The sequence below is a fragment of the Cheilinus undulatus genome, linkage group 23 (assembly GCF_018320785.1).
Source record: "Cheilinus undulatus linkage group 23, ASM1832078v1, whole genome shotgun sequence".
In the NCBI taxonomy this organism is placed as follows: domain Eukaryota; kingdom Metazoa; phylum Chordata; class Actinopteri; order Labriformes; family Labridae; genus Cheilinus; species Cheilinus undulatus.
The window spans coordinates 13,930,440-14,049,101 of record NC_054887.1 but is presented as its reverse complement, the minus strand read 5'-3'; the positions used below and the strand labels follow the sequence as shown (position 1 = coordinate 14,049,101).

The 118,662-nt window shown below is 40.1% G+C and overlaps 3 protein-coding genes across 7 annotated transcripts; all 3 read left to right on the top strand.

Annotated features, from left to right (window-relative positions):
* The first annotated feature begins 7,256 nt into the window (after positions 1-7,256).
* dennd5b (DENN/MADD domain containing 5B) lies at positions 7,257-87,842 on the top strand. 3 transcript variants are annotated; one of them, XM_041780673.1, is made up of 23 exons: positions 7,257-7,558; positions 39,744-39,803; positions 44,318-44,427; positions 51,417-52,119; positions 60,618-60,805; positions 66,785-67,372; positions 67,833-68,064; positions 70,907-71,057; positions 71,201-71,291; positions 74,089-74,220; positions 74,367-74,519; positions 76,443-76,521; positions 76,600-76,681; positions 77,009-77,137; positions 77,305-77,426; positions 77,986-78,131; positions 78,445-78,486; positions 80,166-80,284; positions 80,367-80,554; positions 80,921-81,003; positions 82,007-82,133; positions 82,234-82,408; positions 82,498-87,842. In XM_041780673.1, the coding sequence occupies exons 1-23, from the start codon at positions 7,450-7,452 to the stop codon at positions 82,679-82,681; spliced, it is 3,993 nt and encodes a 1,330-aa protein (XP_041636607.1). In that variant the 5' UTR covers positions 7,257-7,449; the 3' UTR covers positions 82,682-87,842. The 3 variants fall into 3 exon arrangements, with proteins under 3 accessions (XP_041636607.1, XP_041636608.1, XP_041636609.1); XM_041780674.1 differs by lacking the exon at positions 78,445-78,486; XM_041780675.1 differs by lacking the exons at positions 39,744-39,803; positions 78,445-78,486.
* A 1,826-nt stretch (positions 87,843-89,668) lies between these two features.
* Positions 89,669-100,484, top strand: LOC121505747 (SIN3-HDAC complex-associated factor-like). The gene is made up of 6 exons (XM_041781298.1): positions 89,669-89,801; positions 93,018-93,145; positions 93,473-93,572; positions 93,701-93,815; positions 94,341-94,491; positions 95,387-100,484. The coding sequence occupies exons 2-6, from the start codon at positions 93,018-93,020 to the stop codon at positions 95,634-95,636; spliced, it is 744 nt and encodes a 247-aa protein (XP_041637232.1). The 5' UTR covers positions 89,669-89,801; the 3' UTR covers positions 95,637-100,484.
* A 2,330-nt stretch (positions 100,485-102,814) lies between these two features.
* Positions 102,815-116,580, top strand: caprin2 (caprin family member 2). Of its 3 annotated transcripts, none has more exons than XM_041781278.1 (21): positions 102,815-102,937; positions 105,765-106,008; positions 106,087-106,149; positions 106,244-106,330; positions 107,685-107,923; positions 108,039-108,121; positions 109,463-109,576; positions 109,688-109,722; positions 109,826-110,056; positions 110,352-110,390; positions 110,471-110,599; positions 110,706-110,790; positions 112,104-112,153; positions 112,249-112,359; positions 113,106-113,192; positions 113,261-113,401; positions 114,359-114,497; positions 114,601-114,777; positions 114,910-114,971; positions 115,271-115,325; positions 115,426-116,580. In XM_041781278.1, the coding sequence occupies exons 2-21, from the start codon at positions 105,778-105,780 to the stop codon at positions 115,998-116,000; spliced, it is 2,733 nt and encodes a 910-aa protein (XP_041637212.1). In that variant the 5' UTR covers positions 102,815-102,937; positions 105,765-105,777; the 3' UTR covers positions 116,001-116,580. The 3 variants fall into 3 exon arrangements, with proteins under 3 accessions (XP_041637212.1, XP_041637213.1, XP_041637211.1); XM_041781279.1 differs by having other exon boundaries at positions 110,468-110,599; positions 114,601-114,717; XM_041781277.1 differs by having other exon boundaries at positions 110,468-110,599.
* The last annotated feature ends 2,082 nt before the right edge of the window (positions 116,581-118,662 follow it).

Here is a 118,662-nt window from a genome sequence, read left to right as displayed (position 1 = left end):
AACTTTAATGCTTTTAGAAAATATTAATAGCCCATTTGAACATTAATTTATGAAGGCTTAATCCGCAAATGAATAACTTTAATGCACAGTTGTTAGCTAAAGTGGGCTGGTCTGAGCAATGAAACTTCAGGGTTGAAAACGAGTCCCACTCCGACCCTGTTTTAAGCCATTCAGAGGTGGACTTGTTGTGTTTCATTGTCCTGCTGCATAACCCATGTGTTCTTGTGCTAGAGGTCACTAACTGATGGCCAGACATACTCCTTCAGATTTTTCTGCTAGAGAGCAGAATTCATGGTTCCATCACTTACAGCAGTTACCTTTTTGGTTCTTTTTTGTCAGCAGTGGTTTTGGCCTTTGGAGTCTCCCATAAATTCCCATGATCTTTTTGGCTGACCCCTGAGGTCAGCCCTATAGATGGCATTGTCTGTGTCTGCCTGAGTGACTGACTGAGTGATCCTACTTTCAGAGTCATACCATACAGAGTTGGTTTTGCTTGTACTGAAAGCCCTTAGTAATGGCTGCCTCCACTGCTCTAAATACCTCAGATATAGCTTTAGCATTGCGTCTTTTTTACCAGAACTGGAACACGTTTCTGTATGAAATAAAGAATAAAAATAACCCTAACAGCTTTTCATATTGGGAAAGATGTTTTCACTCTTCCTGCTTCAGCATGACTGTGATAGTTAAGGGGGAAATGGTTTCTTGTGTGAGTGCTTGTGTACAATAGCTGCTAGTGGAGCGATTCTGTTTTGGCATGGCTTCCCGAGCATGGGGTTGGGCCTGTTTGGTATTGTCCAGCGTTAGCTGGTAGCTTGGATGTTGCTGTAGGACTGCTGCAGTTTACTCCGAACTGGACCACTGTTCTTGTTAAAACCAGAGCAGAGAGCCACACAGAAAGCTTGTCTTGTGCAGAGGAGAGGTTTTTGCATGTTTCTTGTAGTGATGTGTCCCTTCCCTGCACAAAACACCACAGAACAAAGCAGCAATTCCCCAAATGGCGGCCCGCGGGCCACTTGAAGATGAAGAATTTGACCACTGTGCGCAGCTGCACAGACTCTCATTGAGTCCAGCCCTTCTCGCACCTCTGACTAGTTTACTGCATCTCAGACCTTGACAAATGTCAAAAGTTTTTGCCTTGTAAAACCAAGTTTCTGTCCCTATGGGAGATTAAAACAGCTGCTCTCAGGATAGCAAACACTTTCCCTCCATCCGTCAGCCCCAAACGCGGACATATATCTCGCTTTGGTGATTCAGTTCAATGTCAGCCTGATTTAATCCCTCATTATAAAGAATCTGTAATGCCAAACAAATATCAACTACATTATTTACATACAATTTAATTCTATGTCAACAAGTCGTGCAATTATGGTCTTGATCACTTAAGTTTAAATGGGACATAGTTTATAAATCCTATGTGTATTTAACTCCAGGTCTCATCAAAAAATGGTACTATTACTCTCATAATGATAAAACAAATTGGTTATAACTGAAAATGTATTCCTAACCTGGACACAGGCTGTCCAATGACATGAGAGATTGGCATTTTTGGTCTTAGTGCTCTGACTGTTGAACTTACCCACCACACAGGATTTACACATCATATCAGCACAGTGTCAGAAACATAGGGTTATAAACACATTAGGAAATAATTAATTACAGACATATTTCAAGAGCACCTGCAGCAGTTTTTAACCAGAGTTATCCTGTTAGCTCTACTAAAAGAACCAAGTTAGAGGGCTGCATTGGGATCAGGTCTGAATTTAATTTTTGCTTGCACTAAAACTGTTTAAGTTAGTAAACAAGGAACAGTCTAATTCTTTAAATGTGCACAGAAGCTTTAACGCTCCTCATAGCGCTGCAGACATACAGTATGTCTCCACTGCTCTGATGTGCGTCATGACGCACAGGAAGAGACTGGCACAGAGGTACTGAGCCAACATTCTGTTATTTGAGGGGAAATCCCTTCTATCCAAAAAAAATGGCCTCTTTTCATAAAGCATTTAATTTACAGACAAGGACAGGGACAGAAAGGGGGAGAGTAGGAGCTTACTGGAGTACGCTGAGCTTTTGGCACTAGCGAACAATGATCAGGAAAATAATTCCATCTATGGCTTAAAAAACAAAGGATGTGTACATAAAGTCTGTAAATATGATCCTGGCATTACTCTCATCAATGTAACCAGGGGTTAAATTAGTCCAGCCCAGCTGTTATAGTCTATGTTTTTTGAACGCTATGGCTGACGATGATGTGTTTTCTTTTGTGCTCCATTCAGTGGGAAAACTTTGACTAGAACAGTGAAAAACCTTATTTGTCAATGACAGAGCATTATTGAATGCAATATTATAATTTCTTAAACTGAACGCAGAGTCTGTCATTCCGTGTTTTACGTGGATGGTCAGAGGAGGAATTGGACGCGCATGTTGCGGGTGCAGGTGGGAGGGAGAGGTGACACACACGCACCAGCAGGTGTTAATGATCAGGAAAACAGGGGGAATGGGCAGGTAGAGTGTTAGCAGTCCGACGCAGGGCTCTATCTCTACATCCTGTCCACTAAGTACTGTGTGAACGAGGAAAAAGAAAACTCCTCCTCTAAACGTTTTGCTGGGCTCCCAGTGAGCATGTGCCGCACCTGGAGAGAGAGAGAGAGAGAGAGAGAGAGAGCGGGAGAGAGAAGCAAAGGGAGGCTGGACTGTTTCACGAATGAGGGGCGCAGAGGTTAGAGGAGTGCAGGAGTTGATGATCTGTTATATTGGTGGACCTATTCAAAATGTTCAGGGCTCATGACGGCGCCCCCCTTAAACGTGGCAAACTACGCAACCGCCTATAGCCTTTCGTCTATACCCAGAACCGGCCCTGCATGGGACAGCCACAGTACAAGTTATGCTGGATGGGAATGCCGACGTGAAAACGGGGGGGCTAGCTAAACAGTGGCGATCCGCTGCAGTTTAATACATAAATGGGAAACCCTGTAAAGGATCAATGAGTCAGGCGGAACATACTCAACTAAGCATCCCTGCTCTGCCCTGACAGAGAGAGGATGGCAGGTTAACAAGGGGGATGCATTTTGGTCAGTTTGCTAACAAGGGGGATGCCATCCCCCCTCAAATCGCCTACTGACTATATGAATAACATTGTGCATCCCGAAGAAGGAGAGCAGTTTGATTTTCTACCAAGGTTATTGCCCTTTAAGTTTTACTCCACTAGGTGGTGCCAAAGCATCACACAATCCACCTAGGCGAGGGAGAAAAAGAACTGGGGCCTCATGTACAAAGGGTGCGTACACACAAAAACATGGCGTACATTCTTTTTCAAGGCAAAGTTCAGATGTATCAGGAGTGAAATGACTGTGGAAATGTGCAGTGCCTCACGCCAACTTCATGGCTGGCGTACGCATGTTTCTACAGCTCTTGATCCTTTGATGACACTTAGAGGTGATGCTGGGAAACTGTTATATAAATAAATGTGATGTGCACATCAGAGACACATGAACAAATAACACTGATGAACAATTAACACACCCACATGTCTGCAATTACAAGAGTGGATATAAAAGCATGATGCGCATTGAGCATGTGCGCCCCTAAGTACTATCCCGTCTTCACAGCATCATTACTAGTCAGTGGTTAAAGTTAGTGACTTTCTGTTTTTGCTGGTTTAAGTACAGCTTCAGATCTTTCCAACAAGTCCCTGATTGTCTCTGTGTGCAAAGTACTCATGTTAATAACCCTGTGCGTAAAGTGTGAAATCCGTGCATAAAGTGTGAAATGTCTTGATCAGCCTCACCTTTTCCCACTTCTGCATTAATTTACAACAGTAGTGTGTGATCCATGTGAGTAGTGTATAAAATTAACAAATGGAAACTGTAAATCCAGTTTACTTTGTCTGCTTTCAATTGACCTCAGGCGACCCTGGCTTCCCACTTAAGAGCTGGTGTGCGCTTTTCTGACCCCACAGCATTGACAGCCTCACACACACTCTCCCACTCACTCCTCTTGCGTTTACTGTTTATGCCGGAGGACGGTGTGCCAAAGAGGACATTTCTGTGTGCCTCCACTTCAGTGAGAAGCGTCTCAAATTCGCTTTCTGTAAAGTTCTTCTTTTTTCCCGTCTTACTCATTCTTTTGTTTTAATTTTCTGATCGTGCAGAGAGGGGAATCTCAGGTGCAGGCCCCATTTGAATATGATTTGCGTATTTAAATGGGGGCGTGGACAGGGAGGGGTCGGGTACTCCAACATATGCGCTGACACTGGCAGCCATCTACTAGGACATTTTACTGAAGCTCCCATAGAGCATTTTGGTATAGAGGCTAGAAGTCTCACACAAATGCATATTCAAAACGCTTTGCATTAACAGACAAGACCATTGCAAATATCAACAACAGAATCACAAACAGGAACAGCATGAAAAGATTTTTTTAAACACTTTAAGTCACAACGGCAAAATCAAAATGCTTTATCTTAAAGGGATACTTCAACATTTTGGCAAATTTGTCCATTGCCATAATTCCTATAGTCTTAGTAATAGGTTCGTTACCTTCAGTTGTCGGTGCAAGCTGTTTTTAGATCAGCCGATGCCGAGTTCAGACCTGCTGTGCCAACTCAATGTAAGCAGATGGTATTCCGGCTTTCCCTCATCAAACTCATCAAATACACAATCTAACAACTCCAAAACGCTCTTGTGGACAAGTTGTGACCTGCACATTCACCACGCTATGAAATAATAACTTATAACTATGTAACATTACAACACATGAAGCAAATACTCTGAACTGTTTCTTGAGTAAACCACTGGGCAGAGTGACACAGTGCAGCAGCCATGTCTGGAGTGAAGTTCCAGCTTTGCATTTAGCTTTAAAACATCTCCGACTCGTAATGTTCCATGATTATTTCATAGCGTGGTGAATGTGCAGGTCACAACTGGTCCACGAGAGCGTTTTGGAGTTGTTGGATTGTGTATTTGATGAGTTTGATGAGGGAAAGCCGGAATACCATCTGCTTACATTGAGTTGGCACAGCAGGTCCGAACTCGGCAGCGGCCGATCTAAAAACAGCTTGCACCGACAACTGAAGGTAACGAACCTATTACTAAGACTATAGGAATTATGGCAATGGACGAATTTGCCAAAATGTTGAAGTATCCCTTTAAGGACCAATATGGGTCGCACCTCGCCACTTTTCATATTCATGATTATTTGTGTTGTGATGCTGGAGAGCAGAGATACAATCTTATATTGTTCTTGCCTGTTATTTCTTGTGGCATGCAATTCATTAATCCTTTGTTTAATATTGCTGCTCGTGAATGTTGCATAATCTCTTGGCTACTAATGTGAACACAACATGTTCATTGTTAAGGCTCATTTATGCCCTATGTTTGAACCATATACGCATACAGATGGACCTTTCTGTCCTCTCTGCGTTCATTTGTCCGTTTTTTGTCCGTTCTCTTGAAGCTTATAACCTGACATGCCAGATGGAAAACCACTCATAGACAGCGTTTGGGAAAGGGCAGAGGCTTTGAAAAAAAACTTGGAGGGTGACTGGATGAACGTTCTGTCTGTCACATCTTTACTGGAGAATCAGAGCAACAAAACACGTGACATAGCCGCTAGCAAGCTGCGCCTCTGCCAAAGGAGTAAACTCCATAGAGAACTGCATAATGCAAACCATGGTGACTGCAGACATGTCAGTACATGACTTTTGTTGTTTTTTGAAAAGAAAACAACTCACTGCTGTTCTTTGTTCTTCTTTTAAAAATGAAACGCTGTCAAGTTCTGATAAAACTTACGTTTTAGCAGCATCCATGCTAAGCTCTTCTGCCATTATTGTACCGACCTGTTGTTGCTGCGTGTTTACGTCACGACTCCGCTGCGCCTGAAAGTTCTGCCCCTCAACGCTGATTGGTCCTGTCACTTTCTAACCAGGCCCAAACGGTTCAGATGGGAGTTTTGCAAGATGGATTTGCCAGTGAGAAACACGTAAACGGGCGTATCTATCTGCTTTGCAAAGTTATCAAAGCTTAGGGATACGGATCAAACATTGCAATACCACCGCCAATTGTGGGGCAGTGTTGAGCAATGGGGCCAACAGTTCAAACCAGAGTAGCAAAGACAACGAAGAAGAAACATTCAAAAGAACTTAATCATGTTTTTCCGAGGAAATAAATGAATTTCATTAAAAATATAAACATACAAATTATGCCAGCTCACCTGGGCACAAAGACAGACAGCTACAAGAGAAAAACCAAACAGAGGACAGACCGTTCTTTCTTCACTCCATGGGACGGATGGAGCAGAAAGTAGCTTGGTGAGAACCTGACGACTCTAGTCGTGACTCTAGAGTTTTTCAATGTCCACTCCAACGTGATAAACAGACCTCAGTACTATGAGGGCATGGACAATTGTAAAGATTAAAATACACAGATCTATTTTCATGTGTGTGTAGAACATAAATTACCCTTTATTTTGAAAAAAATGATCACAAATATATGTATATTTTAAATGTATATCAATACTTAAATTAGATTTAAAAAATTTTTTTTTGAAAAACAAAATTATTTTCTAAGGCGTACAATGTTCCTCAACCATTTTTCAACCATTAAAAAAAATTTAATGTTTGTTTAAAATTGTTTTTTCATCAAAAGTATTTCAAATAATATCTTGCTATATATTTGATTTCAACAAAATTAAATGAATTGATATTATAAAAATGATTAATTTCGCACAATACCAAAATTTTCAGTGATAAAAAAATGGTGAATTGTTTTTATTAAATATTTATTTATGTCATGATTTTCTTTTTATCAGTTCATGAAATATTTTTGCCTATCAATACATCTTTTTTGTAAAGTTTTATTTCTTTTGGTTCAGAGAAATACGTTCGCAGTAGACATTCAGGGTCACTGTAAAACAAATAAAAATAATAAGAGACAACATACAAAAGTAAAAGCAAGAACATGATGTGTAAACACATGAAAATATGAATATAGAATAAGATAATGCTAAAATAAATCTTTTTAACAAAAACTCAGATTAAGTCGGAGAAAAGAGTTATATTTTCTCCCGTGGCCCTAATCTCTCTCTTTGATATTATGTAACCAAAAAAATCATGTTTTATGGTAAAACTTAAAGCTGTCGCTAGGTGTCAGTAAAATCTCTGTATGTGATTGGAGCAGCAGATTTGAATATCCCGCCCTCCAGGACACAAGGCGGAGATTCCTCCTCTCTTCCCGCAGTAGGCAGCAGTTTGTCTGGAAAGCTTCGCGCACGCGGACCGCTGAAACAAACAACACCAAAAACAACTTCTGTGCACTGGGACGTTTTTATTTACAACCGGGAGCCATCAAGGAAGACTTTTAACCGACTCTAGCACTCAACCTAGCCTGTCTTTGTTCTCTGGAGATGTTTTCTCTGGAGCTTTAGGAGCGGGCAGCACTGCTCACTGACGCCGGGATGAGTGGCAGCTCCGCGGGGTCCGGCGCGGCGCCGTGCCGCCTGGTTCATTACTTCGTTATCTGTGGAATAGACACGGAGAGTGGACTGGAACCAGACGAGCTCGCAGGTAGGAGCTTCTTCTTCTTTGGCTTTTTGTTGGAAATGTGAATGAGAATGAGCATAACAGTTCTCCAGCTGAGCGCATCTGACTACTGACAAAAAATTTCCTCCAAAAATATCAATCAGGGGATTTATAATCACCATAAAGAGACAAAGCATGGTACAAGTTAGCTTAGGAGCCACTGGAAAAGCATGAACATTACTTACGTACATGAAAAAGTTACTGAAACAGTGTAAAAAGGAAGCAAAAGAAAATTTAAAAGAAAATGCCAGATATTGGTCAATGCAGCCCAGTAGTATTAAAGAAATCCAAACAGTTTCACAAGCAAGGTTGTTTTTTTTAGCTGAATTTAACTAAAACAAATTTAACAAGCACATATTTTCACGTTTTTCCACTTTCATCCCATGTATGCTGCTTTTCTCATTTATATTTGCTTAAAGTTATCATTTTAATCAATTCAGTAATATTGGGTTTAAGACAGACCAAACATCTATGAGCAACGAGAAAGTGCTTTAAACAAGAGCAAAAAACTTTTATTTTGAAGGGCAGAAGCATTGAACATGACCATTCTGATTGGTTGACAGCCATCTGCTGTGATAAACCTCAAACAAACCCCTTGTTTCTCATGGTTCCCGCTTAAGTTTCCATTAATCGAAATAAAGTGGTTACAAAGACAACATTTTAAACAGAATGGCAGATAATCTGAGGAGGACCAGATTTCCTGGTTGGCAGTCAACTGCTGGGGCAGATTGTAAACGAACATCCAGGGTGTATCAGCCATGAGAAAGTGCTTTGAATCAAGAGCAAGAAAACTTAATTTTGAAAGCAGAAACCCTGAGCAGGACCAGACTGATTGGTCAAAGCCATCCTCTGTGCTTTGCCTGAAACAAACTCCTGATTGTGAAGCTCATGGTTTCCACTGAAGTATCCATCATGAGAAAGGACGTGGCAAAATTGGTTAGAGAGACAATTAAACATCATACAGAGAGACTGTGATATCTTTTTGCGATTCATAATCTGATGAAAGCTTCCTGTGCTGCTCTTAACCTGTAAAAGTGAAACTACAGCTCAGAACTTTCCTTCTTCCTCAGTGTTTTCTAGGTCAGAGATGGTTTAAGAACATACAGAGCTGCAGGAGATAACAAAGAGAGAATCAATCTTAAAACACTCAGGAAATCCTGAAACTTTTGATGGATTTTTAAGCAAAAATATCAAAGATGTGCTTGTGTAAAAGATTTGCTGCTTTTTGCCACTTTTTGTGTGTGCAGCTGTGGCTGCAGATCGCAGATGCTCATCTAAGTCTCTGCCAATAACAGCCTTATAATGACAGAGAGGAGGTATGTACTATTAGTTGAAGTGTTGCATCACGGCTCCTGTCTGTGTAAAAATGAGTCAAAGTTCATTGAAGCAAAGTCTACACCGTGATTGTAGTCTTTAACCTAGATCAATAGAGCTGAAATGTGTCACACATTTAAAAGGATTCTGTTAAAGCTTTTCTCTCTTGTCATGTGCGATTTCTTAAGTGTCTGCTTGTTTCATTGTTTTGGAAAGGTTGCATGTGTTTGTGTATGTTTTTGTGTGTTATTGTGTATTTGTGTGCGTTAGCGAGTCCCGAAGGTGACTCTGATAATCTTCCTCCATCTTGAATCCATATGCCCCACAGTCTGCTCCGCTTACACCTTTCACCTTAACCCGCCGAGCATCTGGTGCATGCGTGCGTCTCTGTGGCTTCTTTACTCACGGTCATTGCTGGGGTGATCTCTGTTTGCATAAAAAAGTCAAATTTGCACACGAGGGACTGGACTCTGAATGTTCTGGTTTGATGATTTATTGATCTCTCTAAAATTGCATGCATTTAAGGGCAGCTAACTTTTGTTAACAAACATACACCACACCAAGACGGGCCCTCTCACTTTTGTTTCCTACCATGTTTGCATTTTTTATTCATATGCAGTCACCAAATAAGATAATTTACTAATAAAAACAGATCCCCCTTCACAAACACCTGAAGGAGACCTCGGCAAAATGGTCTAAAATTTATATCACAGGCTTTTTCTGCCCTTTACAGTAATGGTATTATATCACGGTATAAAAAAATTAAAAGACATAACTTTAAATGCATCTCATGTTGTTATAACCCTTCTTCTCCCCCTTAAAACAAACCTGACATCATGTCATGCATAAGATCACAAAAACTGATTTATAAGTCTCTCTGTGTTCACTTCGACGAGTTTCATTTCTCTCCAGCTGAGGTGTCAAGCTGCCACTGACGACTCCACATATCCTGACAATCACAATAAAAGCACTCAAGCAAAATAACAACTGCAAACTTTTATTGTGAAGAACTTGTCATAAATAGTGTGTATATCATTATTTAACTAAGCTTTGGCAGCAGTACCAATCATGATTTGATTCAGAATCAATTTTCGAATCAAAGCACATTCCTTATTTCTTGAAAAGAAATGATTATATTTTAGGCATCTACTCCAGTCTGTTGTGTATGAAGGAGCTGTATGTTGTTATTTGGCATTTAAAAGCTTAATAAAACATGATCAAAATGGTGCTTTTTAGCATTTTGTTGTCATGAACTTGCTATTATAGGAAAGAAAAGCAGTAATTCCTGCTTAAGTTGCTAAATATATCAGAAGGAATAAAATGTGAAGGCTGAAGCAGGAAAGGTTTTTATCAGAAACTCGTCCGTGGAAAAAAAATAACGGACATAAATCTAATGCCTTTACTGTTGACGATGCTGTAGGAGAGCAGGTGTTGTGTTGTTAACAAGTGACCGAGTTAACTGGTGACTTTACGCTGAAAGTATCAGCGGTTGTTCTAGTGGAACACTTTTAAAACATTCAACATTTTCTGTTATGTCAAAGATGTGCTTAGGAGATATGAATTAGACAAAGGGGCTCAATATCTATTATTGATCCAGTTAACACGGTCACACGTTAAACCGTAACATCGGCCATTGACACTAAACCAGACCAGATCCAGTTATTTGTATTGTTTGTGCCATTCAGCAGTTGTTGGCTGATACTTACTACGTGTGAATGTGACTGTATGATGTGAATTTTGGGAATATGAACCATTCCTGAAGCAGGCTGCATTAGTTAAGTTTATCACAGCAAGCAGATACGCTATATTGCCAAAAGTATTCACTCACCCATCCAAATAATTGAAATCAGGTGTTCCAATCACTTCCATGGCCCCAGATGTATAAAATCAAGCACCTAGGCATGCAGACTATTTCTGCAAACATTTGTGAAGGAATGGGTCACTCTCAGGAGTTCCAGCATGGTACAGTGATAGGATGCCACCTGTGCAACAAGTCCAGTCATGAAATTTTCTCGCTCCTAAATATTCCACAGTCAGCTGTCAGTGGTATTATAACAAAGTGGAAGCGATTGGGAATGACAGCAACTCAGCCAGGAAGTGGTAGGCCATGTAAAATGATGGAGCGGGGTCAACGGATGCTGAGACGCATAGTGCACAGAGGTCACCAACTTTCTGAAGAGTCAATCGCTGCAGACCTCCAAACTTCATGCGGCCTACAGATTAGCTCAAGAACAGCAGCTGCATCCAAGCCATACATCACTAAGTGCAATGCAAAGCATCGGATGCAGTAGTGTAAAGCACCACTGGGAGCATGTGGCAATTCCATGCTCCCAACTTTGTGGGAACAGTTTGGGGATGGCCACTTCCTGTTCCAACGTGACTGTGCACCAGTGCACAAAGCAAGGGCCATAAAGACATGGATGAGAGAGTTTGCCGTGGATGAACTTGACTGGCCAGCTTGCGTTAAAGCCACAGACAGGCCAACAGAGACGCTTTGCAAAGTGACCACACTCACTGCACATCACTGTTATCATAGACACTAACTCCAGAGAGGAGAGGACATAGGTTTAACCTGTTAACTATTTAATGTTGATGAAATTCTCATTGGGGGATGTTTGGCTTGTTACCTGGCTGCTCTTTAGCGTCAGAGTGAAACATGAAGATGACTGGACTCAGACTGAGCTGCTGTCTATCGCATATCACTCTGCTACGCTAGCAGCAGCATCGGTTATGCCTTGTGTGTATAAAAACAGGTTTTGATATCGTTTAGTTTTATTATCATATTGACATTTAAAAAGATGGTACTGTGATAGCCCTAACTGCCAGCGAGTGTTGAACTGGAGTCTAAGGTTGTCAGATTTCTTTATACTTTAATTATATTTCATAACCTTGGAATTGCAAACAATCCCTGTTATTTTGGTGATGGTTAGTGTTGAAAATAACCCAATATCAGGGGCCTAGAACTTAAAACATGTTTGTGTCTGTGCTATCAAAACATATCCGTATTGCTATTAGATTTTTACTTCAACCCTGTCAAAGGTTAGAGATCTGTCATCCTTTATTGCTAGTTTATGTTGTACTTGAGTCAAACACATCTTCATGGCAAACATCTTCATCAGGAAAGCAACAAAAACCAACGTTAAGAAAAGGCTGGTCGCCGAGCGTGTGTTTTTAAACTCCTCTATCATTTCTTGATTCACCCCAAAATCATCCCAACCCCTGTCTTCCTCACCCTGCTGTCTTCCTCCACCCTTACACCCTTCATCAGAGATGATTTACAATTCTGATCAGGCCTGTTGCCGTCCTCCCCCTCGTCGTTGCACCATCATCCTCACGCTGCAGTGATTCACATCAACACGTTGCCCTCAGCGATCCTCAAACCTCCCTTTTTTCTGCCTGCACCCCCACTTCTTCTTGATTTAAAGGCAGGCATAATTGCAGCGACCCACATTTAGCGCTGTGTTTTCCTCATCTTATTTTAGGATGCCCCCCTCCCCCCCCCGGTGCTCTTTGTGTGGCAGTGTGGCCTTATTTCCCTCAGCCCATTGTTGTACTAGAAGGCCAGACTTCCTGTAGACCTGCCCCAGGCTCCTTCATGGTTTACAGTTGAGCTATCACTCTCCATGTTCATTTATGCTCTTCATACAGAATCCAGATCTTTATTTCAGCTCCTGCTCTCTCGTAGATCCTAATTATCTGGTGTAATTCCTCCCATAAATAGCAGCTCTGTCAGTCCAGACACTCGCCACATACCAACCATTGAGCCTCAGCGGTATAAATACTTGCCGGCTGGCACGCTGAGCCTGAAATAGTCCCCAACACCAGAGGCAGCGAGGGTGGGCAGCATTGTGGAGATGAAAGGTGAGAGGAGCTCATTCGAGGAGGTGGATGTTTGGCGTTCCGGCTGAAGATGGAGATATGAAGTCAGCGCTTAACAGAACTCGATGGTGATGGTTCTTGACTCTGGTGTAGCGACTGGACTGTTAGCATACCAGTTGAACATCAGACAGAAATATTTATCAGCTAATGCATAGTGTGCTGCTATTTTTCATTTTAACATAAGAAAAGTCTACTGGGTTGACAATCAAAGTGATCAGAAGACTTTGCTTGAGACTTAAGTAAGCAGTGATATTTATTTTTGAGAACTTTCTGGTGTATTTTATCATAAATAATGATGTACCAAAGAAATGAAAAAGAAAGGGAGAAGACTAAAATGGTAACAAAAACTTGCATAGAAGTAAGCAGAGATGCCGTGATTGATCTGCAGCTGATTTGTATAGGCCAGTTTCCCATGATCATCTTTGGTAAGATTAGGGGATCTTCTTCTTGGGTGTTTAAAGATAGCCACAGTACTTGTTTGATTACGGTCGTGAAAAAAGGCAAAACATTCAGACTTAAGGTAACCTTATTTATTCGATATGCAGATGTTGTAAGTTGGTACTTGTTTGTTAATTTTAGTGCTACAGTAATATACCTTAAAAAATTCCTCCAGAGTGAAGTCACAGCTGGATGGAGATCGCCATTGTTGCAAAACATGAGAGTAAATGATATTTATGGTCGATCTTTAAACTGTTTTAAAGCTGATAAGAGTTTTTGATAGGGATGCACCAATGTGTCTGTTTAAACATTGTTATCAGCCAGTATCAGCCTGTTGACTAACATCGGCCATCTGCAAATAATGTAGCTTAAGTAGCAAATGTTTACCTGTTTGGCATCAATTTAATGCCGACACTTAGCACCTAACATCTAATTTAAGGTGCAGCTGATACGATGGTGAGAAAGTGACGGGGCAGGCTCAGGGCATACGCAGACAGGTGGTCGGTATGTTTAAGAGGAGCGCTGCTTTAATCCCAAGTTTTTTATTAGGGCACGCAGGCTAGACGATGCTAAAAACAAGTGTCTGCTAGCTTACTTCTCTGTTCTCCTCATCCTCTCCAGTTGCGCATTGATAGTCAGTGAGTTGGCTGTAAGGGAGATGACAGCACTCAGTCTGCGCTTACTTCTGATCAAAGGCTAATGTATAAAACGATACATTTTCTCTTCACTAAGCCAAGCCAAGATGCGTCTGAATTTAGTTTACAGGTCTGATATGACACAGACAGACGGCAGTGTGACGGAGAGATGAGAGAGTAACAGGTGCATGGAGGAGTAGATCAATACAGCCCGCATAAATTTTAGGTTTATTGTTAGGGTGTTGTTTTTTTTGTTGATAGATTTTTTTGTTTTAGTTACCATTTAACTCCAATAGTTCTGATGTTATGATTACACCGTGTTAGAGAGAAAAGAGGGATTTATTCATTTACATTAGCTCTATAAACATCAGAGCCCAGTGTGATAGTACGATATGGACCAGACTCTAACAGTGTTTAATGAATGTCTAATAATGTTAGGAATAGTTTCTTATTACTTTGAGTATCAGTAAATATGTTAGGGGTGTCCAAACTATGGCCTGTGGGCCAACTGTGGCCCTTGGTCCTTTTGAATTGGCCTGCAAGAAATCCATTAAAACGGCCTACATAAGAACATAAAACTTCATTCTGTTTCTTAGTTTGACAAGAATTAACAATATTGGGGTTTATACAATATGGGGATATTTAAATATTAAATTTAGCCAATATCAGTACCAATATAAAAATAGACTGAAGACTTAAAACACAGTTTAAGGATGAACACAGACACATACTTCAGTCTCTAGAACACATTAAAGTTTAAGTAAATAGGATGAAAACAAAAAAAGACTTCAGCTTTAGTTGGTCCTGCCTAACGTTAAAAAGATGAATGATGAAAGGATTACAGCAGCAAATATCAGCATGAATGGAGCTCATTTGCTCCTCTGTCTGATCTGTCTCAAGGTCTAATTTTTTTTTCTTTCTTTGTTTTAACCCCTGCATATGTGTTAAAATAGTCTTAATAAATTGAAACATTGAGACATGAAACTGCCCTTTTGTAGCAGCTTTCCCAATATCTCACATTGTAATAGGTACCCCCCCCCCCCGGAAAAAGTTTCAGGCACAGGATTTTTTCTCACTTTAAGCCCTGTGAAACGCTAACCAAGCTAAACCTGTATAGTAAAACAGTATGTGTTCATGAGCAAGTAGTGAAAATGACTCTAACAATGACTGGTACTGGAGTAACTGACCAATCCAAACAACAGATCCTGATTTTTCCTTGTCATCTTCTTCTTTCAGTCTGATTGTCTTGAGTTTCAATAACAGTCAGAGATAAATCAAGAAGCACTTATGTTAATTTATCTTTTAAATGACTATAAACAGCATCATAACAATTCTCAATCCTCCCACCCTTACTATGACTCCATGTGAGTATTGTGAATTAGCATTATAACTGGCATACGCTCATTATCAGCCCATTACCAGGCAGGCCATTGTTAGCATAAGTCAGCAGGGCTGTGTGTTGGTGTTGTTAGCTTCTGTCATCATTAGCATACGTCAGAGGGCAGCGGCATTAGCGTGCAGCCTTTGTGTATGGACAGATGGTCAAGGACAGAGCGGAGCTTTAGCGGCTCAAATCTCTTTGTGTCCTCCTGCAGGACGTTCACACCTCTGGACCCCCGTCAGGTTAAAGCTGCACAGAAAAAACATCACAGAGATCATTTCAGTATCTACCAACGTCCAGACTCTAAGCTTTAAAACCTCAAACAGCAGATGTCTGATTTGGTTTTCTGATACTTTATTAAGTGCTGTCTCATGTCAGGTTGGTAGAGCATATAGTCTTCTTGACATAAACATGTTAAAACTTTAAGATAAGAGGGGAACATTCACTCATCTAAAAAGAGTCATTACTACCGAGAGAGGAACCGGATTCAGTCATAAATCTGACTTTTAACCAGCCAGTTAAACTCCTTCGGGGGTGTTTATAACTCATTTACATCGGGGATGAAACATTCGCAACAGCCTGCTTTAACTCAGAGAGGGAGAGCAGGGAGTGACACCAAGGTGAGAGGAGGGAGGTGTGAAGGGAAGAGGAAGAAGACGACGAAGAAGATGGCTAACGGACAGGATCCTACATAACACTAACCCTGTTAGCGTCCTCTCTCTGAGCCATCCAAACCAACTTGGCCCTGTCTGGAAATGTAATTCCCCCCTTGTTAAATCATGAATTAACTGTCATTCACCACATTTTTTGTGAAGCTGAGTTCAATTTAACTTGTCAAACTAAGGCCTGATTACTGTCAGCCCTGTTGAATCAAGAAATCCCTGTAATAGAACCTCTCTGACAAAGTGAAGCAGGCTAATAGAACTCAAAAAGCAACACATCATCTAAAGAAACAAAGTCATTGACATCTGTCAGTCTATAAATGGTTCCAAAGCCCTTTTCAAGGCTTTGGAACTCAAGCCAACCACGGTGAGAGCCATTATCCACAAATGGGGAAATCTTGGAACAGTGGTAAACCTTCCCCAGGAGTGGCCAGCCAACCAAAATTACTTTAAGAGAGCCTCGAGTCACATCTATCTCATCAACACCGAAAAGCTGCGGGCCTCACTTGACTCAGTTCAGGTCAGTGTTTATGATTCAAAAATAAGGAAGAGCCTGAGCAAAATGGCATCCATGGGGGAGTTCCAAGGCCAAGGCTGTTCTGGGAACCCTTTCACGAGCCTACATGCAAAGCATCAAGCAAGAAAAGCATACATCCCTGCTCTTTTAATGCCATTATGGAAAGCCTGAGGCAGGGAGAGAAGCAGCCATAACCCCAGAGAAGAGCAGGCATCAATGACAGCAAAATGACATTGATTAAGTCAGGAGCAGAATAAAAGAGGAGCTGGGGTGGAGGAGGGGAGCAAGAGCAGCTGGTCTGGGTGGCTTTTTTCTCTTAATAAATAAAATCGTAATTAAGAACTGCATTTTGTATTAGCTTGGTTTGTCTTTGTCTAATATTGAAATTTGTTTGATCTGAAACATTTAATTGTGACAAATATTTTTAAAAAAAATCAAGAAATCAGGAAGGGGAAAAGTACTTTTATATAGCAGTGTATATCAACGAGTTATGGCAGCATGTATTGGATCCATTGTTCTTTTCAGTTTGAGTTAATAGATTTTTAAGGTTAATTCACTTTTTCCCACATCATCCGGTTAGTTTTCTTTCTTTCTCTCGTGTCTCATCAGTCTGTCCTCTCCTCCAGCAGTGATTCGGTCCATCTCTGGCTCTCTGTTAGGTTTGTGCCCCTCGCTCCCTCTCTGTTAGATTTGTGCCCCTCGCTCCACGTTAGCTCAGCCCGGCTGATGTTAAGCCTGTTAGAGTAATCCTTTCAGACAGCTCCTCCGGGCTACACTGGCTGAATCGCTGTAATGTAACACGCTGACAGGCCAGGCCTCCAAGCACACATGACCACAACTCGCTGCCTTCCTGCAGCGTTTGACTAGCGGCTCCCTCCTCTCCTCTTCCATAAAAACTCTCTCTGCAGGTCAGATCTTTAATGGCTCCGGATGTTTCAGCTTCACTGGACAAATAATCTGTTTGTGGACAAATTTCAGGAAAAGCAAGATGGCTTCTATTAAGTAGCGCCTGAATTCAGGTCTTGAATTTAGGTTCAAGTTTAGGTCAGATTTTGTTGAAAAGTTTAATCAAAAACTAACGTCAAAAGAATACCTTAACTTTGGCTGTTTAAGTCAAAATGACAGATATCCTGTTTGTTGTCTGTCTTGTTCAGCCATATAACCTTATTTGCCCCCCTTTATTAAGCACTGGTATCAGTGAGTTTGTGTCCTTAAAGGCACCATATCAAATCTTTTGTACAAAGGATGTAAAGATTCACTTGCAGTTGAATTGGTACAAAACTGCTCACAATTTAACTCTCAAGATGCTGGTTCACAGGCCAGTAGAGACCTGGATTCCCATTTGAAGTTATGTAGGCTTTGAATTTTGCATCTAAAGAATGTTAATCACAGCTGATTGCTCAAGATGGATGTACTGCCACTAAATCAAATCACAGCCAATGTATTGGCATTGGATTGTCTGGTTTAGTAGATGTACACGCTCGTTATTTACTTTGGTGGTCCACATAAACCATGCTTTTTTATGTAGAAACAAGATTTTCACAATTTTTACCCTTCAAGGTCTTCTTATTCCCTGACTAAATTTGAAGAGAATCAGATGAAGAACCTTGGAGGAGTTTGTCTACATACAGAGCTGGTAAAATACCATGAAAATGCATCATAATCTCAAAACAAAACAAAAATTGCTGACTTCCTGTTGGGTTTTTAAACATGGGTGCAAGAGGCTTTTTAGTAAGTCCTGGCCTAAGGGCCACTTGCAGAAAAACATAAGTTTGATGTGTTAAGGATGATAAAATAGAGTTCTTCTTTTTATTCCTTTACCGTTTTGTAAATTGTTTTGGACTGGTTTTCATGTGGGATATAAGCACAGGGCTAAACTGTGTTGAAACTTCACTGGATTGTCTGGATTCATGCGAAGCTGCTGCAGTGCCACCTCAAAATGACATCACAAGACTCAGATAGATGGCTTCTGCTGAGATGCCAACTTGCATGTTATCGGACTCTAGGGGTGAGTATTGGCAAGAACCTCACGATATGATACGCATCACGATTCTTGGGTCACGATACGATAGTATCACGATATATCAGGATATCATGAAATTGTGATATATTGCGATATTCTACACAGTTAAGAAAAATATAGAGATGATATAAATGTAAATCACACAATACATTGGTGGTGTTCCCGCTATATTTCACAGCAGCAAGACAGAGCTTGCAAACGGCATTTCCTTTCTTTAACTCGCTGTCTGTGCTCACACAAACGTGTGAGCAAGTCGTATTTTACTAACTACTTGGCTAAAATATGATTTTTTATTCTTACCAAAAAATCGATATTAATAGTTGAAGTATTGATATTGTATCGGATGTCAAAGTATTGCGATATATTGCCATTTCGATATTTTTTCACAGCTCTATCGGACTCTACACAACTGGTCTTTCCTTTTGAGTTACAATCTAACCAAACAAAAACTGAACTCTAACAAAGCTTGGGCCCACTAATCACAGCTATGCCTTATAGAACGAACAAGGTTGGAGGCCTACAGGTGAGCTTACCCAGCTTCTAGCTCCAGTCATGAACCCAGTTCTGTTTTCTTCTGACCGTCTCTCTTTTCTTTATTACACTGGATGTTAGGGCTAGTGGATAGGTATTTTGAAAAAATAATTCATCTTCAGTTCAGGAAATAGGGCGTAAAATAATCCAGGACACCTTTCAGCCATGTTGAAGTAACCAGTTTCACCGACAGGCTCTGAAAAGTCTCAGCGTGGTTGAAAGTTTGTCTAACTGGAAGTAGCCCAGCAATGGTTGCTCTGGTTGATGGATTAGCAGAGCAATCAGCGAGCCAGTAATGGGTCAATTTTGCCCAGCAGATTTGGGGGCAGGAAGTAGTGCACTTGAGTCGGGGGAAGGCGGGTCTAACAATAGGCTATTGTTGCTGTTTGAAGGTTTAAGTTGAAGGTCTTGAACCTGCCTGTCACTTGTCGTACAAGATGTCCACTGTCATGGATGTTGTTGTCTCGTCTTGAATCCATACAGTGCCGGAGTTGCCATCATGTGCTGCTAGAAAAAGTTCAAGGGTCTTGGGGTTAGGGGGTGAAATAATGGGGGAGACAGCGATGATGGATGGTCTACGTGAACCTGCTGACCTCTGACGACACTGCGATTTGTTGCCAACTGGTCACGTCCTTTAAAAAATACCACACTAAAGTGAGCAGTTGATCTTTGGAGGTGCAGGAGCTGATGCCCCGCCCCTCCCTCGGATGAACTCTGACCCTTGGCTCCATATGCTCTCTCTCTGTGGGAGAGGGCTAAGACAAAGGAGCCAGGGGGAGCAGGTCGGAGATGTTTTGGTGTTTTTCTTCAGGCTCACAGATCTCCTTTAGCCAGACATGAATATGAAAACCTCAGAGCTCTGCTGAAGTCTCAAGTCTTTGAGTCAAAGTCTCAAAAAAAAAAACGCTGGGAGTCTGTTTGATTTGCTTTAAAAATGTTTATCAGATTTCTTTTTCTTGTCTGTCTTGAAGTTTATTAAAGTTCAAAGACGTCTGAAATGTCATCATGTCCTGAACACTGAGACAGTGTTTCTTCATTTTGCTTCGTCTGAATGTCACATCCTCCAGGCATTCGGGGGTTAATCCGAAAATGTCAATGACATTTCTCTTGCAGCTTCAATTGTTCTTCACTACAACTCAGCAGAGTATGACCATCATTAAGCAGTCTGATACAGCATGAAAAGATTTTTAGATTGTTTTACCCCAGCAGAATCTGACTCTGATTGAGCCTCATAGGAAGAGAGTTCTGCGTTTTCATTTGTGGTGACACTTTTTCCAAAAAATCCAAAATATGTGTAATCTTACCTTTATTCCTATTCCATTCATTATCTGCTTAACTCATCAGGACAACCAAAAATGCAAAATTTTTTGTAAAAAATCAGGGCAAGTGCTGATACCGATGTTGCCAATACTAACGCTAATGTTTTTTCTTCACTTCTTTTAGTGTAAGCCACACACGATGCCAACATTTCCTCTTAAACAGATCAGAGCTTGTCCAACCTGTCACATCTTCTGCCCAATAATTAATCTCTTCTTCTGTTGGGCCAAATGTGAGCAATAAATTGATTACACAACAGATGCATATCTGCTACTGACATCAGTTCATGCCAACATTATTTGCTGATGTAAGAAGAAAAAATATTTGCCAGCCCTGATGCATCAATACATCCTTACTGCCTACCACCACTCCACTATGCAGCCCCCTTTATTTCTGACATTATTCTGAATGAATGTTTACCAACAGAGATTTGAAAACAATAAATGTACATATATTTACAACCAATCCATGGGTTGTAAATATTGGCCTTCTGTATTAGCTACTGATATAAGCCTGTATCAGCTGCAAATATTGGATTGTACTGGCTTCAATTGTCTGCCCATAATGACTTTAAATGTCAGACTTGAGTGGCTGCAAATACCAACCTGTATTGTCTGCAGTTTTTTTGCCTTATGTGGGTGCAAATATCGGCCTATACTGGGTGCCAATCTTGTCTGTAATTGGTTGCAAATTTGCCCAAATTGGCTGGAAATACTCATCTATACTGGCTGTGAATATTAGCATGTACTAGCAAATATCAGCCTAAAATGACTTTAAATGTCAGCCCTTGTGGCTGCAAATATATATATATATATTATTTATTATATATATTAATATATATATTGTCTGTAAATGTTTGCCTTAAGTTGGTACAAATATTGGCCTATACTGGCTGCAAATCTCATCCTTCATTGGTCGCAATTACCTTGTACTGGCTGTAAATATCAGCCTAGACTGGCTGCAAATATAAGCCAATAATGATTCCAGAAATTTGCCTTAAGTGACTTTAAATGTTTTTAGCCCATACTGGCTGTAGATGTTGATCGATATTGGCTGCAGATTTTTGCCTGAACTGGCTACAAATATGGACCTATACTTGCTGCAAATATCAGCTCGTATCAAATGCAAATATCGGCTTGAACTGACTACAGATATAAACTTATGCTGGTCATAAACATCAGCCTGCACTGGTTAAAAATAATGGCCAATATACACAACCCAGAAACTCTTATACTTGCTCCAAATATCAGCCTATATTATCTACATGTTTTGCATTCATTAGATACAAATATTGGACTATATTGGCTAAAGATTTAGGTCTAGATAGGTTGCAAATATTGGCTTATACTAGCTGCAGATATCTGCCTGTGTCAGCTGTGAATATGGGCTTATATTGGCTGCAAATATCAGTCCATGCTGCTGCTATGGTATTTAAAGGCAATCATATTTTTACTCAGTATCTTTGAGTGCCCAAATTTTTGAAAAAAAAAAAAAGATATTGGTGGAGCTCCTACAATCATACATGTACATTTACATTTTAAGTCAAAGCTGGACAGCTTCCCTACACACATCTGAAACATCAGTGATAAATGAGCCAGTGTTTTTTCTCATTGATTAGTAATTGTAACACAAATCCTCTGGCTGGCACAGACGACACCAGCTCCAGTGGCGTTGTAGCAGCGTGCAGTGCACCGTTATGTCAGGCTGTAAAGCTGCTTACATAACTGATAGGTTACACAGCGGTAACTAAGGCCCCCTTATGACAGATTACAGCGAGCTGACTGTGAGACACGATAAATACACTGACACTCAGCCTGAGCATCACACAACCAAGATACAAAGGTTTTTATTTTTCATATTAAATATTTTCAGGCTTATAATGAGCAGAATAGAGTGACTGACAGAGAGACACAGGCTGGTTTAATACTGGAAGGGTATAGAGTTAGATCTGGGTAAAAATGAAGTTAGTATGGACATATTTTCATACTGAAAGTTTCAGTTATGATTTTGAACCTTAAAGCACATTTAGTCCTTTAGTCCTTTTGGTATTATGATGATACCTTGGTTGCAGGTGTGTTGCCACTTCCTTTTTAAAGATGTTCTGTCCTTCTTTACAAACTGTTTGATGAACGTCTAGTAAATGCTAAAAATAAATGACTTTTATAAGCAAGTTAGACTGTGCAGGAGTTTACTTGGGACTCTTTGTTAAAGATGTTGCCCCCCGGTGCTCCTGTCTTATGAAAAAGATGTTCAAAGCATTTTTCCAGTTCAATCCAAGAAAACACCCAACATTTGGTAGCCAGGAGTTCAATTTTTTGTTGAAACACCCATCAATATTGTTACTTGGGAAGCCCCAAATAGGCTATTTGCTGCCTATCAACTATGAGTGAGACTGACCAATAACTAATACAAAACAATCATGTATTATGCTTTTTTTTTTTTGCTGGTTTAGCAGTTGGTCTTACTACTTATCTTTGTAGTGCTCTGGAACCTCCTGCAGGGGGCAGTGTAACCTGATTAAAAGAAGAGCACAAAAGTCATCCTTTCTCAGTCTACAACATGTTTTTACTCTGTCCACAGAGCAATACAGAAACCTCCAAATAAATCCTTACCTTCTTTACAAACTTTTTGATAAAGGTCTAGTACCAAAACATTGCAAATAAATGACTTACAAGCAAGTTAGACAGTGTATAATTTACTTGGAACTTTTTCTTGGATATGTTGCCCTCCAATGCACATATCTTATGAAAAAAGATGTGCACACGCCTTTTTAATGGCAGTTAAAGCCAAATAATGTCCCACTATTTTGTAGCTTGTACCTTCTTTGCTGCCGATCACCTGTGAATGAGATTGGCCCATAGCCAACACCACACCAATCATGTTTTCTGTTTTGTCTGGTTGGTCAGTCTACGTAGCTTTGTAGTGCTCTGGAACCTCCTGCAGGGGGCAGTGTAACCCAATAAAAAAAGAGCACAAAAGTCATCCTTTCTCAGTCTACAAAATCATTTTACTTCTGTTGTTCACAGAGCAGAATAAAAACTTCTAAGCGAGTTTTTTATGGAGAATGAAAGAAATCTTTTTTAACAATTCAGACATGAACTGAAGGGTTTTTTGTCAAGCACCTTTAGTAAATCATATAATTGCTTCTGACACATTTTCAAGATCAGGATTAAACCTGAAGCTGGGGTTGTAAATTGCTCACATCGTGGCTCATCTCATCACATGATCAATTTAGATAAAAGATTTATCAGAAAGGTTTCTGCTCTTTGAAATGGGACATTTATTTTATCTAAATGTTACGTAATTGTGTATTATTGAAAAGTATGCTTACTTTCAACAGTTAACATATTTGGTCAAAACCAAGAGGGAGAAAGAGAAAGAGAGCAATGTCTGTTTTGCACAAAATCACTGATGTAATATTTTGACCTACAGGATTCTCTCCTTTCTTTCTCTTTCGATCAGACGTTAATTTAACTGATCCCTGTTTTGCAGGCTGGTTTTGGACTTTGATTACTCTGTGACTGAGCTCCAACTCATCAGTGACCTCTGCTCTGAGTGATAAGAGCCAGTAAACAAAGCATGACCGATATCTGATAACAACGTCTGTGTCATGATCTCTTTGTTCGCTTTAATCCAAACTAAAGATTTAATGCATTTATTTTGGAGTTATTCGTTTATCCTCTTTTCTCTCTTCTCCACCTCCTCTGGGGTTTTAAAAACCTTAAAGTCATCCACACAGGACAGTGGAAATCAAACTGCTGAGGTGTGTAATGAAGCTGCCGGGCTGTGACCTCCCACTGCTGCAGGAATACCTCGACTGTGAGGTTCAGCACAGACAAACAGCCCTCCAGGAGAGAAGAGAGGAGCCGCTGGTGAACAGAACAGTCCAAATAGTAACGCTGTAGGAGAGAAACCTCTGTGAAGAAATGTGGGCAGGCTCAGAGCAAAGAAAGAGGCTCAATATTCCTAAAGATATCCCAAAAATTTCAGGGCTATGCTGCATGTATGAATTCACATAGCAGAATTATTCATCAAGACTTTGCATGCACTTCTGAGGTTTATCCTAAGCTAGGAAGTGGGGACAATAACATTCATAAGATGAAACCCGGTGGACCTCTAGTGAAACATCCCAATGCACGTGGGCACAGGCTTTACATCCAGTAGAAAAATGACATGGGGCCAAACCTTTGTCTATTATCACACTGTGTTAATAATAATTCAACTTTGTTCTTCTTATCTTGAAGGTAAAAAATATACTGTAAAATCCAGAATATAAGTCTCCTTAGTCTACAAGCTGTTTTTTGTTTGTCTTTTGGAGGGTTTTTTTTTTTGGAGAAAAAGGTAAAATCATTCTCCAGGAACATGATTTCCATCCCATTAAACAAAGTGCTCAGCTGGAGTGGTTTTCAGTGTAAGCAGTATCACATCTATGAGCTAGGGTGGTCTAAAGCAGGTAAAAGGACAAAAATATTCCAAATGGAGAGATTACTTCTGCTGAAACCAACAAAAATAGCCAACATGCAGGCAGATAGGGATGCGCAGTATTACCGGCATGATACCAGTATCAGCAGATAAAATTTCTGTTAATAATACGAATTGAGCTGTCAGCTGTAGGCACTGGCCCATATCAGCTGTAAACATCGGTCATAATAAGCTGTAAGTATCTGCCTATATTAGTTTATATTTGCCGTAAGAGTGGGTCTACATTGGCTGTAAATTTCAGCCTGTATCAGCTTTAGATATAAGCCTTTGTCAAGTGTAAATATAAGCATATCTGTGCAGTAAATCTCTGTCTATTTTGGCTATAAATACTTGCATATATCAGTTGTAGATATTGGCCTTTATTGGCCTCAAGTATTGGCCTATATAAGGTGTAAATATTGGGCAATATAGGTTGTTTATTTTGGCCTATATCAGCTGTAATATTGAGCTATATTGGCTTTAAATATCTGTCTTTATCTGTTGCAAATATTGGCCTATTTAGGGTGTAAATATCAGCTGACCTCAGCTGTACAAAAAATACAACAAATAAGCCAATGGAAACACTTAAAAGCGTGAAGCAGGCTAAAAACATTTGTGGGATTAAAACTGTTTTTAGTTTTACTCTAAAATTTAAATAGAAGGTTTGGGAATACTTTCTTATTGGATTAATCAAAAGACTTTTAACTAAACAGCGTGACACTTGAGACTGCTGTATATCGGCTTTATAATGAGCTACAGATTAAATAAATTAGCATCATTAACATTATTAGCATCATTAGCATGGGCTCAGCGGGGGATTTGCCCAGCATCATTATGTCACAGCAGCTCACATTTAATCCTCCATGGTGATTTTAGCAAACATGTCAAATCTCCTCTAGCAGCAGCATCAGCAACAATTAACCAACTGTTTGAGTGACGGAGGTCGGCACACGTTCAGCCCCGCCCCCTCCTGAAAACATCATCAGGTTATGTAATTTGGCCGTCAGTGGGCTCGTCGCTGCAGATTAGAGAGGATGAGCAGCTGGTTTGTTGATCCGGGCAGAGTGAAGGTGAAATGTGACAGGACAGAGGAATTAGAAATTTGACAGGAGCAGCACTGGTCAGGGTGATGGGACCGGTAGTGTTTGACCTCTGTCGTTGTACATTTCTCATCATGCAACTAGACTGCCTCATATGATGCCAAAGTATGATTGTCTCTAGTTCCCCACTTTGTGAACAAGAAGTGGGATCTAGAGTCAGCACAATGTGGAACAACACAGAGAACATGACTGCTACTTTACTGACTTTGAGGCTCACTTTGGTCAGTTATGGCACACGCCTTTGACAGGCCAGCTGAAGAGACTGGAAAATCTGGGGAGAGAGAATGTGGAAGACATGCACCAAAAAGTGCCAGGGTCAGGATTCAAACCTGCGATCACTGTGTCAAGGATATAGCCTCAGTATAAGTGCCACTGCTCCACCAACTGAGCTAGATAAGCACCCAAATAAAGTTTCAATCAGGAAACAGTTGTCAAACAATCATCTTTGGCAGGCAAAAAACTGAAACCATCTTTCATCTATGAGGCCGTTTTTCTGAAACGTTTTGTAAAATCAGTAGTGATTCTTCTACACTTGGATCAAAATGTTCTCTTTACACAGTCGAGTGCCTCCAGATATTTGTTTCTGTCTGAACAGGATGGGATCATGTATGAACAGATGTGTTTATGTCTCAGTTTCAGATTGGATATTTATATTTAATGCATCACTGAGTTTGTCACTTTGCTTCAGTGCAGCTCTAGACAGCACACCGATGCGCTGCAAATATACGCTCTCTTATCAGGGTGCTCTTGAAGGTGCTACCCTTTCCAAACATGTCTGTATTGTCCAGATGAAGTTTGTCATACAGCATGGAGATGTAAAACAAGATATCCAGGTGATTATTATTTTAATAATCAATTAATCAGTCGACTATCTCTGGCAATAGTAGTCTCACAATTAGGGAAATGGGGATCACCTGAGTGCAGTGAATGTGTCTCAAATGATTGTAGTATAAAGACACCTAAGACTGGAAAGTCCAGTCAATGGTTAATCAGTATTCCTGGCTACCATTACACCAGGAGGACAAAAGAACACCCCAAGCAACTCTGATGATGGCAGATACCAAAAATTGCACATCACCACAAACATCCCCATAGTTTTATTTGATGTTTTATTTCAAAATTTGATAAATCTAACTGTCCTCAAAGACTCAAACTCCCTTAAAAAGAGTACAAGTCCCTCTGAAGCCAAATCAAATCAATTTAAACTTCTCAGTGCTTGCAGTGATCCAAACTTTTGGCTCTAATCTCTCCAGAACTTCCTGTCGTCTCCGTCTTTAACTCACTGCACTGAGCCTCAGATTTGGGAGGACATGTCCTGCTCGCGGTGTCGTCTTTTTTCTCATCACCTTTCCTCTCACATTAAATCAGACGTCCTGCTTGAAGGCTGCAGTATGAGACGCACGGCTGGAGCAGCTTATGCAACTGTCCCCTCGTCCGACTCACGCTCACGGCCATTTGGACAAAAATTTCCCCGTCTGTCGCTATCTGAAACTCCAAACTTTCTCATTTCCTCTCCAGGCATTTGAACTTTATTTATATCTACTTTTACACTCTGGTAGCCTTCATGTGTGATGATCCTGCTCAGAGGAAATTCACTTAAATGCTCCTGGTTTCAATGAGATGACGTAACCTCCATTAAAAGCGGCCCTTTAGCCTCTTCTTTGTGCTGCAGGATGCTAACTGGTTGTCATGGACACAAGAGGACATTTAAGAAAGACAAATTGTTTCTCTGAAGGGGGCTGATGAGCTAAAGAGAGGGCCCCATGCCTCTGCAGCCCCTCCACTCCTCCTCAGACTCACTCTCATCCTGGTAATTAAAGGCAGTCATTTGTGGGAACTGTCACCGCATGAATACATTTAGCTTGTTTTGTTCACTTAAACACACAGATTTCAGCACAAGAGCATCAACAACAGTTGTCACATATTAAACAGGACAAGATCATGTGGTGGGATACAATAAAATGCAATAAAATGCCATGCAATTCAAGCCAGTGCTATACAGTATGAAACAATCCCAGATATAATACAATACAATCTTACCGTAAGATTCAATACAATAAAGTAAAATACATGATGATGTCATATATAATCATGGAGTTTGTGAGACTGATGACAATACCATGCAACATCTCAACTAAGGCTGCAACCTAGTTATTTTGATAATCAATTAATAAATCAGTTCCCTTTTTCTGTTACCAAAACAGAACAGAATACAGATGTCCCAGAGCTTTTAAAACAACGTAAAAAACTAAATATTGATGAAATAACTTGAACAGACTATGGAATTATGATTTGATGAGATCCTTTTTTTTACCAAACCAACCCCAAATGTTCCCACCTTGTGCAATGTTACTGTCACATGACATTAGTTCTCTTTGTTCTCCTATATTTTGCTGCATTCATTTTCCCCTCTACCTTTACAAGCCTTTCAGGGCTGGCTGTCGAGGAGCATCCCAACAGCATGATGCTGCCACCATGCTTCACAGTGGGGATGGTGCATTTGGGGTGATTTGCAGTGATGTAGCATCTTGTCTGATGGCTGAAAAGCACCTTTTTGGTCTCATTAGACCAAAGAACTCAGTTTAGGAGGACGGCCCGATCTAGGCAGATTTACACACTTGCCATATTCTTTCCATTTCTTTATGGTGGATTAAACTGAACGCCGGTGGATGTTTAGTAACTTGGATTTTTTAAAAATCCATCTGCTGACTTATACTTTTCAGTAACCTTTTCTCTGAGTTGCTTGGAGTGTTTTTTGTCTTCATGGTGTAATGGTAGCCAGGGATGCTGATTAAGCAGTGACTAAACCTTCCAGACACAGGTGTCTTTAAACTCAAGTGACTTGAGACACATTCACTGCACTCAGGTGATCCCCATTTCGCTAATTGTGAGACTGCTAGCACCAACTGGCTGGACCTCTGTTGAATTATGTCAGTCACATTTTTGTCAAAATGACAGATTATCTTGAAAATGCTTCTTTTATGTTGTCTAAAAACCACAAGTATTTTAAGCATTATTACAGGGGTTCTTTTAGTGATTAATGGTTGCAGCGTTGTTCACACACTTAACTGCAAAACAGAGTACCATCAGGACAGAGGGTCAAATGAAGTTTGCCCTTTTTTCATTTTTAAAAGTTACATAAAATGAACTGTTATCAGTCATGATTTGATAATGTGAATTGATGTTTCATGTGCTATTAATCTGCTTAAGGTGGACTGTAAATATTGATTTACCTAGTATTTGATAGTGGATTTCTACATTCTGTTACAGTGGGCTTAATGAACACTAGACTGCTAACAAACTGCGAGCAGCATCCAACAGGATGACAAACTGTGCTATCATATTTGAATCTTCAGGAGTGAAACGTTCAGTAAATCCAGCTGCTGGTTTCTTTCCTTCCAGCTGTGGTTCTCTCCATGTTGGCTGTAACAGAGCAGTATATTCCTCTGCTGTGTGGTAAACACCCACAGCTGTCTGCTCTCCTCCTCATCTTCCTCCGTCTGTCTCTGTCTTTTATTCTCCGTGCTGAACGTTTCTGCCCTTTCCCTCAACCTCGTCCCCCACACCTCTCCATTTCTCTGCGATCCATCCCTCCGTCGCTGATAATCATCCCCTGCTGTGATCTGCTGCATGTTGAAACTTGACGCTCGTCTCCATCCTCTCTATCCGATCAGACAGCGCAGACGTCGGCGGGAGCTTCTTCTGTCACCGCTGCCGACAAACATCATGTTTGAAACCCCCCGCGTGTCTGCTTCTGTTTGCAAACGTCACAAAAAGTTACACAAGAAGGAGTTTCTGCAGGCAGAATTAAAGGAAAGTTCAACATTTCAAACTTTTTCTTGGCATAAATACCTTCAAATCAAATTATGCTTTTGCTTTTTCTAGTTTTTCCCTATCAAGAGCAGAGCTTCCTTTTTTTTTTTTATCACAGGCCTACCTTGTAACACCGACTGCGAATCCTGTGAACATCTGGATGGACTTGAATAAACTTTTATTGCGATAATTGTTTCAGAGACGACAGACAAGACCTGAAACACCTGCCTTTCTCTTTAATGAACTTCAAAAATATTATTTCTCTCAATAAAGGGCGACTCATTCATACAGACACGTCATCCTCACCTCTTAATTTTCTCTGTCAGCTGCTCAGACCAGCTGCTGTGTGCTAACACATGAACCCTCCCACACAGGCATGCAAACAGCACAGACAGCTTCTTCCTGCTTGTTTGATAAACTCTGTCTTCTTACTAAATGAAGGGGTGGATGCAATTGTAATTTGCCGATATTTCCTTTTTTTATTTTAGTCAAAACTGGTGTATACACTTACATTTTTTAATCGTGAAGAACACTAAGTCTCTCCTGTGACTTGGGCAGAAATCGGTACTCATTGTTAAGTCTTTCCTAAGTGTTTCAACATTGAATTTCCTTATGCGGCTGCCTTACATTTTCTTCAATAAAAAGTGTTGACTTTATGATGAGTGCAGACTTGTTTGGGTTTTTCTTTTTGCTATTTAGAGCTTTCAGGGAGGCACACATTCCTGGATTGTTTTTAGTTGAGCTCGCCAGTCCTGTTAAAGTCCCTGTAAAGTGATAAAAAAAATATTATTTCAAATTTGTTGTATGACAGGTGATTGGTTTAAGTTTAAAACTAAGCTTCAAAATCATTAAAATTAGGCAGTAATATCTACTCTAGGATGAATCATTTCACATAATGAGGGAGAAAAGCTGTTAAAAGTGGCCATCCTGCTTCGTGCTTTCAAGCAGCTCACAGTACAAACCACAGTTCATTTTTAATAGCTTTTCTCCCTCATTATGAGAAATTTATCACTGAAACAAAAACAGTTGTTTTACTGTTGAGCCTTATGGAGTGACATTATTGATATTTGAGCTGTAATCTTTTGTTATTGTTTTGATTAAACTCCCCCTGGTGGTGGAATTTTTATACTGTGCATTTAAGAAGCTTTAATGAACCATTTTCTCTGTGTCTGTATGGGAATTCACAGTTAAAGAAAGATTTCCCTGAGCTGGGTGACAAAAAAAATCCAACAGACTCCATTCAGCTTCAGGTAACTACAAATCTTCCTCTTTGTGTCTGAAGCTTGACTACCACTCAGTAGGAGTTGATCTGCTGCTCCTGTAACACTCCTCTGTTTGGCTTCACCATCACATTCCTTTAAACACAGATCCACCAGCAGCACCTGCTGCAGCCGGGCAGACCGCCAAACAAACACACATTTATAACACACATATATAACACACTTTCACACACACACAAAGCATCCAAACAGCTTAAACATGCACCACACTCCTCGGTCGTCTCTAAATGGAGCCAGCTCCTCCTGCACCGGGCTCCGCTGCCAACGCCTGGCACTGAGCAGGTGGGAGGAGCTCCCATCTGTCGCCTTGGCAACAGCACAACTAATGATTGAGGGGTTGTTGTTGTTGCTGTCTGCGGTTAACACCTTCTAATCTCTTAATCATTATGATTTATCTTTACATGAAGTCGATCAGAGCGGCAGGGAGGCAGCAGGATGAAGATTGGATGCTTTTGTTTCTCCTTGTGCTACAAAGGTCCAGTGTTCCCAGAGTTGCCCGGGTCAAGTTGGCTCTATTCAGCGCCCTATTGGCTGGCTGCTGTGGTGATGTCATTGCCCTGTTGTTTTGTTTTGTTCTATTATTCAGTCCGACGTGACAAGGAGTGAGAAAGAGGGACGAAGAAAAGAGGAGGAGGCTGCAGGAGGGTTTTCATGCTCCGGTTGATCCCTGGGGTCCTTCATCCTCGGTGGCCTCATCACATGACTCACTATCACTAAACTGGGTTAGATTAGCAGCAGCTGGGACAGTATGATAATAGTCGCAGTCACTATGATGTCACTTATCAGTTGGTCTGCTTCCTTTTAAAAGCACACATTCACAATAAGCAATCTGTGCAGTATTTATTCATGGAGTGGTCATTACAGTGCAAAATTCCCTGTATTGAAGCTTAGATATGAGGCTCTTTAGGGATTGACTCACTCAAAAAAACTGCAGCTTTAAACACTTGTTTTGCTTCATATTTAAGCTCTGTCAGGTTGCACGGGGATCAGATGGGCAGCCCTTTTCAAGTCCAGCCACAAATTCTCCATTGGATTGGATCTAGGCTTTGAACACTCACCTTGTCTTTAAACCATTTCTCTGAGCTTTCGCTGTGTGCTCCTAGTCGAATCTTCTCTAGAGCTGTTCTCTTGCAGACAGAATAAGATTGTCCTCCAAGATTTTCCTTTATTGTGCAGCATTCATTTTACCCTCTACCTTTACAAGCCTTCCAGGGCCAGCAGCTGAGAAGCATCCCCACACCATGATGCTACCACCATAGTGTTTCACAGTGGGGATGGTGTGTTTGTAGCGATGTGCAGTGATTGGTGTCAACCGACGTAGTATGGTATGTTTATAAAGCAACATTTTGGTCTCATCAGACCAAAGAACTTTCTTCCATGTGACCATGGAGTCTCTCATGTGCCTTTTGGCATAACAACCTGGGCATCAGTTGTTGTATGCAGAGTCTTGAGAGGCTTGTAACTCCTTCAGAGTAGTCACAGGTGTCTTGGTGTCCTTTTGGACATTTTTGTATCCATCCCCTGACTTACACTTGTGACCTTTTCTCTCAGTTGCTTGAAGTGTTCTTTTTTCTTCACAGTGTAATGGCAGCCATGAATACTGATTGACCAGTGACTGAACCTTCCAGACACAGCTGTCTTTATAATGCAGTCACATGAGACACATTCACTGCACTCACTAACTGTGAGACTACTTGGCTGAACCTCTGTTGAATTATGTCAGTCACTTTAAAGAGGGTGAATATTTATGCAGTCACTTATTTTCACTTTCTGATTTTTGTTATATTGATAATACTCTGTAGAAATCTGTTTTCACTTTGACATTTAAGAGGTTTCTTCTGTTAAAAAAGCTAAATTATATTGACCATGATTGATTTCTAAAATTAATAAAAGGGTAAAACATGCAAGGGGGTGAATACTTTTATAAGCACTGCAGTCCATTGATAAAAGCAGGATAGAAAACCCTTTTTACATGGATTAGAACCAGTTATAGACACAATGAAAGGAGGTCTTTACCTCTGCACTATTTTAAGTCACTGTCACATTGGTGCTCTGAGGGATTTAGAGGAAAAAAACGTGTCCCTATGAGTCTGTTTGTGGCCGTTAATCTGTGACGCCATGGCGGAGCGAGCCCAGCATTCTTTACTCATGACACATCCGAGTCAGCAGACGCTAGAAAGCTCAGCCACAGGGAAATCATGCAAAAACCAACCTGATTTTCCTTCAAAATATACCTGAAGTTGGATAAAAAGATCATAAACCACATCATTTATTTATTCCCTTGTGTTATCATCCATTGTTTCTGTTCTTAAAGCAACAAAATCAGCAAAATAATATCAACAAGACACATAAAAACCAAATATAGACACACATTTTTGACTAAAATATGAAAAATGACATCAGTTAGGCGTAAAATGAACTCAAAAAATACAACAAAATTATACTGATCATCACATAAATGTAAAGTTACCATAAAAGATAAAAACTATCTTAAAATTCTGCAAATGACTCATTGAAACAAAATTTTATGGGATTATTCCATTTTTGTGGAACTGCACACAACATGTTTTGGTTTGCTGCTTTGTATCACCTGTTTAATAACCTCAGCTCATGTTGCTTCAATAATGGATTTAACTGCAGCATGAGCCCTTAAAAACTGTGAGCTGATATTTCATGGAAAGAGTGCAATTTTTAGAATAAATTTGTATGTATGAAGGATTGATTTTCATGCGCTGGTGATTGATGGACAGAAAGGTGTGAGGTCTGTCTGTAGAGGAACATAAATATTTAATAGATCAGTTTGCCTGCAGGTTTTTACTGTCCAATTATTGCTGAGAGCTTCATAAAGTGTCGTCTTCTTTGTTTGTTTGTTTTGGCTGTTATCTCCTTGTCCGTTCTTGTTGTTGTTGTCTGATTGTGTTCACTCCTTATGCCCAGAATGCTTCACTGCGTTCACACATGGCTGTGTTTTTGTGTGTTCAGGGGGTTTAATTCATTCAGCAGATATTCAGGAGATTCACTGACAGATGCTTTTGAAGTAGCACAAGACGAACCAACCCCCCCGGGGACGGTGCATGATAACTGCCACTGAAAAGACATCAGCACACGAAGAAAAACACAAAAAACACCCCTCACATTCATTCTGTGTTTATGTTGCACGTAAAATCAATCAGCTGCCGTCTATCTGCTGTCTGGCTTCTGCAGACAAAGACCCCGTTTACACCTCACATTAATGCCCATTTAGGACATTCAGGTACAAAGTGGTACTCCTTAACGCTTTGTTTTGACATACATCTATGAATGCAGTGGGAGAAAAACTGTTCATGAGGCACGAGCTAGTCTCGTAGCTCATGGCTGATTGTCCCCATTTATTCTTAGCAGCAGCAGCTTCACTGTATACAGCATGTAGGTATATCAAGCCATGATAAGAGAGTACTGAAGTGTTGTCCTGTGTATCTGAATGACCAAAATAGATCGTCAATGCAAAATGTAAACATCGCCTGAGACACCTCCTTTGGGATATATTTGGTAATATAAATGCCACACTCACCAGCAGACAATAAGGACATCTTTAGCCCAGCAGTAATCAAAAAGAGTGTCTTATTTAAGTCCGTCCAGCCTCATCGGTCACTTGTCGTTTGAATTTGAGTTGTCATTTCACTCAAGCCATTATCCCCGTTAGGTTTATTTATAAAATTCTGTAAAATCTGGAACTTAAGTTGCTCCAGTTTAAAAGATGTGTCTATTTTTTGAGTCTCCCAGAGGAAAAAGAACGGTTTAAACCAGTGGTTCTCAACGACATTGGAACCAAAGTTGACCACCTTCAGAGAAATAGCAACCCAGATTTTTGAAAAGGTTCAACCTGAGACAGCAGAGAAAGGTGGTAATTTTCTTGAGGAATTTCCTTATCTTGGGAAAACCAGCAGTTTTATCCACAGAAAATAGATAAATTAGTAGAAAGCTCAAGATAAATAATAACATTTAATCAACACCAAAAAAATGCTTGCATAAATGTACCCTTTGTCCACTTGGGGCTTCTGTATATAGATTTTCTGCTGCCCTTTTTTCCTGGCAGACATTCTCGACCTGCTAGAAAGAGCTAGTTTAAACTGTTTATCTTTGCATTGATTTCAGCAAATTTCACATCTTGCAGATTCTAGGCAGCAGTTCTGCTCTTTTAGAACAATCTGTTTTATGGAGTTTGCTCATCTATTAGCTATAACACAGTAGTTAAACTCTCGGCCTGTGGCGATTGTTGTGAGACAGACTTTTGACGTACCTTTACACTTTACCCAATTATTTACTTCACCGTATCCCTATTTTCTTTAAATGCACAGTAATTACCAAATGAGGGAGAAAAGCAGTTAAAAAGTGGTGCTAAATCCTGCCAGTTGTTTGTTCTTATGTTCTGAACAGTGAAGCAGCTGCTTGCAATATACAATGAATGGTTGCAATTTCAGTCATGTTAGGTTGTGTTGGTTTTATGAAAAATAAGGGAGAAAAGATGTTCAAAAGACAATACTAGTCTCTTAGCTTAGGGCTAATTAGCCCACATTCTTTGTTACTGCAGCAGCTTCACTACACACAGCATGTACAGGTACTCAGTCATGAGCTAAGAGACAAATTGCCAATATACAGCGTAAACACACAAAATAAAGCTGTAGTCAATGTAGCTGCAGTTTGACTGTTGTTTAATATCCAGTTACTAAGCATGGATGTCAATGCAAAAAATATGAACAGGATCACAAAAACATTGATGTGGCTTTCTGGGGCCCTGAGGAAAGGAACAAAGCATGTCACTCACACATACTGTTATGCACACGTGCTCTTGCAGAGCGTCTGATCAGTCTGTCCAGCAGGCCAAAGCGCTCCACATACATAATGCATCAGAGTCTGCAGCCAACACATGATTAGCTTCTCTATTTTTGACCTGTCTGTATGCATGTGTGCGTCTGCATGCGACCTTTGTTATTTAAATATTCTTGGATTTCCTTCTAGGGCTGATTAAATGTAATTAAAGGTCCATTAAGGGATTTTAGGCTCTAATACGGCAGTCTCTGTAGTGTATGATAACCCCCCCTCCCTCCTTAGGTTGAACTTTGTCTATTGATTGAAATGGTGGCCTCATTATTTTACCAGTTGCCACCAGAAATGTAGAGTCTGGTGAGTGAAGAGAGCTCATATTAAGAGGAAAATACTCAGTTTTTGTCTGATTGAGAAATGTGTGAATGCATCTGGAAAAATCTAAATTAAAAATGTGATTTTTGGTGGGAATAATTTTCCTTCTTTAATCTTTCCTTTTACCAGACTGCTATTATAACAAGGGAAGGAAAAAGGGAACAGTTTGATGAGGGAAATTAACACCAGTGAAAAGCAAGCATAATTTACACAGCAGTTTTAATGCAGAAAGAAAACCGCGAGTCTGTGAGTGTTTAATTCCACTTCCTGATCTTGACGCCTGTTTGGAGAGAAACAGATTAACCTGCAGAGATTACAGAGCCGCTAAATGCCTCACGTGTCAAAGGCCGGTCAGTCTGATTTCACCAGGCAAACTGTCGGGTGTTTACTGTTGGTCATCAGTTGAGACGGCCCTAAAAACTAAAGTAGAAAAATAACATCCCTCATAATTGCCTACTATTTTTAGATCCAGTGGGATGAGCTGCTTGGCTCTCTTACACGTTAAACAGCAGTCAACCTGCAACAAGAGCAACTGCTGTGATCATCTTCAACAGTCTTCATTGAGAAGATCAATGCAAGATTTGCATGTTTACACAAACCAGACACATGGTGGCATAAATGAGGAGTTGTCTTTAGCAAACAGGGAACTTTACATCAGCCGACTGATTGTCCAGATTCAACGTCTGTCATTTGGTGGATCCATCTTGCAAAGCCTTAAGTGGATAAGTTTGTTCCTGGTCTAGAATAACTGGACTAATCAGCATCATTTGAAGAGAGCAACTGCAAGCCTGTCAACAATGGCGGTCCTGGATGAATGAATGAAAGATGGATAAGATGGATGGATGAAAGATGGCTACAAAGATGGATGATGGATGGATAAAAATTGCTATGATCAATGGATGGATGGATGATATATTGATTGATTGATAAAAGGTGGCTACAATGGATGGATGTATGGATGGATAAAGGTTGCTACAATGGATGTTGGATGAAAATATGCTATGATGGATGGGTGGATAGATGGATGGAATGATGGAGGAAAGATGGTTAGATGGATGGGTGAAAAAAAATGCTTTATGGATAGGCAAATGGATGGATGGATGGATGGATGGATAAAAGCTGGCTAGGATGGGTGAAAAAATTCTACAGTAGATGGACGGTGGATAAAAGGTGGCTATAATAGCTCGCTGGATGGATGAAAGATGGCAACGATGGATGGATGCTTGTATGCATTTGTTAAAGATAGCTACAATGGATGGATTGATAAATGGATGGTCAGATGGATTGAAATATCTTGGATAAATTCTGAAATTTCCCAGTTAAATATTTACAGACATTTAGGACAAATTCACAACATTTCTGTGAAGCATTTCACAGATAATTTTAGTCAAAATTCTTTGGAACACATCCAGAAATCCCCAACAAATAGTTCTGAAAACTTTCTTTGAAGCAAGAAAGGTCCATTGGAATCAAGTGCCATTCTAATGAAGTTTGGGTGAGCTGATGTGTGAATGCAGCATGAAATATTCAGGAAAATTTACAGCAACAGGCAGGGCTGAATGAGACTTAATTCATTCAGAGCTTACATTTTTATTATAATAAACACTGGCTTGATGATATAGTACTTAGTACTTCATGGAAAATAAATGTTAAATACATGAAGTTTACTAAAACTTACCAGAAAAAAAACAAGTTTTTCATGTTGAGATATGAGTGGTTTATGGACACGAGAGTCTCTGTGCCTGCAGGATGGAAGTAAAGCGAGCTTTTATTACTGTATTTATCAGTCAAACAGCAGCACCTGAACATGAGCTCAGATAACAAGTGAAGAAAGTGTCCGAGACATGAAGTTCACAGTGATGTAAGAGTCGTACAGAGAGGAGGAAACTGCAGAGAGCACGCTTCATAAATGTTCAACAGTTACATAAGAATGACCTGGAGCTGTATGTGTGTGCTATCAAGAAACAGTAGGATGCATTTTTATGAAGGCTTCTAATACTTTTTAAGGACTACCAGCAGTCCTAAATCCAGCAAGCTTGTTGCACACAAAACATTTGCCCAATGACATTTATTTTTTGCAGTATTAGACAATTTGCTGTATATTTTCAGCTGAAATTTCAGTCATGAAACTATTTCCAGTGTATATAAAACCAAGTTTCCCAGAATTAGGGATTCATCTCAGCCTGGTTAACTGTATTTAGACTATCTGGATAAAGATATCTTAGCAGTAGAGCTCTGCGTATAAAACAAGCTGCTTTTTACAGCGAGTTTGGTACCGAGGAGGGAGCTGATTAAGCTTTCTAATCTCTGGCCGGGTGCTGACTCGAGTCACAAGAGCAGACGTTCTCTCACAGGGATTAGCCCACTGTGTGTGTGGACCTAAATCTACAAAGATTAACTTGCTTGTGTTCTGTAATGGAGACTTTCACACATTATTAGACTCTATACTGAATAGAGTTTAACCGTTAACAGTGAAATCAGACGATGTAGAATTGTTTTTTATTATGCAAATATTTGGTGTTTGAGGGTTTGGAGAAGCTAAGTCAAGTCTTGGATGGCTTGTTCTCAGAGACGACAGTCCTCTGAATTTGGCTGATGCAGAAACTGATATAAACATGTTTCTGCGTAGAACTTCACACATTTAGGTTTCACCTCATAGGAGGAGTATGGAGCATTCATGAATTCTCAGCATGGACGGATGGATGGACGGATTAAAGGAGGCTTGGATGGATGCATGAATGGATGGATGGATGGATGGACGGATAAAAAGTGACTTCACTTAATGGTCAGTTTGATAAAAGAGGGCTTTGTAGGATAGATGGATAAAAGGTGGCTTTGTTGGATGGATGATAGATGAATGGATGATGTGTACATTTGGCTGAAACTGTAGTTACAGCTGTGGTGTCCCAAGTTTATAAAATCAGTTAAAATGTAAAAACTGATGCAGCCGACCTTGAGCATGTGATGTGGAGTTTTGACTTGTTTTGGTTTCACAGCCAGCCAAGCCACACATCGCAGGGTTTTTCTGACACTAAGTCTTACAAATCCTGTCACTTTCTTCATTTTGTTGTAAGTGTATTGCAGTTTGATTGTAAATCTAAATATTGTCAGTCCTTTTCTTCTTTTTGAAGGGAATTTTTGCTGCTTTTTGATTCTACCTTAAAAGTTTTCTGCCTATTAAAACTAAAAAAAAGCAACTAATTCAACTCATTTACAGCTCCATCATCCACTGACATCCATCTGAATATTTCTCTGAAATTTGTGTTTCTATTATGGCACTTTTTACTCCTTAAACACTAAATCGCTATTACTAAGTCTTGTAAAAGAAACAGAGGACTGTCAGTCTTTGCAGATGATGACACTGTATGTCGTCTCACAGTCTGCTCATTTCTGCTTTGATTCTTGATGTTTTAAAGTCTAAAAATACTGAAAAGGTGCCATTTCAGAGTGCTAATAATCCCTCTTAACCCCCTGTGTATTATACTGCCATGCTCTGTCGTGATATTGATATGTTGTGTGTCACATTCATGCTCAACTCATTCTCATGCATTTATTAATTTGCTTGTCTGTGCATTTGTTTTGACATTGCCCTCCTTTTTTCTGTTTTTGCTTCATGTTTTCTGCATGCGGCTCGTCTGTAGCTTTGTACCAGTGGTTAGAAGCAGACCGCCAAGGCAGGGACCCCGATGCTGCAGCCACAGGTACGGTACAACGCCATCAACTGTTTTTCATCATTCATAACAGCCCTGTGTCTTACAGTCTGCATGCACGCCTGCTTTTCTCACTCAGATACTCCCATTACATCTTATGAATATGTGATCTTGCAAAATTGCATTTCCATAGCTATTTGCCGAGGAAGAAAAGATCAGATTTCACATCAGACACAGAATTTTATGGACAATTAAGGAGAATAATTCTTCTTCAAAGGTCTCCGTGTCATTTATGTTTTACTCCTTTAAACTGACATTGCCAGGCTCACTGCCAGGCTCTGTTCTTTAATTGAAAGTGTTTGACATAACAAGGGAGAAAAGCAATGAAAAGTGTGTTTTTATTTATTTTTCTTAGTATTTAGTGTCATTATTGAATCAAAAGCAACTAAATGAATTGGTCAACAGACTGAAATTTGTATCAAATAGAGTAGAATATAATACTGGAGGGCCCCTGCGCCTCCCTTAAAAATGTCCAAATGGTGCAGTCCGGCACTGCAAAATAATGCAAGTCAATTTAATTCAACCATTGTAAGAATATTTCTCATTAATTGGGAAATAATGGTTCAAAAATACATTGAATTTTTATTTTATTTTATTTTTATTTTATCTTTATTTAAACTGGAAAATCATTGAGGGCAAGCCCTCATTTACAATAACGTCGAGCATAAAAATGCACATATCTGTAAAAATGGCACATTTGTTGCTTGGCCAGCTGGTTAAGGGGGGCCTTGTGTAAAATTCTTTCTGGGGGCCCAAAATGCATAGTGTGTGAACAACACTGCAGACTGTAGTCTCTGTTAACAGACTGATGATCTCCAAGAATCTCAGTGATGTTTGTGCGTCTGCTCTTCATCCTCTTTGCTCTGATTATCAGAAATGATAAACAGGCCATTAAGATGTCATCTGAACAGATGTCTGTGAGTAAAAAATATTAGTTTAGGTTAATTATATCACACAATTTATTAAAACATGCTGGGATTAAATCAAGCTTGGGTGCATAAATACAGCTGATGTGAAAGGATGGGATGGGCTCAGGTTGGGTCAGGCTGGAAGTTCTGGGTCCAATCTTAACTCTCATTTATTTTTACTGAGGTGATTTAAATTAGCAGTCAATATTAACCTCACCTTGGGGTTTTTAAACACCTCTGTATCACTCTTCCTCCGTCACCTCCACCTGGATTACCTCCTTCAATCCTCCTCATCCTCTTAGCCTCCTCTCTTCCTCTCTCCTTCTCTTCCTGTCCTCTCAGTCGTTCAGTATTTGGGTCAACTTCCTTTTGAGCTCTTTTTCAAATCAGTCCGTCTCAGGTAGTTTAAGACTATTTTTACCTTTGCCTCCCTCCTCTTCCTCACTACGATCAAAGAAATTCACTTTCATGCCTTCAGGTTGTTTGTTTTCTGCATTTGTCCCTGCTAAGAGAGGAGTTAATAAAGTTGAAGACGAGAAAGTTTCTTCTCTTTTACTTCTTTTCTTTATCCTCTGCTGGTCACTTTCTGGCCTCTGGTGGCTTCAGTCATCTTTTTAGTGCATGTAAAGGCAACACAAATTGCTGGACCTTCAATGGATAATGGTGAAATAGTTCTGGATTCATCCCTAACAGAATAAAATATTCTTGAAAGGCTCCCCTGGTGTCTGTAAAATCATTATATTAGCCCTTTTTTTAATCACAGCCTTTATTGATCCAGTGAAGGGGCCAAACCTCGACTGATCAATGATTAAATGTTAAAAACGATTGTCCTGCTCCTCCTTTATCCTCTGCTCCGCATCAGTGACCTGCTGACCTCGCTTTAATCATAAAAACCCAACCTGTGTGCTGTCGATAAACCAGACCTCCCAGTATCAGAGCCCAGCTCTATCTGAAATCAATGCTGCTCTGTCTCACTCCTTTATAGTGGCTGAAATGAAACGGTGTTTGAGATTTAACGGCCCACGGGGAGTCGTTACAGGAGTCTGTCTGGCCTTTTTAATTGTCACACTGGGGATAAATAGAGTCATTGTATTAATTGGTTCACAACAGGTCAGTCACAGTGAATGTGCAGAGAATTTCAGCCATGAATAAGCAATAATTCACATTGATGTACTTTAAATGGTTGATTTGATTGTTTAAAAGTTCATGAAGCCATTATTAAACAGACCAAGGCTCTGAAATTTGTTAATTAGTAACAGCTGTTCTTGCATCATTAAAAAGAAATTACATTGACAAGAAGAAAACAAAGTAGAGGTGGTGAAGCCTGTGTGGTAAATCAAATTCATAAATTAATATTTGTGGTAAATCTAGATTTTGAGAAGTAAAAATATAGATTTCCTCTTGAACTTCTGTTGCTTTACTCGGGCTTTACATGGGTAAATTCAGGCAACCTTGTTGGAAATGCCTCATCAGAATGTTTGGATCGTTTGTGTACAACACACTCACAAATACACACATGCATCTGGAGTGCAGTGACGAGCAGAGACATTTCTCTTACTTTGGTTTAATGGATGAATTTCACATAATGAAGAGAAAAATTGTTAAAAGTGCTCACAAAGCATTATGGGATTGCTTTCAGGAGTGCAGTTTTATTGAAAGGGCGTCTTCAATTAAAAAATAGTTGGGCTGCAAAGGTGGCAGGAGTAGAGCAGCAGGCTTATTCTCCATTGTAAGCATGTCCTGAATAAATAGTGTCTGTCATAAGCTTCACAAATCAATTAAATGAAAAAAGAGAAAATCAGCCTCACATGAGCTTGGAGCTAATAGGCTCTATGACACATTTATTGCTGTTGTAGCTAAAACTGTCAGTGGAAAAATTAACATTTTTTTGTAGAAGTCTTATTTTTAACAGCAATTTCTGTGTTTATATATACCACAGTGAGTTGACTTTCACTGCCATGTAAAGGTAATACAAGATTTAGGCCACATGCATTGCAGCATCTTGGTTAAGCACATAAATATCTTGTCTAAAATCTTGAAATATTTTGCTCTCTGCATACAGATCTTTCCATTTTTTTATCACTGTGCAGCTGAAGCTAACAGTTTGAATTTCAATCAGTTTCACTCCAGAGTATTTCCATTTCTCATATAAAGCATTCTGCTGACACAGCTGTTCAGGAAAATAGAATAGGCCTGGCAATCAAGAAGGTTTTATTTCTCAGACATGAAGAGAAAAAGTGACTGCAGGGCTCTGGAGAAAACATGAAAACCAGAGAAGAAAAGAAGCGGTTGTTCCTACAGTGCTGTAATGATGAGTTTTGGGCATTCAGATACAAAGTCAGTCCACTTTAGTCCTTGCGTCCATACTCTATATTAACAATCTGTCTTGGGTGATGACCTGAGTTCATGTATCATCTCTATGGTGCTCTTACCATGGCTTGGTATCCCTACATGCTGTGTGTTCTGATAATCTGATAAGAATGAATGGGGGCCAGAGGCTAGTGGTGCCTCTTTAACCGCTTTTCACCCTCATGCTGTCACAAACATGCTTTAAAGGACATGCTGATAAACTATTTGTAAATAAATCATGTCGGGTACTAGTTAAATGGGAATGACAACTCAATTCAAGATGACGAGATGAGACATTTGTCGACATAAAAATGGCAAAATGGCACCAAATGAAAATCTCTATGATGATCAGATCTCTAAACAGAGCCACAATTTCAACAACTTCAGTGGAGGCTGGATGGACACAAATAAAGCTATGCTACAGCAGACACAGGGGTCTTTAATACATGGCAGTATGCATTGTGTCTACTCAACCAATCCAGTCCAGATAAAGGCATCCCAGACCACCTCTGTATGCAGTCTGTGTGATCAAACTGTTTTGATAAAGCATTAAGAATTGCCTCTTGGTATCTTAATTTTCAATATAGATATAAATCCCTGTATAAACTGGGTGGAGGAGTCCTGAGATCGATGCGGCTGCAGTGTAAGAAAGGAATGAAGAGAGGAAATTGATCTAGTGTGTCAGAGCAGCTGTTTGCTCATGTCACTCTCAGCATTAAATCTGCATTAGTTCTACCTCGTCTGTGCTGTGCTGCTGTAACAGCTGTCAAAAACACATGCAAACAAGAGCACAAAAACTCTGAAATCCTAGTATATTTTCTTAAAGAGATTTAAAAGGACACTTACAGAGTCTGCTGATTTTTATGGATTCAGTTTCAATGAAACAGTGTACTTGTGATTTGCTGAGACCTGCACTATCATGACTACAAGTGCGTGCATCTGCTATCGCTGCACAAGACCTAATGGGTTGAAAAATCTATCCCAGTCATTGTGTAGTGGAAGTGGCCGATTCACTGCTCATGTGTATCCCTGGAAATGGCAATTGGCTAAATTGTTAGTTTGATTATCAATATCAGTTGGTGCATCTCTTTTTTTATATGACCACAAACCAGCTTCTGTTGGTTGGATATTGACTCTCTAGCTGTGTTGTTGCACACCAGCAGCAACGATAAATATTGTTTAGGAAGGATCTGAAGCCTTGCCTGTTTCATTTTCAGTGAATCATCTGTCTTTTTTTATTCTGTCCAGGTGAAAACTTTGAGCAGAGCCCACTGAAGAGGACGTTCAAGTCCAAAGTTTTGGCCCGTTATCCCGAGAACGTGGAGTGGAATCCGTTTGACCAGGATGCCGTCAACATGGTGGGTTTGTTTGATCTTTCAATGCTAAAGAAAAATAGGAATATTTAGGTGTATCTACATGATTTTGCCCAAAATAGTAATCAAGATGATTTTGCTCAATATTGAGATCAGATCATAAATCACAATATTTTTCTTAATTTAAAGGACAGTTTTACACATTGCTTATTTTCAATTTCAAACCCTCATATCCTGCTACTAACCTCTTTCCAGGGCTAGACTGAGACAAAAATTCTGCTCTGGCCCCTTAACATCTACACAAGCATTTAGTCAAAAATGCCAAAACAGTCCCCAAATACACCAGCTGCTCCACTGTTGGCCTACACAATGTTTCCGCTGAAAAATACATGAAGTTAGGAGTGAATGTTAAAGTCCCTGTAAAGTGATTAAAAAAAAGAAGTATTTTAGGTTTGTTGTATGACAGGCCAAATTTCAGTCATGAAAAACATCCTCAAGTTTATAAAATTAGGCTTTAAAATCATTAAAAAATGGGTCGTAAGATCTGCTCTAGGATGGTGTGGTGTGTCAGTTGAATAAGCTGAAGCCACGCCCACTCATGAGAAATAAGATCCTCTTCGATTTTTAAAAATGCTTCTGATCAGCACAAAGCTGCCTGGCTCTATGCCAGAGCAGAGACAGAAGTAGGGGGTTACATTTACTGTTTTCTGGCACAAATCTCTCCATGGGGCAGGGTAATTCTGCATCAAGACTGGTAATGTCATGGGCTCTTATATTGTATTTGCACTGCTTGAATAAAACCAAGCCTGGAAAAAGGTGGACAACTTTCTAACCGTCTAAATGAAAAAAATTTTCAGCAAAGTGTTAAGTGCTTTTATTTTTCTTTCATATGGTATGTATATATTTTTTGCTGTCTTACGTCAAGCATATCTTACTTCCGGTTTGGAAAATGCTCTTATTTTGAAAGACAGAAGCACTTCCTGTTCATTGCCAGTATAGCAGTAGTTTAACTATGGCAAAAGAAATGGATAAAAGTCAAAAGTTCAAACATTCACATCAAATGTGACAGTGGAATCACAAGTGAAGACGTTAAAACATAAGTTTTGTTATTCTAGTGTTCATACTGATGAATTTTGCCAACAATTGCAGTTAACACTTTATAACACTATATAACCAGAAGAAATTTAAACAGGATACTGTATTTAGAAAAAAAATAATTTTTGAGATAGAAAAATTACGAAGAGTGTTTTTACATGCAGAACATCTATATTAAGCATAAATAATCACCAACAATTGTGTTTCTTTGATCATGGGTCGGTCAAAATCAAGATTAAAATTAAGTTAAAGTGCAGCTCTACTCTGAAGTTAAATTTCAACTTAGTAGTTTAGGCTTCAACATGATCATGAACAAAAAGATAATGGAGATAATGTGCTGCTCTTGTTTTGTCAATAGGTTTTATCAGGCTTGTTCACATTTATCCGTATTACATATAATAATTTTATATATTTTTCTTATTTTCTTAGGTATTACAGGTGTTGAAAAATCTATGTTGTTTCATCAACCTGATCAATCAAAATCATCCTGATTATGATTTTTGTCATATTCAAGCAGCGCTAGTGTATCAGAAGTGATTCCTTTTTCATGATAGAAATGTTGTCTCTTATTTTTCCACCTGCCTCAGTGTCAGCTCTGTTGAATAATTCAGCTTCACTTCTCACCTTACGTCGGCATGGAAACAGGCCTAAGTGAAACCTGACACATGGGGGGCTGCGAGCTGTCGGGGAAGATGGCAGCGTTGTTGCTTTTTCAGTGTCATTTGACCTCCACAAGGCCGTTATTTTCCCTCCTGCATCCTCTCATCCTCTCTACCTTTATGAATTTTTGTCCTCTTCCTCCTCGAGCCTCTACAAGGTGAGAGAGGAGTACAGTGTAATCACGCCTCCTCCACCTGCAGTCTGTCAGTGTGATGATTGTTTTCAAATCTCATCACCCTTCAGTGATTCAGAAACACAAACTGTTTGTTATTTTTGTGTATATTTTCCCTCCTTAATCCATCGTTGAATAGCTTAAAAAATAAATCGCTCTAAATTGGATTTTCATACATTTGAGGGAGATTCCAGGATTTCTGATCCTTGGACAAATTTCTGACGTATTTTGGGGTCAGATTGTTACATAATGATTCTGAATGGCTCCAGTAGATTGCATCAATCTACAGCTGCTAAATGGGCTTCAACGTAATCCTTTGGAGCAAACCCATTTGATGAAAACATCCACTAAAAGTCATCATCGACAGACTCTACTGTCTGATAACATTACAGACAGAATCCCTGCAGAGATAGAGCTGCTTGTTTCAGAGGAAGATTGAAAAGCTGCAGTATCACTCCTCAAAGCCAACAAAGTCCACTGAGAAAAAGGGAAACTAAACTGACAGAACTATTGAGATATTGATCTCATGCTGCCTTGATCTCTTACTTTGTTTGTTTGACTTTTAGCCCCATTATAAGCCTGGAGCAAAGTGTTGAGGCATGCAGCACAGGAATATTTCTTATTTTCTGCCTGGCACAGATGCCATTTTTACACCAGGCACCCAAGTAATTTCAATATAAAATGACCTTGCACTCCTGTGATCTGATTTTTTTCAAATAAGGAGCAGCAAGCCATGCTAGTGTCTTCCTGTTCTGAGGGTGCAGACAAGGGCTGCAACTTCGACTAGTGTAAGGCGATCAATTAAGTTTGATTTCATTAATGTTTTTTCCCTAGGAGACATTATTATCAGCATAATATCAGTATCCTTAACTGATATATTTGCTTTAAATCTGGCCCACAACAGCTGTAGACACCAGACTAAATTAGCTGTAGCTTCTGCTTTTATATAAGGATGCACAGTATTGGATTCTTGCTGATACATATACCAATATTTAAATGAAGCTCATCTTGAGATCTAAAACTTAAGTCCTTGAAACACACCGTTTAAAGTTTGAGGATGACAGAATTAAAAAAAGGCCGGTCTTTGAAACACACTTTTAAGTTAAAGCAATGATAATCAATAAAGAAAAAGACTTTGATGAGGTGAGTTTTTTAAAGAATAACCTCCAAAAGGATAACTTCAGCTGACATAGGTCTGTTGGTCCAGCGTGAAACTCCACAAACTTACTGTTCATAAGATAAATATTTACAGCTGATATCGGGTGTTTTTATAAGCCAGAACAGTTGCAAATATCTGCAGGAATTTTTATATCTGCTGATACTGTAAGTCTTTATTGGCTGTAAATACTGACCTAAATCAGGTTTTAAGTTCTGTCTATATCAGGTGTACAAGTCAGACTATATCATCAATATACATCAGCACATCTCACCAATAAATATCGGTCTGTATCAGCTGTACATATTGGCCTACATAGGGCTGTAAATATCTGCCTCTGTCTGCCTCTATATCGACTGTAAATAACAGCCTACATAGACTGTAAATATCGTCCTATATTGAGTGCTAATACAAGTCTTTATTGACTGTAATTATAGACCCTAAACGATTTTAAGTTTCAGCCTATGTTGACTATAAATATCAGACTATATTGACTTTTAATATCATCCCATGTCAACTATAAATATTGGCTGATATCGTCTGTAACTGTCGGCCTATATCCGCTGTAAATATCAATCTATATAGACTGTAAATATTAGCTTGTATTGACTGTTAATACCAGACTGTACTGACTGTAATTTTTAGGCCCATAAAGACTGTAAATTTTGACCTTTGTAGACTATAAATATTGGCCTATATCAGTCATAAACATTGGCCTATATCAACTGCAAATTTAGGCATATATTGAGTATAAATATCCCCCAATATCAGCTGGACATATCGGCCTATATGGATTATAACTATTGGCCTATGTCGACTGTTAATATCTGCCTATAAAAGCTGTTAATGTCGGCCTATATCAGCTGTAAATATCGGCCTACTGTATATTGACTGTAAATATTGGCCTATATCAACTTGAAATATCTGACTCTATCAGCTGTAAACATCAGCCTATATTGACTTTAAATGTATGCCTTTATTTTGGCTCATACAGCTGTTTAATTTTTGATTAGACTGTTAATCAATTCCAGGAGTTGATCAGCAAGTCATCTTGCACGTTTCTTATTAATATCATAATCACACAAGCATGAAAATTTAAATAATTCAACAAAGAACTAGATGATACTTCAGTCAACCCTCTTTGGGGCCTTTTACTTCAGGTTATCCTCTCATCCCTTGGTTTCCAACCTAGGGTCCGAGACCCCCTGGTGGAACACCCAAGATCTCAGGGGGGAGCGCAAAGCTTTGTCTACTCTGAGGTTGTCAAAATTAGACTTCCACATGTGGACTTCAGTCATGATAAACGCTTATGAAGTAGCTTATTCAAATGCCTTTGAGTAAAATAAAGTGTAGACTTTTTTTCTTTGGGCTTTGTTCATAAAACAGTTAAAATTTAAGTTGATCTTTGACAGCATGGCATCTATTTTTTCTTTCATGTGGGTTTATGGGGGGTTTTAGCAGTTATTAGGCACAGATAGGGGGACTCCAAGGAAAAAAGGTTGGGAACCACCGCTCTAATCGATTGAGGTTCTTCCTGTTTACTGCACTGTAAACATTAAAGCCACCTAAACAGCTGCAGTTGATACTGGTTTTCCTGCATCATGGAGGTCGTACATTTCTTCATTCCACTTGGACTATCATCTTGCTTTTCATTAAAGCACCTCAAGCATTTCCAAACACACCTCAGTTCATTGTGCAGCCAGCAAGTCGATGCTTATGGGCATAACGCTCAGCCAAATTTAATCTATACATTGTGTATGAAGCACAGCTCGTTTGATTTGATTCTCTCCTTCGCTCAGTAGATTTGAGAGGTGAAACACGTGAAGTTTATTAGTTTCGAGACAACAGAAGAGAATAAATGATGTGAGACAAAGGCGTGGTTTGGAGGAGAGATGAGCTGTCAGTACTGATCAGACAGACACATGACTAATGTGTAATCCAATCAGCTCACCGGGCTGCCTGTGTGTAAGATAGATGGGGAACAAATACAGAAACATTTGACACATTAATGTAAATATAGGGCTTTGTTCATGGCTGAAGAGCTCATACATATGCAGCTGATGAATGTTTATGTCTGTCTTCTGCAGAGTGGTGTGCACAGACGCACTCGATAGTGGTTATGATCGTTGGCAGAGCTCCTCTCTGCAGCCTCACAAACATAATGAGGCTAATCAGGCAGATTTATTACAGGCTGCTGCTGCATACGGGGGGTTATATCGACCGTTTATGAGGTTGAGGAGAAGAGTTTGACTCTGAAAATATGAACAGAATATGTGCCTTTTAGTTTATTTTTTCTCCACATGTGTGAACATAAAAGATTATTTGTTAAAGGGTGGATTGAGTTTTGTTTTTACACTTAAAAAATGGATTTTGGCTGTTAATGGCACCATAAGTTAGACACCACTTGCCTCTCTGGCTGTAAATATTGGACTAGATTGAAAGCAAAAACCGGCCTACATCAGCATTAATTATCAGCCTATATAAGCTCTAAATATCTGACTTTATCAGCTGTAAATATCAACCTAAATTAGCCTTATATATTGGCCTATATTGGAGGTAGATAGCCTATATCAGCTTTAAATATCAGTCTTAATAGGATGTTAATATAAATTTATATCAGCTGTAGGTTTGGCCTTTTTTAGGCTTCTATTGGCATTTCATTTCCATTTATCATTTGTAAATTGGCTTTAATTGGCTGCAAATTTTTGTCATAAATTAGAAGTAAATGCCAGCCTTTATGGGCTTTAAATATTAGCCTATGATATCTTTAATGACTGTATTGGCTGTAAAGTCAGCCATAGATTTAGCCTCTAACAGTTATAAACATCCTCCTATATCTGTGTCCACTGTAAATATCAGCCTGCTTAAAATGTAGGCCTATATCAACGGTACATTTTGGCTTTTATACGCTGTGAATTTCAACCTACATTGGCCTTGATTGGCTGTAATATACCCTTTATCATCTGTAAACACTGAAGCAAAAATCACCCTATATCAGCCCGTATCAGCTGTAAATATAGGCCTAAACTGGCTGTTCAAATCAGCCTATTTCAGCTGTTTTTGGCCTTTTTTAGCTGTAGATCTGGCCTCCAGCAGCAGTAAATATAGGCCTTTATTAGAAGTAAATATCAGCCTTTATCAGCTTTAAATATAAACCTATATCATCTTTATTTGACCATTTATATTGTCTATAATGCAGCCTATATCAGCTGCAGATTTAGCATATTTCAGCTGTTCATATCAACTGATAATTACTGTAGATATCAGTCTATTTGACTCGTAATTATCGCCAAATTTTGGCTTTAAATATCAGACTATATTGGCTGTAAACGTGGTCCTATTTCAGCTATGATTATTACCTGATTCTGGCTGTAAGTATCAGCCTATATCAGCTGTTTTTATCAACCTATATTGACTGTATACATCAGTCTGTTGGAGGTGTAATTATTCCCCGGTTTTGACGTTAAATATTGGACTAAACATCAGCCTATTTCAGCTGTGATTATTGCCTGATTTTTCTATAAATATCAGCCTATTTCAGCTGTGATTATTGCCTGATTTTTCTGTAAATATCGACCTATACTGGCTATAAATAGACCATTGGTGAGGCTGAGGCTGAGGAGCCCAGTTTGATTTTTATAACATCACACAGAAAACACGTCTTTGAGTTTTCTTTTTCTCTTAAATATGAAATTAAAAGATTAAATATATATTTTAGCGGGGAGTTGCTGCTAACCTTGAGGAATGGATTTTTGCTCCTGATGGTGCCATAAATTAGACATCACCTGCCTCTCCGATGTTTAAGGCTCCTATAAGATTACCATGCTGACAATTATTGATGTTATGATTGTAATTTCTGTGATGTCTTTGTAAAATAAACTTCTCTTGTATTGATTGACAGTCTCTGAAGTTGTGTCTGACTCCACTCTCCCTCTCTCTCTCGTCTTTTAGCTGTGTATGCCTAAAGGCCTGTCGTTCAGGACCCAGGCAGACCCACGGGAGCCTCAGTTCCACTCCTTCATCATCACCAAGGAGGATGGCTCCCGGACCTACGGCTTCGTCCACACCTTCTACGAAGAGGTGACAAGCCCTCAGATCTGCTCGGCCATGCAGACGCTCTACCAGATGCACAATGTGGAGAACTCCTCCTCCCCAAACCCAGCGTCTTCCTCCTCCTCTTCCTCCTCATCGTCCAGCATGGACTCTCTGGCCAGCAGTCTAGACGAGGCCGACTCCCCCACCTCTTCTTCCTCCTCTTCCTCTTCGTCTCGCCGGGCGGGTGGTTACGACTCGTCTCGCGACACCCTCTACGTCTCTAAAGCTCTGTGTCTCATCACGCCAATGCCCTTCATGCACGCCTGCAGACGCTTCCTGTCTCAGCTTCACCGAGCGGTCACGGATAGCTCCGCCCCTCCCCTGCCGCTGGAGAGCTACGTCCATAACATCCTGTACGAGGTGCCACTGCCTGCTCCGGGACGCTCGCTCAAGTTTCACGGCGTGTATGAACCCATAGTTTGTCAGAGACCAGGGCCTGGGGAGCTGCCACTCGCTGACTTCCCTCTCGCTGAGGTGTTCAACCTGCTGGGTGTGGAGAACCTGGTCCAGGTGTTCACCTGCACGCTGCTGGAGATGCAGATCCTGCTCTACTCTCAAGGTGAGAACTCAAACAGATCAGGACTCTTTTAGAGATGTATTCAAGATGTTATTTAAAGTAGGCTATTGCAAAAATATTCACCCCCTTTAAAGTGACTGACCTAATCCAACAGAAGTCCAACCAATGGGAGCTAGTAGTCTCACTATCAGTGAAATGGGGATCACTTGAGTGTAGTGAATGTGTCTAGAAGGTCCAGTCACTGATTGTTCAGTATTCCTGGCTACCATTACACCATGCCGACAAAAGAACACTTCAAGCAACTTTTGGTATACTCCAGATACCAAAATATGTATGCAGAAATATTGAAAAAGCAGGTTTTTCATATCATTTTCCCTTTACAAATACTGATTTAAAGCATTTCTTCTATTTATACATGCAAGAGTTGGGGGTCTTCTCAACTATTCTGTAGTTTGGTACTGTTCTTTGAACTTCTGTACCTTAAAAACTCTAAAATATTGAAGTGTCCCATTAAAACTTTCTGTAAAGAGACAAAGAAAAATGGTCTGTAATGATCCTCCAAAGCTTCTTGAGTCTGACAGAGCTGCAGAGTGATCAGATTTTCCTTGTCTAGGTTTCCCTTCATCCATTATTCAGAACTGCAGCGAGCCTCGGCCGTGCACTAGAATTGTGTGTGTTTCTAAAACAGAGCGCAGACTTTAATCTTCTCTTCTGACTCAGATAAACTTTTGCTCTATATTTCTTTGTCCCACATTTTCTCAGTTTCACTGTGAGCCTCCAGAAAACGCTCTGTAACACTTTCTCCTCAGCTTGTTTTTATGAAGTTTAGCACTTACGTGTGGTGTTTGTAACCAAAAGTAAAACTGTAAGTACAGTAAGCACACAGTAGGGCCCGTCCCTGTGGAGTAGAACAAATAAACTGGGTTAAATCTCTGATCTTTGAACAGAAACTATGATCCAAAATCAGAAAGTAAAGCTGTTTAAACTCCCTCGACACTTAGGTATTTACCTAAGGGGATGTTTCTACCTTGCTTGCTGTGGTAAACATACTTTACTATCTAGCTTAACAAAAACCTTGTAGGGTCCTGGTTAGATTAAAACAACTCAATGGTTCTATGACAGTAAGTTCAGTGATTTCCTGCTGTCAGTGGGTCAGAGGAGATTAAAAATAAGGCTTCAGGACAGATTGTTGATTTTATTTAACCCAAAACACAGCTATAAATATCTGAGCTCAAACAGTGACAGTCAAAGTATGAATGAAACTCGTCTGAAATAGATTTTTAAAGCTCAGGAGTAAATCTGGCTCCACAAATATGGAGAGGATTTTCATTGCAGCTGCAGATAAAATGATAAGTGGAGGTATGAATAAATCAGCATTTGTGGAAATATTCAATCCAACACGTGATTCCTCTTAGTTTGAAGTTTCATTTCCTGTTATGGAGAGACAGAAATTACCATTGATTTATTTTTGACCTACAACAGCAAACCTGAGGCCTGTACAACGAAGCTGGATTACAAGCCCAGGATATCTCTCCGCTAGCTGGATTGACTTCACAAGACATTCGCAATCCAGATCAGCTGTACGACAAAGCTGGTTATCAACTCAGTAACTGCGCCCAGGGTTTTCCAATCTGGATCAGTGCTCGCTCACATTAAAGGGGTGGTGTTTGCAGTGTCTGACCAATCGCGAACATGGAGAAACTCTGCAGAGCAGCGTATTTCTCAATGGAGGAACAGACAATCATTCTTAAGAGTTTAAAGCAATCATCCAGGCCAGAAGCAACACTGTCACCGCAGCAAAAGCCAGGAAGGAATGCTGGCAGAAAATTGCCGACTCTGTTAATGCGTAAATTCGTCAGATTATACAATATTAATTCATCGGACTATATAAACGGACAGCACTCTGATCACTCATTTTCACTTTATTACGGCACAGATGTTTGGGGCAGAGCTTCCTCAGCGAATTTTGTGTTGTAATATTAATTCCTTACCATGACGGCACAAGTAGTTGTGCGTTCCATTAATCCATGTTTCTGCAGTTATGCCATGTGCGACCATTATTATTAACCCCATTATTTCAGATGCAACCCTAGTGGAGCAAAAAGGACTTGGGGAACAAGTGAAGATCAAATATAAAAGCATACATCAAACCGGCAAGTGACAAGGCTTTATTTCTCCACACTGTCTCTGTTGTATGGATGAAATCACTGGAATTTATTTATCATCTATCCTTAAATGTTCTTTCTCTCCTAAGCGCTCTTCTCACGATCCGTGCACCAACGTCTACAGGATCTTCTAAGAATGGGCAGGCCATTTTCCAAGAGAACTGATTGGTCAGGAGGCAGTGCTTTTATACTCGCTGATCTCGTATCCAGAACATAACCTGCTCCGGAGCAGGTTAGCCGTTCAGCATAATTTACCGCAGTGATTTATCCCGGTAAGAAGTGAACCAGTGTCGTCGTACAGAAAATCCAGGGTTAATCCTGAACTTATCTTGATAAGAGAAAATCATTTACAAAAACAAACCATACAGACATCAATAACTATAAAATAGCGAGGACACAAATCCCAGTCTCCAGGGTGATAGACATCTATATTACCGCTGAGCTAATGGGCAAGCTGATGATGTAGGCGTAGTATACGTACAAAGCGAAGGAGACACCTGAAGTGGCTGGAAAAATCAATAAAAAAACGTATGTGTATGAAACAATACAACATCTACTACTGCACTGACAAATAAACCTGTTTAATCAATAGTTAGATTTCATAAAGCATCAATGATTCAGTCAAACTGATGCAAAAAAACAATAGTCCACTTACATTTCACAAACGTGAGCTGAACAACAACTTCCGGAGCATCTGGAGTGACTGAGCCATCACTCAAAAACTCTCTGGCCAATAGGGATACGCCCCAGAAAAGCCCGCCCCAGAAACGCCCGCCCACATGTGACATTTGTGTCAGAACTGAGAGCAAAAACTCAAGAAACACAAACAAAGGATCAGGTAGTGCAAATGCAAAACTGAGAAGCGAGAGCAAATGTCTGATCACTGAGAGGGAAAAACAGGAACTGTAAACAGAAAGATAGATGTTCAAAATTCAAAGAGTAATAATTTGGTTGCTATTTCAAATTTGTTCTCTTGATGTGAACATTTTTTTGCTTGGATCACATTTTTTTGCTCCCAAATGCTAATTTTTGTTTGACACTGAAAAAGTTTTGTTTGAATCTTTTTGACACAAATCTCATTCCATAGTATTTCAGAACTCAAAAAATATAAAAATCAAGTATCATTAATGGAAAACCTGAAGATTTTAAAGCACTGCTTTTCAAAATAACAGTACTTTCTAAGAAAATAAAAGTTGTTCCTTTGTTAAAAAATAAAAGTATGTCTACGAACTGCAAAGTGGCACTAGTGTAAACTTAAAGTTCTTTCTGCAGCCATTTTTATGAACCTTTCAAGTACTATGTAATGCAGCAATAATTGAAGTCTTTTATGCAATTTTCAGTTACCTGACATCGCGGTTGCAACTTTCTTAGGGAAAGAAGGTCGTCAGCTAACATTTTTAGTTATAGTTTTATTCAAGGAACTTAACTCTGAATAGCAGCTAACTCAGAGTGGACCAGTTGATTTCTTTGATCATAGCTTTATTACTGTTTGGAATTTTAAAAAATCAGGTCATTGTTTTCTCTTATTTCATAAAGAGAATTAACAGGACTCACTTTTTCCAGACCATGTTGTGTCATTTCAGAACATAAATATTTCATAACATAGCATGTAACATATCACTGGTGTCACACCAACACCTCTTATCTCCAAAATACTACTTTTCAGGAGATGAAAAAAATACTGTTTTTTAAATTAATTTAATACTGGGTGATCATAGTCAGCATCTTTTTTGACACTTTTTATTGCTTTAAAATGAGTTAAAAGCCATCTGACAGATGTAAAGGGTGACTAATAGCACTGATTTATGAAAATAAATTACAATCATGAAAAAAGAAGATATGAGGTTTTGGCAGTTATGTTTTTAATCAAGGTAAAGTGATCCACAGGTTGAGATGTAAAGAAAACTTTTGGGGACCAGGAGACATTGCTGTCTCTCTTTTCTGCTCTGCATCTGTAGCACGTTTACACGCACATTTTAATGAGACAATAAAGTAACTAGATAAATGCACATACAAACAAAACCTATTTTTATTACTCTGCGTCACTGCTTTGTCTCTCTTGCTTTACTTTGCTGACCAATGGGGCTGAGAGTTTGTTATCTTCTAATGATTTTCTTTCGTACCCACCCCCAACTGTACACTCTGCCTCCTGATTGGTCGACTCACATGCCTGTTACTCCCTTCTGATAAGGACTCTATCTGTCAGCATCTAATTGCTCATTGATTCATCCTCTTCAGCGTGGGAACATGTGTTGTGGCAGCATCTCATTAACATCCAGGGATCGTTCTCCATGCCTCCACTGATCTGAAGCCTCCAGTCACCCGCCTGCAGTCAAACGGCGCTCTGTGCAGGTTCATTTGCCCTCGTTACTGAGACATTAGGGCTCATTTGAAGGAGCATGTCACAGTCAGAGCTCTGGATGCATGCCAACCTGAAAAAATGGTAAACACTTGAAGGGAAAAGGCTGTTTTCCACTTGAGTGAGGTCGAGTTTGGGTTGTTTTTCTGCAGAAACAACTGCCTCTGACACCAGCAGTGATGAATTAAACACGGAGACGTGTTTGTATCAAAGGGCTTTTTTTCTTTTTCTGTCTGGCCTGCTGAGACTTCTTCAGTAGCAATTAAAGCTCAAGTGTCCTTTAATTTATTAGAGATGAAGTCCTTATTCATGAGGCAAAAAGTCACCAACGTTTGGAACCACAGGGCCTCCTTCCACAGCTAATTTTATTTCTCTACATTTTCATGCTGCTGCTGATACCTAGAATCTGTAACCATATTCATGTTTCTGTTTGTGTTTATCCATCAGTGTTACAGTTTCACAATGACTCGACGTGTCCCATCCTGTTTCCAGCGTCCTATATGCTTAGGGGATTTCTGCAGCTCTGCTCTGTGACATCTCAGATTTGTTTGAACGCTTGCACACCTTTCACAGACTCTTGTCCCTGTCACATTTCAGAGGGAGTTTCCTCCGCGATGCAGAATCGTCATCTGAGATGAATCAGCCTTTTTCTAAAGCAGCCAAAAGCTTTTTTTTCCCTCTGTTAAAGAAATTATGATTCAGTTAAAGTTCAGAGGAGATGATAAAATCACTCGCCGTTGTTCCCTGGAGGCTCGGCTCAGTGAGCTTTGATGACGGAAAATTTATGAAGAGTGAAAGAAAGTCACACTTTTCTCCTGGCAGTGAAGTGATAATGAGAGCAGCTGAGAGGATGAGGAGGAGAGCGTAGCGGTGTGAAATAAAGGAGAGCAGGTGAAGATTTAGAGTAACATGAAGAGACAAAGTCAGACTGCTTCACAGAGGAGTCACTGTGTGGGAGAAACATTGAACCTGTTTTACTTGAGGTTAAACAAATCTAGATTTAGACTGGAGAACAGAAACAAAGACGTGGGTTGTCCTTGTAGGTCAACCTACTTTCTCTGAGCTTTTGAACTGAGATTATGGTTCAGATGAAACAGAAATGGTGTCATTAGTTATGTTAACATTCACAGATCAGAATAAAAGCCGAATAAAAAGAGGTCATGTAAACATGCATGCTGGAAGATTCTGATCTGAAACGGCCAATCAGTAGCTTTGACTAGTTGCATCACCGTCTTCAGCTTTTTAACGCACAGGAGAGCACATGCTCTGTCCATAGACATTACTCAGAGCCTGGCAGGCACTCATGCTACCCAGAAGACCAATCAAAGGCCTGTAGCCTTAGTTGTTTCGATGTGTAGTTGTCTTTTTCAGGAGGTGTGTGTCAGCTACATGTGTAGGCCTCTGCCTGCCTAATTGAATATGACTTTAGGAAGATAAAGGAGAGAAGATGCACGTTTGGAGGACAGAGAGAAGCATTTTAAATTGTGTTTTACCAGTGACTTTTAAGACGCTGCCTATCCACTTACCTACTATCTACTGATAATCATAAATTCATTTGTAAATACACTCACGGACCACTTTATTAGACACATCTGTGCGATGTGATGAACATCAATAACAACATGTCTACCATGAATTCTACTTCAATAAATGTATGACTTTGTTAATGTTGCTGACTGTGTCATTCATTCTTCTTTGTTACTGAGACTAGAGTGAGTGTAGCTGTTGTCGGGCCATAGTCTTGTCATGTGTAGATGGAGATTGGCCATGTTGTTTGTGTTCAGCTTCCAACTTTATGGCGTTTGAAAACCTGAATTAATCCAGAATTCCTTTTTTTAGTCTTGCAGACGAAGACTGCGTTCACGCTGCAGGTCAGAGTGACCTGAATCAGATTTTATTGCTCACGTGTGACAAGTATCTGTTTTTTTCTGACGGTGTGAAGCGCAAGTCACATTGAATCGGACCTTTTTGCATCAGATTCAGGCCACTTTCTTATGTGGTTCTGAATCAGATACATATCTGATCTTGTAAAAGTTGACTGCAGCGTGAAGAGGCAAACAAAAAAATCAGATCTGAGAAAAGAACAGAATTGAGTATTAAAGACCCTGTTAAGTGAAAATAAATTTGTATTTAGGTCTGTTGTTTGACAGTTCACTGTGTTATGAACCCATAAATCAAATTTCAGTAAAATAAAACGTTTCCAAGTTTATAAAATTAAGCTTCAAAATCATGAAAAATGAGGCAGTAAAATCTGCTCCAGGAGGATGTGGGCATGTCTGTTGATTGAGCTGAAGTTCACGCCCACTCAGTAGAAATACAGTCATTAGCCAGGCCCTTGAACTTACTTTGACCTTAGAAGAAGAGACAAAGACAGTTTTCTGGCTAAAATGTCTGTAATGATACTTTAAATGATCTGTAGGCCTTTAACTGCATTGTAGAGGATGTGTATTTTAAAACTGCTGCCACTGCATTTGTAGCCATTGATTCTGCGACATCTGTGTTGATACATGTATCAGCAAGGAGCATGTGACAGTATGTTGTCATATTGATTTTTTCATGCAGGTGCAGGAAAAAGGTGTCTAGGACTTCCATTTTTGTTGTTGAGGTATCAAACAAGAACCCCATCAAAGCCGATAAGTCTGGTATTTAAAATTTCCTACAAAAAAAAAGTTATGTGTCCTGTATCACCATTCAGCTATAAAATACAGAGAAATTTATTTTTGTGTGTATTGCCCAGCCCTACCTCGGAGTGAAAATGAGTGTTTACTGAAGGTTGAAGATGAGATTGCCCAACCAAACCTGCAATTGGAGCTAGACTTTCAAACAAGTTTGTGCAAAAACAGCGAAAGTTTGATACATGTGGATCCTGTGAGAACGTTCTCTTGATTTTCAGGTGTGGTGACAAACAAAGAGAGGCATTAAGTATCTCTTTCCTGTCACAGCATGCCTCGACTGATTCTCACAACCTAGATCTTTTTACAGTATGTTATGTGCATTGACCTAAAATCTGATCTCTGTTTTCTCTTCGATTTGCTCAGTCTGACCTTCACTGTGCAGAGGCGTTGAATCAAAACTTCTTCTTTTGTTAAGCTCTTATCTTCTCCCTCTCAGACATAAATTAAAACTCTTCCTGTCTCTGGAGGAAAGATAAAGCAGCCAGGTGCTCTTCTTCATGAGTGATTTTATTGTTTAAACAGAGAGGAATTTTACTGTCACCACTGGGAAATGTTGAACAGACTAGAGCTTTATTCTTTCATCCTCCCTTTAAACAGATTAAAATTATCAGTAAATATTTTTCAGTATCTTGTCTTTCAAGCAATACAATCTCTGTTCTGTTTTAGCAATAGATACATAGTAGAAAAGGAAGTTTTTCCCAAATTGATTGCATAACGGATCATTTAAATAGACAAAACTTCACTGGTGGACAGAGTTCTGCTACTTAGATGCAAAGTCATGCACTTCTTTTATAATATAGACCCTTATGAGCATTTGCGTACAGGATGACCTTGACTGATCTAGATGGAATAATAAGAAATGACAAAGGGAGGAGGGGCTGACAGTAGTAGAGGACAGCTGATTGGATAAATTGGTTTAACTCCATCATCTCTTATTGTTTTTTTATTCCTATAGATCCAGATTAAACCTTCCCAGAGATCCGGATTGAACCCTGCAGTGACCGCCGACCTTTAATCTGTTTAGAGAGCAGGAGAGGGAATTGTCTCAGACACACATGGGAAAACACAATTTTCAGATTTAATGGGAATCTCTGCATTTCTGTCTTTATTGCACATCAGTGCTATAACATGCTATTTCATAAACCTCTTATTGTTTCTCCCTTGGTGGCTCCGCTCTGGGCCACCGTCTTTATAGAGGAATAAAATCATCCTTGCATAACTCAGATATTCTTTAAACATTCTGCTTTTTCCTCTAAGTTGAAGTCAAGTGAATAGAATAAATGTCATGCATGAATCTTTTTAAAGTCTCTCTTTTATAATCATGTTCCTCTCTTCTCTCAGACTACCAGCGGTTGATGACGGTGGCTGAAGGCATCACCACACTGCTGTTTCCCTTCCAGTGGCAGCACGTCTACGTCCCCATCCTGCCGGCGTCTCTGCTGCACTTCTTGGACGCTCCGGTCCCGTACCTGATGGGTTTGCAGTCCAAAGATGGGACGGATCGCTCCAAACTGGAGCTGCCTCAGGAGGTACACTGATTAAATATCCGTTATTTATATTTAATGTCTGTAGATAAAACACATCCAAAGGTACGTGATAACACACTCTCATGCTTAATAAAGGTAAAGGTTTGGTGGACAGCTGTGTTATTTTTACTGCACAAGTCTGAATGTAAAGAAAGCTGTTTTTATTTATTTATTTATTTTTTTTTTTCAGAAATATTTTTGGGGCTTTTATGCCTTTATTACAGAGAAGGGGACAGTGGATAGAGTTGGAAATAGGCATGAGAGAGCGGAGGTGAGTCATGCAGGAAAGAGGCCGTAGGCCAGACTTTAACCTGGGCTGCCCGCATACATGGGGCATGACCTAGCTGTTGGGCCATCTGCGCCCTAGACCTGATGTTTTAGATACAAAAGAAAAACACAAATTGCATCAAAGGAAGGTAAAAATGTAAAGGCAACAATTAATCTGGTTAAACTTCTGTTCCTGACTGCGATCAGATTGTGAATGAACCCCTCAAATGGAGCAGGCAGGTGGAAATTGGCACCCACAATCAGCCAAAGACTGAAATTTTTGAGCAGTGCCAGGTGAATTTGCTCAACCTACCAGCCACTGAGGCTGGACGACAGGTCAGGCTTATTTTCATGGGTCCCAGTTGGGCCCAGTTCAAAGAGATAACATGGGGCTGCCTCAATGCGGGCTCACATCTACAGGGTTTGAGCATAGGGATAGGGTGCATTGCAGGCTGGGGGGCAGGCAAAGGTGGGGACCCAAGTGTTCTGACCCTTAGTGTCAGAGACTGGTTCTAGGGACTTGAAATGCCCACTCTCTGGAAGGAACCAAAGCTGCGGAGGTGCAAGAGGTAGATCATTACCAGCTAGATATAGTTGGACTCTCCTCCACGTACAGCACCAGTTCTGGAACCAAACTCCTGGAGTGAGGCTAGACCCTCAGGAGTTGCCCAGGGTGAGAGGCACTGGGCAGGTGTGGGGATACTCACAAGCCCTCGGCTGGCAGCCTCTGTGTTGTGTGAAGTGAAGGAGTTCAAGTATCTGATGGGGCTTTTCCATTACACAGCGCGGCTCGGCTTGACTCAGCTCGACTCAGCACGGCAGCCCAGCGCAGCAGGGGGTTCGCTTTTCCACCACAGCTGAGCTACCTGTTTGAGGGCACGTCTAGAGCTGATGACGCAGTGTTCTGAGCCCTCCTCGATCTCTCTACATTATCTGATCTGAATGACTTTACATTGGTTTAAAGCAAAAATCAAACTGGACACCGACAGCGCTGCAAGCTGCTCTTTTTTCTTTCTCTCCCTCCCTCTCTCTCTCCCTGTCGTTCTCTCCCCCATTATCCGGTGATCAGTAAACAAACAATAGTTTGCACTTATCACCAAAAGGAGAGGATTTTTCTGCATATAAGTTAAAGAACAATCTCCTTATTGATTTGTGGGTCTCTAAAGAGCAGTAAATGAACACAATCATATTTTTGAATTGGGCAGTGAGAACGGCATGCTTCACTAGCGCCAGTTAATGAATTAAAGACAGACTCGGTCATGGGCGAAATGTTACGAACATCTCCTGCATTTTATTTTTTGAAGTCTAGAATTGTCTATAAGAAGGGGACAGGGTCAAACTTTGGTTATTAGTAGGTGCAGAAAAAGGTGTAATCCTCGATCTGCGCCTGCTCCTTCCTGATTTCACTCATAAGTGTCAGAAGTCGTGCGCAATTATACGACTGTAGTATGCAGAAAAATCTCAAGCTTTGGTCTTGTATCATGAATATTTAAGTCATACTCTGAATGCTGACACTGCTGAAACAGAGTTAAGGACAGCTGGAGCAGAAGCAGGGATAAAATGTTTTTCCCCCGTCTCCCCATGGGGTGAAAATTGATCATGGAGGGGTTATCAGTAGCAGAGGGTGAATCCCCCAGCAAATCAGACCCGGGGAAGTGCTTTGACGTCAGCATGGCACGCTTGAAGGTGGGGCTGGCCTGCTTTGAGCACGGCTCAGCGCGGCCAAACTCGTGATGGAAATGCAAATCAGCACGGCTTGGTTTGGCATGGCACGGCACGGCTAAAAGCCATAGTGGAAAAGCCCCATCAGAGTGAGGGTAGAATGGACCGTGAGATCAAAGGGCGGAGGCTGTATTGCAGACTTTGTACTGTACTGTCATGGTGAAGAGGGAGCTGAGCTCAGAAGCAAAACTCTCAATTTACCGGTCGATCTTCGTTCCAACCCTCACCTACGGCCATGAGCTTTGGGTAATGACTGAAGGAATGGGATTGTGGATTTCTGAGATTCCTCAGGAGGGTGGCTGGGCTTGGACTTAGAGAAAGGTTGAGGAGCCGGACATGCGGAGGGATCTCGAAGGGGAGCAGCTGCTCCTTCACCTCAAAAGAAGCCAGTTGAGGTGGTTTGGGTATCTGATCAGAATGCCTCCTAGTCCCCTCCCTGTGGAGGTCCTCCAGGCACATCCAACTGGACGGGAAACCCAGGGTAGATCAAGGACTTGCCGGAGGATTATATATCTCATTTAGCCTCGGAACACCTCGGGATACCCCAGGAAGAGCTGGAAAGTGTTCCTGAGGAGAGAGATGTCTGGGTCAACTTGCTTGGCCTGCTGCCAACACAACTCGGCCCAGGATAAGTGGAAGTAAATGGATGAACGGACAGACGGTCCATAACTTGAATACTAGAAGCCTCCACTATTATACTAGATGTCTTTATCTTACGTTGCTCATTAGAATAAAGTGGCTGGTAAAAGAAAAATGAGTGACTGATAGAGTTTTGAATCCACCAGGCACTGTGGCAGGCCATCGAAAAGAGAAACTAAATGGAGAGAGAGAGCACCCATAGACTGGTGAGAGGGATTGGTGAGTGAATAAAGGATCCCACAGGTATAATGACACATAACTTCAAGTGTAAACATGCACAAGCTGCAGCAGCATGTTTTACAAAGGCAGACTGCACAGCTTTCTCTCAGCAGACAGAGATACTTTTAACACAATAGGATGGCAAACCACCTATTCTTTTTGAATGGGTGTACATATCCACCTGAAGGCAGCGTGAATCTGAAGCGTATTTTAGTGCCTCTTTTATTTCAGTTGTGACATTGAGGATCTGGCTGTGTCTGGTGTTTAAAGCCGTGTTTAGCTCATCGTTGTGCCCTCTCTGTGCCATGTGAATTCATGTGTCAAAGCAAGATAAGGCCCTAACAAAGCAGAACATGCCGACTCGCCAGCTTCCGGCTTCGCTCACATCCCCGACTCCCAGCGCTCGTTAATCCGGAAAATTCAGAGAGGATGCTAATGATCGCAGCCAGAGCAGGATGCTGCTGCCTCCTCCTCCTCCTCCTCCCCCACACGGAGTCCCCCGCCTGAGTCTCCCCTCCATGTTTGTGAATGATGCTTTGAAGTGGAGGTGACCCAGAAATGTGCCGATGATGAAAGAAGGGCCCGGAGCAGCAGAGAGAGATACGGATGTAATTGGGGAATGAATACCAGACAAGATTTGCCTTTTTGAACTCTGCACTTCAAACTGGCTTTTCTTCTGTTTACCTCGTGTCAAAATGATAACAGCCTTTATGTTTTCACTGCAGACAAGATTACTTTAACATCTCTTTATTATGCTCTTCTCATCTTTTTTTTGTTTGTGGAAATAGGCGTCTGATAATCCAAACTAGGGCAACTTTTTCAGGAACAGAAATGTTGGAGATGACAGTCAGACGTAGCTACCAGCTACCAGTCCAAGTTTCTAATGTCTGATTCCTGGGCTTTCAGCTTTTGCCGATATCAAGTGCCAACCTGTTCCCAGTGTTAAATTAATGGCTTATATTCCTAACCGTGAGGATGAGACTGGGAATCATTTATGTGTAAGGAAGAATCAGGTCTACCTAACTGAAATAAATGCACATAAAACAAAAGTAAATGATCATTTACTGCTTAACTGTACAAGCAAAGCAGCCAAAGCTGGGGACTCCTTTGTTTGTACATTTCTTCCTCATGTTTCTTGAACTGTCTCTTACAATGTCTCGCACTTTAGAAATTTGATGGTGGGTGAAATCGGGTCGCTGATGTGTGATTTATGAAAGTTTTTCGTCTGTAGCACTACACAGTACAGTGATGCCACAGTTCCGTGTTTGGTGTCACTGTTCTCATTCATTGATAACTTTTGACTTGTCCGCTGAGCTGTCACCCTCTGAGATTTTTTAGGAGGTTCTTTGACATTGTCTATGCGTTGTTGCCTAGATGGATGTGAATTACAGTACTGTGTAGAATTTTTTAGGAATTTTTAGACCAAAAATTGAGGCTGAAGTGAGGCGTAGATGTGGCGAGTAAGCCAGCTGAGGGCCCCATGGGGCAGGAAAGAGGATTGATACAACCCTGGTCATGCTCTGGATGTCCTTGCATATTACCAGACCCATGGGAAAATAATAAAAGAAAGTCTACACCTTAAGGGCAGAGTAAGGGGTGGATTTTGTGCGAAGAGGGTCTGGCTGCAGACCTTGAGCAAACCTCTATGCTGTGGCGCTCAGCAGCAGACCTCTACACTGGGGCGGACCTCTTTGCTGGGGCGTGACGTATGCCCCAGCATAGAGGTTTGCTCGAGGTCTGCAGTCAGATGCCTCTCATTTTGTGAGTAAACATAGCCTAGGGTACCATCTGGGTGGGTAGTAGGGTTGCCAAGAGCCCCTGGTTGTGCTGTGGATGTCCAAAGAGATTGAAAACCACCGGCGGTCTTCAGGTGTATGACCAGGGGTGAAAAGGCCCGAACAAAAGAGTTGCTGTCAAGCTTGACTTTGGTTGCCATGCGAGTTCCCCAGCCCCAGATTGTGGCACGTTGGGCCCTGTGATGAATTCTTAGCACCCTACATGCCTAAAGCGTAAACACATGACTGTATATCCCATGGATATGTGAAATAGTTGCTGTGTCAGATTAGATAGAAATACAGAGGTGTCTTCCTCCAGATTTGTTTGTTTTACTTAGAAAATAGATCTACCACAGACACACACTGATTGTTTAATCCTTCTTTGTTATGTCTTACATCTTACTTCATTGTGTATTCACATTTTAACAAATATTTCGTTCTGTTGTTAGATCGTTCTGTTGTTAGATCATACTTTTTCTTTGGATTTGGTACCTATTTTGTTTGAATTAAAGGTGCAATATAAATTTTCCTTTCCACCAGATGTCTTCCCCTTCCAACACATGGCTTCCAACACAAATAAAGTTTTATCTTTTTTAACAGCTTCATTGTTGTGATAATGCAGCCTCTCAGTGACCTTCAGATTCCTCTCTGCAGCTCTGTTCTCCTCTCCGATTATGAAACTGTCTTTATCTCCGCGTGTCGATAAGCGATTTAAAGCTTTAGTATTTTCAGAGGTTTGGTTCTAATCCTATATGAGAGTGTGATGCAAACTCCATTGTGTCAGATTAAGGTTGATCGCCATCAGTGTGTTTTTATCAATTGCACACTGACCCACATTCACACTGCTGCTGAAGAGCCACAGCCAAGTGATTTAGAAAATATCTGAGCTAGAAAAGAGAGCAATATTTCAGTGAGCATTGTGCAATCTGGAAATCGAAACATTATGAAATCAGTCATGTAAAAACGCATTTTTATCTCTGAACATTTGGGAAAAAAGTAACCCATGTTTAGTGTTTTTCCTGCTTGAACTTTCCACATTTTTATCGTTGTAAACAGTTTTTTAAAGTCACTTAAGTGTTATTATTTTACTGATTGATTGACAGTAAAAGGAGCAGTAATTAGCAGAAAAATGAGTCCTAGACACCCAATTATCAAAAGGGCTGAAAAACTCCTACTCTCTGTCTAAATTGTAAAAAATTATTGGCAACATTTCCATATTTTAAGGTTCTCTATCTCCTGTGTCCACTGAAACCTTTGTTCATTAAGCCTTCTGTTCAATGGAACTAAATGATTAAGATGTAAAATATAAATTCAAGAAAGTATTAATGTTTTACTTACTGGTGAATATTTTTTGATGTAGGCCAATCTTTGTTTCGTGGACATCGACAACCACTACATCGAGCTCCCCGAAGACTTTCCCAACTTTCCCAACAAATCCGAGTTCGTCCAGGAGCTCAGCGAGGTTCTTCTCAGCTTTGGCATTTCTCCAAACTCTGGGGCCCCTCCACGGACCCGTACGCCAGGCAGCACCCCTGGCAGCACCCCTTCTACTCCAAACCGGGAGCGAAGGACAGCCGCTCTGCGTCAGCTTGAGGACGACGGCCGAAATGGCAACCTGGCGGGCGAGGAACTGGCGGTGTTGGAGCTGCTGCAGGGGAATGCCACGCTGGAGAGGCTGCAAGCGCTGACCAAACGGACCGGGGTGACGGTGGCGCGCGTGGATGCTTTAAGGGCGGGGGTTAAAGGTCAGAGCACAGAGGGACAAGGAGCCCGGACTGCAACCGAAGAAGAGGAGCTGAGGAACGCCAAGCTGAACGTGCAGCTGAGGGAGGTGTTTGCCAGTCGTTTCATCACCATGTTTGCCGACTACGAAGCTTTCGTCATTCAGAGCGCACCTGACCTGGAGTCCTGGCTCACCAACAGGGAGCAAATGCACAATTTTGACAAGGTGAGGAGAGAAATTTACTCTGTTTTGATGATACTTTCTGTCTTCTTTGTTTTTATTTTTCAGCTGATTCTGCAGGAGAGAACTGTTTTATTCTATGAAGTCTGGATTGGATTGGTGCATGTGCAAAAGCAGAAAATAAATCCAATCTGACATGTTGTTTGCCGACATTAACCCAGAGAGGTGCAGGGGTGGTAAATTGCATTTGTTGCATTTTTCACAGTGTTTTTCCCTTGTGAATCAGAGAAAAGCTTTTCGCCCAGGACTAAAACAATGAATATGAAGACTTATATTTGTATCCTATATTTGCGTCAGATAAAACTTATACCAGCACATCCCTGCCTGCTTTTAAATAAACTCCTAAGTAGATAAATCTGTGTAACTTAGCCACAGCAGTAAATATTGTGAGGTTTTGTTTGGCATTTAAGATTTTAAATCTCCATTTTTGCTCCTGCTCGTTCAGGCTTCGTTCCTGTCTGATCAGCCCGAGCCGTACCTTCCCTTTCTTTCCCACTTCATCGAGACACAGATGTTCGCCACCTTCATTGACAACAAGATCATGTCCCAGTGGGAGGAGAAGGAGCCGCTGCTCCGCGTCTTCGACACACGCATCGAGAAAGCTCGTCTCTACAATGTCCGCGCTCCGAGCCTCCGATCGTCCAGCTACCAGAGGTGCTCCGTCCTCAAGGAGTCCGGTAAGCTAAGCAACGTCTATTTTTACATCTGTATTGACACAAAAACAGCACAGCAACAATCACAGTATCATCAGCATAGAAATGAATACCAGAATTTAGATTGTTCTGTCCAAAGCAGGTTATTCTAAACATAAATAAAACTGGGCTAAATAAGAAACCTACTTCCTAGCAAGGTATGTATGTCTGGATTCAGCTGGTTTGTAGGGTTTTTTTAAATGTGTTTTTGAACCAGGCTGTTGTGATGAAGAAGGAGTTGAGTTGGATGGAAAAGCTGCTAAATGTCCTTCCAAACTCCCCGATCGTCAAATGAGTTTCCTCTGCAGGCTGTCTGGGTTGGGAACTCTGCTGCCCCTTCACATTGGAATGAGCCGGTTGAAGTGTACATCTGATCAGGATGACTCTTTTCTGCTTCCCTCTGGAGGTCTTTTGGGTATGACATGCTGTAAGATACTTTAGGGGAAAAACCAGAACTCACTGTATATCCCATCTGGCCTGGGGATGCCTCTGGATCTCCCAAGAGGACCTGGGTAATGTCACAGAGGAAAGAGACATCTGGGTTGACTTTCTTAGCCTTTTGCCACTGGAACAAGATAAGCGGAACAAGATGGGCCAAACCTTGGAGGACTCCCTTATGGATTCAAAGTACCTCTAAAGCTGCAACTTTTATAACCTGGTTTCATTTTAGATGTTTGAAAACAACCAGACTGCATTACTGGTGGTGGTTTTAATATGCAGGAGATCAGCATGCTTGTCTTGTCCTTCAAAGTCTCTCCCTCGTCCATTAACCGAGGTCAGACAGGATTTCACTGCAGTTTGAAAATCCACACCAACACTCTTCTTCCACCTCTCCTTCCCCCTCTTGTCCTTCATTTATCGTCTGGAAGCAGCTCGGCTCCCTGGTGACCAGGAACCGCCCTCTTCATTCCTCCACAAAGCAAACACTCCATCACTTTCTTCCTCACATATAAGCAGAAACACTGACGCCTTCTCACTGCAGGAGTGATTGCTAAGGGTTTTTCTCTGATTTTTCTTAATTAGTGCCGCTTGACTTCGCCTTCGTTAAGACTTTAATTGGTGCTGAATGTGCAGGGAGAGGCTGGAGGTCAGATGCAGGACTGATGCAGAGGGCTGGAGGCCAAGAGGGAATCTTTGACGTGTGTTTCTGCATCAGACAGTCGAGAAAAGACGATCTGGAATGAATTCATGCATGTTGTCTCCTCATGACCCTTGCTGTTTCATGCTCATGCTCCGAGCGATGTAAAGCTCTAATTGCTGAAGGTGAGATCATCTGTGTGCGACGGTGCGTTCAGGTACACAATTACTCAGACAAAAAGCAGCGTTTCCTCACTGCCTGTCCGTCTGTCTAACCCCCGTGGCGTCTCGCTCCGATGCCTCCGCTCAGCAGATTAACGCTGCAGCTCCTGTCAGAGACAAAACATGTTCAATTTCAAGGCAACACAACGCAAACAGTTAAACACAAACACAGAGATGGACGGAGAGTGGAGAGATAGGAGCGTGGTTGCTGCTGCAGGTGAAGGACACCGAGGGAGAATTAGGTCTGAGTTTGTTTGTGGATCTCAGGAGAGAGAGAGAGTAATGAACATGGTAGAGAGAGAGATAAGAGGAAAACACACCTCATCTGTGATTTATGATGTAAACAATCAGTTCTGAAGTAAAGGAAGGCTTTCTGTCCTCAGAGGAAAGGATTTGTTGCAGACAATTTTGCTTTCTTCCTCCATTAGACTCTGCTTTAACACGCAGTATGGAAAATCTGCCACCAGATGGCTCTTAATCAAAATAACAGCCTGTGTCTACTTCATATGTTACATTATTCCCTTCTACCTTTAGCTCTTTTTAAAGATCTTTTTATGGCACCAGTTTGTACCATTACACCCAAGAAGTGTTCTTAGAGGTATCAAGGACAATTGGAGCAATGGTGTGGTGTGCAAATCAACACAGACACGCTGCCAATAGGTAACAAGATAAAACATGGCGAGTAGAGACATACTGCTCAGCTCAACCAATCTCCACTGTCTTCTTTCCTTTCATATTTGATTGAGGACTCGGATCAGCAAAACGCCAGTCAGTAGGTTTTATTTAACTTGTATATAACTTCCTTTTGGTTTCATGGATGGATTTCACATAATTAGGGAGAAAAACTGTTAAAATTTTCCTTCATGCTTCCAGCTTTTCTCCATCATTGTTTTAAATTCATCTATGAAATCAAATCATTGGTTAACTGTTTGGTAGGACTTATGTACTTTTACATATGCCATAATTTGATTTGATTAAAATCCGATGCTGTGAATCAAGATCCAAATCAGAATCTATAATTATTAATTCAGACCAAATACTTATTCCAAACACATTTCCTTTTTTTCTTTTTAAATAGGGGCTTATTTCAGGATCTCACAAAAAGTACTTTAGTGTTTAAAAAAATAGCTTTTACCCTGTATTTGTAACAGTTTTATCAGCGGATTACTAGAGATGGAGATTGAAACCTTGCTCAGTAAATACCCGGTTGTGCTATTTCTAAAACCTAAAAACATGCATGTTTTAGCTTAATGATATTGCTATCGAGTCTCACAGTTTCTGTGATGTAACATCATTTTATTATAACTGATGCAAAAACATACATAAGCTCAAAGCACATCTGAATCAAATAAAACAAAGATATGGCATCTTTAACTGTTGGCTTAAAGAGAAAAGACTCCAGCTACATGACAGCTTTCTTCTTCATCTACTCAGATGTTAGGGAAGTATGATTGCTCAGTCTACAATAAAACTATGCCCCACTCTCAGTGTCTGACTGGATTGGATGGGGTTTTTTTTTCTCCTGCAGCTCAGGCTATCGAGCAGCGTCTGGTGAAGATCGACCACACGGCCATCCACCCTCACCTGCTGGACATGAAGATTGGCCAGGGCAAATACGAGCAGGGATTCTTCCCCAAACTGCAGGCTGACGTGCTCAATACAGGGCCCAGCAACAACAAGTGAGGAAAATGCACCACATGACTGAAACACACTTTACCCATGAAGCTGGGCTCATCTTTCTACCTGGTTTCTGCAAGTTCCAAATGAAAGACATTCATAGAGGTTAGAAGTCTTCAAAAATGTTGTCTTGTTTTAATTGCAGATGGTCTCATAGAACAGCAACGACACAGCGAAGAAAAGACAGACACAGACAACAGTCAGAGCATCTGAACCTCGACAATGACCTGAAAGAGGTAAACAAAAAGAAGCCTTTAACAATTAACCTGCAGCCTGCCATGTGCCCTCCTCTGTTTTTTTATTTTTGTTTTGTTTCAGTTTGTCATCATATTTCTGTTTCCTCCTCTGACTTTTTTTTGTTTCTGTTTCATCCTTCATATGCATGCTGCTCTGTTTTCTGTCCCATTCTTCTCTTTTGTTGCTCCTCTCTGCTTGCTCCTCTTTCCTGTGCTGCTTGGTTGGGTTGGGGTCCGGTCATTCCTCCTTCCTTTTAGGAGGGCTGTCTGGTCCTGCAGAACTCCATGGCATTTTGGGAGTGGGACAAAGCGTCCCCTCCGCCTATCAAACCGCCAAAGAAATCTGCTTCTGCATCCTGTCTGGTACGTGGAGGAGCTGCTCGTGTTGACCCCCCTCTGTCCCCACCTTCACACCTTGAATCTTTACCCAGAGCTCCTGCTATTAACTAATAATAAGATCTCCTTATACTATGTGAACTATTAGTTATGTTTTTTTAGCCAGAAAAGACCACATTTGGGCAAGAGGGTGGCGCTAAAGAGGAATGTAGGGTTGATGAATATTTGAGAGGGGTCTGGCTGCAGACCGTATATCTCTGACAGCCACTCTTACAGACCGTTCATCTGTGACACCATATATCTCAGAAAGGAAGTGCCAAATTTACCTGTACAACATATTTACAGATTCAGGGTTTTTTTAATTTAACATTATTCATAAAGACTGTCAGTTAAATCCATGAAATAACTACATTGCAAACATTACAGACTAAACAACAGTTCATAAATAATACAGAGGAAAAGGTCAGAGGTCAAATACAGGATTGAATTATGTTTTGACCCATTTTAGAAGTAGTTTCACAGGGGAACAGTAACTCGCTTTAGCGCTTAGCTTTAACTAAGGCAAACATAGCTATGAAAGCTACATAATTAACATTACAGCATAAACTAATGTAGCTAAGTCGCTTTTGCAATGTTAGCTTGAGCAAATGCAGCTGCTTTGTGGGCTTAGCTTTTGCTACATGGCTATGTAGCTATGTTATCTATAAGTAAGCTGTGGCAACATGAGCTTTAGCAAACATCATTAAAGCTAATTTAGCTATGTACATGATGTAGATACGTAGCTTGCGTAGCTGTTTTGTGAGATTAGCCTTAGCTTCATTAGTTGAGTAGCTACATTATCTATAGCTGAGTTAGCTTTAGCAACATGAGCTTCAGTAAAGGTAGCTAAAGCTAACTTAGCTATGATAATAATAATGTTTATACACAGCTTACATAGCTTTTTTGTGAGCTCAGCCTTATCTAAGTTAGCTACGTAGCTATATAATCTATAACTAAGTTAGCTTTTACAACCTGGCCTTGAGCAACCTTAGTTAAAGCTAACTCAGCTACATAGATAATGTAGATACATAGCTGCTTTATAAGCTTTTTAGCTATGTAAGCTACATTTGCTACATATCTACATTATCTATAGCTAGGTTAGCTTTAGCTATGGGAGCTTTAGCATAAGTAGCTAAAGCCAAGTTAGCTATGTAGATTAAATCAAATCATCTTTATTTATATAGCACTTTACACACAGCACAGTTGATCTAAGTGCTTTACAGAAGACAACATTAAAAGAATGAAGGGAAACAGAAGAAAATGAGTAAAATTTAAAAGTGATTAAAAAGTTATAGCTGCTCATAAAAGTAATTATTTTGACAACAACATTAATAGTCACAATAATGAAATAGAAATGCACTCAGAGAGAGCAGCCCTCCACCATTAGCCCTATATCCCAATAGTAAAGCATCCCTTAAAAAATTCCTGGATCCAGACAGTGATGCGGATCACTCCCAAAATGGAATCAGTTCTTCCTTATGCCATTTCTGACTTTTCCTGAAAATTTCATCAAAATTCGTCCATAACTTTTTGAGTTATGTTGCCAACAAACTAACAAACCCTGCCGATCGCATAACCTCCTTGGCGGAGGTAACAACTTTCAGAGAAAAGCTAGAGCGTGTTCAGTTGGGGACAGTTAAAGGCCAATGTGTAGATAGATGAATAGATAGCATAGCTACATAGCTTATGTAACTGCTTTGTGAGCTTAGCTTTAGCTAAGTTATCTGCGTAGCTACATTTTCTTTAAGTTAGCTTAACTATAATGAGCTTTAGCAATGTAGCCAAAGCTTAGTTAGCTACAAAGATAGCGTAGCTTACGTAACTGCTGTGTGAGCTTAGCTCTAGCTAGGTCAGCTGCATAGCTACGTAATCTATAACTAAGTTAGCTCTTGTATGGTGAGCTGTAGCCTGTTCTGTTTGCAATCTGTCAATGAAAACTGTTAGAACTGATGTTGGTTCCTTTAAAAAAAAGTCCTCTTTTTATGTGGGTCTTAAGGGGACCAGCTTTACTTAGGAACAAGTTGGGGCACTCAGAGTAACAAAGGTTGGGAACTACTTGTCCATTCTACAGTCCAAATCATTGATACTGTGATACTTTAAATCCCAAGTACATACCAAAAGGAGCGCTGATAGCCAAGCAGTCATGCCACACAGAGGTCATTGTACTCCAAGCCAGTGGTCTGGGTTCGAGTCCAACCTTGGACATCTGTTTTTCAGTTTTAATCAAGCTCTCACTTTGTCAAAAATTGTCGTAGCTTCAGTGCTTTTCATTCCCCACCTGTATCACACTTTCCCTTGTTTGCTCACATATAATCCTCCGTTTTAGTGTTCGATTACTGTTTTACAGGAGTTTTAGATGCTACACCACTAACAGGTTCCCCTTTCATTGCTATGGTTCTGATGTTTTGTGTCCGATTCTCAGAAATATATGCAGGAAGCTCGCAGCCTGCAGAAGAACCTGAGACAGCCCAAGCTGTCCGACCTTTCTCCTGCTGTCATTGCTCAGACCAACTGGAAGTTTGTGGAGGGGCTGCTCAAGGAGTGTCGCATGAAGGTAAAACACACAACTACAACATGATGAAAACTGTAAAAACAACACAGATCAAATACAGCTGGCCTTTAAATCAACAGTATGAAGAATTTGAGCCATAGTTTAATGCTGATTTTTCTTACATCGTGTGCATCTTCATGTGTTTTTAGACGAAGCGTATGCTAGTGGAGAAGATGGGCCGGGAGGCGGTGGAGCTTGGACACGGTGAAGCCAACATCACGGGGCTGGAGGAGAACACTCTGATCGCCAGCCTGTGTGACCTGCTGGAAAGGATCTGGAGCCACGGGCTGCAAGTTAAACAGGTCAGCAGACACCACAAAAGTACACAAGTCCAGCTTTTTTGAGACCTGTGCCGAAACTTTGGAGTCCAAATAACTACAAGCAATAAAAAAAATGGTTGATTGATTCAGATGTGGTAACTGCAGCGTAATCCGTTACAGGCAAATTGACCAATCACAGAGCATCCTATGTGCCTTTGACAAGCTGATTACTTTTGAAAACTGTTTTCAACAAGGGAAGTGAGTTTCTGTCTCAGGTATATAGTGTTCAAGCATCTCAGGTTCTTTTTCACAAGTGAAGGGAAAATGGAGCGTGAGATTGAAAGACATCGTCAGCAGTATTGCAAGCGTTGTAGCAGACAGTCATGGTGGAGAGGGAGCTGATATTTATGAGTCAGTAAATGTTTCAATCCTTACATATGGTTATGAGCTTATGAGAATGAGAGAAATACATTTTCTCTCAACATGTATTTTTTTGAGGCAGTTCCTTATTGTGTCTGCAGTTAATTAACTGTCAATATTGCCTTATTATCATGCTTACCTCTAATTTGGTTGGAACAATGACCACACATGGAGATAATTACAACTTGTCAACAAGAAAAAAATGAAAAAACAAAGAGGTAGAGCAGCAACTCCTGTATTCTACAAATCCTGCCACCAGGGGGCCCCGCAATCTAAGCAACTACAAAAGATGACAGATAGCGATGTGTTTCTCCGCTCCATCCACCTCCACTGTTTCCATCTTGTTTTGATTTGGAAAGCGGCAGTTTAATTGGAACTGAACCACATTTTCTGAGAGTCACATCGAAGGCAGAGAAGATGTTTTTGCATGTCCCCTGACTGGCCTTAGCCTACATTTATTCACGGAAGAGCTCCACAATTCACAACTACGGCAGCACTGGCCTGTCAGACTGAGCAAAACCTTACTTTGTCTTGTTGCTCGGATTGGTCCGTTGCAGATGTGACAGACAGAACATTCCTCCAATCACCTTCAGAGAATTTTTTGAAAAGTCCTGCCCTTCCCAGCTGCTTTCTATGGGAGCTTTCCCGGATAAATGTGGAATTTATCCATGCAGTAGATATATGAAACCGTCTATCTGGCGTGTCAGGTTAGCAATTTAAGACAATTGAAAAAACTGAAGGGTACAGTAACAGAACGGCTGCTTCTAGAAGCAGTTCCCACTCTCTTATGTAGCGGTCTGTGACATAGCATCTGATGTTTCAACAGCAATGATAAACAAGTCAAGTCTGTTACAGCAGCTCTGTCATGGCAACTGACATGACATAAAACAACTATTAAAATGAAGAATTTCCTCAACTTTTAAGATCATAAGAAAAAATTAAGGTAATGTAAGAACTCAAAACAAAGGAGTAGACATAATTTAATTAGTGTAGAAATTTAGTTGGAAAATTCAACATATTGTACTTTTAGATAAGCAGATTACGGTGACTGTGATGTTGTCTGTGATGTTCTTAAACACTTAGAATATTAATCTGAGGGTGTCAGTGACAAAAACAACTTTAAGTCAAAATGCTTTTATTTTTTGCCTCTGGATTAAGGATTAAGTTGCAGCCATGTAGTCAACTTTATGGCTGACAGCTGAAGCAATCACAATTCTTGCTGTTCCTATAGACATCCAGGCCCAAACATGTGGAAATAAACAGGTTCAGGTTTAAAGAAAGGCGAAATGTCCCTTTAAAGCTTTAAAACTGCCAGTGCACATGCTGAATAATCAGATTGATGGTAAAGTAGATCTGATGTAGCACAGAGATAGCTGCTGTTGGTCTAAACACGCCGTGGTTAATCAGGTTTTTATGAACATATTGGATATTAAGGTTAAGAGGTTATTGCCTCTGAAATCCTCTTTGTATGTTTTGTGTATAATCCTCCCCGTCAACAGTGAACGTGTAAGCTGTTTTTTAACACCGACATCTTCAACCTTTCAGGGGAAGTCAGCACTGTGGTCCCACCTGCTGCACTATCAGGCCCGAGAGGAGAAGGTGGAGCAGCAGGCCGAGTCTCCAGGTGAAGAACAAAACAAACACAGATGTCTGACGCTTACTGTGTGATGAATATCTCTAACATCTTTTTCTGCCCTCAAAGTGTCCAACGTTCCAGAGAGGAGGAAGTCTGACTGCTTCATCGGGATGCCGTACCTGCGAGTGTCTCTCATTCAAGACATGAGGTACTCACTGCTGCCATCTAGTGGTAAAAAAGAATCACCTCTGCTTAAAAACATAGCACTTCACAGTCAGGGAGTCCTAAATACTGTCAGTTTTCCCAGACAACTACATAATTAAGACATCAAAAGGTCTACTGGAGTTCAATTTCAACAACAAACAAACATAATTTATAAAGAAAACAGAAGTCAAATTTGTGTAAAGCAAAGGGAAACTCAAGCCAGATATAAATATATAATAACATAGTAGTGATTTCAGGAAATCTGTTTGATTTTTTTTCTGAGCTTTCATCGTTAAATTATCCTCCCTCTCTCCATTGTTCGTCTCTTCAGGCACATCCAGAGCATGTCGGAGATAAAGACAGACGTTGGGCGAGCGAGGGCTTGGATCCGTCTGTCTCTGGAGAAGAAGCTGCTCTCTCAGCACCTCAAACAGCTGCTGTGCCGACAAGCCTTAACAAAGTGAGCGCATACACACTAACAAACACATGCAACGCTCCTTTTTGTTGGGTGAAATCGATCACGTTGATGTCCCAACATCTTTTTAGGAGGCAGTCACTGCTTTTGTAGGGACAAAGTGAACCTAATTTTAGATTAATATATATGTTTGTCCTTTCTTTTGTTTCTAGGAAGCTGTACAAGCGTTACGCCTTCCTGCGCTGTGAAGAAGAAAAGGAGCAGTTCCTTTTCCACCTCCTCTCTCTGAACGCCGTGGACTATTTCTGCTTCACCAGCGTCTTCACTACCATCAGTGAGTCCGTAATAGCTGCATGTGACATCTGGTCACCTACTAGAAACAAGTAGAAATTTTTTTAAGGCAATCCTGCAGCAGCACCAGACAGAAGCTCTGTAATGTTGGCGCTTTAATCTGTTAATGCCCACTGACAAATATACATCAATTACATCAGGACCCCCTTAAACATGAGATACTACATCTGCCTAGTCTTGGATTTACAGGTGCAGCTGAATAACTTAGATATTTTAGTTATTTTTGAGTTTACATTAGTGGTTCATTTCAAAAAGTGGCACTCATATATAGATTCATTACACACTGAGTGAAATATTTAGTCTTTATTTATTCTAATGTTGATGATTAGACAGTGAATGAAAACCTAAAATTCCCCCATTCTGCAACAGGTGCAAATCCCTCTATCACATGTTTGGTGTCTGGTCCTTATTCTTTGATTTATTGTCTAAAATATGTAAAGGCTTTGGCTTTCAAACCCCAGCCTCTAAACTGAGCCCCCTGTACACATTAAACTGTTTGCTCCCCTTTATTTCTGAAGCTGACATGCTGTTTGTCCCTGCAGTGATCCCTTACAGAGTCGTCATCATCCCCATCAAGAAGCTAAGTAACACCATGACCACGTCCAACCCCTGGGTCTGTGTTTCTGGAGAGCTGGGAGACTCGGGCATCATGCAGATCCCTAAAAACGTCCTGGAAATGACGTTTGACGTGAGTGCTGTGATGTTTCACGTCTAATAGGGTGCGATGATTCAGTGTGAAGATTTTAAAATACGAGCTGAGTGCAGTTTGGATGAAAATATCACAGGATGGTGATGCTATAGTCAGACCAGCTTCCTGCAGACAGATAAGATTCACATATAAACCCAGTCCCGTTCGAGCTACGGGTTTCCTGCCATCTTCTCTCTGCATGTCCGTTCATGTTTACAGCATCATTGTTTGTTTGTTTTTCGGTTTGCATGTTTGTCAGAATCATTTTTGTTGCTCATCCATGTGTCTTAACTCGTGTCTCCATCTCCTTCAGTCTGCTTTCAGGCCTCACACGCACATCTCTGCCTTGTTCAAGGTTAGACAAAGCCCCCAGTTCATTTTCATCCATGTCTCTTATGCACTGCCTTTTCTCTTTAAATGCTTGCTTTCTGTTTGTGTGAGCTCTGTTTTAGTTTGGATTTTGCTTTCTTTTAGTGAGTGTTTGCAGGTTAGGAAATCCCACCTTTAGATTTGTGATGGATCTTTACAAGCACTTCAAGATGTTATGTAAAAAGTTTGAAAACTTCATCCTAGTTTAAGTTTGTTAAATTTTTCAGTACTGTTATTATACTGCAAGACATCATAATATTTTAATGATCAGAAGTCTAAAAGAATAAAACTTAAAAAAGTGCATTTCTTTCATAAGTCAGCTGTGTAGGAGAGGAATACATCTGTTAGGGCTTAGTGAGATTGATTACAGGTTATGTCTTTATAGTTTTAGCTGAATTTTAATTAGTAGGGCATCTCAAACTAGTAAAAATCTAACCATATTGAAACCTGTTTAATACCACTACAACAAAATAGAAGGCCTAGACAAGTGATAGAGGTCAATGTGGTGTTTTTAACTATCAAAAATGACAGGAAAACACCTACACTCTGTCTAAATTGTACAACAACAGGCATTGTTTTCATAGTCACTCAATTTAAAGTGATTTATTCACTGCACATAAATCTGTCTCTACAATTGGGAACGCGCTGCACATTCACTGCTTTTTCATTTGTTTGTTGTCATGATAGCGTGTAACTTTTATGTAAGCTACAGGTGCACAAGAGTGATGCATTACCAAATCCCCCCTATCATCACCATCATAGATGGTGCCTTTATTGGCATTTATAGCCTTTCAAAACAAGATTTCTAGATTCCTTGTCTCATTTATCTGCTTGTATTGTTCTAAAACCAACTGTCTGCAACTTGACATAACGAATTGCAGTAAACATCATGAGGTGGCTTGATCTGGGCTGCGACAGTTCAGTTCAGACAGGTGCAACCCTCACCAGGGACATTCTGAGACGGTCTTGTCACATTTTGAATCTTTGGTCAGATTTGGACTTATGACCTGGCTCCCATTTGAGGGAGTGTTTTTGGTGTTGTTCTAAAGACATAAAAAAGCCAAATGAAGAGCTGTTTGGAGCTGAAAGACCGACTCTTATGACTGCGCTGATACAAATAATCCACATCTCTGAAAACAGGCACAATGCCCATCACTCTCAGTGAGTTTGGATAGATATAAATAAAGCCAGGCTTTGTTTACAAGCAGGATACAGCAGATCAGATCAGTGCCGTCTTTCATGCATCATCCAGACTGAATGACTGTATGCAATCTGAGCTATCAGATAGCATCCACACAAAGTATTAAAGATGACCACCTGATATCTGACTGCCCAAAACAGATCTAGATCCTAGAAATGCATTGTCTAAATGGGTTGTTTGAGAGCAGTGAGACTCTACAGTGAGTAGTATTCAGATGCTGATTCACCTAAAAAATAATAGGAAAGTTGCACGGGATTGTGATTTGAAGAAGTATTGCATTAATTGAGGATCACATAGTGATCAATGCACTAACAGCCCTAGCTTTAATAATTGTTTAATGTGTCAGATATTTGTATCTTTGTATCATGTTTGCAGTTTTTATATCATAAATCAAGCTGCTTTGATAAACAAACAAATTTCAATCTCTGTCAATAAAGTCATCTTAATCTTTTCTGTGCATTCAGTGTCAGAATCTGGGAAAGCTGACCACGGTGCAGCTGGGTCACGATAACGCCGGCCTCCTGGCTAAGTGGCTGGTCGACTGTGTCATGGTTCGTAATGAGATCACGGGACACACGTACAGGTGAGTAAAGAAGGAAACAGGACAGGTAAATTAAGCTTATGGAGGATTACAACCTCTTACAGCCTGACTCTGTCCCCTGCAGGTTCCCGTGCGGTCGCTGGCTCGGTAAGGGCGTGGACGACGGCAGCCTGGAGCGGGTGCTGATCGGAGAGCTGGTGGTGCCGAGCGCAGAGGAGGATTCTGGGAGAGGCTGTCGAACCCCTCCGCTGCAGCGCTCGCCATCGCAGACTAGACGCATCAGCATCACGTCGATGTCTGCACGAGGAATCAGTCAGTATCTGCCAGCATGAAGACAACGTACAGCTTATATATCACATTTATTTTTGTTCTTTAAGTTTACATACAAGAAGGAAAGAATAAAAATCTTTTACCTTAAGTAGCGCCAAATAACATTAGTAATGAAATTTATTTGTTCAGCACTGTAGGGAAAGGTCCCACTATATGTTTTCTAATTATATTTAAGTGAAAAATTTTCATGAAAATAACCATAAACCATCACAGAGAACTTTCTACAGAACAAAGTCAATATTAACAATAGGCAAAAGTAATAGTTAACATTTTTCAAAGTTTACTTTCACTTGCTTTTATACTGGAGCCAGGGTTCATTTACTGATGAAGCTGTTTTTTTCACTGCAGAGCCGACTTCTGCTCAGATCCAGGAGGCGATTGGGGAGGCCGTCAACAACATCATCAAACATTTCCACAAACCCGAGAAAGAGGTCAGTGACTCAGTGCTGTCTCAGCTCTGCTGTTTAATTATCAATAAACATTAATTAATCAAAACTGTCCTTTTTCTGAACCCTTCAAAACACTGAAATGTGTTTATTTATATAAATTCAAACTCTTCTTGACACTGACATTGAGTATCATGTTCAAATCTCCTCCTTTAATTAGGAATGATCCAATAGTCAAATGTTCAGCAATTCATGGAATATTTTACCCTTTTATTAATTTTATAAATCAATCGTGGTCAATATAATTTGGCTGTTTTAACAACAACAAAAAATACCAGAAAAACCCTCTTTAATGTCAAAATGAATAAAGATTTCTCCAAAGTGATGTCAATTAAACAAAGACATGTAAGGTAAAATATGTGATTCATAAATATTCTCCCCCTTTAAAGAGACTGACCTACTTCAACAGAGGTTCAGCTAATTAGTGCTAGCAGTCGCACAATCAGTGAAATGGGGATCACCAGAGTGCAGGTTACCAAAAAGTATGTCAGGGATGGATACAAGAAAATATCAGAGTTAATGAGAGAGTGGCAAAGAGAGAGCAACTCAGATTAAATCTGGACTAGAGTCCAGAATCCAGGGGGGTGAATACTTTCATAGGCAGTGTAAAGGGATTAAAAGAGAAGAAAACTTAAGAAGTCTGGGAGCATTTTGAACAAGTTAGAGATGATCCCAGAAAAGTAAAATGCATCCACATCAACAGCTTTTGTCAGACAACTCAACGACAAGTAACATGGCTGACCACTTAAAGCGAGTACAGCCAGCTGTCAGTTATGTGAAAGATCATGTTCACAGAATTTTGTCCCTTTTGCACCCTTTCTGCAATTACGATAGATCACGCAACACAAGTATCTTCCTTGCTTTTGATCAGAGCATACTAAGAAAAGACAATCTAAAAGCGTTGTAAAAGTGAAGCTATATTTACCTTTGCAGGACATTGATACAAAACAGAAGTTTTCATGTGTCTATTTCTGTCGTCTTCTTGCAGAGAGGCAGTCTGACTGTCCTGCTGTGTGGCGAGAACAGTTTAGTTGCTGCTCTCGAGCAGTTCTTCCATCACGGCTTCAAGTCCGCCCGTCTGTTTCAGAAGACCGTGTTTGTGTGGGATTTTGTGGGTAAGTGAGGAGTGACAGCGCCCCCTGCAGCTGATACTCAGTGTTTTTTAATTCAGTTCCTGGTAAAGTCTGCTGATTGCCCCCTCCTCTTTCCTTGCAGAGAAAGCCGTTGCCTACATGGAGTCAGCTGACCAGATGGGAGACCTGCAGGAGACCGCTGAGCCTCTGGGGATGACCTGCCAATCACTCTGTCACTATGTCAGTGCCATCAACTCCACGCCGAGGAGCATCGGCAAGGACGGGAAGTTCCAGCTACTTGTCTGCCTCGGTGCCAGGTCGGCCCCTGCATAATGAAAATGAACACTATAGATGACTGTTGATATGAAGACAGTATGTTTCAATTCATCTTCTTTTTCCTCTGCAGGGATCGTCTGCTGCCCCAGTGGCTCCCCCTGCTGGTGGAGTGCCCCGTGATCCTGCGGATGTACGAGGACACGGCGCTGCTCAGAGACCGCTCCACTGTCAACGCCCTGATCGGAGTGGTGGAGACACTGCACGACTTCCCCATCACACTGGAGGCTTCGCTGGTTAAAGGCATCGACCTTTAGCGCCTAGAAGGACCAACAGGACGCTGCTCAACCCCACAACTTCATCCATAACTGAACCACCAGCTTCACACGCTCTTTAACATTTAACAGATCTGCTCTTGGATTTCACACGTCTGTGGAAAGAGGCAGCCAAGCATTGTGCTGCTTTAGATAGAAGAAGGAGCTTTGGATACAGTATTTTAACCCTCTTCTGGCTCTGAAGGCTCTTTGTGGTGCAGTTTTGGAAAACGTGCTTTCTATGTGATTGTTTTTCTTCCCTTAAGGCTGCCATTGTTCTGCTGTTTTATCACATGAAAATCAAGAGAAACTTGGGGCATCATCACACAGTTTTAGGGCTTTAAAGGAAAGGAGCTTTAAAGAGTAAATTTATAATACTGGGACAATAATGTTGTAGTTTTAAGAAAAAGGAGGCAAAATTTGAGGAAAAAGTGGCAATTTCATTATGAAACAAATGGAGTAATTCAAGAAACATTTACTTCAAGAAACTCTGCTGGCTGCGCTCCAAATTTTCCCTTTCATAATAAGATTAACAATATGCTAACTATACCATATAATAAGAACTTCCTTTTCATTCAAGTTACCCCCCCCCAGTAAAATCGCAACTGTTTTGTTGAAAATTTTAAAGACTTTAAACTCTACATTGTAGATTTTCTTCAAATATTTTTGTCCTAATGTTTGGTCTTAAAGCAGAGGGTTTTTTGTTTTTTTACTTTATTTTATTTTAATGTATTTTTAGCATTTAATTTTTCTTGTTGGTTCTCAGCTGAAGCATTAGTATTCCTTTCCAAGGCAAACATACATTATTTTTTAATTTAACCTTTATCTAGCCAGGTTGGTCCTGTTGAGGTCAGAGATCTCTTTTTCAAGAGAGACCTGACATCTTTACACTAACCTTTTTAATATAAGGCCACATTTAAAAAATAAAACAGGTTAAAAGAGCTGCTATTCATGGCTTTCAGCAAATAAACAAGAGGGAAAGAGCATTTGTTGGAGACTACTTTCAGCGGTGGGGTGGGGGGGTATCCTGAATGAAGGCTTGTCACATGTGATTATTTGTCTAAATAATCCTCAAGTGTGTGGTGTCAACGTGATTATTTTACGGCTCCAAATTGCGTTGTAGCCTCCCAGACCTCTAATAATAAATAGCAAAAAAATTTGATCATTACGATTCTAGGTCACATTGCCTTCAGTGTAACAACCAATGAGAGCGAGCAGACTGGGTATCGTCACCAGCCAGGTGTTACTAATGCCTTACACCTAACAACTTTTCAAGCGATTTCGAAGTCGCAGAAAAAAATTCTGAGGCTGAAGTAAAATCCTGAGAGTCTTGCTAAAGTTGCAGCATGCTCGAATGATCTCAGTCAGGTGTAAGGTGGTCATAAAACTCAATCTGAGCAGGTTTAAGGAAGTTCCTCTTCAGTCTTGGCGTTACAAAAATATCAAACGTGTTTGATATTGTCATATGTTTAGACAGTCTTATTTTTCAGAGATTTATTTTTGGGGGCTTTTTCTGCCTATATTTAGAGAGAAGTTAAAAATGAGTGAGAGAGTAAGGGAGAGACATGCAGGAAAGAGTCTTCAACTTGATCTACAAGACTGAAACAATCATATTGACACTATACTTCAGGACTGTGTGGTACAATCTTGGTTTGAATTTGCCACGCCCTGCGATCATTGTGATCATTACTTTTCAGAAGAAACATTCCAAAAACATATTAAAAATGAGGTAGTAAAATGAGGTGGTTAAGTAAAAGTTGATTTTTATGCTGAAACCAACCAAAACAGTGGCTTCCTGAGGAAGAAAATCTAAAAATGTGAAGCATTCATTGGAACGTGTCTTGCAGCCATTGCACGCTGGTTTGATCCAAACCAAACACAAAGTTTGGACCTTTGAACTTCTACTAGCAGCAGCTGATGTCCCCCATGTGTTAGCTATGTAGCGTAGCCTTCCCTCAGTACTTACAACTCCATAAACTGTGATGAATTCTCTTTCCTGCCTGTGACTTTAGCGCCATCATCCCCCGTTAGTGTTAGCATTAGCAAGCATGCCTCTGGGATGTGGACTCTCTGACACACTGGATCAGGAATTATTTCAAGCATGGAGTCATGGATTCACCAGCTCTTCATGCCATTTTTTGGGGGCATTTTCTCGTTTTCAGCCTGTGGATTAACACAAAAACTGACCTCTGTGACGCAGCTTGGAGGGCGGAGATGATCTTGTGGCTGCACTGACATTCCTACTGAATTACAGGCATCAACGTGGCTGTTTTCAAGTGTGTTTGTGTTTGAGAATGTGTCAGATTTCATGGATGTATGGCTGTGATATGTGTGTGTGTTTTCACCTTGATTTCATGTTTATATCTCTAAAAGTTTTAAAGGGATCTACTAGTTTCTGACATCTACTGTAACACCATTTAGCATTACACATTTAGTTAGAATATACATTTTGACAACATAGTCACCATAACAACAAGGAAAATGTTCAACTTCAAGCTTCTTCAATGGCTTTAAACCACATGTTTCACCTAATGAGGGAGAAAAGCGGTTAAAAGTGGCTCATGGTTAATTCTACAATCCATCCCTGAATGCTTTGCCAGTGCGAACTAGGAAGGCCATTATGAACGGATTTTCTTGAGCACTCAAATCCAAACAGGAAGTAAGCAGCTGATGCAGTAAATCTGGTCTCCTCTCGACCTCTGAAATGTCTAGTGGGGTCACAACGTCACGAGAAGTTGTTTGGCATGAAAAGGTTCATTTGGGTGATGGAACTTGCTGTCAAAAGTCAGAGAATAATCCATCACAGTTAAAGATGAATGAGGTACAGCAACAGAACAGCAGCCTCCTGATTAGCATGGCATGTCCTGTGCAACTACAAAATGAAGAATTGAAAACTGGAAATATCTGAGGTAATTTAAGAACTCAGTTAAAATATATATGATAGGAATAGTCATTTTTAATTAACTTAGACATTTCAGTGCAAATATTCCACATGTAGCTTCAAGAAGAATTTTTCAGTGGGACATTTTTTTTAGGTATTTTAGTGTTGTCAACCACAAACTGCAGTTACATTTTCTACCACAGGTGTCACCAGAGAGCATGAAACTGAGACTGGAAGATTCTGACTTTATGTAGGAACTTTGTGGTTTAAAGTTTGGCCTGAATCTTATAAGTGAATGTTAAATTTAACCATTTTCCTCGCGGTTACAGAGGAAATATCACACAAAATGAAGCAGTCGTTCAATCTACATTTAAGTAGGAAACATTTGAGCTGTAATGCAAACAATAGCGACCCATTGGAAAAAAAAATACTTTTTAATACCCAAATATTGAATATGCACAGGTCAGTGTACATCTCATTGCCCTCAGATTTCATCATTTTAAAAAGCTCACTGATTTCATTGAACCTCTACTCATTGAGGTATACAACCATGACTGAGTTCAGTGGAGAAATTAAAGAAAATAGTCCTGATATCACATGAATAAAGTTGATGTATTATTGGAATAACATCACAACATTTCAGCAGTAAAACCCTTAAAGAACTGAGCTGACAGTTTTTGAGAATGAAGTTGTAATATGATGACAAAAAGGTCATAAATTTATGATTAGAAAAGTGTTATCCTTGTTTTTTAGGTAAATCTTGAGTTCCTTCTGCAGATGTAATGATTATTTTTGTATTAATACAACTTAATTCTCTTAAGACTGATCTATTTTTACCACTTTATTTTCACAATATACCACCTGCTTTATCATTAGACTTTAAATTTATTCTCAAAAAGATGCCGGTTTATTCTCTTAAAACTTTACTTTCATAGCATTTGTACTTTATTCCTGTAATATTGTGACTTTCTTTGGCTTCAAAACTCCCTCAAAAATTCCTTAAAATGAGGGTAAAATGCTTTTTGGGACTACTTTTCATGATAACAATATAATTTTTGGTCATTATTGAGCATATATGATGTCTTTTTATGTTTTTAGCTTGGAGGTTTGTTAAAAATGAGAGGATTACAGAAAATATGCAACGTTTTTATCATTAAAGGAACTTGTTGAGATCAGTATGTGATGTCAGAATACACTGTAGCCGTTCAAACTAAATGTAAATTCCCATATGCATTGAATGCAGCATGATCTGTCTTGTATAAATGAAACGAGGAGTTAATTTGTCGTTCATGGTGTTAAACTTTGACTATTTAAACCGTACCTCCTGCAAAATGGACAATTTTTCTTTCAAAGTACCGTAAAATCTCTAATATAGGACACACTGGTTTATTAGCTGCAGTCTGTTTTGTGGCCCCCTTAAGAAACGGAGGCTGACTATCTGCTTTCATCCTCTATAATGAAGGTATAAAATGTCCCACAATAAGTTGTAGATTTTAAAAACCATGTGTCTTATACACCAGATTTTACAGTACACTGTCCAACCCTTTAAACGCTAGCTGCATGAGAGATTTCCGACACTGTCGCCACCTTCCTCTGTCTGAATATTGTTATAAGTATTCTCATTATCGCATGTTTAGACTGAGCTGTATTTATTCTGAGCCGTTCTGCAGATTTCAAGATGCCAGGACTAAAAGTTTGCAGCCCCAGATCCTTGTTGTATCTGCTGTTAACTTTGTAAACATAAAGCCTGTTTGAGCGTCTTCATTTCATGTATTTATTAATTTAGTGTTAATCCACTGCAGGCTGAAGGCAGCACTGTGATTTTAAGGTTAAAAAAGCCTGTGGATGAACTTGGAAATATCCATGTTTTTAAAGCATCAACCACTGGTTCCCTTCATGTGTTTTATCATGTGTAACCCTTCGTTTTCCTGCTGATGATGCCTCTCATAAACCCACAGCTCCGAAGCACAACAGATTCCTCCGACGTGTCCTGGATTTTCAGACTCTTTCCACATCAGACTTGTGGAGGAAACTTTCACTGTGGATTAATGAGATTCCTTTCTTTTATTTCCACACTTTGGCTGTGTGGATTTGTTACATGGACATGATTGAACGAGGAGTGGTTTTAACCCTGAGTGGATCTGCTCAAATAGGAAATTCTTCAGACTGTGATGTTAAAAAACCACTGGACTAATGGAGATTCATGTCTGAGTATGACTGATGCTCTGTTCTGATATTTATTATGAATATTTCAATTAAAAACACCCAGTGTGTTTAAGGTGAGCGATGTTTGTGTGTATTATTGAAAGAAACATCATGCACATAGACCACAGTGGTTTTTAACCCATGAAGCATTATGTTTGGATTTGGGATGCCTCATTCCACTGCTGCTCTCACTGTCGAACACCTGCCTTTTAAACAAAGATATTTCAGTGCTTAATGTCTAATTTTACAAAAATTTGGCTGTTTTCTCCAAATGAATCATGATTGGCAGCATATCTTGGCATAAATACAAAGCTATTCAAACCTATACAATTCTGAAAATAACTAGCACTTATGACCAATCTTAGCATGTGCATGAGTACATTTAAGATCGGGTACCCCATTCTGCAAGGCAGTTGTAGCAGCAACATCTCAGCTGGCCTATATTTAGGAACCGCTTATTGTTGATTACACAGAACGATGCACAGTCCATATCCCTTTGTAACTGTGCAAGGCGACATGACTACTCAATGAGAATATACAAAAGAACAGCAACTAAAAAGTAAGAAAAATAAATTACACAGTTGTAAATATTTTTGTGGATTGGAAATGTATTTGCTAAAGAGGAAATGTCTACATATAATTGAAGAAAAGAGATTAACTTGTCACAAAAGCAAATAAATGAATGAATAAATAAAAATGTATAAGGCTGAGAAATTAGACTGGTTAGTAGAATTAACGTTAAAAGGGGAATGGTCTGAATCAATACATAATAAACACGAAAGAATAATCTGCATATAAAGCGTCTTAGAAATAAAGATGAAACGGTGCCACCTCCTGGTAGACTTCCTGTCCTGCAGCCTCTTCAGCAAAAACTCTCTTTTCCCGCGTAAATCCTTTTATGGAAACACAGTTGTTTACGCAGCCTGGCGTCACAGCTGTATGCAAATTACACTGATTGAAAAAAAGAGGCAGAAAATGGTGGCGCGGGATTCGCACAGCACGCATGCGTGGACGTCTCCTCTGCGAGCACACGGGCTTTGTCAAGTTAGCTACTGCAGAAACGGAAGTCAGAGACGAAGTCTTCAATATACATGTTAAATTTCGTTGTAGCACCTCTCTATGCAACGATAAAACGAAATTATCTTCGACGATTACTTTTTAGACGTAGAACTCCACAACATTTATGAACTTACCATAAGCACAAGTAGACGTTTGAAATTTAAGTCATTCTCAGCATTAAAAATTTTGTTTTACTCATATTTTACTGATTACAAAAACTTAAAAGAAGCTGATAATTTGTTTTTGGCTCCCTTTGTGTTACTGTCTAGGATTAAAAGTTCATATTTTCTACTCTGATATGGACCTAGCTGGTCTGAGATAAAGGATGAAGCCTTAAGTTATGATAATTTAATTTTAGTCTAATTTCCTTTTTTTTTTTTTTTTTTTTTTAATTTGCTTCACACATTGTCGTCATTAAAACAAGCTTTTGATTGGATCAGCTTTTTTTTTTTTTTGCTTTGTACTTTTTTCTTCAGTAAATATGTTTTGATATTTTGTTACACTTGTTAACCTTGTGCGATATGAATTTATGCTTGAAATTTGTTTTTAATCAAATGTTTTTGTTTCATGAAATGTTTCTCTTTTGCAGCTTACTTTTAGAGCCAACGTATTTTGTGTGATGTCTAAATTAATTTTTTAACGATTGTGAATAAAAAAAACTTTTACAAAATAATATAATAATATAATGTAACCGAAATCCGGTAATTAAAGAAAAAAATAAACAAAAATAGTAAAATAAAATGATATTGAAGTGTTGGTCGTCAGATACTCAACTTTACGCTGGTTTTATTGTGAAACAGCCTACCGGAAGTTCTTACACTATCATGACTAATTGACACTTTAGCGGGCAACGTTTTAACTGCTGTCTGCATCGGCATTGTTTTACGCTGAATGAGAGACACTTGTTTAAAAAGCGAAGAGTCTTTTTACTTCTCATGACAGGACTTTAAATCCTTCATATTTTCACTCTGAATCACGGTAAGAGTGTTTTTATCACTTTGTGTTCATGTTTGTAGTGGTTTTGTCACGTCGTTGTGTGTCGGCGTGCATGAAAGTTAACTGATTATGATTTGATTTCACGTGGCGTCACCATAACCGGATTTTTCATCTGTGAAAATCCTTTTAGAGATTTCTCGGGTAATTACTAAAAGGCATTGGCGATATTTATTGTTAAATTGTCTGTTTTGCGTGTTTGTATCCGTTCGTGTAGCGTTAAGGCTAAGCTCCACTTTGTTGTCAGTATGGTGGGTGTGTTTCCTGCGTCACTGACCAGCCCTCCAACTCCATCGTCTCATTTCAAACACTGTAAACCGTCAAAAAGCTGCGATTTCTGTCATTGAAACCAACTGATTTAACTATTATCTTTTAACACGACGTAAATCCGACATTTTTATGAAAAAAGAGCAATAAAGCGTTCAAAAAGTTGGCATTTCGCTGCCCTCGTGCTTATATCTGCATCCTATTGTTGCGCATGGTGTGAGCTGCAGACCTTCGTCGACTTTTTGCATCATTTTAGAGTATTATTACAGCGTATTTTTGTGGAATTACTAAGTGAATGCAGCATGCAGCTGAAAAATTATGATCTAATGCTGACATTGCAACGCTAACTCTTAGTACTCCAAATGCCGCCCAAATGCAAAATAAGTGTAGTAAATAAGGTGGTCTAGGCTTTGGTTCTGCTGGAAACAATGCATTCTGCAGGTGATTGACACTTCTGCAGGATGCGCGTGCCGCTCCGTCTTCGTGCTGCAGCTGATTTGGCGCTCTAAAATCGCAAGTATCTTATTTGTCCCCACTTTTGTCCACTTTTCGGTCATATTTAGACAGTTTTGCAGCCTTGCATCGTTGTGTGGAACTGCATGGACAGCATCATGCAGCACGCCCCCTCCTCCTGCATCCATCCATCCTTCTGCCATGTGCTATGGTGGCTTTAGCAGGATTACACAATCACCGCCAGAATCACTGCATATGACACTGCACAGAGCTGCTCATTAGGCTTTCCAGTGTTAAAGGCAACGCCATATTCAGCGATCAACAATGAAGGCATATAAAATGAATCTTTATTCTGCGCACTTTGAATGTTGATTTTGTAAATTCAAAGCCAAATTGCTTTGATTCTGTTTAATTTGAGGCATGTAATAATTTAAAATGGATAAAAACACGTGAATCTGGCAGTTAAAGCAGATATTTGCTTTTTTGAGTGTTTCTGTAGTTGCCGATCAGCATCCTGCTGTGGCCACATGTCGAGCCTCCAGTTGCATCAGCACCACTGTTGCGTAAGAGGCAGATAGGCCGCTCTGTTCCTCCCTCAGTGATGCTCACACTGATAACCTGCATCATTCACACACTTACATACACACTCTCCCCCCTCCCTTCTCCATATGCAGGAGAAACAGGAGGTGGTCGGCTTACAAATGACGCAAATGCGCATATTACGCACATATACTCGGCTTGTATTGTATTTTGAAGTAAATCTGACGCACTTTGTGTGGATATGCTGAACCAAGCAGTGTCCTGGAAAAGACTTGAACAATTTTCCAGTCGTGGATAACATGGGAAATGAGAGAAATGGCAAGATATCATGGAAAATTATCAAAATATGAGCCCAATATCAAATCAAATTTCCCACAGTTGATGATTTTGTCACCTGAGAGGGTTAAATGAAGTTCAGGATCATAAAGTTATGTTACTTTAGATAATAGTAATGCACCCCTATTTGATCAAATTAAACTTGTGTCATACCCCTCTTTAGATTTTGCCTTTAGATTATGTAAATCATTATCAGATGCAGCTTGTCACTAAATGGAAAACAACTTGTATTTTGTGTTTCTTGTACTAATGTTGCAGGCATCCAATAAGAGTGTAGAGAGCTTGTAGCTTTGGCCAACTCTTTTGGTTTTATAAGACACCAGAGCTACAGTTTCAGTGTTCTAGAAAATCAGTTCAGTGCAGGACATTATAATGTTGCTCGTCCCTTTTCCAGCTCAGTATTAAACGATACATTCTGCCTTTTCTCTCAGGCTTCACATATCAGATCTGTTGTAAGAAAAAGCGATATTTTCCAGAGCAACACTTCAGTTTTTCATAATCGTCCAACCAAGAAAAAAAGTCTCCATTTATCAAAGACATTTTACTGAAAGTGCATCCTGTAAGTCAAGTGTGTTAAATCCAAGGTTCGGGGGCCAAATCCAGCCCATCCTACGGTTATATCCGGCCTGCAAGATCATATTTTTATTATAGTATGAGGGCTGCAGATTTCCTTCAATATAAAAATGTAAATCTAACCATGATAATTTAAATACCATTGTTAAGTCATAAAACTTTGAAAAAGTAAAGAGTAAAAATAATTAGATTTAAGGTCAGGAAGGTTGGAAACAAAATAAATTTGTGTTTTCATTTTATATTTTCAATTTTGCATCTCACAATTATTATTCAAACTTATGATTCTGACTTTTTGTTTCATATTTTGTAACCTTTTTAATTCCTAATTTTGAGTTTTTATCTCATAATTTGACCATTTAGCTTTACAATGTGAGACAAATTTTGACCTTTTAAGCATGTGATTTCAAATTTTATCTCATGTTTTGACATTTTCAGCTCCTAACTTTTACTTTTAATCACATATTTTGACCTTTTAGACTCATGATTTTGAATTTTGTTTCACATTTTGACATTTTCTACTCCTAACTTTGACTTTTTATCCCATAATTTGAACCTTTAAACTCACAATTGAACATTTAAACCCATATTTCGATATCCAATGAGCCAATTTTTATGGAATAATTTTGGGTGATTTTAATAGCAAATATTCAAATATCAATTTCAGACCTAAAACAAACAAACTTGAGTATTTAAAACACTTTGAAGTTTAAAAATTCAGAATGACAAAAAAAAGACCTCAGCTGGTGTTAAGTCTGTTGGTCCAGCCTAAAACTTGACAAACTTGTTATGACAAAAAGCAAAAGTTTACAGTCGATATACCTGTATGCTGATATTCACAGCCAAAATGTTGTTATAAATATTAACAGGTATCGATATCAGGCCGACACGATTGTGTATCTTCAATTTATAAGACAATACGTTTGTAGTTTTGGTTTACACCATATAGTGACAGACCATTTTATTTTGTGGCATAAAGAATCCTCATCAATTACTGTTGATATTTTTTTTACCTGCTGCCTTTTTTCTTTTTAGATGTTCAACTTTCACAAACCAAAGATGTACCGGAGCATCGACGGCTGCTGCATTTGCAGAGCCAAGTCGTCCAGCTCCCGCTTCACTGATAGCAAACGCTATGAGACAAACTTCAAGAGCTGCTTTGGGTGAGTCCACGGAGCCAGAGGGTTTACTCATAAACATCTCCCTGAGGGTAGAGTAGAACTCAAGGATTTCTAAAAAAAGCAAAGCCCTGTTGTGTAGAAATTAATAAAATTTCTGCTGATTCTCTTCATGTTAGAATCCTTTGGATGCTAAATAAGAGGACCCAGAATAGAACCCTGGGGAACACCACTAAAGTGCTAGATCACTGATGTAGAGAAATAAATATTTCTTCCACTATGTCACATTTGTTTGAGCTGACTCATTAAATTAGAAGCACACATACTCAGTGTCTTAGGGCAAAGCTGATTTTAGTCTTTTTGTCACTGCAGATTGGGTGAGGTGCGTTGTGGAGACATCTGTAACGCCTGTGTCCTCCTGGTGAAGAGATGGAAGAAACTTCCAGCTGGATCTAAGAAAAACTGGAATCATGTACGAGCAGACTCAGCACACATCTCTGATGCTCATGTTCAGCATTTTGTATTCCTCAGAGAACTAGCTGTATGGGTTTTTGACGCATCATTTGGCTGAAAAAAAAAACATGTTTTCTGTGTTTCAAGGTGGTCGATGCAAAGGCTGGGTCAAGCATGAAGGCCACTCTGAGGATGAAGAAGATAAAGAAGAAGCTGAAGCCCAAACAGATCAGTCGAGTGCAGAGTGAGCTGAAGAGAAACAGTAAGCTGATTCTAATTTAGATACTCCACAGAAAATAAGCTAAAGATTTTTTTTTTTTTTTTTTTTTGTAACCTTTATTTAGACAGAAGATTTTGCTGAAATTAACACTGGGTGCTTGGGATTTCTATTTTTATTGCTACTACATCCAAACAGCTATGATTATTGTTTTATTTGAACAATCAACATTTATAATTCTAGCATCATGACAGCCCTAGTTCTTTTGTTAATCTGGAGTTTGAATGTGCAAGTTTATATCCAGTGCAAATATTTGACCAGTAGATGGCAGTCCAACGTTTCATATGAAGCTATTTAGATTTTTAAGCTTTGCAGACACACTAAGGAGTTTAACTGGTCCCTCATCAAAGAATCAGAACATTTAAACTTTAAATCAATTTTGAATCCTTCCCTTTTATACTCAGTGAATTTTTTTTACACATAAACTGCAGCCTCTATTTCTATTTCTTGGATGGCATTTCCCAAATTGTCTCTTAAAGTTGTGCTCTGTGCTGTTTTTGTCTCCCTCAGACTCAGATGCACACAGCACCACCTCCAGTGCTTCACCCGCTCAATCTCCCAGCTACAGCAACCAATCAGACGAGGGTTCTGATGCAGAGCTTTCGCCTGGCTCTGCCCCTTCACAGGCATTCTCTTTCTTGGACCTAACTTACTGGAAAAGGTAACAAACTGGATTAAACCCTGAACAAAACATACTGTACTGGGGTACCTGCCTGAGTTTGCTTGAAGAGGTGGTCTCTGATTATGATTCATGTGTACTCGGTTACAGTATGTGGGAGATATGAATGCAGCCAGGCCTCAGTATGGGGTATTCACCAGTACCAATACTTACAGTGTTATCATTGAAGTTTCCTCTTCAGAGACTCAGGGATCATTGGCTGGATCCTTAATTCAGGCCTTCACTGGAGATAAGAGGCCTAGCCCAAACCCTGAAAAACAGCCCCATATCATTATCTCTCCACCAAACTTCACAGTTGGCACAATGCAGTCAGGCAGGTAATGTTCTCCTGGCATCAGCTAAGCCCAGACTCCCATCGACTGCCAAACACAGAAGCATGATTTGTCACTCCATGGATCATGTTTCCACTGCTCCACAGTCCAGTGTGCTTTACACCACTCTATATGACATTTGGCATTAGGCTTGGTGATGTGAGGCTTAAATACAGTTGTCAGCGGCTGCAGGTGTTGTGCTTACATTAATGCGAGTGGAAGTTCAGAGCTATGAAATCAGCAGAGCATAGGCAACTTCTACGAACCATGGGCCTTAGCGGTCGTTGACCCTGTTCTGTGATTTTACATAGTCTTATGCTTCATGGCTGAGTTGCTGTTGTTCCTAAACGCTTCCACTTTCTGATAATATCACTTACAGTTGACGGTGGAATATCCAGTTGGGCTGAAAAGTTACACACCGTCTTATTGAACCGGTGGCATCCACCAATGATATTTTGGCCGTAAAAATTGGCAGACATTTTCATATATGCCTAAACACTATCATGGCATTAATGTTGTACATCCTTTTTGTTTGTCAGCTGACAGCATTGTGTTTAATGTTTCAGACAGAAGGTGTGCTGTGGCATTGTCTACAAAGGACGCTACGGCGAGATCATCATTGACGCCCATCTTTACAAACCGTGCTGTCAGAGGAAACCAGACCTGCCACAGGAAGAAGAGGAGGAGGAAGGAGGGGAAATCGAAGGGGAGGAAGAGGAGCAGGAGGGAGATAATGTAGCGAACCTGTCAACGCCTTCCATACATGAAGAGGAAGAAGATGAGGAGAAAGAGGAGCTGAGTGATGGAGCACGATGATGGCAGCACAGGGTCGGTGAAGTCTTCCTCAAGGACTAAAAGTTCAAGACACTGACGTAGGACAAAACACGAAAACACTTAAAATCTGCCGCTGCTACTACTCACATTTTACATTCTGAATCAAATTGAGTGTTTAGTACAAGGAGGTAAATGTTAAAGCTGCTACGGTTGAACAAATGACTCTGGGATGGTTGTCAATACTTTTCAAAATGATGTCCTAAAATTGTACTTATGGCGTCCTTATTTTACAGACACTTTTCAGGCTGACAGATAGATCCAGAAATTAGTAAATTACTAAGATATGCTCGGTTTGTAGTTGCAGCCAAACATTTTCTCTTCTAACTTCAGCTTCATTCCCATCCCAGCCTACATCAGTCTTTTGTTTTGCCTCTTTGTACATGTATTTTTGAGATAATACCAATATTGTTGATGCATTCAGATAAAGTTAAAGGTTACAACACAAGGTAGCCTTTCTGCCAGGCTGTTCACACCACTGTTAGCATAAAATATTAGAGGTTTTAGCCCTGCCTGGTTCAAAAGTTTACTTCATCAACAATCATCAATGGAGGAAAAAATGTCCAAGCAGCCAGCCGAATTTCATCTAAGCAGCCTCTTCCACTTTTAAAACAGTTGTTTCTGTGTTTGTCAGTCACTTTGAGACTCTATTAATAACCTCTACATGAAGCAGCTTTAAGAAAAACAGACATTTATTCATTTCTTCCAATGTAAGATGACTGTCTCAACCCTCGACTGGGAAACTTCCTTCCAACCGTTGTCCGTCTTCAGTGTCAGTTTGCAATGAGATTGTGTATTTTTGTAAATACTTAATTTCTCTGAAATGCTGGATTATTTAATGCTGCATGGAAAACCTGGAGACCTCTGGAAAAATAACCCTTTACACTTAGGATGGAGCCATACAACAGACAGCAGACACTCCCTTTTTCTCTTCCTGACGGAAGCTCATTCACAAATGTTTCTTGAATTAGTAGTTCTGCTTTTTGTCTCTCAATTACAATTTAGCATAGTGTCCTAACAGCATGTGAAGCAAGCATCAGGGACAAAATCGGCTCATTTACGCTGGTTCCTGATGTATCCTGACAGACCATTAGCAACATACAGCACTGTTTTCTCCCTGTAGCATTGTTCCTTTCCTCCTCTTTGTTGTTCACATTGACGAGGAGTGAGAAAAGGGGAGATGACAAGGTATCAGGAGTGTCTGACAGGAAAATCCATTTATTTCCTTTTCTAACTCAATAGAGCATCTTATCTTGTTTTTTAAACTTGTGTTACTAATCCACAGCTGTGATTCATGTGTAGTGCTCGGATTTTTGACAATACAGAGGCTAAATGCTAATGTCAAAGTTCATCAATACAAAGCACAGTACTTCCCATTCCTTAGCAACAAATAAAAGTGAGACATAACAAGACTAGAATTTAATGTGCAAATATAATTCATAACAGATGTTGTGCAGATGGCCGATGTGGGACACTTTCTGATGTGACATCAGGCGCTGCCATACTGTTAGCACATGGTCTGTAAGTATCTGCCTGAGAAAGCATTAGAGGCTTAGTCAGCTTAGATAGATTCCCATAACAGTGTCCTAACGGTCCATGAATGAGGCAGCACTTGTGGTCTTAAACCTATAAACCTATTTACACGGCCACTCAAGTTGACAAGAACGAACAAGGGAGAAGGGAGATGACAAGGAACTGGGAATGTCAGGGTACAGCCCCATTAAACATGTCCAAGCAGTGATGCACCTAAGACAGCCTGGCAGCAGACCGTCCATCTCTGATTGCCCCTTACGCATACCGTACCGTACATTGTTTGAATAAAACCGAAAAAGATCAGAATCTAATCCCATATTAAATTATGTTTCAACCTATTTTAGAAGTACTTACAAGATTGGTGGCTCAATTTAGCTTTGTTAGGTTAGGCCAATGCTAACAAAGCTACACTAGCAATATAGTTAATGTTGCCACGGAAGTCAATGTAGCTAAGTCAGCTTTAGCAAACATAGCTTAAGCTAACTTAACCATGTCGATAAAGGAGCCTACATAGCTGCTTTGTGAGCTTAGCTTTGCTCTTTTAGTTACGTATCTATGTTAGCTATGTAGATATGTTATCTACGTTGCTACATTATCTATGTAGCTACATCATCTTCATAGCTACATAGCAAAGTTATGTTTTGATGGACGATACCCTTTTTTCCTATTTGCAGACTGTTTACTCTGCTTTATAAGGTTTTTGTAATCAGGTTTTTCAGGTCAGGTTTTTACTTAACTTTCGGTATCCGACCCTTATCTTAACCCTTACCCTGAACAGAAGTTCAATCTGGTTTTATTTTTACAGCATCTCACAAAATCGGTCGGCAAGACGGGCCATTAGAGATGTACAGTCTGCATCCAGACCCCTCTCGACCCACCACTTGTTAGCATGTTTATAAAGTGGAGACAGTTTTGGATTAACTTCCATATCCATGGTTGAAATGTTCTCTCACCTTTGTTAACATGGAGGCAAAACCAAACAGCTTACCACCATCAGATGCCTTTTAATAGCACTACACTTCTCATTCTTCACTATCAAAATAAAAGTGCCACAAATCCTATTATGTTTAGTATATACTTTAAACTAAGGGGAACTGAAATGTACTGGGCTGAGATATAAGTTTGTAATGAATGCAGTGTAGACAGCAGATGTGACGCTGCACAATGCAATGGGATACTTGATACTGACATGCCGGTAGGACACAGTGTTGACTTGTTACCCCTTTAAACTTCAAGCAATCTTTGACTTCATTCAAACTTATGTTATTGCTAATATGGGTTGTTAGCAGTACAGATATTGCACTTGTTTAATTTAGGGTTTTTATTCACAACCAGTGTTCTTGTGCTGGCAGGGACCACAACCTCAGTTTTGAGCATTTCTCACCAGTGTTTATTGCTGCTAGGCCAAAGCAGTTGACTCTTGCTGTCTTTGGTAGTAAACAGCAGAAGTTATGATGTCAGTTTTGAGTAGCTCTGCCCTTGTCACAGCGCTTTATTTTCTTTTTCTCAAGGAAAAATCGCAAAGTATAAAAACGGTGTAAAGGAACCCTATCCTGGCATTAGCAGAAGCTGCAGACCTTTACACTCAAAAAGTCAAGTCAGATCAGTTTCTCCTCCACCATTACTGTAAATAAAGCTAGTATTGTAAGTCCCGCCCCTTCTTGATTTTGATTGGCCAGCAATGGAGAATTGACATTGATGAGCTCAGGGTTGTCTCAGAAGTTGAACCTTGTTAACTGAGTGCAAAGCGATAAAACTTTTCCTTTAATTTATTTAATAAATACTAAATCAGGAAGAAAGAAGAGGGGAATGACATGCAGGAGCGGAGCCAGATCAGAACCTGCCCAAGTTAGTCCTGACTACCTTGGTTTTGTATTTAAGTCGAGCACTGCCAATAGAAAAAAAGCAGAATGAAGAATGTACCTTCACCAAACGTCCTGAAGTTTCTCTGTCATCTGTGTCACTCATATTTGTAAATAATCAAAGATAATGTACTTAGAATATTATTTTGATCATTATTTCAAAGGATAATTGAAGGTAAAAGCACATCTACATGTTCAGGAGCCGTCTACATGCAGCTGAAGATTTTAAATACTGTAAAAAGAAAACCGTTATAAGCTACAAAAACCCTCAGGAAGATTTAGGCGACACTCATCGTCACTCTTCCACAGCTTTGTTTTAACCTGTAGAAAAAGGCTCAGGAGCTATTTATATAGATAATTTCATAGAATAAGCCCTGATTTCTACATAGAGAAAGCTGTGAGGATTTTTCCTTCATTATTAAAATATTTGTAAATAAATGTTTGAGTTTGAGGCCTTTAGAGGAATGTTTGAACTCATGTCCTGCAGCTTTTTAGGGAAATCACATTGTTCTGAGCGTAGAGGATTTTGCATGATCTTCCACAGCAGTTATTTTTAGATTTAAAGGATCTGTTTATGTGATGTTGTACAGCTTTAATATATATTTTTGTACATAAAATGTAAACAAGCATCCATCCAAACCTACGTTTCAACCATGTAGTGAAAGTTTCATCATTAAATTCTGATTTTTTTGCCTAGTTAGTGCATTTTTGACCTGAGTGTTCAGGTTTTTCTTTTTTGGGGATTTTTTTTTTGTTTGTTTTAAAAGATGCATATTCAGGGCTTATAACTGTGTGTAAATCTCTGAAAGTTTTATGACATTTTGCAGTATTTCTATTCAAAAGTGATGTCTTGAAGTTTTATGAGTGCCAACAGATGGAAGCCCTAAGCAGACATGCAACCATATATTTTATTTTTCTCTATTTTCTCATGATAAAGGTAGAATTTGGGCATTTTATTAAGTTCTTGCTAAAAATGAACTTAAATTCAAGGGAATGACAGCACTTAATCCTGAGAAAATAAGATTAAATAAGTCAAGAGACCAAGAAAACCATCACACAGTTACTTGTAAACACTGAAATTCCCTTTTTCCAGTTTAAGATTTCTTTAATCAAAAAAACTTGTATTTATGAACTTTAAAGTATTTTACTTTCACTGTGATGAATTTGTTCTGTGGGATGTTTGTACAATGCTGCCATAGACTGAACACACTTCAAATGATTGTATTAAACTTTAAAGCTTGTAGTTTAGAGGGATTCTGTGTGATGTATATTTTTATTTAATTACACTAGTTTGAGATGTGATGTAGACGTTTTTCTCTGACCACAGAGGATTATTTTGCAGAGAGAGGTGCTCTACAGTTCATTTCTAAAAGTAAAGTTTGTATTTTTATAAACACTTGTAATTTCTACATGTCCAATAAATGTTTGTCACGTCTGATTCATGCTTCCTGTTTGATATTTAAAGGACAATTTCGGTATTTTTTTAACCCAATTTTGTACATTTTACAGTCTGAGTGAGTGATGGATAAATACACGCATATTTCCGCCTCAGCCTGGCTTCACCACAGCGGGTTGCATCGCCACCTGCCATGCTGCACACAAGATGCCGAGCTGATTCAGAACTCTGCTGAACAAGTGTCCTACAAATCCAAAAATCCCAACAATTAAAAACAAGTATACAAATGCACAAATCCATCACAATTTTCTTTATGACTCTCTTAAAATTTTACATGACCAACACATGTGGACAAAATTGTTGATACCCTTCCGTTAAAGAAAGAAAAACCCACAATGGTCACTGAAATAACTTCATACTGAGAAAAGTAATAAAAATGTACTGAAAACTAACTAATGAAAATCAGACATTGCTTTTGAATTGTGATTCAACAGAATCATTTTTAATCCAAAATCTTCCTGTGACTATAGCTGAACATATTCAGAAGTTTAAGGTCCATGGGACTGTAGCCAACCTCCCTGGATGTGGCTGCAAGAGAAAAATTTATGACAAATTGAAGAGATGATACAAATGGTAACCAAAGAGCCCAGAACGACTTCCAAAGAGATTAGAGGTGAACTCCAAGGTCAAGGTACATCAGTGTCAGATCGCACCATCCATGGCTGTTTAAGCCAAAGTGACCTTAATGTAAGACTTCCAAGGAAGACTACACTGTTGGAAGCAAATCATAAAAAAGCAAGACTGAATTTTTTTTTTATTGCAATGATTGCCTCAATATTAAGTTAAGGGTACCATCATTTTTGTCCAGGCCAGTGTTAATAGTTTGTTTAAAGATGATTCTCTTGAACCACAATTAAAAAGCAATGTCTTTCATTTGTTAATTTTCAGTAGATTTTTATTCTTTATAACTTTTGTCAGTTTAGTTATTTTAGTGACCAACTGTTTTCAACTGGGGTTTTCTTTCTCTAGTGGAAGAGTACCAACAATTCTGTTAATGTGTTCATTATGTAAGTTGATCTCGTATATGATCTCTATCTATCTATCTATGAAATAAATTATCTAGTATGACTTGCAATTAAACTGGAGATATAAAACACTATTTAGACTGGACAACAGAGAGAGAGAGAGAGATTTCAGTTTATTATAGAGAAAGAAATAAAAAACAGCAGTAGTTAATAGAGGCTAAAAAGAGTGACTTAATTGACTGTGAGTGAAAGTGACTACTGTCAATGTTTTTGAGAAATAAGTAAAAAAAAAAAAATAATAATAATGTATTACATTGGACTAATGGTCAAAGAAATGAACAGAAATTCCAAATTTCAACTATAGAAGTTCAATGACAAATTTAATGCATACATTTCAATTCTCAGTGTAAATACCATCAAAACAGAGCATTTCATCCGAAGAAATAATTTTAAAAAAGCCCTGAGGTCTGGGCTGTGCCTGAATTGGCCCAATGATTTCCTCATATATTTGCATTTTGTAGTTATCACAAATCATTTTCACTGAGTTCCCCTTGAAACATTTCTCTGTGCATCATATGAAAATGTTTCTTACTACAGGCAAAAAAAGTCATATGCTAATAATAGTGAGTAAACCATTTCAACTTTCTCCATGTTGATGATGGGGGCCACCAAATTGGAATCTCACCTAGGTCAACAAAATAGCTAGAGCCAGCCCTGCTTTGCAGAAACAGTAAGTATACTTTCTCCACTTGAAAAACTCATGTTGAGTAATTTCTGTATATAGGGCCTTTATATTGAAGGGAAAGACACTGAAAACAATAATAAATACTACTTAAGCTTCCATAAGGAAATTAATCAAATTAAGTCTTACATTTATGGCAATAATGAGAGGAGGAAATTTTTGGTTTGTATATAAAGAATCAAATCAAAATATTGACAGAGGATTTGATTTTCCAGTATTTTTGCCAATCATGAAAAAATACAGTGCAGGATTTTTTGGATGCTAAATATTTCCCATCATATTTAACTGAACATTGCTTAATTCCATGCCTCGCACTCTTTCATAAATAAAGACAATAGAGAAAAAAAATTTTACTTATGAAAATGAATCCTAAAACCTGTTATCTCATTGCCGTTGAGGGCCTCCGTACAATATGACTTAGCAAATTAAAGTGGTTGTACTTTTCTCCGTCTTTTTCCTGTTGGATGATAAAACAAACTATTTTAATAAACAAACATCAAGCTTCTTGTTTTATTATTTAATTAAAGTGATGACTTTTATCGTGGGGGTCATGTGTGACAGGTGACACACCCGGATGTGCTCGTGAGCGTATTTAAAGGTGTGAGCTGCGTCCCGCGTGGCCTCAGTGAGCTGAACATCACTGTCGGAGAGGGCTCGGTCATTTTCGGGGCTTCTCGAAGCTTTTCGGATGTCCAGCTGCTTTCTTTGAGGGATTAAACGCGCACGAGGTGGGTCTGCTGTCTTTGACGTTTTCTTTCTAACGCGTTTAGGTGTAAAACTCAGAAATATGGAGCTCAAGTTGTGATGCTGCACTTTTAAACCGGTGACGTGTAATTTCAAGGTGTTACTAGTGAAGTTTGTATGATTTTTGAGAGACTCCATTGCATTTAGGTTTGATTTCAGCACGATCTATCCCGTGCCAACGCTTTAGTTGCTCTTTATTCCCTGCTGAAGTGGCTTAAATTCAATCCTGAAATGATGAAATCTCCACCCAGCCCTGAGAGGGAGAATGACTCATGCAGCATGGTTGTTTAATTGTGTGAAAAATAAAGCTGCTCTCTGTTCCTGCATGCTGTTTGTGATCTCAGCTGCTGCCTTCCTGATGGATCCAGAGAGAGCACGCTGCTCTGGAGCCGATATAAATGCACTGTCACGGGGTTGGCTGCTGCCCAAACTGGGCTGCCTCCAATCTCCAGTCTGTATTCAAACTCTCCTCTGGGCACCTGCAGCCAGGGGTGGACTGGAGCATAATTCAGACTGGGAGTTTGCCCACATGGTGCCTTTCCATAGGTGGAACAAGCAAACCTGCTAATACTAAGGTTTCAAAATACAGGAGGTCAAAAGGAATTTTAAGGTTGATTTATTTACTTCCAGTAAGGTATCTTTATGCTCCTGTCTGTCATGAAATTATCTTTACTTATGAAACTACAAGTTTCTCTGTATCAATAACAAAACCGTTGTGGGCGGGAGACGGTCTAAATATCCAGGAAAAAAAAAACAATTAAAACAGGGGCGTCAGCAGCTATGGTACCTCCACTCAGTTTTGGTACCAAGCGCTTTGTTTTACTTTACCAGGAATGATTGTTAATGGAAAAATGAAAAATATGATGGAGTTGAGTCTAGAAAACCACTATGTGGTACCAAGAATGATTCCCCCATTACTGGTTGTCCCTGGTACTTTTTGTAGCATTCAGCAACACTCAAAGAACTCCTCACTTTCAAACTTGTCAATAGTTATTCATTTACAACATTACTAGATCTAAATCAGACAAACAGAATGTCTAATACTGGAACATTGCAACTAAACTTTTTTGTAAGTTGGACAATGTGCAGGACTTGAATTTGAGTGTTGTGTTGAACATGGCCCAGCCAAACGGGGGGTCCCATGGTCAGGAAAATCAGTCTTATGTAATGGTAATCCGTGATCCCCATATTTTATATTTAAACTGAATAATAACCACTTCTATCAAAGCAACAAACAATGGATTTTATTCATTAATGCTGTTGAACAATAGAGTATTTTTACAATGTAAATCCATTTTCTTAAAACAGAATTACCTTTTTATTTTTAATGTTAACAATGTAGATAAACACACTGAACCAAACCGTCAGGAAAGTAATGTCAGACTTCAGAGCTAAGCCATCATGTGTGCAAATGTCAGGATACCAGAGAATAAAGTAGAATAATTAAAATAGCTTTTAAGGGAAAAATAATTGGATAATTCCAGAGTGAAGATTAACACTCGCAAACATGAGTTAAAAGTGGAAACAGTTGGCAGAAATAAGTGTGAAACGTTGGTAAAAATGGGTCTAAAGTGGCTAATTTGGCTTAAAGTGACAAAAATGGCCAGTAAAATGGTGAAAAGCAGTTAAAAAGTGGCATATATGAGTTGGAAGTGGTAAAAATGGGGGAAATAAGTAGTGAAAAGTGGTTAAAGAGCTGCAAAAAGAGGTTAAAAGAGGCAAAAAGGGTGTCAGCAGCAAACATGGGTTTAGAAAGGAAAATGCTGGCAAATGGATGGTAAAGCTGAAAAGTGGTTAGAAATGGGTTAAGGGTAGCAAGAAAATCTGGCTAAAAGTGGTAAAAAAAAAAACCTGTCTCACATTGGCAAAAATGAAATGAAAATTGTGAAAAGTGCTGTAATAGTGGCTAAAAATTGGTAGGTTTAATGTGGAATCGCTGTGTCAAAATAGGTGAAAGCAGTGATGAAAAGGGGTTAAGAAGTGGCATGAATAAATAATTTGAAAATCAGAACCCAGTAATAGCTTGACACTAGCACCAACGCTACTCATCCAACATGCATGCATTGATACATCAATAAATCACAACTGTGGAGGGCCCTTTCTCTGGGTTTTTCGGGGGCCTGGACAATTCTGTGGGCAGGCCTGTTTGTAGCATCAACTCTGTTAATGCTGAAAGGAAGCTGAGCCGATACATCAGGACACCACTGACCACAGAGTTGTTAGGGATGTTAATTTTGTCTACTAAAACTATGTCTAGAAATGTTGGTTGACGTGACTACCATGAGAAAGATACGACTAAGTAAAAATAGAACTTTGATCACAAAACAATGACTAAAAGTAAGCTTAGATTTTATCAAGGAGACTAAAGAAAGACTAAAATGTAAATTAGTCTTTGTCGGACATTCAAAATCCACAATATTTTCCATTGAGGTTAAAAACATAAAAAATGTGATTTGGCACCAGAAAAGCAGATGCGTCTTTTGCCTAAAGGTAAAGATTCAAATGTAATCCTTTATTTATTAAAACTAGACTAAAACTAAAATGGGTAGAAAATTTTAATGACATAATTGGATTAAAATTCTTAAATAACAGGACTTGCTACAGACATTGGGAGTGCTTTTCAGTGCTGATCTGAGTAGATGAAGATGAAACTATCTTGTAGCAGCCAAAGCTGGTGTAAAGATTGCATGCTACTCTCAGCACAGCTGGAGTTTTTTTAAGCCTATATTGTGCAGACATCCAAACAGTGCCTGGTTTGTCTGATCTGCAGCTTCACAGTTTGCATGTGTAAAATCTCCTCTCTACTGCCAGTGTGGAGCTCAACATGGTGCAGCTGTCTCCCTCGCCTCCCCTGGATGTCGACCCTCCATCTGAGCGCTCAGAGGAGGGGGATGATGTAAAGGATGGCCCAGTGATGGCTGGGAGCCCCAAGCTGGGCTCGCCCTGTGGTACAAACACCCTGGAGGTCTCTACAACTTACCACGACTATGACAACTACATCGAAGATGGTCTGATCTGCCTCAAACACAAAGTCCGCAACCTGGAAAAAAAGAAGGTAGGACGGAAGTCGATTAAACTGAAATCACAAGGAGAGAAAGAGGATTTTCTAATATCTTCTTTTCTTTGCCGACAGCTGAAACTCGAAGACTACAAGAAGAGGCTGAGCCACGGCGAGGTGTTGAACAAGGATCAGATGGTAAGACAAAGCCTGTCTTGATCAACATAAATGATCTCATGAATGTTAGGAGGTTGGTTATAAGTTTTTTTTACCCCCTTTTCTTGTCTTCCAGGTGGCTGTGGAAAAATATGAGGAGTTGCAGCATAACCTGACGTTTGCACGGGAGCTGCAAAAAACTCTGGACAGTCTAACTCAAAATGTAAGTCCGAACTAAGGGGTTGGCTAGACGATGCATTCTTGCTCAATAATGATGGGTTTGGGGCATTCAGATAACAAGTGACTGTACTTTAGTCTGTGAGTTGATACTCTGCATTAACTATTGGTCTTCAGTAATAACCTGAAATCAGAATTCGCTTGTCTTTCCCTATATTGAATGATGAGCACCAGTTGGCTTTAACATTTTTTAGAGCCACACGAATGCTTCATTTTTATAAGGGAAGCACAATATTGGATTTTTGCCTGTATGATGATCTTTCCAGGTTGATTTAAGATTTATACTGATATAGATACTAATATTTACATGTAGTTCAGACCAAAAACTTAAATTTTCAAAACTAACTTTAAATTTATTGGCTGCTTTTTATAGCCAATAAAGGCCCATATTCACAGCCGATACAGGCCTATATTTACAGCAGATACAGGCCAGTATTCACAGCCGATACAGGCCTGTATTTACAGCCAACACAGGCCCGTATTTACAGCCGATACAGGCCCGTATTTACAGCCAACACAGGCCTGTATTTACAGCCGATACAGGCCCGTATTTACAGCTGATACAGGCCCATATTTACAGCTGATACAGGACCGTATTTACAGTTGATACAGGCCTGTATTTACAGCTTATACAGGCCTGTATTTACAACAGATACAGGCCTATATTCACAGTCGATACAGGCCTGTATTTATAGCCGATACAGGCAGGTATTCACAGCCGATACAGGCCCGTATTTACAGCCGATACATGCCCGCATTTACAGCCCATACAGGACCACATCTACAGCCGATACAGGCCCATATTAATGGCCATATTGGCCCATATTTACAGCCGATATATAGACGGATATGAACAGCCGATTCAGGACTCTATTTACAGCCGGTACAGGCCCATATTCACAGCAGATGCAAATGTTTTTGCAATTAAGACAGTGTGCAGGTGTTGGTTGACAGTTAATGATGGATTATTCTTCCTCTACACATCTGTCTAATTTAATATATGGGGTTTAAAGAACAGGGACTTTATGAGGCAGTGGGATCAAAATAACATTGACATGATTGTAACTTTGAATTTCCTGTCCAATCCTTCGGAGAAAGCAATTGTATCTAAATTTTACTGAAAGGAGGGAGGTTTTCTTGCAATAGTGAGAATGTTGCATTTATTCAAAGGCAAAACCCTTTTCATAAAGGGGAAAGGAAATAAGAGATCCTCAGTTTTTCAATATTTTTCGTGCTACATAAAAAAAGCTTTTAGACTCCTACAACTTTAGATGTGTGCATGAACATTAAGCAGAGTTTAACAGGCTCAAATGAATTGTTTTTAACTGGTTCTGTTGCAGTTGCTGAGAGCTCAGAAGAAGGCAGGGAAGAAGGAGCAGTTAGCCAAGATGGAGGCAGAGCAAAGACGTCTGAGCACTGTACTACAAGTGCAGCACCTACTTCATGGCCTGCAGCAGGAGCATGTGAGGAGAGACCTTCTGTCCGGACACAACCAGGCACCTCACGTCTCTGCCCAGCAGCTGCATAGCCTGAGTCAGCTCGCCACACTGCTGGGTGTCCAGAGGGACAACAGGCTGAGGTAGGTGTCATTATAGTGCCTTATATCCCATTTTGATTGTAAACCTGCAATTTTTAATGGCTTTACATGATTCTACAACCTTGAAGAAACCTTTTCTGTCTTCTCTGTGATGTAGTTTGGAGGAGCAGATGGAGCGAGCAGCTATAGCATACATGGATCTTCTGGAAGGGAGTGACAAACCAGTGGCTGGCTCCACATGTGAGTTTATAAACAGACATCTGAATCTGCAGACTAAGACTGATAAAACAATTGTTGCTCTTCTTTGTCTGTATGTGGTATTTTTCATGTTTTATCTTTTAGTTCAGTATTTGGATTACCTCATATTTTAAGCAGTTTTCAAAGCTAGAAGAATCCTTCATTTTTAAGATGCAAAACATTGAAGTTTTGCAGATATACCAATATATCCAGTTTAATTTTAACTGATATTTATACCAATGTTTACATGTATTTTAAACAAAAACTAAAATCTTTGAAATGCACTTTCAAGAGAGAGACTGCTATTAACAGCAGTTATAGGCCAATATTTACAACCAATAAATGCCCATGTTACCAACCATCATAGGCATTTATTTAAAGCAAATAAAGACTCCTATTTACTTGCCAATATCTACTGCTGATATTGCTGGATCTTTATAGCCGCAAAGCCAATAAGGGCCAGTATTTACAGTAGATGTAAAATTTGCAATATAGGCCAATACTTACTGTAGATTTAAGCTGATATTTACAGCCCATGAAGGCCATGTTTTTCTTGTAGATATAGGCTGATATTTACAGCTGATATAGGCTGACATTTACTGTAGTTATAGGCTGATGGTGTATGCTGATATTTACAGTGGATTTAGGCTGATCTCAGCCCATAAAGGCCCATTTTTACAGCAAATACAGGCTGATATTTATTGTAGATGTAGGCTGATATTTACAGCAGATATAGGCTGATATTTACAGCGGATGTAGGCTGATATTTACAGCGGATGTAGGCTGATATTTACAGCGGATGTAGGCTGATATTAATGGCTTATTTTGACTGAATTTTAAAATTGGATGTTGCTTTAAAGACTGACATATGGAAGCACATGCTGCCATTCTGTTAATGTATCTCCATGTTTTGTGCTGCTTGCATGTGGTGCACAACAATTCTTTGACATCAGCTGTCCGTTCTGTTGTCTAAGCTCCCCTTGTTCACCTAAATGATACTCCATTTGGATATGTTTTTTATTTATTTGATGGGGCTGGAATAGTGGGGAATCACAACATTATTTCCCTGCTACTGCACTTTTGATTTAGAGCCCCTCTGGTGATGGATTGACATTCTATCTCTTAAATGTATCACCATATTCATGCATTAAATATAAAGCTCTCTTTTAATGAAGCTGCTCTTTTTTAAAAGTGACTTTATTTAAGCTAACATTTATTACAAAAAGGAATGTAAGCGTTTTTAAGAAGACTGTAGTTCAAGAAATTTGCATCGGTGAGGCATTCAGGTGTGAAATGAGGTTGTCAAATAACAATTTGCATCTAAATCAAAATTTGTCTTTGCAGTTAAGCTGCTGAAAATAGAGCTGACCAGACTGTTGAACTGCAAATACTTTAGCTGTCTTCCTCCTCCACCCAACATGTCTGCAGAGACGCCGCTGAGCTCAACCACACACAGCAGTAAGAGCATCAAGATGACTCGCAAAACCCTCATTTATATTTGTTTTAAGTTATTGTACTCATGTTTGCTTCTGTACATAATGTCTTTATTTTTCCTGTGTTCATCCTCAGCAAAGTCCAAACCAAATGAAGTTTCAAAGAAAGAGGTAAGATGTCTGTGTATGCAGGCTTTGAAGTCCTTAATTCTTTACTATCTGAGGCTATAAGCATGCTCCAGGATCCACTGATGCTCTGTTGGTGATATGACAGTTTTTCAACAGACTCTACCTGACAGACACTGAGGCTCCTCCACATGCTCAGAACTGGAAGGATGACTTCCAGTCCATGAGGGAGCGTGAGCCTCCGGACTGCTGGGACATGGAGTTCTCTGACGGAGCCACTTCACCTCAAGGTGCAGTCATCAAACCGTGGAGAGGAGCTGCCGCTTTCATTCCCAAAATCCCCATCACGTCCAAGAAACAATCTGCTGACTGCAAACTGGTGAGGAGTGACTGTTGCATTGTAGGTTTAGCAGACAGGTTGGAGACCAAAAAGAGCTACCATACATCATTGCCAAAAACAGTGATTTAACCTTGCACAACATGGGAGTTGCTGCTTTTCTTTTATTCACGATGCTAATGTTGGAAATGATACTTTTGTGCATTTAAAAACTATTTGGTACTTGAGGACTGCTGAATACCTCGAATTTCATGTCTAATAGTTAAATTGATGAGTGTTGTGTGGTTGTTGATGATTTTATTGTTCAGTAATTTTAAATTGATGATATTCTCCCCAGAGGAAAGAGAGGAGGGCCAAAGGAGATCAACAAAAGTCGGTGAGTATGAAGCCAAAGTGTGGAAACTGAACTCTTCAATGTAAATGCATGACTATCTCTCCTCTTGTGATCCCCAGCAGGCTGTCCACATGGACATGCCCGTTGAGGTCTTCAACTCTCAGTCGGCCTTACCCAAAGACCCTGTCCTGAGGAAGCAGCAGCTGGAAGACCTCATGACCAAGATCCACGGCTCCTTCAGCTTCATGCAGGTCAAGTTAAGCTGTTTTAATAACCACCCTGTTAATCTGAGCTTTAGTTTGAGTGATCATCAGCAGTGTTTGAATTGAAGGTTTAAAAATTATACTTTGTATTAAGGACTCTCTGTTGGATGGTGAGAGCTCTCCAACTAAAAGCCATCCTAGGCTGAAGAGACGCACATCAGGATCTCCCTCTCCTCTGGGTAAATTTAAATAGTTTGCAAGCTTCTTTATTGAGACACAGTTAGAGTCCAGTCTTGTTTTGGAGGTTTAAGCCATGTCAATGACCTTCATTAGTAAATGTTTGTATTTATTATTGCAAGCCAAGCCTAAGTAAGGAAATTTGTGTTTGGTTGATTATTTCTTTGTTGTAACAATGCTTCTTGGTAATAAATCTTATATCGTTGGAAAGCCTGTTTATTTCCCTTTTAAATGGTGCCACTGGTCACCAGCCTGGTCTCACACTACTGTGGGATGACATCCCATTCTTCAACCAGCATGTCACAAGTCAGCCCATGTGGATGTGTTGGTCACTCCGGCATGAACGGCACGTCCAAGCTGATCCCACAACTGTTCAGTAGGGTTGAGGTCAGGACTGCTGGCAAGCCATTCCATCCTCCCCACTCCCAAATTCTGGGGGTAGTCTCTGAAAAACCCTGCTCTGTAGGGGCGAGCGTTGTCATCTTGGAGGACAAAGTTCAATCCCAGGCGGTGGAGATATGGGATTGCCACTCGTTGCCCAATCTCATCTTGATATCTCTCTCCATTGACATTGCCTCCTCCAATGATTACAAGCCTCATTTTTCCAGTGAGGGTGATGTTGCCCCACACCATCACACAGCCTCCACCAAAAGATGTTACTCTTTCAGTGCAACCATCAGCATAGCGTTCTCTGTGTCTTCTCTACACTTTGACCCTAGGATCTAACTTTCATAGGCAGAATCTGGACTCATTGCCGAACATGAAATTCCTCTACATGTTCAGGGCACATGTTGCTGACAGCAGCACAAACAGGCCTGACAGTGATGGGCAGTCATGACAGGCCTACTTGCAGCCTTATGAGACACGAGATGGCTGAGATTTGGCAGATTTTTCATAGGCACAACCCACATACTCTGCAATGCTGCTCATCCCACAAATGCACTTTCCTTACAAATGTGGCACCATTTAACAGAGGAATAAACAGGCTTTCCAACAGTATAAATGTATTGCCAAGAAGCATTGTTACAACATAAAAAATATCTACCAAACACAAATTTTAGTACTCTAAAATCTGATCACAAAGGGTCAGTATGACATGGGTCAGAATCACAAAAATGACATTTTTCTTGTAATGGTGTATTCATTGGTGTATTGCTTCATAAGCTTTTGGCTGAATTGAATTGGAGAAGGGACTTTTTTGCCAATGTACTTTATCTGGACAGAAATTGTACTTCAGCAATAACTTCAGTACATTCAAATGTGATTAATATACCTTGATTGATTTTTGTCTTGTTTCTGTCTCTGAACCAACCAGCCCAAACCAACTTGAGAAGCCCAGTTGATGTTCTGCCCAAAGCGATGCATGTAAGCTGCCCTATCTGTTAAGTCAGTACCTTTTTATGTTAGGTTTATCCAAATCACTTGGACTTGTCATCACCTCATCCTCATCCTCCACTCAGTCCACTCCACTGCCTACCAGGCTCCTGGAGCGTAAATCCAGTCTAACAAATGGAGATCAGTGCCTGGAGACGTGTGATCTGGAACTTTCCTCAACAAACGATCTACCTCATGTAAGCTTCAGCCTCAGACATTTAAAGATATGTTTAAGGCCGGCCACACACACAGGATTTTAAGCCCGATTTTAGCCAAGATTTGACTCCCTCAATGATTGTGGGGGCGTATACCGACTTGAGTCTCGTCGCAAACAATTATTTGTCTGAGTAGTCTGCATGTGTGTGGTGTCAACACAATTCATTTACTGCTCCAAATCGCATCGTAGCCTCCCAGACCCTGAATCATAAATATCAAACATGTTTGACTAGGTCGTAGTGCCACTGACGGAGTACCCACAACAACCAATGAGAGCGAGCACAGCGGGTAGCGTCACCAGAAGAATCATGCGTACTTTTACCACTCACAGCCATGAACACAACTGTACCTTAATTCTAGCCAGGATTTTGTCCTGAGTCTTTCCACTGTTTTATGATTGTTGCTGCACCTGCAACACACAACAGGACAGCCTGTTGTGGAGAGACAGCAAGACGGTATCGACAGACATCCATGTTTTGTCTTTTTTTTCCTGATCACGCAAGGTCGTAGGCAGGTCGGCAGGTGTGTGGTCTCCAGTGATCTGACAGTCTGGCTGAGTAGCCTGGTGTGTGCGTTCAGAGGGTTAAAGATGAAAATCTTTGGAAATTGCCCTGAAGTCTGTGGTCTCTCACGGTTTTAAAATCGTTTCAGATTTAAAAATCGTCTAGTGTGTGGCCGGCCTAACCCCCTCAATATTTAAGTGGTTTACAATTGCCCTCTTTTGCAGGAGCCTTCACAGTTCACTGAAAGAACAAAGTTTGCTTCTCCACCGCTGTACCGCAGGGAGTCGTCCGTCTCTGCCGACGGGACAAAGGTGGGTTAACATCAGTTTGAAGTTTCATGGAACTACGTGTGATGAAACTTAAACATGTTGTTCTGTAGATGCCAGTGACTGAATCAGGAAAGCAGTCACCCTGTAGTGGAGAGGCGTCTTGCACCTCCACCCCCCCTCTGGGACAGACATTTTCTACACCACCAACAAGACGAACTCTGGCATCTGAACAGTTTCAGAACATGCAGTCAGTAAGTCTCAAACCCACTTTGTCCTCTATCAAGGCCCAGTTTTAGTCTCTGTTGCTGGTAATATGCTAACAGGTTTCCTTGCTTGTTGGACACTATTCAACCACAAGTTACTGGGCTTTTGTGATAGAAGTGTTCTATCTGGACTATTAAAATGTTGTTGGGACTCCTGGTACATTAAGTATACAGTAACGGTAACAAGATCCTGTGCCATGAGGTCCCCCAGCGATCCGTCCATTTTCTTCCACTTATTTGGGGCCAGGATTTCAAGGCATTCCCAGACCTAAAGGAATATCCTTTCAGTGAGTTCTGGGTCCACCCTGGGGTCTCCTCTCAGTTGGATGAACCTGGAAGACCTTCAAAGGGAAGTGACCAGGAGGCAAATGGATCAGATGTCTAAACCATCTGAACTTATTCCTTTTGATGTGAAGGGGCAGCGGCTCTACTCTGAGCTCCTTTTGGATATCCTGGCTCCACACCTTGGTTTGCTGAGATCAGACGAAATTTTTAAACTCAATTGTAGCCTAATCAGACAGTTTTAGGATTCCATGATCAGTTGTTTTATCATGTGTATTTTGTCATAATGGAAAGATGGTCAAGTCCATGTCTGAGAGACCTCATGACCTCCCAACAGATTGTTTGATTTTTGTTCTGTACTCTGAAACAAAAAATTATGTATCCTGACCTTGGCTTCAGGCAGAGCCTAGCCAACCCCTTAAAATGACTCATCCCTGCCACTTGTATCTATGCTCTAATCTTTTGGTCATTACCAAAGCTCATGACCATCGCTGAGTGTTGGAACACAGACATATTTGGTAAATCTAAAGCTTTGCAGTGGCAATGATCTGCAGTAACTCAAATTCTTTTGGAAAATTGCCTGTTTGGTCCACTTATTGCCAGTCCTGATCTGAATTAAGCAATTCTGCCATCTCTTGAATTTTGCTTTTCCTCTCTCTGTAGGTCTTCAAGGTGAGCTCCTCCTTACCTCAGAATGGAGACTACAAACCAGACTCTGCAGCTTTTGATGAGACCAGGTACACAACTGCAAGCACCCAGACTCCTCCTGAGTTTGCCCCTTCAGAAGATGACCCACAGCCGGGTATGTTCTCTAACTTTTTTTGTTTCTATACTCTTGAATAATCAAGCTGAGTGGTCAAAAGTGAACCATCTGTGATGCATTTTGTGTTCCTTTGTCTCTCTAGTGTACCCGTCTGATTACACTGTGAACAGTGGCGGACAGATCTTCCTCTCCCCTGGTCAGTCGAGTGGAAGCGTGGGTCGATCCGGCCAGTCCTACTACAACAGAGGATCTGTTAGAGGTATGACACGTGGAGGCAAAGGACTGGCACAAAGCTTTCGCTCTGCTGGGTGGCATCGAGGTATTTATCCTCAGCTTCTCTGTTGTCTTTCAGGGTTTCTCTCTTTGACATTTCCTCCTCTTGTTTGATCTGATCAGGGAGTTTTTGCTATAGTGTTGGCTGATGGGTTACCTACTGTTTTCTATCTCTCAGGAGGATCCTACATCCCCCAGACTCATTTCAGGGACTCTGGACCTCTTCTCTATGCTGCTAGAGTAAGTACCCATACTATTCGTCTACTCGCTTGGTTACTTAAGTAAAAAATTGACTTCTGTTGTGGGAGGAGTGTTGACAATCCAGTCAGTTCTCAGGATCAGCTCTTTTGGGAGTAGCCCTTGGCCCATTTGGACTGAAAGTTTTCACTGGGATGTCCATAGTCTAGGAATGGGCCAAATCAAGCAGTTACTGGGCAACTAGACTTACCTTAAGGCACAGCATTTGGTAACAACTGGCCTAGAGTTACTCAAGTCTGTGAGCAAATTGATGTTTTATAGTCTCTCTGTTTTTTTTTCAGGATCCTGGTTATCAACATGGCTACAGACGAGGAGGGGGAAGGCATAACTCAAGTGGTACGATCTTGAATTTATGATTTCTGGTGTTAATTGAACTCACATGTACAGCTAAGGATTATAAATGCAAGGATCCTTATGTTTCATCCCGTTTCTTCAGCCGCCTGGAGCGACTCCTCCCAGGTGAGCAGCCCCGACCGTGAAGGCGCCTTCACCATCGTGGACTCGGGTCATGGAGATTCCCTGTCCGTCTCTACAGTGGAGGTCCCTCTCACCCCTCATGGCCACCACCACCCCACTTTGCTCCCTTTGCAGCTCTACCCGCTCACTCAACCTCTGCGGATCGCCTTCACTGCCTCTCGCACTGCTAATTTCGCCCCAGGCAACCTGGACCAGCCCATCGTGTTCGACCAGCTGCACAGCAACCTTGGTGACATGTACGACACCCACATCGGCCGCTTCACCTGTCCTGTCAATGGCACCTATGTCTTCATCTTCCACATCCTGAAGCTCGCAATCAACGTGCCGCTCTACATCAACCTCATGCGAAACGAGGAAGTGATGGTATCTGCGTATGCCAATGATGGCGCTCCGGATCATGAGACAGCCAGCAACCATGCCATTCTGCCGCTGTTTCAAGGAGACCAGGTATGGCTCAGGCTGCACCGTGGCGCCATCTATGGCAGCACCTGGAAGTACAGCACCTTCTCTGGCTTTCTGCTGTACCAGGATTGAACTTTAGCATATCAATGGCCCTACCCCTCCACGTGTGGACTGTTTATTTTGCACTAAATGAGGAGCTGTTGTTATCATGGTCAGGCTGCATGCCAGTTTACTTTTCCACCTATAATTAAAAAAGGTGTTTGCTGCCAAAAGATCCATTTTGACTACTTGAAAAATGCCAGAATGCCGCCAAACTTCCACAAATGAATACTTCCTGATGTTGGTGCTCCAGGTTACTCATCCTCGTACATCTGGACCTTGAAAACATGCCATCTTGCCGTGAATTGGTTACCGATATCACCGTGAACTTTGATGCACTATTCTGAGTTTGTGCCTTTTTGTTTTGAATGGCTTTGGATGACTGAAGAGATTATTAATGAACTGAATGAATGAAGCATTGACTCTTCTTAAAGCACTTTGCTCCATGTGGGGCTCCTGTGAAGAGTTTCACTTTGCCTTGTGTGAATGTGAAGAAGATGGAGTGAGTTCTTGGTGGTGGGTGTGGTGTTTGAACACTTGAGGCCAAATTGTTGCACTAACAGACTACTGTGGAGAGATGTGGTCCCGTGATGTGCCTAAATAAAAGACAAGCAGTGAAGTTTGGGTTCTTACTTTTTTATTTTGTTTTAAAGTTATTTTTAATTTAAATGGGACATTTAATGGCTACTTTCAAGTTAAACTGTGCAGAAGAAAAGGTTGGCTCAACAGTAGTTGTAATCTGAGAAAAAACAAATGATGGGCATTTGTGGATAACCAGAGTTGTAGCCCTAATATTAGCCTTAGGTGGACTGAGTCTCTCATTTCTGGAAATGGACTCCCTTTCAGATTATTTTCCAACTGACCGCAGTGATGTGCGCTTGCCATTTTACTGGCTAGTACAGTGGCTTGCAAAAGTATTCATAGGCCTTGAACTTTTCCACATTTCTTCACATTACAACCACAAACGTAAATATATTTTATTGGGATTTCATGTGATAGGTCAACATAAAGTGGCAGATAATTGTGACATGGAAAGAAAATTATACATGGCTTTCAAATTTTTTTACAAATGAAAATCTGAAAAGTGCGGTGTGCAAAAGTCGTCAGCCCCCCTGGAGTCAAAACTTTGTAGGGCCACCTGTTTTCTGCAATTACACCTGCATGTCTTTTGAGGTATGTCCCTACCAACTTTGCACATCTAGAGACTGAAATTTTAGCCCACTCCTCTTTGCAAAATAGCTCAGGCTCAGTCAGATTTGAAAGAGAGCGTCTGTGAACAGCAATTGTGAAGTCTCGCAAGATTCTCCATGGGATTTAGCTCTGGACTTTCACTGGGCCATTCTAATACATTAATATGCTTCAATTTAAACCATTCCATGTAGCTCTGGCTTTATGTTTAGGGTCGTCCTGCTGGAAGATGAACCTCCGCCCCAGTCTCAAATCTTTTGCTGATTCAAACAGGTCTTCCTTCAAGATTGCCCTGTATTTGGCTCCATCCTTGCCATCAACTCTGACCAGCTTCCCTGTCCCGGTTGAAGAAAAGCATCCCCACAGCATGATGCTGTCACCCCCATGTTTCACAGTGGGGATGGTGTGTTCAGGGTGATGTGCAGTGTTGGTTTTCCACTATACATACCACCTTGCATTTAGGTCAAAAAGTTCAATTTTGGTCTCATCTGACCAAAGCACCTTCTTCCACATGTTTGGTGTGTATCCCACATGGCTTTTGGCAAACAAGACTCCTTTATGGCTTTTTTTCAACAATGGATTTCTTCTTGCTACTCTTCTTTAAAGGCCAGATTTGTGGAGTGCATAAATAGTTGTCCTGTGAACAGGTTCTCCCACCTGAGCTGTGGATCTCTGCAGTTCCTCCAGTTACCATGGGCCTACTTGTTGCTTCTCTGATCAGTGCTCTCCTTGCCCGGCCTGAAATTTTAGGTGGACTGCCATTTCTCAGGAGGTTTGTAGTTGTGCCATGCTCTTTCCATTTTTGGATGATGGATTTTGACATAATAAAAGCTTGGGATATTTTTTTGTAACCTAACCCTGCTTTAAAATTCTCCACAACTTTATCCCTGACCTGTCTGGTGTTTTCCTTGATCTTTATGGCGCTGTTTGTTCACTGATGTTCTCTAACATACGTCTGAGGCCTTCACAGAACTGCTGTATTTATACTGAAATTAGATTACACACAGGTGGACTCTATTTACTAATTAGTTGACTTTTGAAGGCAATCGGTTGTACAGGATTGTATTCATGGGTATCAGACTCCAGGGGGCTGAAAACTTTTGCACACCACACTTCAGATTTTCATTTGTAAAAAAAAATGTTGAAAGCCATGTATAAATTTCCCTTCATTTTACAATTATGTGCCACTTTGTTGATCTATCACATGAAATCCCCCCAAAAAATATATTTACGTTTGTGGTTTTAATGTGAAGAAATGTGGAAAGTTCAAGGGGTCTGACTACTTTTGCAAGCCACTGTATGTATAGTATTTCACTAAGAAAAACAACGCCAATAACGAAATGGATTTAAGATGGTGTGTTATTGATGAGAAGAGGAGCCTGAAGGAGATGAGTCAAAGTGCTTAAAGATGGAAGGATGAAGGTGAGGGTAGTGGGATGGAGGGATGAGGTAAAGTTTGTGGAATAGAGGGATTTGGGGAAGGGTAGAGGGATAGGAGAACGAAGGG

Coding starts and splice junctions, on each gene's coding strand:
- dennd5b (XM_041780673.1), top strand. CDS start 7,450: ATGAGTGGCAGCTCCGCGGGGTCCGGCGCGGCGCCGTGCCGCCTGGTT. Junction 52,120..60,617: donor GATCCTGCTCTACTCTCAAG/GTGAGAACTCAA, acceptor CTCTTCTCTCAG/ACTACCAGCGGTTGATGACG. Junction 74,221..74,366: donor TCAAGGAGTGTCGCATGAAG/GTAAAACACACA, acceptor ATGTGTTTTTAG/ACGAAGCGTATGCTAGTGGA.
- LOC121505747 (XM_041781298.1), top strand. CDS start 93,018: ATGTTCAACTTTCACAAACCAAAGATGTACCGGAGCATCGACGGCTGC. Junction 93,816..94,340: donor GAGTGAGCTGAAGAGAAACA/GTAAGCTGATTC, acceptor TGTCTCCCTCAG/ACTCAGATGCACACAGCACC. Junction 94,492..95,386: donor GACCTAACTTACTGGAAAAG/GTAACAAACTGG, acceptor TTAATGTTTCAG/ACAGAAGGTGTGCTGTGGCA.
- caprin2 (XM_041781277.1), top strand. CDS start 105,778: ATGGTGCAGCTGTCTCCCTCGCCTCCCCTGGATGTCGACCCTCCATCT. Junction 106,331..107,684: donor TGGACAGTCTAACTCAAAAT/GTAAGTCCGAAC, acceptor GTTCTGTTGCAG/TTGCTGAGAGCTCAGAAGAA. Junction 112,154..112,248: donor TTCTGCCCAAAGCGATGCAT/GTAAGCTGCCCT, acceptor TCCTCCACTCAG/TCCACTCCACTGCCTACCAG.